General features: G+C 46.1%; 3 protein-coding genes across 3 annotated transcripts; 2 read left to right on the top strand and 1 right to left on the bottom strand.

Annotated features, from left to right (window-relative positions):
• Positions 1–9357: 9357 nt before the first annotated feature.
• Positions 9358–36442, bottom strand: LOC121838442. Its single transcript, XM_042294712.1, has 3 exons — positions 36435–36442; positions 32689–33436; positions 9358–9861 (listed from the first exon to the last, which is right to left on the bottom strand). Exons 1-3 carry the CDS (start codon positions 36440–36442, stop codon positions 9358–9360), a joined length of 1260 nt encoding a protein of 419 aa, XP_042150646.1.
• Positions 36443–38550: 2108 nt separating this feature from the next.
• On the top strand, positions 38551–76368 carry LOC120849075 (golgin subfamily A member 6-like protein 6). The gene is made up of 5 exons (XM_040221182.1): positions 38551–38565; positions 38720–38920; positions 39009–40136; positions 49069–49207; positions 76238–76368. Exons 1-5 carry the CDS (start codon positions 38551–38553, stop codon positions 76366–76368), a joined length of 1614 nt encoding a protein of 537 aa, XP_040077116.1.
• A 6987-nt stretch (positions 76369–83355) lies between these two features.
• On the top strand, positions 83356–84821 carry LOC120849076 (fatty acid synthase-like). Its single transcript, XM_040221183.3, has 2 exons — positions 83356–83564; positions 84612–84821. Exons 1-2 carry the CDS (start codon positions 83382–83384, stop codon positions 84819–84821), a joined length of 393 nt encoding a protein of 130 aa, XP_040077117.1. The 5' UTR covers positions 83356–83381.
• The last annotated feature ends 59358 nt before the right edge of the window (positions 84822–144179 follow it).

Consider the following 144179-nt stretch of genomic DNA (forward strand, 5'->3'; position numbering starts at 1 on the left):
ACGACTCTTCTCTTTCGTGGTCACTGTGCTCGCTCATTTAAAGCATGTTTGTTATACAGAATAACGTAGAAACTGAAGTCTTCCCACTCGTGGACGAAAATGGTGTGCCCGTAGTAGACGGAAGCGAGATGGTGTACGGAACCGAGGCTAGGAATTGGCTCGAACCAGATATGTTAAAAATTGTAAGTGGGCCGCGTAGGCTTGCTTACGCAGCCTTGCTTACGTGCGGTGAATGACTTGCTTAAGCAAGTCATTACCTCTCGATTATACATCGATGTTTACAATGTTTGCATTCTATTCTTTAAGAGGGGGAACGCGTTCCGCTCGTCAATGACTCCGAACCGGACGCAGACGCAGCTGTCCTGCAGCCTGCGTGTCCTCCCACAACGGACGTCGACGGGCCGCTGTGGGGTGCCGTGAAGACTAAGTTCTTTATCGTCTCCTATAGGGAACTGAAAGAGCATCTGAGAACAAAGGGCGGTTTCAGGTATGCCTTTGTCAGGATATTTTATAATACATGCTAATATGTAGTAAACACCATGTTTAGGACCAAACGAGCCCTGCGGCAGCAGCTGGCCGACACCGTCGTCGGAGAGTGCGACGGCGTTGTCACTGCTGACCAGGCCGAGAACAAATGTAAATCTTTAAAAAGAGCCTACAAGAACGCCAAATCAAAAACAACTAGTAAGGCCACTCTAGGGTTCATTTCGAATACGAGGAGTACGTGCGTTCACTAATTCTTAATATAGGTCATCACTCGTAAACGTGCTGTTTCTGTGGTTTAGTGACCTTCGAGACAACCTCGAGAAGGACCACCACATTGCACCAACCGTGTTGTTCGCGCCGGGAAGAGTCATTGAGAAGGAAGGAGAGACGAAGTAAGCACTTAAGGAAACGTATAATCAACGTAACATAAAGAAAAAATGTTTCATCACCCAGGTTGAAACTTCCCGAGAGACAGAGGCAGGACGCTCCTCCCTTGCTTCAGGGCTGGCTCCGCCCCCCCAACCAGCGTGCTCCGGCCGGCACACCGAGCAAGAGAAAGAGAGAAACCACCCTAAGCTCGCTGCTCAAGGCGTTCGCCGACATGGAGGCCAGTCGCAGGCAGCGACACAAGGACCGGATGGCTCTCTTTCAGCGCCTCGTGACCGCCATCGAAAAGAGCGCGCTAGCAGAGTAGACGTGCTTCATGCATTTCACTGAACTTGACTACTGTTTGACTGTTTCGCTGGCCGTTTTATTTTTAGTTTTATTATTTCGACTGGGGCACAATCGTGCCGTACGAATAAATTCTTTGAAATTGTCTGGCTGAATTTGTTTGCCTCTCCTCTGTAGTTCCCTGATTCATTCTTAACTTCTTATAATTATTTCCGAGTTTTGTAGCATGTATTTGTTTTACCGCCATATCTAGTTTGTTTTCTAAAGTTTTGTTGGTTGTTAGCCTGAAAATAGCTTGGGGAACAATGTTACGTTTTAGGAGTCAATGGCACTGACTACCAGTGCATGGCCCCATATATGTGTTCTGCGACACGCGTGTAGTAGGATATTGGATCAACATAATACTGTACGCAGAACTGAAGGAACGAAGTAGCCAGTTACTTTGTTTAATCGTGTTTTCATGAAGTCAGTACGTTTCATTTTCCAAAGCTCAAGTACCATCTTCGTATGTTCATACACACACACGCACACACGCGCGCGCACACACACGCACACACACACACACACACACACACACACAAAGACGAATACTATTTTTGGATGAGCAGGTGCAGATATCGCTTCCTAACATTCGGTGTTAGCAATGGCCTCTCGGATCCGCTAGGAGAGACTACTTGTGGCGTCGTCCGGTTGGATCGCGTGGTCGTCGTCGTTGCTGACTTGGTCAGGCGGGCGGCGTTGTTCAGGTCACCGAAAAAGTCTCTCTGCATTACAGAGGTTGTGGAGAACACAGGCGCTCATAACGACAAGGCAGCACTCTCTGATGCTGGCGCTGTCGACCAAGTTCATTCTCTGAAATCGCTGCTTGAGCTGCCCGAAAGTGTTTTCGATTCTCTGTTGACCGTGCTTCATGTTATACGTAGTCTTCCAGGTCGGCAGGGACGCTTTTGAAGACTTCAAGAGGTTCATGACGCATGGCAGGAGTGGATAAAGCGCAAGACACATGGACGGCAGAATCGTCCATCCGACGTCCGATCCGACGTCTGATCCGACGTCCAATCCGACAGTCCAAACGCCGCTCCGAATCGCCGCACGGGACAGTTCGAGACACACGCTTCCGACCTTGCATGCGAACACGACGATCCGTTCGGCTCCGCCCAGGAGATCCAAGCACTCCATCGGAGGTTCGCGTTCACAGATCTCTGGTCCCAGATTGACGGTTTAGCTCACACGAGTGAAGTTCGGAACTCGTTCTCGTTAGCCCGTGCATTCTTTGCCGGGGCCATCACTCTCGAATGGGTCATCGGGATCCACGCGTCCGGCTTCCCGTCGCCCGTCCCGTTTTCTTGTTCGTCCTGACAGACCCAGTACGTCATCATGACGTTCGTGCTAGCTGTGCTGTCATTGGCTGGACGCATCCGACAATCCGTCCGCCGTGCGAAACTATCTGGCGCGTGGGACGCATGCCGGATCGCCGATCCGACGTCTGAAGCGACCAAATTTTTCGGATCAGGCAGTCGTACTGCCGGATCGGACGTCGGATCGGATGGTTTTTTCGCGCATGTGTCTCGCGCTTAAGCCGAATCCCCCAGCAGGTACCCACCCGCACACTTGGCTTCCGCGTCCTCGAAGGCGGGGCTCTCCTTCAGGATGCGGGCGTCGTGCGCTGAAACGTGGAACCCGATGTAGACGTCGATGAATCGATTTTGATCATTGCAGATACCCTGCAGAACAATGGAATGAAACTTGCTCCGATTGTAGTAAAAGTTCGGAGACTCCGTTGGTCGCAGCATTTCTGCGTGGCATCCATCAATCGGTCGTTTTGTGGGGCCCTTTCCCCCTATTCTTCCCCAGTAAGCCGGCTTGGCTCCTCCGACGGCTTTCCTGGTCAGGCCAGGTGATTATATGTGCGCTGATACCGTTCAGAAAGTTCAGCACTCTTTCAATGCAGACGTGAACGGACGACTCCGTTATGTGAAAGCGATCCGCAATCTGGTACATTGTGGCTCTCCTGCCTAAGTAACTAAGCACAATCAGGAACGTCTTCTCCGCCGAAATCTGCGGTCGTCCACCAACGGAATCCGGGTAAAACGCAGAAGCTTCATGTCGACCAGCCAGCTGCGCGTGTGTCTCTCTCGAAAACCTGAACAAGCGCATAAATTCAAAATCCAAGTAGGTTTCGACCACCTTTTCGTAGTACAGGGGAACCCTGTCCCTGTCAGTCCGTGCCGAAACAATCGAGGCAAGGGCGATGATGTCGTCAAGCTCATCGTCGCTCTCCTCTTCGATGAGCGCTGCTGCAGTCGCCAGAAGGTTCTGACGGGACATCGTCATCTTGATCTCGCGAAGGTATCCAGGTGTACTTACGTGGTCGATGAAATGTCCATGAAAGCGATCGCAGCACGAAATGAGACGATACAAAATGCAGACATGTTTCATTGGATGCTGCACGCATTTTTTAATACAATGTAAAAAAACATACATGTAAAATATTTTTGTCAAAGAAAGTAATATAAACCTACCGCGAATAATCTTATCCAAGCGCTAGCAGACAAAATTCCATGGCGACACAGCCAGACGGCAAGTGCAGACGACGCCTTGCGCATCCGTTTTATCGGTACTCCAGAAGTCGGTCACAGCGCCAGTCCTAACGCGGTGGCTGCACTGGTTCTGCGGCGCCGGTGCACGACTCCTGCACTGCTCTGAACTCGGACAGAACTAGTTCAGAACTTTCTTGCCGAATGAAACCGACCTATCGTGAATTAGGAGAGAAACCGAAATTAACACCTGTAGGAACAAGTGAAGTCCAAAATATAAGTTACTTCCAGTTTCGTTCCTGAATTAAAACGTGCCTCGATCCTGGAAAAACTATGAGACCCTTTTTGCATGTTGTTTTCAGGATGAAAAGATGACCTGCTCGCACAGCACCCTAGCTTCCTTCTATAAGCGGGAATAATTTGTTTCGCCGAGAGAAGCCAGCAGACAAGAAAGGCTCCGCAACTGGAACACCCAGCACGCATATCCGTCCTCACTATAACTGCCACACTGTTGAACGAGCCGCGCCACTTATAGAGAGTTGGAGTCGCCAATACTTACGACCTCGTCACACTCGAGTACCACAGAGGCCGCTGACAAACGTAGTACTGGTTTGCATTTATTCTGAGAGGCTGCTGTAAAATAACTGGATGATATTACTGGTTACAGCATGGATAATGGGTTTAATGGGACGATGCCCGTTTCAAGCTCGCACCGTGGCGTATAAAAGTTGATGCTCCCCCAAAGCCCCCTCTGGTGATCGTCGTCGTCTTCTCTCTTTCCGATCGCTGTTTAAAATAATCAACAGGCTGACGTCTCAGGGGGACAACGAGGCACCTCGAGAGAATAAAGAAGTTGTACTGGCCGTCGTAGTATTTGTCCACTTGCCAACTTTAAGTCGCATGATCGAACGTGGGAATCCCGACCTGGATGCAATTCTGTTATCCGTCCTAGTTTCCACATCGTTTTAGGACGCATTGGCTGGTCTATAATTACGATGTCTCCGACCTTTAGATCATTATTTTCCTGTGGCTTCGCATGATCTGCCGAACGAAGCAGCAGAAGGTAGTCGGACATCCATCTTTTCCAAAACTGTGCAACTAGTAGTTGTCGGTAGTTCCAGCGTTTTGAGAGTTCATCTGCTCTTCGTTGCAGCGCCTCGGAGTCTTCAGATGACGGCAATGGTGATAGTCGCTTGCCGATCAGGAAATGAGCAGGAGTTAAGGCTCTTGGCTCGTCGTGCTCTTAATGCATAAACGCCAACGGTCGTGAGTTCACCGCAGCCTCGACTTCTTGTACCACAGTAGTGAGCTCTTCGAAGTTTAGTGAACTTCGTCCAGGAATCTTTCGAAGGCAGGACTTCAAGCTACGAACCATCCTCTCCCAAAATCCTCCCCACCAGGCTGCCCGTTCAGCGCTAAATCTCCAGGATATCTGGTTGTGGGCAACGTAGTTTTGAATGTCCTGGTGGCGTAACGCTGTCCATACTTCCTTGATGTCTTTAAACAACCTTTTGAAGGTGAGAGCGTGCTCCGAGTAGATGACCTTTGGCAGACCTCTTCGTACCACAAACCGACTTAGTGTTAATAAGAAGGTCTGAGAAGACATTCTCGATATGACTTCAAGGTGGACCGCTCTTGTCACTGCGCACGTAAAGAGAGCTATGAAAACTTTGTTTGGGGTCATGTTCTTGGCATAAAGGAGGCCTACAAAGTCGACTACCCCTATTTCGAAAGGGTTTGTTGGCTCGATGCGACCAGCAGGTAGAGGCGCTGTAGGTGCTGACAGTGGCTTGAGCCGATATCTAGAGCATGTAGGGCAGTTCTTTATGCATTTCTTTACCAATTGTCTGCCTCGAATAATCCAAAATTTTTCACGCAATTGCGTTAATGCCTCAGCGACTCCTCCGTGTAGAACTCGGATGAGTGCATTTGAAATTATCAACTCCGTTAGGCGATGGTTGGCTGGTAGATTGAGAGGATGTTTTACTTCTTCTGTGAAACGCAATTCTTGGAGCCTTCCGCCTACTTCCCACCCTCCTTTGTCATCAAGAAAGGGGTTCAGCTCGGCGATCTTTGAGCTTTTACTTACTTGCCGTTTGTCTGTCAGTGAGGCTATCTCTTCAGAAAATACCGAGTTTTGAACATGTGTGATCCAGTGCAGTTCTGCTCGGGTTACTTCCTCCGCTGAGAGGTAATTTTCCGACAGCTTTTCGCTCGAACAGTTGTTCATAAAACGCAGTATCCAGGCAGTAACTCGAATTACCTTCTGCAGTCTGCTGTAACGATGGAGATCGAAAAACGGCTCGAAAGAGCTAGTTCTCGCTGGTGGTACAGCGGAAGGTATGCAGTCTCTCTTCTGCACCAGAGCTTCTTCAGCGCAGTGGTCGGGCCATTCATAAATGGGTCTCTGGAGCCACACTGGACCCTCCCACCAAGTTTGGGCAGCCATCAGTCTTTCGGCTGAAATTCCCCTATTGAGAAAATCGGCCGGGTTATCCCTTCCTGGGCAATACCTGAAGTGGGAAGTTACTGTCAGCCGTTGAATCTTTTCAACTCGATTTGGGACAAACGTTTCCCAGCGTTGCGGTTACCCTTGAATCCACTTCAGAGTAATCATGGAATCTGTCCACATGTAGCAGGTAAAGTCCTCTGTGTCAAACGTCTTCTGGACGTACCTCAAAAGCCGAGCTCCAATGAGCGCTCCTATGAGCTCTAAGCGTGGGAGCGTTTGCCGTTTGAGTGGTGCAACCCGAGCCTTTGCTAGTAATAGACGAGTCTTGACGTTGGCATCATTGTCAGATGATCGAATGTAGGCTGCAGCGCCGTATGCTTGAGGACTGGCATCCGTGAACACATGCAGTTCGGTAGACCGCTCCAATCCTCGCAATTCGTGGAATAGGAATCGGCTTATGGCGAGTGTTTGAAGCTGATGAAGTTCGTTGCACCACGTCCTCCATTCATTGCTGATCTCTACAGGAACCTCAGCGTCCCATAAAATGTCTTGTTCCCACAGCTTATGAAAGATCTTTTTCGCCCGAATCGGGAAGGGTGCGATAAGACCCATTATATCGAATATTGGCGCCGATGCCTGGAGAATGAACCTCTTAGTGTTGACTCGTGACTCTAGTAAACTTAGGACGGTTTCCAATGACACCCTAAAGGTGTCTTCGGACGTGCTCCATACCACACCTAGGATCTTTGATTCTGGAGTTCTTTCTGCAGGTCCATTAGGAATTTCGTCGCCACCTTCAGTGAGACGCCTTTGTAAATCCTTGTAGTTTGATGTCCACCTCTTCATTGTCATTCCTGCCGCTTGCATAATTTCTTGAGTTTCCGCGTATATTTTAAAGGCGTCATTCTCATTTGCGGCCCCAATGAGAAGGTCATCCACATAGAATGACTTTGCCAGCATGTCGGCAGTCTCTTTGTGCCTGTCAATATTCTGAAAGTGGTGCTGCAGCGTAGCTGTGAGTAAAAAGGGGCTAGAAGTAGTTCCAAAAGGCACGCGCGTCATTCTCCATCCTTGTAATGCCGGTAGAGTCCCAACCGTCTCGGGTGCGCTCGCGAACCAAAGAAAACGAAGAGCATCCCGATCCTCCGTCCTGATTGAAACCTGTAGAAACACTTTTTGAATGTCTGCTGTCATTGCAACCTTCCTAGCTCTGAATCGCAGTAGGATCTGCAGCAGGTCGTCTGACAAGTTAGGGCGTGTTTCCAAATGAGAGTTGAGCCTGCCTTGTCCCTGTTTGTGCGAGGACGCATCGAAAACTATTCTCACTTTTGTTGTGACAAAATGTTCTCTCAGTACTGCATGATGAGGCATATAGTAGAGATGTTCGGGCTCATTCATGACGTTATTTGCTTCTGCGTGAGGAACAACTTCTGCGTGACCGTCTTGCAGGCACTGACGAATAGCGCTGTCGTAGTTCTCTAGAAGGACCTTGTCCCTCTGCAGCTTGCGGACCAGTCCACGCAGCCTAGCTTCTGCCAGGTCTCTTTTGTTGTCAAGCTGCTTCGTCAAGTCTGTTTTCGACGGAAGGGATACTTCATACCGCCCTTCGCTGACGCGAACTGATTCCTGAAATCGTTCGAGTACCTGGTCTTCGTACGCTGACTTGACCATAGTGCCTGAAATCTCAATGTGCTCCAGGTCCCAAAATGCTTGTAAGCTTCTCTCTTTTTTTTTTTTTTTTTTTTTGAAGTGCGTTGATACGAAGGGCGCACGCAACCACGTTTGAATGATTAGTCAAGGAACACGATGCTTCCGTCGGTCCTTTCACAGTCCATCCAAGGCGCGTATTGACAGCCGTTATTGATTGGTCTGTATTTCGGGTGACTTCTCCCTTGACAATTTTCCAAGGCTGGTCTGCCCCAATCAACAAGCTGATACCTTCAGCCGAGTTGGTTCCTGCAAATAGGCACGAATCTGCGAGGCTTTTGCCTTGTTTTTGCAGAGACTGTATAAATCCAAGGTCTACTGCGAGCTTCTCGATGTCGCTGCAAATATGTGGTACCTCCACCGCTTCTAGGACGTACTCTGTCTGATGGTACTGACTTTTCAATTTCACTTCAACGATCTTTCTTTGTTGCTTTCGCGGCTGGGTTGATCCAAAGATGTTAATGTTGAGGTTTGCTTCACCGAGCACCCGCATTTTGCATCGACGAGAAACGTCTTCGGACGAATGTCCGTTGACTCCCACCGTCTAGAATTCCCCTCGCATAAATGTAGATTCCGTTACCGGCGACCCATGACCTGAATGTCTGTACCAAGACTTGCGGCTTTTTTTTCCTCTGATGCTACCTTCCTCTTGGGCGTTGTTCCTCGCACTCCTTCCGCGGGATTCGCACATGGTTGTCGCGTGCCTCCCTTTGCACGTGCCACACGATATACGCCTTTTGCAGTTCCGTGCTTGATGAGCTCTCATTGTACACTTGTAACAGCGTCAGTCTTGTGCGAGTTTGTTTTTCTTTTCTTCTAAAGACCTTTCTGTGCCACACTCTTCCGTCTTGTGCGTCTGCGAGCCGCAGAAAAAGCATCTGTAGGCGACGGCTTCGTACGATTGCGAAGTACTGCTGCTGATGGCATCGAGTATTGTATTACAGTGGGTTCAGGAGACCGACCACTGTCTTTTGTAGCTCGGTCTGAACCATGCTTCCTCTTTCGAATCTCTACTTCGACCTTCAAATGTGCCAAAATTTCGTCTAAGTCGCCGCTTGCCGATGTTGTTGCCGATGTGCTTGGGTCACCGAAGCCTTGCCGCCGGTAATACTCTATAACGATGTCGCTTTGTAAAACCTTCAATAAAATCTCGTACAAAATAGCCGAGTACGAAATGGCGTCGACTCCTAAAGCTTTCAGTCCTCTGATGTGCATCTGAACCATGTCAAATAAATTGCGCAGGGCGAATATGTTGCTGGATGATTTGACATTTTGATGATTCCGAAGCTTAGCTAGGTGATCTTGTATTATAAGTTTGGTGTCGCCAAATCGTCCCTTTAGTATTTCCACTGCGTCGGAGTAACAGGAGTTCGATACTTGAATGCCAGCGATAGCCTTGGCAGCTGTTCCGGTGGGAAGTGATCTCAGGTATTGAAACTTGTCGATGTTCCGCAGTTGCGCATTTTTGTGGACGGTGTTGACAAACATACCCCAGAAGGACTGTCACTCTCCGATACGTCCGTCGAATTTCAGCATCTCCAGCTTCGGTAGCTTTGCCACCAACGTTGGAGTTTCTTTGCGGTGTCGTTCTGTCGCTTCAGACGTCGCCGGAGGTGCCGCAACTGCCTGACTGCACTTCAGCCGGTCAGTGTGGTATATCAGTGTAACTAGAGCGCTGGCCACTTGGTCCTCGTAATTCATTACGCTCTCGTGTTCTTGCTCTAAATCTCCATCTGCCACAAATTGTTCCAGCTCCCGATTCAGGGTCTTGAGCTCCTCGCTGCTGCGGCTCAATCGTTCGTGCAACAATATAAGGTCTTTCAGGTCGTAGGCTTCGTTTGAAAATACTGTACTGACCTCCTTGATTAGCCGGGTTGTTTGACCGCGACGAGCCGTCCGTTTTGTTCTGACCCGTTTCATGTCGTCAGATCGTCCTCCGGTTCTGGTAAGGGCCGCTGATGAGGCGACGAGTTCCCGAGTTTCGGCACCAAATCTTTTGTAAAATAACTGGACGATATTACTGGTTACAGCATGGATAATGGGTTTAATGGGACGATGCCCGTTTCAAGCTCGCACCGTGGCGTATAAAAGTTGATGCTTCCCCTAAGCCCCCTCTCGTGATCGCCGTCGTCTTCTCTCTTTTCGATCGCTGTTGAAAATACTGAACAGTTGCGTTTGCTTCTGAACTCTTCCGTTAGAGAGGCTGTATTAGAGAGTTTATAACTGGTCGATCGGGATAACGTTGTTTATAGGCCGCCTTTGCAGTAGGAGTTGCAAGGAGGTGACAAAGCCTTGATGATCTGCAAACATCTCCGCCTTTCCTCCTGCTTTCCTCCTCGCCGCGCTAAGACGCAGTGCATGGTGCATTGGCGACAGATCGCCGCCAGTAGGTGCCCGCCTTCAAATTGCAAAAGCTCCCCACCACTTGAGATGAACCTTCTGTAGAAACTAAGCTCTCCATGTTCTGCTCATGCTTGAGGCCGAGCTGCGTTTCCGTGGAAGACAAAGTGAAAGTGAGAGGAGGACAAACCCGTACGAAAATGTCAGATATGGGCCTGATATATTTTATATACGGCCAGATATGATAATATAAGCAGTCAAGGAGGGCTGTATTTTGCCAGATAATGGAGCTAATATGGCCGTTTTTCGCTAAATAGGTGGGCAAATACTGCCAGATCTGTCCGTATAAGTGCGTAAATACGTTTATATATCGCCATATACGCATGCAAATATAGCACCTGATAATGATATATGGGCCCGTTTCAGTCGTGCAAGCAACAAGTTACATGTACTCGCTAAGACACTAGTTGATTGATCTATATAGCACGAGTCTCATGTAATTGGTTCACTATAGTCAACATCCTTAAAGTAAAGTAATTCAAGGAATTTGGACCAATTAATCAATTGCGCAATTTGAAGATTGAAAAACAAATGAAATTTGGTTGTATGTCTGATGTGTGACAATATGACGAAGTGCGATCGGAACGCGAGTTAATTAAATAATGGATTTTAGTCGCAGCTCTTAGGCACCCGTTTCCAAATTAAGCGGTGTTGGCGTCGCCATCGGTGTAACCGCCCGCTAAATTTAGCGACAAATTGAATTGGTACGTATGTCACGTGACGTCAATTTTGCAGCGAAATCTGGCAGTGAAACTAATTTATTTCATGTTTCGCCGCTAAATTGAGCGGGTAAACACGAACCGTTAGCTTACTCAAGATGCAAGACGCTACTTCGCCGTCCCCAATCCTTTTCCCTTCGAACGGAAGCCGTTGCGCCCGGTGTACAATACGCAGCTCTTTCAAAACCGTTCGCGCAGCATCGCATCCGTTCGTTCGCGAGCGTCGGCGATTTATCGTGTGTTGGAAGTCGGAAGATGTGCTGTCCGTGGTGTCTTTTATGTGTAACTCGTTCGTAAAAAAATTTGAAACAATGTACACATGATTTGAATTTATTGGTAAAAATATATATATACATATTTATTTATCTATTTATTTGTCAACATTATGCACAAAAAATAGTCGGGTCTATTTTTTCATTTAAAATTATAATGTCGGTTATACAGCGTAAAACATAGTCTCTTGAAACTCGCATCGTTTTGAGTTCAAAAGCTAGACTTCATAGAGCTGTATGTTCACTCGGTATTGACAGCAGGGTAGACGCTACGCGTGTTTTAGGCCAGTCGTGTCTCCGGTTAGGGTGACGTGACTACAGTCTAGAATCTGGTGACAAATCAGGACATCGCACCTGCCTGGCACCCAAGGCCGCACATAGCATTCACAGCACTGTCAACCCTCGTTACAAGTGACACATCCCCTTGTTGTGGCCCCATAACATAAGCCTTTTGTTCGTGAAACCCCGCTTTGGCCTCTCCTTCCATCCTTTCCTCTCTCGCCCTAAGCTGAAAGCGTTGTAAAAGGTAAGTGGTCACGAGATTTGACGGATGACGCATTAGCCGTTGTCGATCTCGGAATGCGTTTAGCCGGACCTAGTTTGGCGTGTGGCCGCTGCGTATGCCCGCTTTTGCAAGCGATTTCTTCAAAGAAGCCCAAAAATTTTTTGTGATGCGTTTAGTATTCGGTTCTACAAACGACAGCTTGGGCTAAATCGTGTTGAATCTTCACGGGCACCTTCTCGTTTCTGTGTTCGAGTGGTGGTTTTGCCATGGCCGTGTCGACATCTCCCTCAAATACCACCTTTCAAGTCGCGTTTCGTCATCGTAAGTGCGCTGCAACCTATTTCGTGACAATTGATCGTTTTTCCTAAATGTATTCTTCCAGATTACCTCTAGACTTAGGCCGTGTCTATCTCCTGGCAGCCGGGAGAATCATTGTGCAGAATGTTTCGGCATTGGTGCGATTGCGCTACAAGCAGAAAGTTTCGATATGCCGCCGACAAAGTTTTGACGAGTCGCCGAAAAACAACAGCAATACAGACTCTTAATTACGCGTTCCAAAATTTGACGAGCGGCTTTACGGGTCGCTTGTAGAAAGATTGTTACGATTTTGCGAAATACTGGTAAACAATGCTAGGTTACCGTCATAATCTAAACCGTGAGATGTGGATAAATCACATAACGGAAAACTCTCATTGACTCAGGCTTAATATTATGATGTTTCCTAGCCGGCATGCCAACATACTTTCGCTCCTTGCAAGGGTTACCGCCTCGCGGACGGCACAAACCGAACCCCTGACGGCGGCGTCTCGGCGAGCTTGCACACGGAGCCGCCGCCAACCGATCGCCGTTATCGGCGTTATGTAACGATAGGCACAGGACATCTACTCCAAGAATGGACAAAAGCCGATGCAAAGGAGTGCACGAACGCAAACAACGGTAGAAAAGTGCCGTTGCTCGCCGCTATGAGATGCGTGCCGCAAACTCGGTCATCCGCGGGCGTACCCCTCTCCTCCCGCTCGTACTTTCTCTAACTTGACGGACACTCTGTCTCGCGGTTCATGCCGACGAAACGATCGTCGGGATACCGGGTATTCGCTACAGCCGAGCGCGGCACAGTTTACCATTGCTCCCGCTGTGGAGGGTCGAAGAGTCAGCTACCAGCATGGTAAATACCGTTTTCTTTTTATCTTGCAGATTTGTTTTAAAAGAAGCCGTGACCGCTACACTTATGCCGTTTGTACGAGAGTGATGTAGTTTGCTAATCTTTGCGATAAGTCGGAAAATTAATTAAAATTCATTAATTAACTTTAAATTAGTGAAAATAGACATATGGCTTCCGTTAGAAACTTGCTGAGCGTCGTCCAAAACCAGTAAACCAGTAATTTTTAGGAAGACTGAGCGCGTGTGAAGCGCAGTAGTGCACTGAAGTTACCACTCGTGGACCAGGTACAAGGCTGGGGCTAGATAACAGACAGAAAAATTGCGCGGGCGCCTTACCGAAACCGCTAGCCTTGTACCTGTTCCACGATTGGTAACTTTAGTGCGCTTCTCACGCGCTGAAAGACTCTGAAAATGACTGATTTAGGGATTTTGAACGACGCCCCGCTAGCTGCTTATTGGAACCGTATGTCTATTTTCACTAATTGAAAGGTTCATCAGTGAATTTTAATTAATTAGCCGAGTAATCGCAAAGCTTAGCGCCCACGTAATGTCCCCCTGGGCGTATAACTCACTCGTAGAAACCGCATAAGTGTAGCTTTAATGACTTTTTTTTTTTAAACAAATCTGCAAGAATAAAAAAAAAAAAAAAAAAAAAAAACCTGATATGGGAGGCAGATATACGCCTATTTGGCAGACCCAGATATGGATATATAAAAAATTGGGCAGATCTGGCTATATAATGCTTATATAAACTGATGTGCTTGATATGGCCAGATCTGCCCAATTTTTTATATATCCATATTTATGTTTTTTTATATAAGTCCACATCTGCCATTTCTGTAAGGGAAGTCTCATACTTAGCTAAATATGTTGAACAATGCGGTAAAGGTCAACCATTCATAATCAATTTCCGACCGGGCCGGGCGTGTACATGCGCATAAAGCAAGGCATTTCTAGCACGTCTTGAACACCTGCGTAATGGCGCCATTTATTGGGAAGGCGGGAAACTATTTGAGCCGTATTGAGGAGAAGCGCTCCCCGTACGCGCGCTCCGGGTGACTTGGTCGCAAATATAGGCGGGGTTGCGGTATTGAGACCCCACCGCTTTGACCAAAATTTTACGGGCTTCTTCAATGCCTACGTCGGAAGTCCTCCTTTTTTGCTTTTTTTTCTAACAAAGCGTCCTTCTTTACTTTCCCGGTTACAGCATGAAAGGAATGCAGAATATGGAGCAACATACAAGACCTTATAGCACTAAGCGTGTATGTAAAAAGGGAACTCAATGAATTCCTAATTTGTTTATTAGAATTCGAACAAAAAACAACATAACAATCCGTATGTCGAAGCGTGCTTCACACGGCCACTTGAGGCCCCATACTTGCGGCTAAATCACAAACTATGCAAGAAACACAATTTCTTGCAACGATGAAGTGAATCAATCGATTCCCAGTATTGAGTGCCTTTATATTATATAGCGATCTGTATGTGGACTTTCAATGCACCACGCATCTGTGCTGTCCTTAACAAATTACACATTTTGCATAAGTGTTCAAGAGCACAAAACATTGAGACGCGGTTGAGCTTCCGCTGAGCGAATACTCTTTATCAGCAATAACTGAAAGGTCTTAGACAAAAAAAAAAAAACGCACAGCTGTAATGCAATTGCAAAAACGAATCAAAGAGTCGGTTCTCGCATTTTTTTACATAATGCTTACATTGCCCGTATTCTTGTCGATCTCGCAGCACGCAGAACAAAATAGCGCCCAAGGAGCATTTCCAAAAATAACACAAAAACTGACACACCAAAACACGGCAATACAAACTGTGCCACACCAACAAAATTCAGCGACTCCGTTGACGACTGTATTTTTTCTTTGGGTTGAGATGCCCTGCAGCTTATGATGGCCATGTGATACCAATCTGTCTCGTCGACTCTTTGAACGAGAGATCGAAAGGCCATCGACAGACGGTAGTGCTTCCGCACAGGTACGCCCACGTAGAATAGTGCCAGCGGATCCTTTGACTCAGTCAATCTGGGGTAGAAAGAGCGCATTATGCATGGATTCTGTCTAACCGCGATGCACAGCCGGCCTTTCTTTGAAGCGCATGTGAAGCAGTCATGAAACGTGCCCTCGTCCGCCTGCGGGTCAAGAGATCTCTCCAATTTTTTCAGGACTACACTTCGGTGTGAATTAAGGACGTCTGATTTCCATAATGTATCTCGGGTAACGCACGGTCGAATTGCGCGGGCATCCAAAGCCGTTTCTAGTTTATTAATATCGTCCACGATCGGTTCTGGAATGCGAGCGACCAGCCACGAAGTCAATTGGCCTTTGAAGTACACCGAAAGGGAGAAACTGCCCAGGACCCATGCTAGGACGACAAAGCGGCGACTTGTACAGAAGCGGCCAGAGGCTTGCAAAGCACAAGACGTCGAATAGAACGTCGCAACAAGGAAAAGCATGGTGTCGTTGGCCAGAGTTATGCCAGATGTAGTAGCATCTAATAAATCTGAAAGACCGAGTGTGATGAAGCAGAATGCGAGACATAGCGCCAAAAAAATCAGCGACAGCTTCGACCCTACGAGGACATACTCTGGTGTGATTGGAATTGTGCTTGATTCCTTAACGTAGAACGTGAATGTTAAGATATTGTTGACTATTGGTAGATCAAAATCTCTAACAAGTTCCCTAGAGACTTTCAGAGAGAGCATAAGAATATCAATTTTCTTGGCCCGGTAATATAGCTCACTATCCCCTACTGCGAATTCTGTCTTTACTAGTGTTGCATTGAGGAGGCTCAGTGCCTCTAGTATTATTTTTCTGCTGTAGGTATCGCAAGTGGTGAAGCCTTTTGATATGCTGGGCGACGCTCTGCAGGCTATGCTTACCGGCTTCCCGGAAAACGAGCGGAGACTACGCGGGACACTTTTCCCTAAGTAATTTCTTAAAGAGTGATCGGTTTCTTGCAGTTTATAGTCGCGGGACCGATTGGAACCCATATCAATGGTTACCATTCCAGATTTCTGGAATTGCGCCGAAGCAACGCAACAACAAAGCCTCATCTGGTGACTACTAAACGCGTAATGAGAACGTCGGCATGTCTCGAAATGTCCGATCACCAGCCATATTGATGCATACCAAAATCTGTAGTCTTTGGGAACTGGTTCGATGCAGTCTTCTGGGGTTCCTCGATGACGGTACGTCATAAGAAGGGTCCGAAATCCGTACAGAGCGTTCTCTGCAATCAGGGACCTTAGTTTGTCCCAATGCCCGCACCACCGTGTCCCTTTCACATCGAGGCTCTTCTGCCATTGAATATCTTGAGCGTCCCAAGATCCGCCGCAGCAGACGAAAGAGGCATCCTGGTCCGAGCGAGTCCAGTTGTGAAGGACGGAATTAAATTCTTGAGTTGACTCACTGGAGCAGATTGCCCCTGACATATAGATGGCGTTAGACACGGCAAGCAGACAGAGCATACTTCTCAAAGATTGGAGCACCATACCGGCACTGGCGTCATCTACTCCTTACTGAGCTCGATGCTAAATAACGACGAACTAATTTTTATATGCTGAGAATGTCAGCCAGCGCGCGGCTTTTATACTGGGGTGTGCTTGCCTTCGACGCGGACCTTATTGATTCAACTCCTTGTTTTTGAGCACACAGAAAATAAAATGCAGTTCCCTACGGAAAATAGAGCTCGCACGTTGTGCGTGCTGAGTACCTTCTGATGTGGCTCGTTGATATGGAAATTAGAAGAACCCGGAATCGGTTTATTGACGCCAGATGATGTTATAGCGTGATATATTTCAGTGTTGATGTTGTTGCTGTCTGAAGTAATTTGTCCAAGAATGTTGAGACGCAATCATTGAGCGTACCCCAATATTTTGGTAAAAATATTTTTATGCTCATTTCTAAGGAAAGATTACAGTGTATAATGTGGCTCTTCTTTAATGATATTTTCTGCTGCTTTTTGAAGAAGGCTTTAGTAGATATGAGATCTCAGCACGCAGGTGCTGGAAGGTGCCAAATATACACTAAAAAGGGCTGGGTTGCAATATATATTATATAAATGTATAAGGCGTTATATTGAAATGTTCCCAATTAAGTATTGCTATATTTAATGCATCACAGTCGAAATCTACGCTCCTCATCGACTGGAGAAATGCGCGTGTCAATAAAATATTGCGGTCAGATAATTTTTCCAGCGTGTCTATCCACCGACCGATGTCCAGTCCATTGACAAGTTGCAAATGTTTAAAACACGTGGAGCGCAAAAATGTCACACAGTTTTCAGAGAAAAAAAAAAGATTATCGGACCTACAGCACAGCTTTCTGCACGGTGTGTCAACGCTTCCGCTTCCGACGTGTCAGGACTTTGCAATTTTCAGTAAGTAACAAGAAACAGATCGATGCAGTATTCTTGGGCTTCACCAAAACGTTTCGCAAAGTTTGCACGACACAATTCAACCGAAACTTTAAGCAATTATAATTTTCGAACACTTGACTGACTGCATTATATTTTATTAGGGAACCGAGTTTCTTTTTTCTCAAGTAACATTCATTCCTCGTCAATCTTCCAGCCTCGTTGTGGGTGCATCTAGAGTAGGTTTTCTATATATAGAAAACCTACCATTTGGCGCACCACGTGTTCTAAACATTTGCAACTTGTCAATGGACGGGATATCGGTTGGTGGATAGACACGCTGGAAAAATTATCTGACCACAATATTTTATTGACACGCGCATTTCTCCAGTCGATGAATAGCGTACATTTCGACAATAAATGCATTAAATATAGCTTATACCTCATGGGGAACATTTCAATGTAACGGCGCATTACACGTATTTAATGTAAAATGCAACATGGTCGTCTTTACTGTATTTTTGACATTTTCCCGCACCTGCGTGCTGAGGTCTGATATCTACTAAAGCCTTCTTCATAAAGCAGCGGAAAAAATCATGAAAGAAGGGCCACATTATACATTCTCATCTTGCCTCAGAAATGAGCATAAAATATTAATTACCAGAAGACTGGGTACACTGAATGATTGTGTCTCAATATTCTTGGACAAATTACTTCGGACTGCCGCAGCATAAACATTGAAGCATGTCATGCTATAACATCATCTGGCATCAATAAATCGATTCCGGGTTCTTCTAATTTCCATATCAACGAGCCACATCAGAAGGTACTCAGTACACACTACGTGCGTGAGCCATTTTCTGTCGGGAAGAGCCTTTGTTTTTTGTGTGTTCAAAAACAAGGAGTTGAATCAATAAGGTCCGCGTTGAAGGCAAGTACACCCCAGTATAAAATCCGCGCGCTGGCTGGTATTCTCAACATATTAAAACCGATTCATGGTTATTGAGTATCAAGCTCAGTAACAAGTAGCTGACGCTAGTGCCGATATGGTGCTCCAATCTTATGCTCTGTCTGCTTGCCGTGGATAACACCATCTAAATGTCAGGGGCAATCTGCTCCAGTGAATCAACTCAATAATTTAATTTATTCCTTAACAAATGGACTCGCTCGGACCAGGATGCCACTTCCGTGTGCTGCGGCGGATCTTGGGACGCTCAAGATATTCAATGGCAGAAGAGCCTCGATGTGAAAGGGACACGGTGGTGCGGGCCTTGGGGCAAACTAAGGTCCCTGATTGCAGAGAACGCTCTGTACGGATTTCGGACCCTTCTTATGATGTCCCGTCATCGAGGAACGCCAGAAGCCTGCATCGATCCGGTGCCCAAACACTACAGGTTTTGGTATGCATCAATATGGCTGGTGATCGGACATTTCGAGACATGCCCACGCTCTCCTTACGTGTTTCGTAGTCACCAGATGAGGCTTTGTTGTTGCGTTGCTTCGGCGCAATTCCAGAAATCTGGAATGGTAACCATTGATATGGGTTCCAATCGGTCCCGCGACTATAAACTGCACGAAACCGATTACTCTTTAAAAAATCACCTGGGGAAAAGTGTCCCGCGCAGTCTCCATTCGTTTTCCGTGAAGCCGGTAAGCATAGCCTGCAGGGCGTCGCCCAGCATATCTAAACGCTTCACCACTTGCGATGCGTACAGCAGTAAAATAATACTATAGGGTAGGCACGTAGCCAGGATTTTGTTGGGGGGCCATGATAAAATGCTGTATTAGGGCGAGGGGGGAGAAGAGGTCCCAGCAATAATGGAAGATAGCCAGGGGGCCCATGGGGCACGTAGCCAGGGGGGGGGGGGGGGGTCTCATGGGGGCGGGCCCCATGGGCCCCCCCCCCCTGGCTACGTGCCTGCTACAGGCACTGAATCTCCTCAATGCAAAACTAGTAAAGACAGTATTCTCAGCAGGGAATAGTGAGCGCAAATAACGAGCAAAGAAAATTATATTTTTATGCTCTCTGAGAAGTTCTTTAGGGGCCTTGTTAGAGATTTTAATCTACCAATAGTCAACAATATCGGAACATTCACGTTCTATGTGAAGGAATCAGGCACAATTCCAGTCACTCCAGAGTATGACCTCGTAAAGTCGAAGATGTCGCTGATTATTTTGCTGCTATGTCTCGCATTTTGCTTCATCACACTCCCTGTTACAAATTTATTAGATGCTATTACATCTGTAATAATCGTGGCCAACGATGTCATGCTTGCGACGTCCTTGGCATCGACAAAGGCGGGCACCTACTGGCGGCGATCTGTCGCCAGTGGACCACGCGCTGCGTTTTAGCGTGGGGAGGAGGAAAGCAGGAGGAAAGGCGGAGAAGTTTCCAGATCATCAAGGCTCTCGTCACCTCCTCACAGCTCCTACTGCAAAGGCGGCCCATAAACAACGTTACCCCGATCGACCAGTTATAAGCTCTCCACTACAGCCTCTCTAACGGAAGAGTTCAGAAACAAACGCAACCTCTCAGAATAAATGCAAACCAGTACTACTTTTTTCAGCGGTCACTGTGGTACTCGAGCGTGACCAGGTCGTAAGTATTGGCGACTCCAACTCTCTATAAGTGGCGCGGCTCGTTTAACAATATGGCAGTTATAGTGAGGACGGATATGCGTGCTGGGTGTTCCAGTTGCGGAGCCTGTCTTGTCTGCTGGCTTCGCTCGGCGATACAAATTATTCCCGCTTATAGAAGGAAGCTAGTGTTCTGCGCGCGCACGTCATTTCTTTATCCTGAAAACAACACACAAAAAGGAGGCACTAGTTTCGCCAGCAGGCACGTTTTGAATCAGGAACGAAACTGGAACCAACTTATATTTTGGACTTCACTTGTTACTACAGGTGTTAATTTCGGCTTCTCTCCTAATTCACGATAGGTCTGTTTCATTCGGCTAGAAAGTTCTGAACTAGTTTTGTGCGACTTCAGAGAAGTGCAGGAGTCGTGCAGCGGCAGCGCAGAACCAGTGCAGGCGCCGCGTTAGGACTGGCGCTGTGATCGACATCCGGAGTACCGATAAAACGGATGCGCAAGGCGTCGTCTGCTTTTGCCGTCTGGCTGTGTCGCCATGAAATTTTGTCTGCTAGCGCATGATAAGATCGTTCGCGGTATTTTTATATTGCTTTCTTTGACAAAAATATTTTACATGTATGTTTCTTTACATTCTATTACAAAGTGCGTGCAGCATCCAATGAAACATGTCTGCATTTTATATCGTCTGATTTCGTGCTGCGATCGCTTTCATGGGCATTTCATCGACCACGTACACCTGGGTACCTTCGCGAGATCAGGATGACGAAGTCCCGTCAAAACCTACCGGCGGCAGCAGTAGCGCTCATCGAAGGCGAAAGCGATGATGAGCTTGACGACATCATCGTCCTTGCCTCGATTGTTTCGGCACGGACTGACAGGGGCAGGGTTCCCTGTACTACGAAAAGGTGGTCGACACCTACTTCGATTTCGAATTTAGGCGCTTATTCAGGCTTTCGAGAGAGACACACGCGGCTTTGGCTGGTCGACATGAAGCTTCGGCGCTTTACCCGGATTCCGTTGGGGGACGACCGCACATTTTGGCGGAGAAGACGTTGCTGATTGTGCTTAGTTACTTAGGCACGAGAGCCACAATGTACCAGATTGCGGATCGCTTTGACATAACGGAGTCCTCCGTTCACCTCTGTATTGAAAGAGTGCTGAACTTTCTGAACAATATCAGCGCACAAATAATCACCTGGCCTGACCAGGAAACACGTCGGAGGAGCCAAGCCGGCTTCCTGAGGAAGACTAAGGGGAAAGGGCCCCACAAAACGATCGATTGATGAATTCCAAGTAGAAATCCTGCGACCAACGGAGTCTCCGAACTCTTACTACAATCGGAGCAAGTTTCATTCCATTGTTCTGCTGGGTATCTGCGATGATCAAAATCGATTCATTGACGTCTGCATCGGGTTCCACCGTTCAGCGCACGACGCCCGCATCCTGAAGGAGAGCCCCGTCTTCGAGGACTCGGAAGCCAAGTGTGCGGGTCGGTACTGCTGGGGGACTCGGCCTATCCCCTGCTGCCATACGTCACGATTCCCTTCAAGTCTTCAAAAGCGGCCCTGCCGACTTGGAAGACTACGTATAAAATGAAGCACGGTCAACAAGGAGTGATAATTGAAAATATTTTCGGGCAGCTCGGGCAGCGATTTCAGAGAATGTATTTAGTCGACAGCGTCAGCATCAGACAGTGCTGCCTTGTCGTTATGGGCGCCTGCGTTCTCCACAACTTCTGTAATGCAGAGAGAGACTTTTTCGATGACCTGAACAACGCCCGCCCGCCTGACCAAGTCACCAACGGCGACGACCACGCGATATAACCGGACGACGCCACAAGGAGTCTCTCCGAACGGATCTGAGAGGCCATTGCTAAGGCCGAATGTTAGGAAGCGATATCTACACCTGCTCTTGCAAAAATAGTATTCGCCTTTTTTTTTTAGTGTGTGTGTGTGTGTGTCTATGAACATACGAAGATGGTACTTGAGCTTTGAAAAATGAAAGGTACTGACTTCATGAAAACCCGATTAAACAAAGTAACGGGTTATTTCTTTCCTTCATTTCGGCGTACTGTAATATTTAGATCCAATATCCTACTACATTCGTATCGCTGAACACATATATGGGGGCACGCACAGGTAGTCAGTGCCATTGACTCCTAAAACGAAACATTGTTCCTTATGCTATTTTCAGGCTAACAATCAACAAAACTTTAGAAAACAAACTAGATATGGCGGTAAAAAAATACATGCTACAAAACTCGGAAATAATTTAAAAAAATTAAGAACGAATCAGGGAACTACAGAGGAGAGGCAAACAAAACCAGCAAGACAATTTCAACAAATTTACTGTACGGCGCAATTGTGCACCAGTCGAAATAGTAAAAGTTAAAACTAAAACGGCCTGCGAAACAGTCAAACTGTAGTGAAGTGCAGTGAAGTGCATGAAGCACGTCTCTTTTCGATGGCAGTCACGAGGCGTCCGAGAAGAGCCATCCGGTCCTTGTGTCGCTGCTTGCGACTGGCCTCCATGTCGGCGAAAACCTTGAGCAGCGAGTCCAGGGCGGTTTCTCTCTTTCTCTTGCTCGGTGTGCCAGCCGGAGCACGCTGGTTTGAGGGCGGAGCCAGCCCTGAGGCAAGGGAGGAGGGTCCTGCCTCTGTCCCTCGGGAGGTTTCAACCTCGGTGCTGAAATAATTTTGTTTAATGTTACGTTTATTATACGTTTCTTTAGGTACTGACTTGGTCTCTCCTTCCTTCTCAAGCACACTTCCAGGCGCCAACAACACGGTTGGTGCATTGTGGTGCTTCTTCTCGAGGTTGTCTCGAAGCTCACTAAGCCACAGAAACAGCACGTTTACGAGTGATGACCGATATTAAGAATTAGTGAACGTATGAACTCCTCGTATTCGAAATGCAACGTAGAAAGGCCTGACAAGTTGTTCTTGATTTGGCGTTGTTGTAGGCTCTTTTTAAAGACTTCCACTTGCTCTCGGCCTGGTCAGCAGTGACAACGCTGTCGCACTCTCCGACAATGGTGTCGGCCAGCTGCTGCCACAGGGCTCGTTTATTCCTAAACATTATGGTTACTACATATTAGCATTTATTATAAGATATCCTGACAAAGACATACCTGAAACCCCCCTTTGTTCTCAGACACTCTTTTAGTTCCATATAGAAGCCGATAAAGGACTTAGTCTTCACGGCACTCTACAGCGGCTTGTCGACGTCCGTTGTGGGAGGACACGCAGGCTGCAGGACAGCTGCGTCTGCGTCCGGCTCGGAGTCATTGACGAGCGTAACTCGTTCCCCGTCTTAAAGAATAGAATACGAACATTGTAAACATCGATGTATAATCGAGAGGTAATGACTGGCTTAAGCAAGTCATTCACCACACGTAAGCAAGGCTGCGTAAGCAAGCCTATGCAGCCTTCTTACGATTTTTAATGCATCTAATTCGAGATAATTCCTACCCTTGGTTCCGTACACCATCCCGTTTCCGTCCACTACGGGTATACCATTTTCGTCCTCGAGTGGGAAGACTTCAGTTTCTACGTTATTGTGTATAACAAACATGCTTTACATGAGCGAGCACAGCGAGAAAGAAAGAGAAGAGTCGTCTGCTTTCGTTGTCTGCTTTCGTCGTCTCTAGAGCACGAACGCTGAACTGGCTTCGGAGCCGGTGCAAGCATTTGCTGAACTGGGACTGAACTCATTCAGAACTAGGATGAATCAAACGCGCCAGTGCAGCGGTCGTGCAATTTCCGGTTGAATCGAATGCGCCAGTTCTTGCACTGCGGAACTAGCTCAGCCAGTTCAGGCGAATCGAACTGACCTGATGTGTCTCACAGCGTAATTATTGAACTGTATATATACGTATATATTTGGTGCTTTTTATTTTTTAAAGATTTTTTTTAAAAGAAACCATGATTATGTTTTTTTATGCGACTTGTGCGGTTTGTGCCAGTGAGCTCTGCGGTCAGAGGGACATTATGTGGGTGGCTACTTTTTCCAGTAAGTGGGATAATTGATTAAACCTCGATAATTATATTTTAAAGTAATAAAAATGGTGTTACAGTTCCAATTAGGAAATGTCTCAGCGTTATCAAAATCCAGTTAATAAGTAATTTTATGAAAGACTTTCTGCTCGTGACAAGCGTAGCAGTGTACGAATGTTGCCACTCGTGGAACAGGTAGAAGGCTGGGACTAGAAAAGAGGCGTAAAAATCTAGCTTGCTCCTTACCGCAACCGCTAGCCTTGTACGTGCTCCACGAATGGCAACTTTATGCATTACCACCCCTCTGTATAAAAGAGAACTGATAACTGTATAAAAGGAAACTGATAGCGTCGCTGAAATAATGAGATTATTAGGTCTTGAAATGCTTCAAGCTAACCGCTTTGAAAAGAGGCAAGATTTGTCGTGCCCAATACGAGGGTAGATTGAAAACTTTGCGGAAAAAAGGAAAACAACACATATTTTGATTTAAGTTATGCTCCGAGTTTATCCGACATAATCCCCGCGAAGCTCGACTCACTTGGTCAGGCGTTTCTTTAGCGTTGCTATCCCCTCCGGGAAGTAATGTTCTTCGAGATCCCCTAAATAACTGTTCACAGCTTTCTTCCCTTCTTCATCCGACAGATATTTTTTTCCAGCCAGGAAGGTCCTGAGTATTGTGGATATGTGGCAGTCAGAGGGAGGCAGATTAGGTGAATATAGTGTATCCGGAAGGGGTTTGAACTTTAATCCTGTCAGTGTTTTTCTGTGCGACTGCACTTGAATGGGCAGGCGCTTTTCGTGGTGAAACAACACCTGTTTCTTCAGCATTCCCGGGAGTTTTTCTTGAATTCCTTGTTTCAGCTTGTCCAGAAGTGTTATGCAGTATTGGCCAGTCACATTTTTTTTTAAACAATCAATACGCAAAATTTATTTGGCGTCCCAAAAAACTGATGCCATTACCTTCCCAGGTGACTGAATGGTCTTTGCCTTCTTCGGAGCCGATTCAAAGAGCCCAGTCTAATGTTTCCATTTAGTATTTGTTTCTTCTTTATAATGGTGGACCAAGGTCTCGTCCACAGGTACAAATGCTCGCTTTGTATTTGTTCAATATGCTTAAAACACTTGCAAACTGTCGGCTCATGTTCGGATTCGAACGAGTTTTTACTCCGGATTGAGCAAGTGAGGCATCCCTCTTGGAAAAAAGTTACTTTAATCCTAATTTATTGCGTAGAATAAGGGAATCTCGTCCAGAAGAGATACCCACCTCTTCCTTAAATCTACGTACTTCTATGCGGCGGTCTTCTAAAAAAGTCATCGATTGTTTTCAGAATTTTTGGTGTGGCAGCTGTTTTTCGACGTCCTTTTATATGGTTCATCTTCTGTGTCCGTACGACCACGGTTGAATTCGGAAACCCAAAATCCCATGGTGGAAAAACGAAGGGGTTGAGTCACCAAGAACTGCATTCAACCTTGATTTGATTCCCGTCACAGTTATTCCCTCCAAATAAAAGCATCTGGTGACCACTCGATTTTCATTTTTATTTATCATTGAAAATGCTCATGGTTGTTCGACTATAGTGCTTCTCAAAGCCAGATTTTTTTACATATAAATCTGACTTACGTTGTCATTTTATACATAAGAGTGGCCAACCTAGCGATATAATACTATTTTGGAAAATAGGGCCCTACCGGTGATTTCGGGAGCCTTTCACTCTAACCTCCTCTATCGGGGTTTAACTCAACTAAATCTCTCGTTTTGCATAACTTAATTGTCGCGAGAAAGCAATCGTTCAAAGAGCACAATAATGGTCAAAGAGTTTCGCGCATATAAGGATACATTTAAAAGTTTTATTATTTCAGGTCAATTACTGTATGCAACAAGTTTCCAAAATTACTGTTGATAGTACAAAAGTGTAAATATTCATTGTGAGTTTAGGATTCGCGTCAGTTTGAAAACATTTTGTAAATAATGACCTTGATTTCTTCTATGCTACATTTTGTTTTCGTGCTTTGTTAAATTGCTGTTTCTAATAGTTTTCATTTGGGCCTTTTGCACTGTACAGTCTTTCTCAGGCTCGGAAGCGTCTGCAGTACTCTACAGGAAATGATTAGTTAGACAAAAATATAATGAAATATTGTTAAATTGGAAATCTACGAATGGCTCCAAGGAATTTTGAAAAATTGCTTAAGGAGTTACAACTCGGTGTCACTAAGCTAAATGTTTATGCTCAGAAGCAGAAAAATATTTGACTTCCATCTCGAGTTTTATAATATCGTACGAAAAATTCGACGACACGAGAAAAAGAAAGTCCAACAAAGCGAAGTCGGAAGACAGAGCTGAAGTTTTGTTTCACAAATGAAGATAGCGTAAAATATAATCTCAAGTAAAGGAACAGACACACGGGCAAGCGCTGATTTGCGACTGATGTTTACTGAAAAAAGAGAAAGATAAAGCAGAAGTGCAAGTAAGTATATAAAATTAAAAAAACGACGAAAAAAGACGAAAACTGGTTTTGATATAAAATTAGGAAACAAGAAAATCAGTATGAAAATCAAGTTACACTTACATATGCATTTTCTACTTGCCCTCGTATATGCGTTACCTTTATTTGCGTAATGCATAACCAACAAGCCCGTCAAATGATCCTGGTGAAATGTTATTGCCACTGAGCCATTTTTATATAAAACGGAATAAGCTCCCTCGCCCTCCCCGTCACCAGAGCATACGCCCGTCAATCACAACATCTTCAAAGTGGAACAAATTTACCAGCTCTGCTAATAGTAAGGCCGGTAGGCGAAGCATCTGATTATGAGGGAGGGGAAGGGGCGGTTAAAGTGAAGCGTGTTCTTCGGCATCGAAGGAAGCTGAAGCTTTTTGAAGGTGTTACGCTGGAGTCCGGGGTAAAGTAGGAAAGTTAACGAACAGGATGTTTGCTGAAATAAAATAAAACAAAAAACAGTCCAAATTTATCTACGAGTCCACGACTGCCAAAGCCAGATTTCGTCAGAACGACACCTGACGTTGTGAACGCACGTAGAATTTATATAAGTGAATAACATACTGCAGCTAGAAAGAAAATAGGGATTTCCTTTCTGGCTGCGAAATTTTCGACTGAAATGAATCCTGAAGCTGCCCGCAATACACCTTATTTTTAGAGAATATTAGGCTTAGTTTGATGTTGGGTCCTACAGAAATTTGATGTTTCTCTTCTATGTGTTGATATGAAAGACAAATCGTTGCACTTCCTACACTCTACTCCAAGAGCCGGTGGATGAGCACGCAGAGGAAGATGGCCATCACGTTGTGCCTTCGGGGTTGCTTAAAGGGCCGCTCGGCTGGTAACATCGGTCGCACTGGGGCTTACGATGGAAGGAATCATGGCAGCCACAGAGTAAACTGGAGAAAAATGAGCAGCGCTCAACCACTCAGTTTGCAGACAGCACAATCGGGCAGTCGATCAAATGCCAATTATTTGCCTTAGTAATTTGCCTCCATCTGGCGTCCCTACGCAGTGCACACCTGGTCTTCAACAAACATTCCTAAATGTGTAATGTAATAATGTTTGTACTTTTAGCAGTACCCTTTAGAATTATTTCGCGACATTATTAACACATGAGACACAAGTTAGATTTTTTTCTGGTAACATGCAATACAAACGAAAACCAGAATTTTTGACAGAATGGATTACCCATATAAAAAAAAGCACGTTGTAGGCCAGAGAAAATAAGTTTTACAGCTGCTTTTACGGCTGCGTTTAGTTATTGAGGGCGAAGCTCCTTAGGGTGTAGCCTTGTCCGTCCATCTGTTGGTCTGCCCGTCCGGCCGGCGTCCGAGCTCACATAAAAAGAAAAAAAAATGTTTGCGCAGTCGCCAGGATTCGAACCTGTGCGGGGAGACCCGAATGGATTTCTAGTCCATCGCCTTAACCACTCGGCCACGACTACGGGACGAGTAGGGGGCTCTGAGACGTGGTAGTAACACAAGAGCTGGGATTCCTGTCATGGATGAAACGTTGAGTGGCGTTGCAGCCGCTCAACGTCTATACAGGAGAGGGCGCTGCGGTCAAATGCGTATATAATCGCGTTAAACTTTGCATACATTAGCTCAACGTTTATAGACGAGAGGACGCTGCGGTCAAATGCTCAAATGCGTATATAACCACGTTCCATACCACACATTCTTTTTCTGACATGGACCGTTGACTTAAGCAGTGGAGATCCGTTCCAAAGGCTTCTAGCGGATTCAAGCTGATCCGGTAGAAAAACCACTGGCTCTGAATTTAAACGACCATAAAACAGTAATAAAAGTCGAAACGCAACCCGGAACTCAGCGCTACGTACGAGTAATAAAAAAAATCAGCACCATCTGCACTACCTCTCAACAATAAAATCAGTATCATCAGCACCACCAGAACATCACCCCAATCAACATTATTCAGCACGTGGAGTTGTTTTGTGTAGTTTTTTTTTATTATGGTGTCTCCTATGCGTGCGTTTAAATTTTTTGTTGCTTATCGCTGGTTAGATACAGCAATCTATAAATTGTTCAATAATAAGCTAAATAATTTTGTATTCCTTTATGTCTGGGTCTCTTTAGCCAGCGTATTAGAGCTGCCTATTTACTTAGTTGCTTTAGCCGTACACAGCGCCTTATTTGGTCTTTTCTATGGAATTTTTATGGCCTACCGTATGGGTGTCTTTAGATGGCGTGCTATAGCGGCTATGCGCTATTCTACAGTTTATATAGCCATCTATGGCTCCTTGTTGGGATATCCTTCCGCAGACTGAGCCTTGGTCAGCGCACCCAGCTGAAAAACGCCCCTGCGTTTCTGAGCTGAGAGGGTGGTAGGCGCACGAAATTTTTATCACTCGACTCCTTTATATGCGCCCAGGCAAGAGCAGGAGTGTGATCACTTGGGGGAAGATTTCCGTATAAAATTACTAGCGGTTCCCCGGGTACCTGCTAGATATAGTTTCCCATGTTGCCGTGGCTTTCAGTGCTACATGAAATTTCGCTCGCTACAGCGTATTCGAAGCATACCGAAGCCATCAGTGTGCGGAATGTCCTACCCATATATCAGCAGCAAGCAAATTCTTCAACGAAGCTCTAGAAACACTTGCTATGCGTTTAGTGTTTGATTTGGTAAATGACAGATTGTGCCACAGCGTGTTGAATCCTCATGGACACCGGTGGTCCCACGTACGTTTAAGAACACTACTCGCTATAAAATTTGTCGAATCTATGCTTATTGTGGAGAAAGCCATAGGTCCCTTTATGTGCCAAAGATTTTTAATCGGGTACCAGACAACATATTTTAACTAATTCTAACCATAGGCTCAAAAATAATCTCAAAAAGTTATTTCATGATACTTCCGTGTGATAGATATACAGTTGACATTTAGTGAATGTTTTTGCGTACTTCGTTTTTTCCTGTTTTGACCTGCTGTTTCTATTAGGATCGTGTTGTACTGCAAGGTCATGCCTCACAAGACTCCCTCGGCTTAGGCAGACCTGCACAAGTATTTGCTCATTCTTATAATAATTTTTTTTCATTTCATTTATTTAGATACCTTCATAACACTATAAGGTGACGGGTCGGTCGAAGCCAGTAGAGGCTTGAAGGACAGAACCCAGCAAATGGAATGTCACAGATAGCATAAAAGAAGTCCGTAGAGCACACATTTAAAACATCTATCGCACTATGTGAGAAACAGAAAATAATTACTCACAATATCCCAGCAAACATATTAGATACAACATATAACACAACAGTACATTATTGAAATTGTACAATGAATTAAAGCGTAAAACTGTTCAATAGATTTTTCAATTTTCTCCTATTTGTAGCTTCAAAGAAGTGGTCGGGGAGTCGGTTAAAAATGTATGGCACATAATAAGAGCGCTCTCGCTTACCATATCTTGTGAAACACCGGGGGATTATGAAGCGATCCCAGGTACGCAAATCTCTGCGGGGCACAAAGGGATGTTTAAATTTGCTACACCAGAAATGAGAAAGAACAACACATTGCAAAAAAAGTTAATGGAAGTTAGGTAGTTGTAGAGCCTCAAAAATGTCAGCTTCTGGTGCAAGATCATAATGATAACCAACACTTCTTAACAAATTCCTAAGGATGCGGTCAATTTTAGTTTGCCATATTTCTGTACAGTTACCAAATAATGTGATGCCATACCTTAGTATACTATAAGCAAGAGCAGTAGCAATTGATTTTCTAACGGCAAATGGCATAAACACCCTATTATTGTAAAGTAAGCAGCACACACTGCGAAGCTTGCCAGAAACATGGGTTAAATGCGTTGACCACGACAAATCTGAATCAAAGAAAATGCCTAAGTACTTAACAGTGTCAACATATTTCAGGGAGCTACATGTACAATCAAGGCAGCTGGATCTGTGTAACATAAATGATGAGTCCAATTCTTCACTCTTCAGCGGATTCCTGAAGCAAACAAGTCTGGTTTTGGATGTGTTAATAGTAATATAATTGTCATAAAACCGGTCCATTAGACGTGCAGAATCATGTTGCAATAACTGCACAGCATTGCGGTAATTAATGTGACTAGAGACAAGTAAAGTATCATCCGCATACTGAAAAATTTTGCAACTAGTGAGCCTTGTTGAGATATCATTAACAAAAAGATTAAATAACAATGGAGACAAAACCGATCCCTGGGGCACACCGGCTTTTAGCATCAGCCGAGCTCTTTTGAAATTTCCTATAGATACGATTTGGCAGCGGTCAAGAAAGAAATTTTTAAGCAATGCAATAAATGGTCCACGGAAACCGAAATTCTGCAGTTTAAAAAGAAGCATCTTATGACTGACCGTGTCAAAGGCCTTGGTCGACATCAAGAAAAATTGCACATGAACATAAGTTTCGATCAAAAGCACTGTGTAGTAGGTCAGAAAAATCTTCCAGCAGTGGTTGAGTGCCCTTTCCAGCAACAAAACCATACTGGTGAGGCGACAGGATGTTGTGAGTTTCAATGAAGCTGGACATTACAAGATACAAATGCTTTTCCAAAATTTCTCCAATGCAAGGTAATACAGAAATAGGGCGATAGCACTCAGGCTTGTTAGGCGATCCTCCCTTGAGAACAGGCTTCACAAGTGCTGTTTTGAGTTCAATTGGAATGACGCCAGAGACCAAGAACTGATTTATCATGGTGAGAAGTACGTGCTGAACATGTCCAAAGTTTCGGCAGCGATCATTAATACGAATTGTATCAACACCAGGAGATTTATTGCGTTTTAAAGAAAACAAAATGGAGTGTAATTCTTCTATTATGAGAAGAGGAAGAAACGCCGAGTTTGATAGACTAATACTTGCGCTCGAGGCAAGCGGTTTAAAATCACTGTCTCGCGCAAAGCCCGATGACGATACAAAAAGTTTGTTAAAGTCGTTTACTACTGATTGCAGATCTGTGCCGAAGTGTTTTTGAAGGGAGTCAAGAAGCGAAGCCTTTTCTCCGCGCCCTGTAAAATAATTAATCAACTTCCATGTTTCACGTGGATTCGATCTTGCCTCAAAGAATCTTCGCTGAAAGGAGCATCGTTGGGCAGACCGTATAATTGCATTAGCTTTGTTCCGAGCGCTTCGATACTCTGCTTTTAACTGCAAATTGTTTGGTGAACGACGGGAACGTGACCACAACGTATCTTTTTCTTTGATTGCAGTCATAATATCAGAATTAAACCATGGCTTATACGACCGTCGTTTGAAATTAACCTTTTTTTTGGCGGCACAATAAAAGGATTGAAATAACTCGACGAAAGCTTTATAAACATTGGAAGGTTCTATGGACACCAGGAGTTCGTTTCAGTCAAAGGCAGCGACCAAAGCATCGAATTGTACCGTATCCGTTATTGAAATCCACGAACAATCGCGCCTGGTTCCTTGCTCTTCGGGTACCTGAGCGTCTAAACGACATCCAACGAAGTAATGATCGGATAGTTTCTGAGTAATTACGGCGGATTTTACAGACATATCCGGAGCACGAATATTGATATGGTCAATACAGGAAACTACTAATTTTTGAACCACAAGTGCTTCTCTTGTGGGTAAGGTGATAATATTTTCAATGCCATATTTTGAGAGCAGAGTCAGATAATCAAAAACTATTGATTTATTAGGTTTTGAGAGTATCGATATTTAAATCGCCAATGACGCAAAATTGTCCTTCCGTAAGAAACTGGTTAAGCACAGCATCTAGTTCAGCAAGAAAGAGCGAAACATTTTCTGAGGGAGGCCTGTAAACCGCGAACAAAAATAAAGAAAAATCTGCCAAAGAAATTTCAACAGCCAGTGTTTCTGCATGGACAAGAGATATGCTCAGAGGCGATAGTAACCATTTATCTTTAACGTATATAGCAATCCCACCACCTCTACCATGATCACGGGTGTAAAATGACTCCTTATATCCATCGAGAATAAATTGATTGCATTGCAAAGATGACAAACCAATTTCAGTTAGAACGAAAACATCTATCGACGCGGTAAAGGTATTAATTACTGCACGAAACTCATCCCAGTGTTTACGAAAACTTCGAATATTTACATGAATAAGTGTTAAAGAGTTATTAGAAAGAGGGCCCAAAAGCTGAATAAATGAACTAATGTCTGGAACAGAAAAACAAGTTGTCATGTTTTACACCAGTAGCAGAAGGTCGTTTTTTGTGTTGATTCGAATGGCTGGTGCGCCTTCGGCTTTCCTAGCAAAAATTTTAGAGTTCTTGGTCCACACAAAACGGTATCCTTTTCCTTTAGCCCCCGTCCTCGTCAGCCAAAAAAGCTCCTTATTCGCAGATGTAAGGTTGTCGTTGAAGAATAGCTTTGGTTGGTTTTCTGATTGGCACAGCCTGTGAAGTCTACCACGTGCCGCCATCCAAGCGTCTTTTAGGGTGACAGAGGCGAAGCGAATCAAAATAACCGGAACTGAGTCCGGCTTTTTGGTCAGACGGTGAATTGCCAGGATATCTGACGACTGAGGTGTTGGAAGGTTAAGGGGCCTAGCGAGATCACTTATGACCTTCATTAGATCCTCACCATGAGAGAGCGGAAAACCATGCAGTTCCATGTTGGAACGACGGCTGTATTGTTGCATGTCATTAAGCTCGTCTTTCAGTCTCTCAATGGTCTCCGACTGCTTTCTCATTGTTGCCTTAACCGTGTTAACCTCCTTTTGAAGTTCTTTAACTGCCTCTTCATTTGTCATAGCCAGAGCGAGCACGGAATCGTACTTCAAGCTAAAAGAGTCAACGGTCGTTTGTAATCCTTGGACCGTGTTGCGAAGCTCTTCGACAGCTGGTTTTAAGGCCAACAACTGATCAACCTTAGATGGAACAGGCAACAGCGTCTCCACACTTGTCCTCAATGAAAGGAGCTGGTTAAGAGTGGCATTGATTGATGCCAGCTGACTGGTGAAGGGTGCGAAATCTACAATCTCCTCCCTGCTGCCGTCGGTACGGGAGGATTCATCGACTGAAATGTCACCGCTAAGATCGGATGGTCTGAGGGTGGCGCCGCCGAATAAAAGTTTATTATTATCATTACTATTATTATTATTAGTTAGCTATTTGTCCTCTCCTGTATTTTCTTTCTTCGTGTTCAAGTATAATTCTAAAGTTAAAGCTGATATTTTTACACGTGTGTACCAACAAACTCAACTCTTAACCGTTATTTAGTGGAGTACGCGGCTTCGATTTGACGTAATTTTTCGGCTTTGATCATCTTTCGTGCCACTAAAGCGATTCCAGTCATTTAGTTTGATGGCGTTTTCGATCGCAGTTACCCTTTAACAGATATCAATCTGATATTCATTAAAAAACAAATAAATATACCCCTTCTGAATAGAATAGATTGGAGGGTTTTGATATCTAGAAATAAACACTTTGTTTTCACCTTGGATACGACAGAAGCGCTTGAAGCCATTCCTAGCCAGCCAAGTCGGCACGCAAGAATGTTTCCCCCATTATCAGAAGTCGCGACATCCACGCGCTGCAGCATGTGCACACTGCCCAGTGGAAAGCTGCTACAAAACGGATGACCGCAGAGAAATCGTTTCTTCTTGTCAATACGCGCCGTGAATTGCGCCCACGTGAACAGAAGACGATGCTAAACAACACCTCTAATTCGCTTAAACAAACGAACAAAAACTATGTAAAAGCACGACAGCCAAGTGGGGTGGTCGTGCGAAAAGTAGTAGGAAAATAAGTCTCAGAAATTCACCGTTAGGAGCATTGTCTGACCATTCTAAGGTTTTTTTTCGTATCGTACCAAAAGCAAAAACAATGATTTTGTTTTTTGTTGCCGCCGCAAGTTGGTTTTATAAGAATAGAAGTTGTCGACGTCGACGAAAACCCGCGACCGGACTCTTAAGGCCTCACCGCACTAGCGTGAACGGCGCCGCCGGGCGGCACCGCCGTCCGGCGTCCCAACACGAGAAGTCCACATTGGCCTCCGTTTTGCAGGCGTCACGTGACAGCACTGGATCCCGCGATCTGCCCTCCTGTCGGATTTCCCTCTTTTTCGTCGTCTGCTCTTCGTTACATTCTTTCGTTCCGCACTCGCTGCCTACATGGTAGGAAACCATAATGACCTGGTGATCAGCGTGAATGTGATTATCCTAGTCTGCTCGTTGATCTTGGGACGTCGCCGCGCTCTGAAGGGAAGAAGGCGCAGGTTTTGGGTCCGGCCGAGTTGGTTCTACCGAAACACCGAAGGACAGGACAGGTCTGGCGCGCCGCCGGTGCTTTGCTGATCCGGCGGCGCGCCAGAGATGACGGCTACTTTCGAAAGTGTCACAAAATCAACACGACATCCGTCACAACACAGACGACATGCAACAAGTGCCACGGAGAAACTCACTCGTAATTCCGAATTCCTCACCTAAAATTTCCCAGCGGTTGTTATTAGCGTCCTTATCTAGGTAGTCTGTCTGCGCCTTGTCATATAAAAAGGAAAGCAGTCGCACAGTTTCAAGGAACCGCTCCGTTGAAAAAGGCATCGGGGGGAAATAGGGAGAGAAGACGACACGAAACACGTCCTTCGGAACGTGAAAGACGCGCCGAGGACCGGCTTGAGCGTTGCCATGGCATCGCGACGTCATTATCTACGCCTCCTCCCAATTGCTCCTCTCTTCTGCGGCGAGCGGCGCCCAGTTCTGAACCGCGCACGGAGCGGTTGACTCTGCGGCGCCGTAAGTCGCGCCGTTGAAGCCGAAAACAGGTTTGGGTCGGCAAACGGCAGCGCCGACCGGCGCGCCGCAGGCCTCCGCGACGCCAATGTGATCGTGCCTTTAGGGCGCTTATCATAAAGTCAGTCGAAAGTAGGAAATCAGGGTTATGCGTAAGGGCGGAAATCTATTAACTGAGTAACATGAAATATCTCCGAGCGCGGACATATTTAAAAACAAAAACCGGTGCAAAAAAAAACAAAAAACTTCACGTAAAGTTTGTATCCGAGCGAGCAAAAAAGAAAAAAAAAACGCGTTGAGTAAGTTGCTTCAAGGCGTAAAATCGCGCGTTACCTCGTCGAGGGGAACACGCAAGCGAATCGCGCGATTGGCGATCGTGAAACGGGAAAGAATCAGAGACTCAAACCGAAAAATAAAACGTTTCGGTTACAGTTACGTTTAACGTTTCGTGTTGATATGGCTTTCGTTTCGGTTATTTACGGTTTTAATTTTTAACGTTTCAACCACCGTTCCTAAAAACAATCCTTTTTTTGTTATAGCGGAGCTGTTCAGGGCTAGCTTCTCCAGGATCGTGTCCACCAGCAAACAAAGGATGGGACAAAACTCTGGACAACTACCGCCATCTATGACCGACGGCGGCAACCTTTCCAGCCTTTCCATTTTGGCTTGTAGACTTGCGGCCGGCCAACGTGAATCAACTGGCTATATGTCCTCGCCAATTGACATAGCTAATCGTTTTTCTGATTACTTTAGTCACTGCTATTCTAGTTTTAGAACTGCCAGTGCTTCAGACAACATTAACAACACAGACTTTTTATTTGCTTTTACTGTCGATGTCTCAGTAGTTCTTGAGGCGATAAAAAAATTAAAACCTAAGTTCTCAACGGGAATAGACGGTATAGCCAATTATATTAATAAAGCTTGTTCCGATATATTTGCTCCATTTTAGAACATGTATTTAACCTATCTCTCATGAAGGGTACTTTCCCTAGTTTGTGGAAGTCTTCTATACACTCCGTGCGGGAACTATAGGGGGCGCTTTGAAAAACGCGCGCAGCGCCGCTAGCGGAGGAGCTGGCGTTCGACCGTGAGGCGCGTTCAGCAGCCTGCGGCGCCTTTTCGTATGCCAAGTTGTGGCGGCGGAAGCGCGCGAGGACGAAACTTTTGCTTCTTGAGCCGATACGTTGAGGGTGACATTGCATGAGTGCTGGGGCGAACCTAAGAAAGGCATTTAGCTGTTCTCCACTTCTTATATATTGAGTTTGAGTCGTTATTAGGGGTAAATTCTCTAGTTGCAGCCAAAAAAGGAGTTGGAGCGATTTTCCGAAAAATCGCTCCAACTCTTGTATACCCACCCTATCATAGTCTCAATAGAGACTGATAGTATTTTGAAATAAATAAATAATAAATAAAGACGGCCGCCACCATAATTGCTCTGAGTGGGAAATTTACTTTGCTCGTCGCTGTAAACGTAGGACTGCTGGAACGATGATATTGGAGGCGAGTGAGATGTTCACTAAGTTTGTGCACGAACTGTGCCAAGTTTGATTAAGACAGCAGGTGTGAAAGTTAGGTTTCTAACGAATAAAAAAATAAAGCTGTACGGTATATCCAATATTGAACCCAAAATGTTGTGTTATAGCGGGCTGTGCAAAGTGCAGATTTGGGCACACAGGTGCTTGGACTTGACAGTAACATGACACCGCACTTATTATACAAAAAAAGGTGTTATAGGCAAACCAGATGAAAATTTGGTTTGGGCGGCGTAACTCAATGGGAACCGGTTTTGACCATGAAAAGGCTGTCAAAAGAATACCACTGGTCGGGGGGGGGGGGGGTGGAAACTTTAGAGGTAGGAAGGGACTAGTGGACTCTACTTCCAATTGAAACAACTTTACGAAAGGTGGTTCCAAAGCCGAGAAAACAAAGTTGTCGGCCAACACACGGTTTGGCCGCCAAGGGCTTTTGCGGTCAGCTGTTGTGTAATAACCTGTTGTGCGAGGTGCTGATTTTCGGCGCACAGGTACTTTGACATGACCGTCACTTGGCACAACAGTTATTATAACAAAAATGCTTGGCATAGCGAAACCAGGTGGAAATTTAGTTTGGGCGGCGTAACCAAATGGGAACTGGCTTTTACCATCAAAGGCTGTCAGATATTACCACTCATCGTGGGAGGTGCACACTTTATTGGTAGGAAGGGACCAGTGGACGGTACTTCCAGTTCGAACCACTTTGCGATGGGTGGCTCTAAAGCCGAGAAAGAAACAAAAATGTCTACAGAACTCGGGGTGTCAGCGTTTCCACATCTAGAAGGAGGCTGATCAAGAAAGAAAGCATACCACATAAACTTCCACACTCAAACGCCGATTCTCCAGTGATTCCGAGTTTCATTATTGTTTTCTTTAGATTTATATTTGTCACTTTTTTTTACTCTTCGAATCTTTCTTCATGAAGTACAGATTGCGTGCCATACTTGTCCGGAAATATCATCGACACGTACGATGGGGACGAAACTTGTTTGGAGGGCATTCCTCCAACGAGATTGGCACAGCATACCCGCGAGTGTGGGATGGCATTTCAGTTCGTCCCATCGGCGCTGACACATGTAGGCGTTACTGGTACGAAAACAAACGCAGAGCGCAAAGCGGCAGTGTAGAATATGTCAGCCGTGCCGACACAGTGGCAGACATGATCGGGACACCAAATTTCTCGCGTCGTACGGCACGGCTTTATCGTTGTCGCTGCCCCACAAAACATCGGCGAGGTGAAAAACTGTGAAACTTTGTCTCCACGAGATACGACGTATAACTATTGAAGAACTTAATGACGCAGCACAGGCAGCACTTCATGCTGTGAACCCAGCGCAATCGCACCACTCCGACTTTAATGCGTACCAACGTACGCGGCGTGGTTTCGGTTTCGTTTTCTCTGGAGTTCTCACTGCCCACCTTCGGTACCGGCCGCGCGGCGGCGCGCCAGTCGCGTCGCACGGAGTGTATAGTTGTGCCCATATTCAAAGCTGGTGATCCGTCATTAGTTAGTAACTATCGTCCCCTTTCGTTATTGTGTGGTTTTGCGAAGGTTTTCGAAATGGTTATGCATAACCGGATCTCAAATTACCTACGTCAAAAAATTAGTCCTTTTCAGCATGGATTTTTAAAGGGAAAGTCCGTTGAAACAAATTTGTGCTCTTTTCTAGATTCCTCTGTGCCGATAGTCACAAACAGAGGCCAAATTGATGCGGTATATTTTGACATGTCGAAGGCTTTTGATCGTGTATGTTATGATGTCATGAGGCTTTCTGATCTTAGAAGAAGAGGACATTCAGTGAGCACGCTCGCAGGAGGTGGCACGCGCTGTTGCGTTTGGAACTGACGAGCAATCGCCATAGCTGCTGCCATGATTCCGTGTGTTACATATTAAACAGTTTTCTTAAACCATCCTCCTGAGCTTAACTAGCAACATAACATGGTGTCAGAAGTGGTGAGCAGCTCAACGTCCATATTTTTCATTTAACAAGCAACAGCAGCAACAATATGGCATCTGCTTTCCTACAACCGCCGGCTCCGTTCCAGCCTGGTGACGACCCAGCAAGAGCATGGGAGGAGCGGAAATCACCGAGTACTGCATCTTGCAGGATGTCCTTCTTCAAGACTGTGGCGAGGACTTGCCGCTAGTTCAGAATGATTCCGAACAACGAGAGTTCAGTGCCTTTCAGTACCTCAAGAAGCTGCTGGACATCGCAAAACGCAAAAGAGAGGCCCTGGAAAACCAGCTTGCTAAGAAAGAGGAGCAGTTCAATCTACTTCAGCAAAAACTATCAGTACTTAAAGGACCGGTACCAGTGTCCGTTACAAGATCTCGGGGCATTTATCCGGAGCATCATCGAAGCATTTGTCCGGAGCATCATCGAGCACACCAACCAGCCGTCAGAAGCTGCAGTGTCTCTTGAAGCAAGTCAGCTGGAAAACTTGAACCGTATGCTGGCAGTGCTTCAGGGACGGGTCACATCCTTGACAGTTAGGAACAAGCTCCTCGCTCAAGAAAGTCAGCAGTGGAAATCATTTTGTGAAGATGCGAGTGAAAAAATTAGATGCGTGTCAAATGAAAGTCGCCTCTGGCAGCAGAGACACGAAAAGGTGGCGGAGACTTTGCGAGAGAGAGAGAATGCTGTTAAGTGTAACAATTCGTCGCAAACGGAAGCAGACGGAAGCTCCTTTACCGAGAAGGCAGAAACAGAGTGCGAGGGGTTAGACCAGAAAGTCAGCAGCCTCCTAAAACGCAACGGAAAGCTAGAAAGCGAAGCCGACGTTTTGTGGTCAGAACTTTCCTACCTGGAGGAGCAAGCTGAGATGCTCGTCAGCGACAACAAACATTTTCAACAGCTAGCTGAGAACTTAAAACAGGCACGAGATTGCCTCGAGGAGGAGTTGAAGACTCTGCGCGAGCAACACGTCAAGGTCAACAAGGAGATGGAGAACGAGCACTGTACTGCGCTGGAAAAAGCGGCCAAGTGTGAGGCAGCACTATCAGCGCTGAAGACAGACCACTCCCAGCTGTTGGACAAGTATAACCACATTGTATACGGACACAGGAACCTGCAGGAAGAGTTTCACGCGGCAGCCCAAGAGAAACGCAGTTTGGAGGGCAGGTGCGCTCAGCTCACAGAAGAGTGGGCAACAGCCAGACGAGCTCTCGCAGTCTTCGAGGAGCAGCAGGGCGCGGTGGGACAAAAGACCATGCAGGAGCTGCAAGAGCTCTGGCAAGCAAACCAGCAGTTGCAAAAGCGCTTTCGCCTCTTCAAGGACAAGCATCTCAAGGCTGAAGAACGGTTGGTACAGGCGCCAAACCAAAAAGTGGAATCCTCGATGGAACATGTCACCGAGGGCACTGGGGGTACAGCGAGAACTTCGGAGGCACCAGCAAGCCGAGTCGAGATAGAGGAACTCTCCCGGCGGTACGAGTCCCTTTTGGAGCAGTCTCGTGCCGAGGAGAACAAGTGGAACCAGGACAAGCAGCAGCAGAAACACATCGAGGACTTACAGGCGCAACCGGTACCACACCAAAGAAGCACATGGAACAGCAGAAACGAATACAGCTGCTGAAGACTATTTCCCTACAGTCTCAAACGAAGCTGCTGAAGACTATGTCCATACAGCTTCAAATGACGAATCACTTGAACACATCTCCACGTCTACGAGGTCAACAGGATAACCAAAAAACAACAAGAAGTCGACGCGTCGTGGTGAAGCCGCTACAATACAGAGACTGACAACTGCCGCTATCGCATTGCGTTATTTTCAAAAAAAAAGAAAAAAGAAGGGGGGCATGTTATGATGTCATGAGGCTTTCTGATCTTAGAAGAAGAGGACATCCAGTGAGCACGCTCGCAGGAGGTGGCACGCGCTGTTGCGTTTGGAACTGACGAGCAATCGCCATAGCTGCTGCCATGATCCCGTGTGTTACATATTAAACAGTTTTCTTAAACCATCCTCCTGAGCTTAACTAGCAACGTAACAGTGTAGATCATGCTTTACTCCTCAGCAAACTTTCTTTTTATGGCATGTGCCCAAAGCTTTGTGAATGGTTCAGGAGCTTCTTGAGTTCACGCAGTAATACTGTTCGTGTTGGGAACTCTTTTTCGAAGACTTTCGCATACAGTTCTGGTGTACCCCAAGGCTCGAACCTGGGACCACTGTTGTTTATTTTGTTTGTAAACGATATAGTATTATGCTGCAATCACTCAAACGTCCTTCTTTTTGCTGACGGCATAAAACTCTTTTTAAATATTAAAGACCATACTGATTGTACTCTATTGCAAACTGATATTAGTGCAATTTCAGAGTGGTGTGGAAAAAATGCTTTGTCGCTAAATCCTGAAAAAAACTGAAGTGATTTCTTTATAGAGAAAGCGGGACGTTTTTTTTGTTTTTTTTTTTGCCCTTATTTTGCTCGAGGGCAATGTGATTGATCGTGTATCTATGGTAAGAGACATTGGTGTCTATATCGATAGTACTCTATCATTCACTGTGCACGTTTCTAAGATCATTGGATCAGCGATAAAAAAGTTGGGAATGATCACACGTTTATCGAGTTCTTTCACTTCACCATTATCTGTGCGTTTATTTTGTAGCCTTGTACGCTCAGGACTTGAATTTGGTTCGATTAGTTGGAATTCACTATCTTTAACACAACTTGAAATCATTGAGCGTGTGCATAAGAGGTTTATGCGAATTAGTTATGACCGATACATTGGTTGGAAACTGTTTTTTAGTTGCGATTTGTTGCTGTCTTTATCTAGCCTTGAGAAGCTATCAACGAGGAGGGCTGTTAGAGACATTCATTTTCTTCGTAAGGATGTGCATGGTATTGTTAATACTGAAAATTTACTTATGAATTTAGACTTTCATGTGCCATTCAGAGCTAGTCATTTTTTAACATTTTATCCTACTAGAATTTGTGAATCATCGCCCTTGTGTCGTGTGCAGTCTGCCTATAATGTTATATGCGATTGAGATGTTGATATTTTTCTTGATTTTGTTAGCTTCAAGTCGGCCTTGAAAAAGTATATTTTATCCAACCAAAAATTAATGTCAGCTTGTAAACTTGTATTTGTGTCCTTACAAATGTCTGTATAATTTTGTGCATGTTTGTATTTTTAATAGCGTTGCTGTGAACACGAAATGACAGTTCACCACACAAAACGCGTTACAGCTGTTTGTGGGCAGTAAAGAAAAATAAAACATTACCATTATCATTACTTTCTTCTTCGTCCTCGTCTCTTTTTCGCGCCGTTTCCTACGTTCTTATCAGTTGCCGTTTGGACTCCCGATGGGTCGGCCGCGTGCCCTTTCTTCGGAGGAAGAAGAGCGGGACCGGAAGGAGCGGCGACGTGGCGCAGCAGCACGAATGCCTCTGCAACCACCGCAAAGACGCCACCGCCTCAATTTCACTGCGTCGAGCGCTTCAGATTCCCTTCCGAAAGAAGGGCAGATCGCTCGCCTGAAAAGCCACCACAGAGAACAGAAGCTACAGATCCGCTATTCTCCCTTCTTCACCAGTGTGGAATGATTTGTTTTATATAAATGCTAGGCAGCCGTTTTATAATAAATGGTTCAAAGTGGTCCCACATATTCAACAACGAGACATTCACAGTAACAAGGCACTCAAAATCATCTTAGTTTTTTTCTAATTGGTCAAAAGTTACACACGTTTCTATGTACAATGCTTGGTCCCCCTTACATCTATTTTCATTATATAGTTTGATACACGAGGATACATGTCACCCCCGCTACTCGACAATCATCGCATCCTATATAATGAAAATAAACATCGGTACTTTGTTGTTCAGCAGCGTTTGTAAACAACCCTCAAAAAGTTGCCACTGCGTGCTCGAAGAACTACTATTCGCACTCACCTCCTCGTCGCTATAGTTCGTTGCAACCGAACATATGCAGAAGAGGTTTTGTTCACACTGAAGGAAGAAGCAGAACTATAGTCGTCCTCTAGTAAAGTACTTCCAAGTTGAATAAAGGAATAAAATTAAGAGCTGAGCTAGTTGGCGAAAATTCAAACATAATGTAAATGCAATATCGCAAAACAAGAAAGAAAATTGAGAGAAACAAAAATATGTAAAAATATGTCCTGTCTTAATTCGACACGAGTGCATTGGTGAAGTTAAACAAAAACAGAAAAAATAAAAATAGGGACGGACAAAGCAGCACCCTATGTTTATTCTTTCTTTTTTTTTGTATATGTCCTGTGTTGTTCATTCAATTTTCTAGTCTTCGTTGTTGTGCGCTGTTACACATACCTCATGTTTTCTATTTCTCAGCAAATGCATGTGGTTGTGGAAGCGCACGTTTCCCGCTGTTAGATTCTGTGACGCTAGAATTTTTAATTTAAAGTCACGTCGACTTTTGAATTTTGATTAAAAAAATGCATGTCTTGGCCGCATTCCGGAAATTACAAAGAGTGCAAACGGCAAGCTTGGTGAATGTTTTTGTTTTCAGGTTATTGGCCATTGAAGAAGCCGAGGCGAAAACTGGCGCTTCTTCAACTTGTCGGAATAGCATGTTTGACCACTCGTTATTTTGTTACTTATCAAACTCTTTCACAAGGACTCTTTGATGACACTTTCTAAGCAGTTTTCATTGCGCTCATGAAGTAGGATTTTTTTATACTTTAGAAATTCAAAACAAAAATGCTGAACAGTTTGCCTTTGATCATTTCTGGCAAAGTTTAACAATATTTTACGTATTACCTGTCCGCGATATATTAAGGAAGTTGATATGATCAAAAAGCTCAAATTTATTTATTTCGATTAAATATAACTTCGATATTATGTGTGAAAAAACAATGTTCGACATATGTTAGAAAACATGATTGCGCTTTGAAGACGGGGACATAGGAAGGACAGACACCACAGCGCTCTGTGGTGTCTGTCCTTCCTATGTCCCTGTCTTCAAAGCGCAATCATGTTTTCTAACGTACCATGCCAACTTGCCCAACAATCAGCACTTGTTCGACATATGTTTGAATTAACCAATGTTTCAAAATTCTTGCGAATTCGACATCGGTTTTATTCAAAATACCAATTTTTAATTCCTTTCATATTTAGCGGCAGTAAGTTATGACAGCGGTTCATTATTAATTATAAATAGAAAGTGTAGTATATGGCTTCTGTGTCCTCAATGAAAGTGTGGCGGTGCGTCCCTCTACGATCACCAGAGCCTACCAAGACACCATTCTCTGAAGTGGCTGCATGCTTCAAAAGGAAGAGAAGGACGATCACGGACCCCAGCTCGAGGCGTCGCTGTGCGAGGATATAGAAGACGACCGGCCTGACGGAGAAGAGACCGCACTGCAAGTTCCGGCTGACTGGCCCATGCCCGAGCTCCGGTTCCTTTCAAACTAAAATATTTTACCCTGAAAGTAAAAACCGAAAATACAACACCCCGGCTGACGGCATCTTCCGCGGAGGCATTGCGAAGCTGCCCGAGTGTTTGTCGTAAAAGCACATTTTGGACTTAAAACAAACGAAACATAACTTATTTCGTCGGTACTGCTCTTAAAGATCAATAAGCTATTATTTGTGCGCAATACTTCGTGAAAATCTAGACGTAAAACTACAAGGTCGCGTGTCTTGTGGTCAAAAATGTGCCACACGGCGGCGACCAAATGGGCTTCTCTTTTCCGCTGCCAGTTTATCGCTCTGAGGCCCTCTGCGTCGCTGGGTTTTATGGACACAAATCGCGCTACACTGTCCGCGTTCAAGTTCTTAGGTGTCTATCTAAGTTCGTGTTCAAGGGCGTTCTTGAGAGACCACAAATGGGGCAGAACGCAAGCGGTACAGTGCACGGGACTGGAGCTCCTCTCTAACACGAAAAGATGTGTAAAGAAACAGCCAGAAACAGCAAAAATATTAATAGCAGAATATTATAAGAAAGCATGTATTTAGATAGTAGTTCACTGCGATACTGAATTCACGTTCGCACAAGTCCAAATTCAGGCCAATCACTGTTCAAGACTTGAACGCAGCCGTCTCACTGCCGAGAGCCTAGTCCCAGAAGGGTAAAATGAATTCATTGTTCAAGCAAGCTTCCCTGTCCACTTTATCGACCCAGCATGAGTCCTACTATTCTGGAGTTCTACAAACTTTTTCTAATATGACGGCATTGTCCCCTCAGTCTTTTGCTTTTCCCCACACGTGACAGGACTGATTGTGCTTTGACGCCTTAAAGGGACCATGAAATGACCTTTTTACTTTTTCCAGATAACTTTTACATTAAACCGTCAATGTTCACTGAATGCCGAACACGCATCCGTTTTCGTCTCGATTTATTAAGTTCTGCACAAAAAAATAATGAAATATCGACTTTTTCTTTCTCCAACTGACGGCAAAACAAGCCGTGACGTACGCTGTTTCCGGAACCGGAAGTTCTCTCTGCAGTAGGAGAATGGGAGCGTTAGCGGCGGCGAGTTGGGGTGCGCCGGTAGGTTTTACTGCGTTGATGTCACCGACGTATTTTCTGAATTGGCGCCTCTCATCGCCGCATCGCAGCTGAGCGAAATTCAACGAGATATATTGCGCTACAGCGACACCATGGGACTAGTCCCATACGCCGGTGTGCCTGTTGGGAAGTGCAGCGAGTCTTCCGGTGAATAATGCGGATTCTTGGGCGAGTTGGTACTGAAACTTGGAGAACATACTAGCGCTTCCCGACAGGGACAGGGACAATCTCAAAAGGATAGCAAACCGCCTAAACGCTCGGGTGGTTTTTTCTGCACCCGAAAAACTTGCCAAGTTGTGCAAAATGACGGACCCTTCCCGCAAACCACCGGTTGGCTGCGTGAAGAAGCATCGCAGCCCATTTGTAGATTGCGCAGAAGGCGTCGTTTATGAGATCCCGCTGACGTGCGGTAAAAAGTACGTTGGACAGACGGGAAGATGTCTAAATGACAGATTGCGCGAGCACAACCTAAAAGTGAGCGGACAGCGTGACGGTCATTTGTCGATGCACTGCCATGACTGTGGGTGCAAACCTGAATTTAATTTGTGCACTGTCATTAGAAAACATAGAGATAAGACGGTAAGGGAAATTATAGAGGCGGACCTGATAAGAAACTACGGGGATCGATGTGTCAGCGTGGCGTCGATCGATTTGGCAGACAAAGAGATACAGTTCTTGCGATCAGTGGCGTGGCTTGGGATTGGTTGAATGGCGCGATGATGCAGAGTATTTATACCTTTGATTTTCTGACGATTAAACCAGTTGAAGTTAGCGCATTGTGTTGTCTCGTTCCTACCCTTCGTCCCTGTCGTGAAGCGCTAGTATGTTCTCCAAACTTCCGATGAAGACTCCAGAAGTCAACCCAACTGTCATTGTTGGTAAAAGGCGGCCCGTGTCAGTCGTTTGCAAAGCGACGTATATGGAAACAAATTTCCGCGGCGTTTTTCGAGGCCTCGGAGATGCAGGAGCGAGCCGACGTTAAAAAAGATACGTTTGAACTACGAGTGTCAGCAAGAGCCACGTGAATACCTGTTCACACTCGGAGCGGACGCGCGCGTTTGATGGAAGTGCTGTATTCGCGTTGTTGGTAAGCGCTTCGGGACCGATCTTTTACGATTGCAACTCGATACTGACGCGACACTCGGCAAAGAAATGTTGGACCGGCATTGCACGTATACCTCCCACGAACTGTTATAGCTCGACAGTGACGTGCAGTCTGTCAGAATAAAAATGGCGTACCAATAACAAAGTGTACAGTCTCCGGCGATATGAAAGACCCACTGGGAGCGCGTGGCCGAGGCAGTGGCTGGCGGGAGCGCTACGAGCGCTCCGGGCAATTCCATTCTACTTCAAGGGGAGGACGCTCACTCGGGGCTCAGCACAAACTGATAAGCGCGCGCTTTAGCTGAGCCCCGAGTGAGCGTCCTCCCCTCGAAGCAGAACGGAACTGCCCGGAGCGCTCGCAGCGCCCCCGTCAGCCACCGCCTCGGCCACGCGCTCCCAGTCGGTCTTTCATATCGCCGGAGACTGTACATACCGTGTTACGAAAGTAATCCATACGGCGTTTATTTCAGCTCTATATCACACAAAACAAGAAGATAGAATCGACGAGAGTCCCTTTTCGACGAGTGTTCGTCAACACTGCCTCGGAAAACAAGGGGAAGAGATTGACTTCACATCTTAATCTAAAGTTGAGGTCAGCGATCAAACTATAATACGGGAAGGGTCCACAAGGGTAGCGCGGGCATATTCCATTCAGCACGCCAGCCGGTTGTAGGCAGACGGTCTTGCGACAAAGCAACGCTGCGCCGAGTCGGAGTGCCTGCTAGGCCTATATTCTGAGGAGCTCGCTTCGTCGGAGTCGTTCGATTCGTGGCCATTGTCGCTGTTCTCGGGTGTTTGTGGATCCAGCGTTCTTGTTCGTCGTGGTCTGTTTTAAGTACTTTTTTTTTTGCTGCTTGAAGTCGGCACGCGCGAGAAGAACACGTAGAAAGATAAACGTTCAGTCAGTCAGAGTTTTGAGAGGAAGGAAATCAAAGGAAATAAACGTTCGTCGCGACCCAAGTAACTGAAGTCGGCCCTGCCCTACTGCGCACGCGCAGTAGTTACTTCGTTTACCACACGATAGATGGCGCTTGGCTCTCAGCATTATCAAATTTGGCAATTTTCGCCACGCATCTCTAATTATGCTACAAAGTGCGGATCTGAATATTATTTAACAAAACTTTTAGGAAACATTCGCCGGCTATTTATTGTTTACGATCGCGGTGCTGGTGAGGTAGGCTCTTACCCAATAGGCGACGTGGATTCGGCTGACGTGCTCCGTTTCCGCGGATGCATCGTAGTGAAAAGGCGAAGGAAAGAAGGCGCAAAAGAGTCCAGTTTTCTTTTAAAAGTTGTATAGCAAATCATTTTTTTTTTTGGCTCCCTATTTTTGGGTTTTGGGGTTTCTTTTCACACCTTTTACGACGTGCGGTGGATGAAATTCGATTTTAAAATCATTTCATGGTCCCTTTAACTACATGAGCCGGTATAGTACACTCCTACCGGTGTGTGAGTATGATGGCTGATGGTGTTGTGCGCACGGGAAAAGACGTTGTGCACACATACGTGCGCACAACGTCTTTTCCCGTGCATGTGGGGTCGCTATGCAGCCCGGCGATTCGGTCGGTGGAGCGAACAACCGAATAAGCATTGGCGAGCATTCTGACGTGTCGCATGGAGCAACGTGTCCGCAGCTGACAGCTCGCAGAAACAATGGCCTACTTTTGCTGTTCTATACACGTTTGCAAGTGCAGACTCAGGGCGCCGCCATCTTGCCCAGTGGGGTGCGCTTGGGCACGGCCGTAATGCGATTATGACGCCGTAGGAAGGCTTCGTAATCGGATTAGGACGCGTCCAAGCGCACCCCAGCGAGCAAGATGGCAGCGCCCTGAAGCCAGACTTGCAAAAGTGTATAGGGTGGCTCAAGTCACCAGGCTCGATCTAAAATGGACCGTAAAAATCGACGCCTGCACGTAGCAATCTAAACTTTTCGTCAAAGGTGTATTTCACAGGTCGGTTTTTTCTTGTAAAATTACAAAGCGTAGTTCTCTTTCTGTAAAAAAATGAGGCCAAGAAACTTGCCTGGGTCAACGGCGGGCGGCGACGCAGACGACCAAGTCGAGGGGCGGGGTGTGTTTGACGCTCTTATTGATAGATGGCGCAACCTCCTTGTTTCAGTCAGAGCTCTGGTTTCGGTTTGCTTTTAAAGAAATATCGAAAGTGCCCGCGTCGGCCTTGGTTTATTGACACGAACATAATCTTTTTTGTAATCTACCTTTGGCTTCAAAATAAATGCAGACAGAGATAGCAATACTTCAAGTAACAAAAATAAAAGAAAACGCGGTTGCATGACGACAACGCCCGACCCCTCTTCAGCGTTTGCTCTGCCAAAGAGGAAAGGGGTAGGAGAGTTTACCTCCCGAATTGTGCATATGTCCCGAACTATAACATATAACCAAACTCAAGGGTTTCTCGTTGTTTTCGAGATGATATCTTCGCACTATCTATGAGAATTAGTCGCTCGCTATGTAATTATTTCGAGCCCACGGCAAACGAATGATACGTAGAAAACCATATCTACGCAGGCTGAAATTGTTCCGAGGATGCCCGATAGATGGCGCCAGCGTATTAAGCAGTTACGCTAGTGTGTGAAGCGGCCTGCGTCCCTCATGCTGGGAACGATGCTCGAGTTCGTCTGCCCTTCGCGCACCTCTTCCGTTTGTTTACCATCCAGATGCGCCCACGTGCTTTTCTTTTCCCCGATCTCGAGTAATGAAAGCGAACACTGGGCTGCTTCGTCATCGTGCGTCGCGCTCTCCGTGTCGGTTGGCGTGTCCCTTCTTGCCTTCTGACGCGCCAAGGACGCGAGGTTTTGGGCCACTTGGCTCTCCGTATGGTCTGCTCACCGGCGGGTCTTTCCTCTTTGCAGAACATGATGGCGGACGAAGACGTGGTGATCACGGGCTTCTCGGCCTACTTTCCCCAGGCCAACCACCTGGCCGAGTTTCGGAAGAAGCTCTACGATGGCGTCGACATGGTCACCGACGACGAGGCACGCTGGCCCAGAGGTACGTCGCGACGAACTATCCGCCCGTTCCCCGTGCCCATCTCCCCAACAGTGTTTCCCTGGCAAAACTGCTTGACGGGCCACGGAGCCACTGCCAGGCGTACACGGCAGGATAGCGCCAATGCATAAATAGGTGAAAACTAATAAGTAGTTATTGCGAGAAGAAAAAAAAATTGCTACACAATATACGAGTGCGATTGAAAAATTATTCGAGTTCTGCCTGTATGATTTATTTTGATCAAAATCTTTACAAACTCAAACATCTCGCGAATTATTGACACCTCGGCCAATTTTGAAACCTAAAATCCACTGCCACTCGTCTATCCGACAGAATCATGCACGATCAACGTCGGCATTATTCGTGAACGCGAACCGCGTCCTTCATTGTGACTGATATTGCGCGTCCTTCCTTCCGTAATCATTTATTTGCGACAAAACATTTTTTTTTGTGCTGTGCGCAACCTCTTCGATAAATATTGGCACCAAAGACACCCTCAGACCAGAAGAAACAGTGGCTTGCGCAGGTCTTGTGCTCTTTTGCCAATCGCAAGTGGGCAGCTATTCGCAATCTTCAGCGCGACTCAGAATCGCGCTTCCTAGCTCCTGGATGATCGGCTTCAGCATAAAACTGCTTGCCTATGCCTTCCCAACGTGAAAAACTAAAGGCTTTAATTCTGCTCTTATACAGCAAAACTAGATTTGCTTACGGTCTCGCAGTGCTGTTCTGCGGCGATCATCCAGATCTGGCCCCCACGCTCAAATGAGTCTGAGACCGCTGGTTTCGAGGCTGGTTCACGCATTCGGGTTCTGTCGTGACTGCACACAAGCACACAGACGCCATCTCTCGGGAAGGAATCTCCGAACTTTTTGTCTTTGAGGGCTAAATGGGGGATCTTTCCCAGTCTCGAGGGCAAAACAATTATTGAGGAAATACTAAATAACTAATCTTAAATAATCATTTAAGTAAGAAGTTAGAAGTTGGAATAAAATTTTAGATATATCTTAGGTGGATATACTTTGTTTTAAAATTTATTATTTAGCTAAATATGACATTGCACAAAAATTAGAACCCAGAAACCTCACTGAGCATTAAACAAAGCGCAATAAGTCATAGGGCAATAGGGCAATAGACTAATAAGGGTCGAACTGATTCGAACAATATTCTATAGTTACCACGACACAGGACGCCATAATTAACTATAATGAGAACTCGAAGGAATGTACACATCCGTAGTTAGACATAACACGGGGTCTAAGAATGAGGCTGCTGGTGATGACAATGCCCACTTCTTAACACGACGAAAGAGCCAGCGTAACGATAGGCAGTTTTCTTTCGTTCTTTTTTGTATCTTAGTGAGCGCGCTTGGTGTGCGTCGCGGCGCCGTTTCCTTTAGCGCGCGTATTTCTGCCCCCGAAGCAGCGGGTCTGTATAGAAGCGGGCCGCGGGCTGGGCTACATTGAAATGCCCACGGCAAGCCACGGGCCGGTCAGAAGACGTCCGCGGGCCGGGGTTTGGAGAGCCCTGATCGTATGACAGCCATTTTGATAGGCACCAGTGCAGACGTAACACGTTCAAACATGCTGCAGACTGGAGAGAGAGCGACCTCCTACGAAAAGACAGTGCGGCCAACGAACGTTTCAACCGTCGTGCGGATAATTTTTCAATCACCCTCGTACATTTTGTAGTTGTTCCTAGATGAACAAGATCTTACTTCTAAAAAAAAAATATTCTATAAATTTATTTTTGATATGTTTATTAGACACATTCATATCCGAAGTTATTCGGTATTTTATATCTTTCATATGTCGCACATAAGTTTCAGCTAGGCTAGGTCGCGCTAGGTACCGCCCAATTCCATGTCCTACAAAAACATTTCTATTTGCTTACGCCACCATTACATTTCGGGCACCATTATTATACACACATGTAGATACATTACGAATACCACTACCATCAGCTGAACAAATACATTGAGCGCATACACATAGAGAGAAAGAAAACAGGTTTATTGGAAAGATGAAGAGGTTATCCCGCGGGAATTCGCAGGATTGCTATTTCATACATTGGAAAGGAAGAAAGAGGAAAAAAAGGCAAAGAAAGAAAAGGAAAGAAAGAAAACTTTGAGGATGACTGTCAGATACTTTTGGAGCGTGTCCTACAGTGTTTTATCAAGTTTGGTCGTTTGGAGAAAACGAATCAATGACCTCGTCGGCTTGAGTTCTTACGATGCTGATGGCCATGGGCCCAGGAGATGATTGAGCGTGAGCGGTTCTTTGTTGTGAAGAGCCAGTTAGTTTATCATTTCCTTTCTTTGGTCAGCGTAGAGGGCGCAGTGACAAAGAACATGTTCCAGCGTTTCTACGATGTCACAGCTCTCGCAGATAGAGGAGTCCAGCTGACCGGTGAGATTTAGATAATATTTCGTTGAGGCCACGTTCAGTTGTATTCGGTGAAGAGCGGTTTCTGTCCGACGTTTGAGCCCCGTGGAAGGCGAAAGGTGAGAAAGGGGTCAATCATGGGAAGGTATCTGTAGTGATATAATAGATTCGCCCAGAGGGTGTTTACTAGAGCCGCAGTAATACGGTTGGTTGTAGCTCTGGCGTCTGAACGTGAGAAAGGAATTACCCGTCTGGGTGTAAGATGACGAGAATTCTTGACTGCAAAGTCTGAACTTTGGTTGCCTGTGATACCACAATGACTCGGGATTCACTGTAAAATTAGTGTGTGACCGTTATTTATTGCCCCTTCGTGAATTTTTAGGATCTGATGTACCAGCTGAGCATTAATATTCTTGCTCCTGGTAGATTTACGGCTCTGAAGAGCTGCCCTTGAATCAGTAAAGAGTGGCATTGTTTGGGGCACACGTAGAAATAAAGCGAATTGCTTCTCTAATCGCTACTAGTTCTGCTGACGTCGATGATGTTACATGGCCTAGCTTTCCGTGTAGTATTTTATTTATTGATAGTATAACAAAGCAGTAGCTAGAAGTTTCGTGAGTAGAAGACTCATCAGTGTACACATGAATTCGGGAACGGTGATGCATATTAATTGTTTCTAGAAAATGTTGCTTCAATACCTCCGACGGAGTACGTTTTCTTGAATGTATCTCTGAAACGTCTAGTTTTATAGAAATTATTGGATATATCTAAGGCGGAAATACGGAGAACTCTGCTGGTTCAAAATCTCGTGGAAGATTCGCGTTTTCAACATTCACGATTTGGGAAAAACCAGACGCGCTTCTGCTGTTTGCGATATCTGCTGGGTCGTGGTCTCTGTGCCTTGTCAGGTGGCGGAGGTGCGCTCGAAAGGTTTCTTGAAGTCTCAGCACGCCAATTGGAACAGCCCCTGCCTCAGCTGCAGTTTCAACATTTGAGGTACAACTCGGGAGCCCTAAACAGGCTCGCAGAGCCTGAGCCTGCATAACTTTCAATGTTCTTATGTTTGTACGGCACATCCCATCAAGTGCCGGTAGGCTGTATCGAAGAAAGCCGAGAAAAAGGGGCTTTATACAGTTGAAGAAGGGCAGCTACAGAGTTGCCCCACCTAGTACCACTAATGAATCGGATGAGCTGACAGTGCCGAGAAGCTTTTTTTATTTGCTTTATGTGCGGTATTCATGTCAAAGACTTGTCTAGAACTATTCCGAGAAATCTGTGCGTTTTCACACATGATATGGGATGACCCTCAACTGTCAGACAGTACCTATGAGTACTCTCTCTGGTAAATGCCATAGCGGCTGACTCTGATGGGGATAGAGATAGTCCACGCTGTTGTAAGTAGCCGGAGATGACCTCAAGTGATTTTTGTAAGCGGATCCGATTAAATTGCTGCAAAATTGATGACGTCCATATTCAGATGTCGTCCGTGTAAAGTGTAGTGCTGACGTCTCGGGGAAGTTTGTTTACGAGTGCCAGGAGGGTAATATTGAAAAGCGTAGGACTAAGAACTCCGCCTCGAGATACTGAATGCTCAGTAGTTTTCCCTTCTGCTGTCAGCATGTGAACTGTTCGCCTATCTAAGTAGCTTAATATCCACGCGTAGAGACGTCCTTCTATTCCGACATAGCTTAGGGCGTCACGGATAGCCCTGTGACTTACAGAGTCGAACGCGCCTTTTATATCTAGAAATACAGCGGTAGTGATCCGTCGACATTTCCTTCGTTCTTAAATGCTAGTTGTGAGATCAATGACGTTGTCAAGGAAATTCATCCCTCGTCTGAAGCCTGCCATACATTCAGGATATATCTCAGATTGTTCAAGGTACCACTCTAGTCCTGTGTGAATCATCTTTTCCATCATTCTGCCAACACAAGAAAGCAACGCGATTGGACGGAAATATAAGAAGTACAGAGGCGACTTACCTTGCTTAAAGAGCAACTCCGCTCAAAAAAACGACCCTATCGAAATGACTCATATCGTTTTAGAAGGTCAAAATACGGTCATACCCAAAATATCACGTCAAACCTACGCCGGATTACCGATTAAAACCAATATTAAAAATGTTCTCCCGGCTCGGTTAGTTGCCCGAAAGCGGGTGAGCAACCCTGGCACCGGGTGAGCTAGTGAAGCAACACTGGGCAATGACGTAGGTTTGGTCCTACGCTTTCGTACGGACGCCGCGGACGCTTCGTTTCCCGTGGCATTCTGCTATTCTGCTGATGGCAAGAGGTGCTTACCACGTTATTCTGTGTTCTCCTATTTTTATTAGCGTCCAGGCAGTTCATCTAACTCCAGCATTGCTTCCGTGACAGCGCGGAAGAGAGCGCAGCGGTACTGCTCGCTCACGCGCGTGTCGTGGAGCCGGAGAGACTAGCCAGACTCGTATTGGGCAATGCCGAGCACAACTTGTAGCGCTTTGGGTGGCGCCAACAGTCCGGTGCGCAACCGGAGCTGCGGTTCCAGAAGTTACCAAGGGTTCGGAAGGGGCACAAGATGTGGGTCAGTGCCGCTCGCCGGACAGACTTCGGAAGACCGTCGACTCCGAGCTCTGCTCCCAGCACTTTAAGTCAGACACCTGCACACGGGATCTGCGGCTGCTGACTGTTGCGCATTTCTCTACGAAACATGCGTCTTTGAAGAACGATGCGGTGCCGTCGCTTTTCGCGTACCGTCCGCCGGTTGCTCCAACACGATCGGCCGGACGGAGCAGGTCGCGGCTTATCTAACTTGCGCGCACATAAAGGCACATTAGCTTTTAGCAACTTAGACCGCTTGTGGATACCATCTGTATATCTATCTCCCATTATTTTTCTTTCTCTTGGTCCGCGAGCGAGAAACAAATGCAGTCACGCTGCGCCGGCACTGACCGCGTCGTATTTATAGCAGTCGGATTCGCTTTTTGGCCCCGGCACATTTATAAAAACACACAAAAACTTACTACATTTGGTGTATTAACAAAGTGAAGCGGTAAAAAAGAAAATGTGCAACTTACCTTCTGTTTTGAAACTGCACGTGCGACTGAGCCGCCATTGTCCGTGCGTCGGCTCAGGAGCGCGGGACGAGAACTAGGTCATGCCGACGACGCGCCACTAATATCAGCGTTGCCAAGCTGCTTCAGCCGGTAGTTTCGGTTTCGCCGTGCCGCCGAAACGATACTTGGATTCGCGATATCTACGTCACTATACACACTACCGAAAAACAAATTATATCTCGTGATTCAGGGTCGCCGACTTCGACTAAGCGGATTGTAACCCAAAAATTGTAAAAATTGAATGGAGTTGCCCTTTAAGGATAGGTATGATGCGCGAAGTTTTCAACTCCCGGGGTACCTGGCCAGTTGCCCATGACATGTTGTAAAGTTTCAAGAGCCTCTCTCTACCCTTGTTACCAAGATGAGCTCATGCTAAGTAAGTTATACCGTCCGGTTCGGGAGAAGACGGCCAGTTCAATCCGGAAAGTGCATCTTCCAGTTCACGTTCATCAAATAATACGTCCATCTGGTTACACGCTCGGATCTGACTATGAGGTTTAACAAGTGTTGCCACCGGATTCGCGACATTTTCTCTAAGTTTTTTTGCAGTAAAGTTCAGCCAAAACTAGTTCTGAAACATCTTGTTTGAGTGCTAGTGTTCGGAAAGGATGACGCTGTTGTGATGGTGTGCGCGAGCTCCGTGCTAGGTTGTATATCTGAGAGAGAGGCCTGCGTGGATCTAAAGTTACGCAGTGGGCCCTCCAACGCCGCCTAGCCTGTTTGTCTAGGTAACATTTTATATGTTTGTGTTGGCGTCTCGTTTTGCACATATCTTCAGGGTCGTGCGTTTTTCTGGCCTTTCGCTTGTATCTTTTTCGAAGCGCGCGAAGTCGTTCATAATCAGCATTGATGACAGGGTAGGTTCGAGGCAAGTTATAGGTTTTCGTGGATTGCTTCACAACTTCGTCAATACCATGAAAGAATTCTTCGTTGCTGTCAAACGAATCACACGCGTTTTCAAAGTTAATTTTAAAGAGAGACCAATCGGTGAGTCTAATTAGGGAGGATTTATTATTTGACCCCAATCCCTTGAGGAAAGTGTAAGTTGGAATATGATCACTGCCACTGCATTCGATGTCCGTGAACCACGTAAAAAGATTCGAAAGACCTGCGCTAGCAAATGTCGGATCCAAGCAACTACTCACCGTAGAACCACGGAAACAAGTAGGACTTCCATCGTTCAGCGAAAAGAGGCCATGCTGATTGGTAAGTGTCGCAAGTGAGGTGCCTTGGATAGTTGTCTTCACACTTCCTCATAAGGGGTAATAGGCGTTAAAGTCCCCCGTTAGGATGTGCGGAGGAAAAGTGCTTTCAAAATTAGAGTTAATACGTTGGGTGTTAAACTGAGTATTTGGCGGATTATAAACCGCGATTATAGTGAATATGCAGCGATTCTTTTTGACAGTCAACGCTACGTACTCGTTGTTGTCGTCAGGTGGAAATGCGTGAGAAATATAGGTACGGTCTGTCCGAACCGCGACTAGTACTCGGCTTGGAGCTGTACTTTGCGTCGAGTGAAAAACCTCGTAATCCGATAGACGAAAATCACTAGCAATGTTTGATTCCGACAAGGCTATGACAGGAAATCGGTACTTACGGCAAAATTGACGAAAGTCAGATAGTCGACTGCGGAGACCCCTTGCATTCGATTGGAAAATGGTTGCTTGGGACCGAATTTGCTCTACTGATAACATATATAGGCTAAGAGGGAGGGCTTTGAGAGAGCATAAGGTCAACCAAAACTGTAAGTTTGATGCTCTGAGACGCAGTGGCTTCCATACCTAGTAAAATATCTTTGCGGCATAAAAAAAAGAGGGTGCGGTTGTACATATATGGTGAGAATCGGTAGTTGCCTTGGAGCAATAATGTCTCCTGGAAAGCCACAGTGTTAGCTTGTGAATCAAAAATACGATGACAAAAATCAGGAATAAAAAAAACAACTGCATCTCCACGTGGTGAATGATGTTGATTGGGGCGAAGCTCTGGTGGTGCTTGTCTGCCTAGAGGATGAGCCGCAGCATGCCGAGCCTAGGAGGCCTTCATGTGCGCTTTGCTTAGGGTGGAGAAATCTGGTTATTTTTGACTCACACGTTTATTTTTATTGTAGCAGTCTCCCGACTGGACGAAAAGCCGTCCCTGGAACGCGTCGGGACGACAAATCATGGGAGGGCGCCGTCACCTCGCGGCTACAGGGAAGAATGTCTCTGTACAGATCCCGGGCCACAGATTAAAGGGGCTCAAGCTGCTCATCCCCCTATCATAAGGGCGAGCGGTCGGGGCGCCTCCATCCAGACGGTTGAAGGTCGACCACCCCACTTACCAGAAAACGATAAAATCCCCAGGCAAACCCCACAGTAGCCATCAAGGTGTGTTGTGGTTCAAGATCAAGGTAGCTAAGAATGACCAGTTAACGGCTTTCATTTCATCCAAAACGCACAAAGAGGGAAATCCGTTTCGGGCAGTTATTTCAGAGAAAAACACTTGGCAAGCTTGCGTGCCTAAACTTCTTTCCGAGAAGATTAACCTTGTGTCGATGCGAAACCCCTTCCAAATGCCCGATTCTGAAAATGTAATATTTGTTCCATAAAGGAAAAGGGAACCTTATTGTGAATGGGTTTTTCATAGACGTCCAAGACGTGTTCTACTCAATCCCGCATGCGCGTTTCCTACAAGTTCTCCGGTCGAACATTGAAGACCAAGGCCTCACATAATTCCGGAGTGCGGCAGGAATGCAAGTGCATACCTTTTCAGAACTTTTGCGCTATTACGTATCAGCCACGGTAGGTGGCTCACCAAGATCGCCACTACTTGCAGAGATGTGGCGCGTGCAAGTGGCCCCACACCTATGTGAAGTTTTCCTTGGAGCGTGCGGGCGTGCCATCAAAGAAAGTATTAAGGATTCGAGAATCGCGGCGCAATTTAGGCATGTAGACAATTTTCTTATTTTATGCACTACATAAGTTGATCATCAAATCCACGGGTGCCTCAACAACATCCTGAGGAGTTTTCAGCAGTCATGCATAGGGCTAGTTTTCGCAGATGAGCTTTCATTCAAGAAGCCTATAAAGTTTCATAATTTGGTTTAAGAATTGGGAGCAGGTCATGTTTGCTGGAGATGCCAAGCCCGTTAAGGCAAAAGGTTTCTCGCCTTCTCGTCGGAGCATTCAAAAATTGTAAAGCAGGCAGTAGCTGTGATGGAAATTCACCACGGGCACTCACTACTCATCTCCAACTCCTCAATGTACAAAACAACTGATCTTGGGGTACAGAACAACAAGCGGAACAAATATAGCTGCAAAATAATCGCACGGCGAACAGTTCCCGTACGCCGCATGTCGTTTCGTCTGCTACGAAGAGGTGAAAAAAAAAAAAAATGCACGGTCGGGTGTAGCCACGTGACTTCCGCCACTCACTCTCTTCTCTCCACTTCTCCGATCTCCGTCGGGTTTCGGTTTCGGTTTCGAGCAGTTGCGTCTTTTGGCTTTATTAAAAAAATACGCTACTCTGTTGCAAAATATTAATTGGGTAGTCCTCTGACACCCTAATGAAGCGCCTGGCAAAAAATGAAAAAATTTTATTGGGGTTGTCAGTGTCCCTTTAAAGATGAAGGGTACATATTAGAAGCGAATTCTTTTACCATGGCGTATGTCGGAGAGTTTTGTGACTGACGAAGAGCGCTTGAAATCATTGCTTCAAAAGTGACGAGTTACTATCAAAGCTCCGTTTTCTAGCCTGAACAAATAATGTTAGTATCAGACCTCCGGAAGCTTCGAGTTACAAATATCCAGGCTCGAAGATGCGGGCTACCCACGACACGTAGTTGCCTCCGCGTGTGAAAGAATTAGCCGCACCATCGAAACGACGTGTGAACAGAGCGACGCTTCCAGACAACAAAAGAAGACAAGGAGGCCTTTCCTTCTTGTCCCATACATTCATGGGATTACACATAGGTTAAAAAGATGGGAAATCGGCACGAGGTACAAGTGCTATGTTTGACGCGAAATGAGGCTTATTAAATGTACCGCAAGGTTAATCAGGGGAAAACCAGCAACAGCAAAGGGTGTAGGCACAATAACAGGACAGTTTACGCGTAGTGCAACACGACCACATTCCCCTGACATGCGGACTTTTGCATTGGAAAGACCAGGCGATATATCAATGACCGGGCTCGAGAACGTGCCAATAGTCTAAAGCACTTGACAGCAGCTGGTCACTTAGCCCTACATGGCCGCGACTGCAAGTGCAACCCAAACTTAGACAAAGTTGCTATCATAGGGCACCTTCGAAGCCGGTTTGCGCGGCGTATGGTTTCGGAAGGTTTAATCATAGAAGAGGAAGGCGAAATGTGTGTTAGTACACCATCTGTGACCTTAACCATAGGAGAGAGTATGTTCTTGTGAGGTGGAAGTAGAGCCCACACGTAGACAAACGAGTAGAATGCCCTAGTTTAAAAATAGGGGGGAAAAAGAAAAATGAAAGCCGCTTACAACTCCCTGTAACGCCGAATTAGAGCGCAGCTCTTGAGGAGGAGGAGGGAAGGGCACTGGGGGGGGTTAAACTAACCAGGGGGGGGTCACGTGACCCCCCCCTGGTTAGTTTAACCTCCCCCAGTGCCCTTCCCTCCTCCTCCTCAAGAGCTGCACTCTAATTCGGCGTTACAGGGAGTTGTAAGCGGCTTTCACTTTTTTCAGCTGGTCTCTCCTAAATATGTTTTACCAATCTGCTCAACTCTTTTTCGTGGAAGCGCTTGATCCTGGGGGAGATGCAGTTGTGGCTCTCGTTCCAGAGGATTTGAACATCGATTTTAACACCAAAGAAGAGGAGCCCTACAAGCGCACTAGGGTTGGATGACGAATCATTCTATCTTAGAGATTCAGGAACTAGTTCTACTTCCTCTTTTAGAGCAACCGGAATGTAATAATACTCACGTTGATGTGTTTCAATAAAACACGACAGGGGGCAGCCAGTTGGGCGCGCGTGCGTGACCGAACTCGCTGGTGTTTTTTGGTCTCTTCCGTCTCCTTTCTTGTGGTAAAAAGGAATTATTACGAAAATCACGACAGTTCTGAGCATGCGCTCTTAACATCGGCCTCAAATACGGCTTCCACTGACTGCACCCTTTTGTCACGTGCTTGAGCAGTCTGTTCTTAAAATGTCTCCCCGTCCAGGCGACGAAATTGAGGAGAATAGAAACAAACAAAAACAAAAGCACTTCGGTACCTCGGTCTTACGGCCCCCAAATGCATACGGTTTCTGGTCGGCGCATCTGCTCGGACCCCTGTGGACGCTGGCTCAAACACCCGTCCCAGAGGTCTCTCCGCTTCGACGCGCGCATAAGCTGAGCAAGAACATTCAGCTGCTCTGGCGGGTCTTGAGGCCCAAAACTAGTCTATTACGAAGCAGTTTCTAAGCAACACGTGGAGGGCAAGTGGCGAACTTTAAGTCTATCTGGCTACGGCACGGCAAATGTTCGCAAAACAAAGCCAGGAAGCCATAACAATTCACATCACCAATGCCGAAGCATTGGAGCTAATCACCTAAAACAAATGGCTAGCCTTTTTTTCGGCTTAACAACCTTCAATATTTCTTAGGAATCTTCACAACAAGCGCATGTTCCTTCACTTTATTTCATGTTAATATCTGTAGCCTCCGGAAGCACTGGGACAAATTCCAATTGGCTATTAACTCTGTCCTCCCAATAACTGACGCATTTGTTCTTACAGAAATCAATATTTCTAATGAAAGTACAGACCAATTTTTCTTTGCCGGATTCAAAATTATTTTTTTACAGTGGCGACAAGACACGCGGCGGTGGAATTGCACTTTTTTTTTTTTAAACAAGAGCTAATTTTTTTTCGTATATACAAGTAGCGTTTCGGTCATCTGAATCAATAGGACTGCGCATACTTATACCAGTTTCCGATCTATGCTTGCTGGCTTTTTATCAACCCCCTCTTAAAAAGTTTCCGAATTTTCAGCCGTGCTTCGAGACTGTCTGTCAGCTTTGCCGGATAAATCAACCCTTTGTCTAGTAGGAGATTTAAACGTCCATTTACTGAAGTTTTCGAAGCCTCTTGTGTGCGAATATCTTACTCTCTTGTCAGATCATGGCGACGAGCCGGCAATTTTTGGTCCTACAAGAGAGGAACTGTTCAGAGGCATTTTGGTTACCTCCTCGATAGATCACATTAATTTAAGGTCGCCATTATCAAACGCAAATGCTCTAGTAATACCTCAGAGACTATTGGACCATTACTTCATAGCGTGCCGCATAAAAGTTCCTGGCGTTACATAAAAAATAATTCAAAATAAAGTGCGTCAAGTTGAAATTACTGACCATCAAAAACTTGACAAATATATATTCACCCACGACTGGCAGGCTTTCACACAAACACACTTGGACATATATCCTTCGTTTATTCCGCTATCCAGGCAGTTCTATGAGAACTCAAACAAGGTTATCTTCATAAAACAAAGAAAAGCAAACCTATCATGATTAAATAACGATATACTATCTGCTATAAAGCTTACAGAAATTGCTTGAAAAAAATGCCTTCGATCACCACAGAGCTTGAACTTTCTATGTGAGTTCACAACTATTCGCAACAAAGTACGCGCACTAATTCGTTCATCAAAGCGTCTTTAATTTCATAAACAAACGCTAGTATCTCGAAATAATCCTTCGAAATTCTGGGCATTGATAAATGAATTACAGGGGAATCCTTCCAAATGACTACAAGGGAATGCATTGAACGCTTCTTTTGGGCCTGATCCACTGGCTACGGCTCATGCCTTCAACAATGTTTTCGCAACATTTTCAGACAAAATCTGAGAAAATGGCTCATCAGCTTCTCATCTCCCTAACTCAAATAGGGCATCGGCATTTCTTCCACAAATGACGCTTTCCGACCTTGAGACAATACCTTTTAGTCTAAAACCGAACAAGTTCCCGCGATACGATGGGACGCGCCTCAGCAATCATCGTAGAAATTTCAACTATATAAAATGCACGCTTCTCGCTCTTTTCAACAAAATAATTTTTACTGGTTTAATTCTTACCAAACTCAAAACCGCCATTGTAAAACCTCTTTTCAAAGGAAAACAGCGAGCCCGAATAGAAAACTATAGACTAATATCTATTCTGCCATGTTTGGTTAAAATATTAGAACAATTTATTTATATGACGATGGCTTCCTTTTTGAATAAATAAAACGTCATATCTCCCACCCAGTACGGATTTATTCAGGGGCGCGGTGCTCAACATTTTCTCGAAGCTTCCTCAGACAACATAAATTTAGGTTTCGAATCTAACCTGTTTACGTGGGCATGTTTTCTCGTCGTCTGCAAGGCGTTCGACACTGTAAACTATTCCATTTTAATACAAAAGCTCTGAGCTGTTGGTTTCCGAGGGCCTCTCTTGGCCCTGTTAAAACATTTTCCACAAGGTCCAACACAAATGGTTTCAATAGAAGAAATATATAGCAACGAAATTTCCCTAAAAGCAGGTGTGCCGCAGGGTTCGATTTTATCACCTTTGCTCTTTAATATATACATCAACGACATTTATACCTCCATCTCAAACTGTACCATCTATCAATATGCTGATGACACTCTTCTGCTACCAAGTCACCTTTCTTTTCCCATAGCGATGAAAATGCTACTGAAATGCTCCATCGAATTAATGAGCTGGTTTGGAAAAAATCTAATCGACATAAACGTCTCTAAAACAAAATTAGTTTGTTTTCGCAATCCACTTAAGACTATCGCTTTAGACATTCCTCCTCTGCTTCACACATCACAATTCGTCGCCTGCCGCTGTGCTGCCATAACTTATTCGAACAGCGTAAAATACTTAGGTATCATTTTTAAGTCGGACCTTTCATGGAACTCACATTTCATAAAACTATGCTCAAAATTAAAGAGTGTTTCCTGCTTATTATACAACATTAAGCCCTTCCTGCCATTTGGTATCCGAAAACATATAGCAAATTCGTTAGCATATAGCTAGGGCTCCGTGTTTTCGGACTTTATTTTTCGTCAAATTCGGAGGGTGTTTTTTGGAGGTTATTTTTTGCCGAAAATTCGGAGTTTATCGGAGTTTATATTTTTTATTCCCGATTCTCCGAAATTCGGAGTTTAATTTCGCTGTTTCCTATTAAAAATGAATAAATAAATAATAACCGAATGTAAACGTATGCCACATAAAAAAATAAGACGCGCTTTAATCAATTGAAATATTTTCAGTTAAATTTGGCGTTGGTGCCATTGCCATTGGCAATACTAATTTATCCATCGGATTTAAAAACAGCGCGAAAATACGAGGACCAGACAAAGAAGTCACACGGACGTAGCGCTGCTTATCCACGACAATAGTCACACACAAGCGACACTTCGATAAACGTCGATACCTCAAAATCAATAAACTCCCGGAGGTAGTCGCTAGGAAGCTTGTAGTCATCCCATCCTATTTCATGAATCTAGCCCGCGGCTGCGTGAGGTGGAGTGGTTAAGGAGGTAATAGAGAGTTTGAACTGCCCCTCTTCCCAGTTTCATACAATCCCTATGGTCCATAGCTTTCACTGTTACTAAAACATATTCTCTCCTTTCTCTAAATCACAAATCGCATGGCCCAAACTGGAAACCAAAAGAGTGGCTTTTGGCGTGACCCGAATGTACAACGAACGACCTGTTGCCCTGAATCAACCTTGAACCTTGAAGAGACAAGCGGCAAGACCTCTTTTGACAACGGTCCGAGGTTTGAAAGATAATTATGGTCGCATTTTCCCATGACCATTTGCTCTGTGCTGATGAAACTGTAAAAAAAAAAAAAAAAATTTTTCATTTTTTTTTTTGACCGGGGGGGGGGGGGGGGGGGGGGGGAAGGGGAAGGGGTCGGGGCGGGGAGCGTGGCATTGACACATAAATAGTCGGAGTTTATCGTACAAATCGGAATTGACCACAATTTTACCGGCGGGTGTTTTTAAGAGTTTAAGAGTTAAGAGAGAATTATCCGAAAACACGGAGCTCTAGATACAGCATACTCCGCTATGGCATAACAGTTTTTAGCAACTGCTCCGGGTTATGGCACAAAAAGGTCAACAATATCTTAAAACGAATCCTGCTTCATGCACTTTACAAACCCACAACATCTTGTCCCGATCCTTTTCAGGCCCTCCTCATGCCTAATTTCAAGTCTCTTTCGTTTGAAACGATCCTGCTCACCCCCTACTGGAATGACGAATTTAAAACACCCCGTCCAACATCCCGTCAACTACGACTAGATACTCGGTTTGTGTTCCCACGTGTTATACACGTTATGGCAAACACATGCGATGTCATGATGTTCCTCAAACTTTTATCTCGTTACCATCTGATTTTGAAGAACTGACCTCGAAAAAGAAACTAAGGAAATCTCTACATCATTATACTTCCTTAAACGAGACCCCTTAAAAGGCCTGTTTTTCTTTTCTTTGTTGTTTTTTTTTTGTCGGGGAAAGTTACAAAAAAGTAAAAACTAAACAAAAAACAAGGTGCACCATAAATAAAAATTTTAGAAAATCTTGCAAAAAAAAAAAGCAGTGAATTTTGGTCTTTAAAGACCAAAAATCACTGCTTTTTTTTTTGGCAAGATTTTCTAAAATTTTTATTTATGATGCACCTTGTTTTTTTTAGTTTTTACTTTTTTGTAACTTTGTGAAGTTATTGGGATTCGAAAAGACTGAAGACTGATGGATATTGTCACGGGTGGTGACCAATAAACAAGAAATTAACAGGAAGAAATAAACGTTTAATGTAGCGAAGTTGTGGCAAAGTAAAAGGGTAGAAAAGATAATAACAGAGCGTCGCGGGCGTTGAAGTCGGCGTAGCAGCACAGTCGAGCGCTGGAGCGAAACTGACTTGACAAGGTCGCGGGCGGCCTCCCATCTAGAGTGCGTCGCAATCTCGAAGATTCGGCGAAAGCGGCCCGAGCGTTGCGCGATCGGGCGAGAATGAACACGCACTTTCTAGAAAACAAAAGCAGGAATAAATGATAGAAGTTACGTGCGGTACATGAATAAACGAGAACTTTCTGGAGGTCCGCGACCGAGCGTTGCTTTCTCAGCCCTGGGCGCGGCATTATCCCCCCCTTTAAAAGTGCATCGTCCCGATGCAGCACAAAAACGGAAAACAAAAATCCAAAACAAAACGACAGCAGAATTGCGAGCCACAGTTCACAGTTCAGAGTTCACAGTTCACTCGTCGACAAGAGTAGAAAGTTCTATCGTTCGTAATACGGCTTCAGCCGGACGACGTGCACCACCTCGGGTCGCGGCTGACGTCTTGCAGATGGGCGCGTTCCGTCGGGAAGGACTTCGTAGTTCAGATCGCCGAGCCGTCGGATGATCTTGTAGGGTCCGAAATAGCGTTTTTCCTCCAACAAAATGTCACAAGAACAGTTGTACGTCCTTCTTGGAGATCCGTTACGCCTCGTGCGATGCCAATTCCTTTCTCAAGGAACAGTTGGACGCTGCCTTCAAGAAGAGCTTCACCGTGCATGGCTGCGTCGGTTATGACGGTGACGGAAACACTCGACCGCGGCGGTAAGTTCACATGATCGGCGATAACTCGGATCGCAGTTGACGTCGTGTTGGTCTCCACCGGCGGTAAAACAGGCTTTCGAAGCGTCAGCTGGTTTGCCCCGAGGTCGATGACGGCGCATACTCGCAGAGAAAGTCCATTCCGAGGATAACGTCCCTCGAACAGTCTTGCAGAACGACGAACTTCACAGGGCACGTCTCACCGTGGATCTCGACGCGAGCAGTGCATCTCCCGACTGGTGTGATCAGGTGCCCTACGGCGGTTCGTATTATGGTCCATCCCACGGCGTGGTGACTTTTCGAAGGCGGCGGGAGAGTCTCCCACTCAAGACCGAGTAGTCTGCTCCGGTGTCCACGAGTGCTGATGCGTCGTGGCCGTCAATGACGGGTTATTGGACACCGCTGCAGGGGCGTCGTTTCGGTCTCTGGTACCGTTCGAGTGGGGGCCCTCCGACGTTCGTGGAGGATCTTGGCGTCGGTCGTCTTCGGCAACTCCACCTCCAGGGGTTGCCGCGCCTAGTTTCCCCGGCGTGGAGCGAGGGGCGACAGGCTTTCACGTCGGGGTCGGTGCATCGGCGAAGCTGGACGTCGTGGCAAAGGCGACCGGAACTCTCGGCGGGACGCAGGCTCGGGGGACTGAGGTCGTCGCAGGTACTCGTCGATTTCCCGAGGCCGTTCACCATAACGGGGTCGCGGGTCGTTCGGGTGGAACCCGCGCAGCCCGAGTCGACGGTATGGGCATCGGCGGTAGGTGTGGTCTGCTTCCCCGCGGTGGAAGCACAGAGGGCGTCGGTCGGGCGTTCGCCACACATCGGTCTTCCGGGGTGCACGGGGCTCCTGACTGGCGTACTGGAGCTGGTCGTCACGGCGTCGGTCGTGCTGCGGCGCAGGAGAGTGACGTCGGGGCGGCGCAACATAGGCTCGAGGAGGAGGCGGTGGCCGTCGGGCCACTGCGGCGTAAGTCAGCGTGGGCTCCTCGGTGGCTGCCACGGCGACGGGAGCCTCTGGTTGGATGGCTCTCTGAACTTCTTCCCGCACAACCTCGGCGATGGAGAGCGTCGCTGGTCGGTTTGCAGCTGGCAGCAACCGGCGGATTTCCTCCCGGACGACCTCCCGGATGATTTCGCAGATGTCCGTACCACAACGAGGTAGAGGGGCTTAGAGTGATAAACCGGAAGTTCGGAAGTGGCACCCCCCCGGTTGCCGCCATATTTTACGCAAATGTGACCACTCGTCACGTGACCTCCCAAGAGCCGTGACGTCACAGGTAAGATGGCAGCGCCCAGAGCTGGCGGATGCGAGTTTGTTCGGTGCGCGGTAGCCGTGATGTGCAGCTGCTTTCCGACGACTTCGGGCTTCTTCGTGCTCGCTGACGCAGGTATAATGTGAAAATATGAAGGAATGAGACTTTATACCGTTTTTGCGCAAGATCGCTCTGGATCATCTGGATATTAACGCCTGTGAGACAGCATCAGCTCTGCATCGCCGTACCGGTGCTTGGATTCCGGGATGTGTCCGAGGATCGATAGAACTTTGAGTGCTTTTAACATGAAATTTTCGCATTCTCTTAGCTTTGTTTCAACGTTGAAATATCTGAGAATCTACGCGAAATGTATACGTCGCGTTAGGGCCTAAGGGAAGTTGTTTCAGCCCTCCGTCACCGAACAACCATAGCAACTTTTAGCGAGGAAGCTCCTGCGATTTTAACCTTTTGTGCTAATCCACGATTCTGCATTCGATCGCTTTTCTTCCTTTTTTTTTTGTGTGTGTGAGTGAGAAGTGCACCCTTATTTTTAGCTACGAGGTTGGCGTTTTATTGAGTACGGGGAAGAATAAATCGTTGCAGGCACCTGCTTCAAAGCTATTCGACTTGCTATAAGAACAACTGTTTTGGTGCATGCAGCGCATTTTTTCCGTTTTGTAGGATTTATTGCAGCTATACTCTTTTCCATCAAGAGTGCATTGTATTAGTCGGTCAAATATTTAATTGTTCTAATTACCTGGATAAGATGATTCATATTTGTGTTCATCCCTTGCCTGGAGAGCAGTCTTGTTGAAAAATGTTGACTACCATTCCTTTCGGTCTCTTCAATAGACTCTTTTTAAAAGTGTGGGCTGTCTATACTTCGCATCACCGTAACTTGGAAAAGGCCAACCGCCACAGCCCCCTCGAGCCAATCAGAGAGACGGAGCGAAGGTGTGTGACAAATCTGTGCAGACGAGCACTCTGGTGATATGCTGTCATGTGCCTCTCTCCAATGTGTGTATTGACTCACCGAGACCGTAGCCTTTGCTGTCTGCCAAATTCTGATAAAACAAATTACAGTAGCTACTACTGTAATTACCCCAGGCTTTCATACTTTGGGTATTTGCTCGACAAGAATGTTATGTCCGCCATCCCTGTGAATTCGGCTCAGCAACTATTGGACTCGAATGCTGCATTGGCGTTCGACATGAACTGGGGCCCATTCGTGTGCTTTGCGCCGAAAAAAATGGTGACGGTTGTGTTGCTTGAAAAGGTTCTGCAAAGGGTCTATTGTGTCATACATATAGGAAGTGTCATGCTATATAACAATGCATCAACACATACTATTAAACTATATGCTCAGAGGTGTGTTTGTTTTTCCAATTAACAAGTTACAGCAGTGTGCTTTAATGCTATTATCATGTGTGTAGTTTTAAGTATCCTCTCTGCAATGCCTACGAAGGCCCCTGGAAGGAATAAATTAATGAATAACATTTTCACATCACTGCAGTTGGTTTTCGGATGCACCACATGTTCAGGAAAGGTTGAACGAGTGCAGCCCCTTGCAAGAAGTCTGCCAGTCTGGTATGACCGCTTAATTAATACTGAAGAGTCAGAGAAGCGAGTGTCCTCGTAAGGTCCAGAGCGTGCAATGGACACAATTCTCGGTGTGTAGACTCTCAAGGCATGAAGGCAAGCGGAAATATGTTTATCTGGTTAGTGTATCAAATATGTTTATTTCCACTTGATTACATAATTATTGATTCTTAGTAAATGGTTCCATAACGAGTTCTTTCTGCGACAGTCTCGTGTCAGGCGTTCAGTCGTAGTACCTGTGGACCTTGTTGTCGGATGACGCTCCTGGCACGTCAGTGTTCAGTTTGGTCGAGTGGCAACTTTGACCGACTGATGCTGTCTTGTAATCATACGTCATGTGCACTGAAGCTGCAGGGCTGGCTTCTAATCCGAAAATTTTCCTGGTAGTTTTCGGCATCAATGTAGCAAGCTCGGGCATGTATTGCTTACGTGGCTGTGCCTTTCGCTGTACCGTTGACTTGAAAGCTGGCAACAATTTTTGTTTGCTATCCAAGTCTGGTGATGCTTGCAGTTCACTTTTGAGGGCAACCAACCATTCTATTCCTTCAAGTCACTCAGGGGCATTCTCCCTCAAAGTTGGAAATTGTGTGCTTCGTGGAGTGGACACAGAAAATTGGTGTCAGCAAATTTTTAGGTATTGTCCTTGGACGACAACCGACACCAAATCCACTGTCACTGCATCGCCACTCACCTGCTTTGTCGTGCTTACCTCTTGTTGAGGTGATGGACATGAGGAGCTTTGGGGTAATCAGGGATTCAGAATCTTCGATTCAGCACCTTCGGCACCAAAGACAAAGATCGCCGAAGGTAATCCTTAATCTCCCGTGGTCGCTCCTCGAGACGTAATCGAGGGTCGTTTGGCACGAACCCTCGCCGACCAATTCATTGGTACGGGCTGCATTGGTAGACATGGTCGGCTTCATGCAGTGGTAGCAAAGTGGTTTTCGGTCGCACATTCGCATCACCTACGTTTTCCTCGGTGTACTTTGTTGAGCACAGTCCTACACACGATGTCGGGAATGCTTCGGCGTTAGAGTGTCTCATTGAATTGGCATTGAATACTAAGGGGCAGCCGGTGGCGGTCGTCGTGCCATTGTGGCGTAAGTTGCCCTTGGTTTGTCAGATGCCGCTTCGCTCGCAGAAGTCTCGGTTGAAATACCTGTCAAACTTGTTCTGAAACAATCTCGGCAATCTAAATAAAAGCCGGGCAACTGATGGCAGGAAGTAGCGTCCTGATCTCCTCCCAGACAATGTCGTGGGTGATGTCGTGGATGCCTGGGAGGCTGGCGTCGAAGTAGTAGCTGGACAACTCGAGTGTCGAGACGCCGGGAAGTTGTTCATAGTGGCAGGCTCGGGCATGCAGTGCACATTCCATGTTGGAAGCCTCAGTGATATGAACACTTCGACTGTTGTTGGGGGGTTGCGGACAAGGCTGCCGAAGGTGTCGTCCCTCACGTGAGGCGCATGGGATTCTTAGGTTCTTGGCTTCTGTAGCATCAAGGCCGGCGTGGGCGTGGGCGCTCGATCAAGCGCAGAACATCCTCCACGAGTGCGGTGGCGCTCTCATTGGGGCAGTGTCTTGGACAGAATCAAGAATGCGGCTCTCTTTCGTTGATGTTGGCTGACGGATGCGCGCTTCAGCTTGATCTTGCAAACTTCCCATGACGTTAAGGAGGATCCATGGTTCTCAGACCAGCGCCGGCAGTTGCTTCCACGAGAAGTATAGGTTCTGCAGGAGCTGGTTGTCTGTCCACCCAATGTGGCGGGCGACACTGTCATATTGTTCAATCCAGTCCTTGACGTCTTCATACAGCTTGCGTGAAAAAGCGTCGGAGTGTGATTTGCGACGGGCATGCAAACAATGGTGGGAGGGGACACGGTTTGCTGCTACAAGTTTGTCATTGTTGGCTTAGTCAGCTTCGGATTTTCTGACAGGAGACCGAATTCCGGTGGTTTTTCCTGGTAGCAGCAACTGGCTCGGATTTCAGGTGCTTCGTGGTGTATTTCCGAGGTTACTCCTTGTGGTACTCGGTCGTCTTGCGGTTGTTCTGCCAGGCTCGGGTCAGGACTTTGCCTACGGCTCGACAGGGGTATAAGACGCAGAATAGTCCGCCAGCCGTGTCCCATTATCGGGTAACTCGGCTGAAGAGCCGCCGGGTTCACACAGAGTGAAGGGCTACGGGTAAAGTGCCCAGCACCTCCACCTGAACATATGATTACAGCTGAGCATGACCTGCAGTGTCCCAGAATAGTGAATACTGATAGAAGATAGGACTGGAACAAGGATCCGTGACAGTATAACAAAACTAGCAGAAGAGAATCTATCCTGACCACTGAAGAAGCTGCATTGCTTTAGTGGCATTCTGTCCGAATAAATCCTCTCCTTCGGGGTTTGGCGACTGCCGTGGACGAACTGAGCTGAAATGGATGTGGGACCACTTTTCTGGTAATGAGCCACTGCAGACTGTTGCCACAAAGCGGCGTGAGCTGGGTACGTAACACGCTCGGTGAAATGTCCGGACAGCTTGCAATTCGCGTAACGAGTGTGGATGAAAAGTTTGTGTTGACGAAACGTGCGGCAGACCAGCGGGATCAATACCAACTGCAACACCTGTGCTCCGTGAAAGTGCACGTCTACGCCGGAACAATTTCGGAAGCAGCACAGCATCACCTAAAGCATGGCACAGGAACTACCAGCTTGAAGGCAGCTCTTCGGTGCGCCGCACACCTGTGCTCCGTGAAAGTGCACTTCTACGCCGGAACAATATGTAAGCAGCACACCATCATTCAGCACGGCACGGGAACTACCAGCTTCAAGGCAGTCTTCCGGTGCGCCGCACAGCCGAAGTGAGCCCTCGGTCATTTGATCGAAGCTGCACCGCGATTACACACCGCCAAGCACTACTCACGCAATTTCCGTCGCTAAACTGTGTATCCAAATATATTGCACACGCTTCACTGCAAACCTCGAAGATTCCGATGGTCAACGAGAGCACAGAAACGTCGCCTTAAATTATATCCTAGTGGTATCCGAATCAATCCGAGGTCCGAGCAACGTAGGTCAGATTGTCTCTTCCGTGGCAATATCCCGGTCGGTCACCAGCGAAATGCACACCGTTTCTCCGTATTTTCACGTTATACCTACGTCAAACACCACGCTGAACTCTGAACGCGCTTTCGACCGGCCTCATATGACGGCTTCCGCGTCTGAAATCAACTCGCCGAGACGAACGACAACCAACAAAGCATCCGACAAGCTCCGGCCCAGCTGAGGCCAGCCGCTGCATGGGCGCTGCCATCTTTTCTGTGACGTCACGTATTTGGTTTGGTCATGTGACGTGTGGTCAAATTTGCGTACAATGGCAGCCTCCTTATGGGGGTCACTTTCGAGTGCAGACCGGAACCCCGGTTTATCGCTCTAAGCCCCTCTACCTCGTTGCCGTACCAGGAGCGTTTTCGCCGCTAAGCAGAGCGGTTGCAGTGACGCTTGAATGCCGCTGGTGGTGGGAAGCGCGCGCTTGGAGGGCGCGCTCGATGTTTGTTGCCTCGGCGACGAAGGCGTCGACGGTTGCCGGCGGATTGCGGACGAGGCCTCCGAAAATGTCGTCTCTCACCCCGCGCATGAGAACTCGTAGTTTCTTCTCTTCGGTAGCCCGAGGGTCGGCGCGGACACTCAGGCGCAGAACGTCCTCTACGAAGCCGGTGACGCTCTCGTTGGGGCCCTGGGTTCTGGTTCGTAGTAGGTCCTCGGCTCTCTCTCGGCGGTGGTGGTTGCTGAACGTAGCCTTGAGATCGGTCTTGAAAATGTCCCACGACGTCAAAGAGGACTCATGATTCTCGTACCAGTTCTTGGCGGTACCCTCAAGCGAAAAATAGACGTTGTGCAGGCGCTGCTCGTCGGTCCAGCAATTGTGGCAGGCAACGCGTTCATACTGGTCAATCCAGTCTTCGACGTCTTCGTATTGCTCGCCGTGGAATGGAGCAGCCGTCCGTGATGCGACGGGCAGATAATCGACGGCTGGAGCGGCCGGGGTCTCCGACTGGTTGGCCATCGTCGTCTTCCTGGTTTGCCTGGTCCTGGGTGGCAAGGGTCCTGACTCCGGGGGTAGGCCAAGGTTCCGGCGACTTAATCGGATCTCGGTCTGGTCTTCGTTGGGTTCTTGGGGGCTTGTGTTCGGACTTGTACTGCGGGAACTCTGAGGGGAGCGCTGCACGGGCATGCGGTTACCCCGCACCTCCACCAAAATGTCACGGGTGGTGACCAATAAACAAGAAATGAACAGGAAGAAATAAACATTTAATGTGGCGAACTTGTGGCAAAATAAAAGGGTAGAAAAGATAATAACAGAGCGTCGCGGGCGTCGAAGTCGGCGTAGCAGCAGAGTCGAGCGCTGGGGCGAAACTGACTCGACAAGGTCGCGGGCGGCCTCCCATCTAGAGTGCGTCGCAATCTCGAAGATTCGGCGAAAGCGGCCCGAGCGTCGCGCGATCGGGCGAGAATGAAGACGCACTTTCTAGAAAACAAAAGCAGGAATAAATGATAGAAGTTACGTGCGGTACATGAATAAACGAGAACTTTCTGGAGGTCCGCGACCGAGCGTTGCTTTCTCAGCCCTGGGCGCGGCAATATGTACGTACATACTAGAGCAAATTGATCATACTGATTGGTGCTCCAGAGTACACATCACGAAACTGCTAGCGCGAAGACGACATCGGCGCATTTTCGCATTTTATTGCATAAATAGTATTAGCGAGCATGAAATTGCATCGCTCAGATAGAACTAAATGAGCTCTCTCCGTCGCAATACGTACTTGGATGACATCCCTTGGTTTCAAAAAGAAAGCTGGAGAAACCGGCGATCGCTTGTACGCGCTAACAGTGTCGCGCTCTGTACATACTCTTCGTATGAAAAACATAGGACATTCTGGTGTCGCATGACCAACCTCTGAAACTTCACGAACGTTTCTCAAGACTGTGACAAAGCTGAATATTTCGTTCATTTCTACACTTACTGTTACAGCGACGCTAAAGCTTTTCTTCTTTTTTTCTTCACTTAATACCGATGCGATGCTCCGGCGTTTTTTTCTAATACGTTTCTTGATGCTACTGCGATGCTTAACTTTTATTTTTTTAATACTTCACTCGATGTCACTTCAACTTAGGTTCTGTCCCGGAAGCCCTCCATGGCTTTGACAAACCTGCATTAATTTCGACTACTCTCAAAGAGCAACAATAAAGTTATCAATATCGTTATTATTATTATCATTATTATTATTATTAGTATTAATATTATTTCTATTGTTATTTCGTCATAATTGGTGTTGCTTCCTCATAAATCTTTTTTTGAGTCAACATTTTTTTTTTGTGTAGTGTAATGCACTAATGTCTGTGTATTTGTGTGTGCGCGTATCTGCGTCTGTGTGCATGTGTATGACTCCTTCTATCATCAAGTCCTTATACGATACGACTGGAACTTAGCCATACCTCTTTTTTTTTCCTTCTACTAGAAGAATAGCTTATATTTGTATTGTATATTTTTTTCCTTGACTCTGACACTAACTTTCTGACTGACATTTTTGTGTAGTTTTCACAACTGAAGAAACCATGTGGTGTTTTTCTGCTTTATTTTATTATTTACCAAAACTCTCTTATTTACCACTGCTACTTAGGTTCAGTCCTACAAGCCCCTGCTGGCTTCGACGAACCTGCCTAGTGCCGTCCTGAATACATCCTGCGTAAATAAATTTATTATTATTATTATTATTATTATTAAAGATTACTATTACTATTACTACTACTACTACTACTACTATTATTATTATTATTATTATTATTATATTTTAATAATAATATTTCCATGGGTTCTCGAAGAATTTAAAAGCTTTGGAGGAATGATTCGAGGTACGGGTTGTTTTCAAGGCAGATTTTCGGCCTGGCAAACTCACACCGTTTATCCAGGATAGGGAACAGGAGGGTACAAAGAGGCATATAGATCCGTCGACTGGTTTTAAATAGGAGGCTTTGTACGAAATTCCATTTGATTGTGATTTATGCTATGTGGGCCAGACATTCCACTGCATAAACGACGGCCTGCCTGAACATAAGAGATATGTGAGAAATAAGTGCCCAAATTCAGAACTGGCCAAACACATTGGTGAATGCAGTTCGTGTTCCCATTTTTGAAAGAGACCTTAATTTTGTTTAAAGAAAGAGACACGGATAAAAAATTATAAAAGAAATCTTGAGTATAGACGACCACGGTAGTTGGCTGAGTCAACCGTCTTTGTTGCTGCGGGAACGCGCCAGAGGCCTGTTCTTGCTTTGACTGCTTGCTGTTGCCTTGCTGTTGTTGCTTCGGTACCTTGGGGGTTTCCGGCGAGTGAGGGAAGGGTGGGGGGCTTATTTCATCTGTGGGCTGGCTCGCGCAGCCTAGAGGAAGCTTATCGTTCAAATCCTGAAGAACCGGTGGTGTTTCCGGGCGACGGTTCTAACTGTGGGAGGATGGTGTCTATCTGTTGTGCTCCGTCAGAGGGGCCATGAAGCGATATTTCAACTTATTCCTTCTTAGCTTTCCTCCTCAACTGACAAATCGCGCCATGTACCAAACAGTCCAAGAAGACGGAACGGAACGACTCCCCTCATGCTCGGACCCTCGTTCGTGTACACGGACACGGCCATGCTTTTCCTAAATTATCCCGTCACTCAAAACTCGAACAAAAGTTGCTTTCCCTCCTCCATCACCCCGAAGCTGACAGTGCTGTGGAAGCTACGTGCTCGTTGGGCCAGCGACACCTTTAACACGTGGTCACGCTCCCTCGCGTATACCCTCGCGCAGAGAATGGCGTAAGGGTATGAAAGGGAGACGGCTGATTGGTCCGGCAAGTCCATAGCGTCCACCGCACTGTCAGCTTAGGAGTGAAGGAAATAAGTTGGGTGCGGTGTCTTGTGACGTGCGTTTGGGCCCGGTGACGCGCTTTGCGTACCGCGGATTTATCACAATGAAAAAGCAGAGAGCTTACGAAGGGAACGATGTACGAAATACTCCGCTGTGTTTTCAAATTTTGGTACTGAAAATCAGGCTTTTGACATTCTATCCACTAAACAATATGCTAATGTAAAATGCCAATCTAAATTCAATTATTCCAGACAAAATTCGTTTCATTGGCGTTAAAGCGTTTCATGTGACCAATAGTTTAATAAACATTTACCCGACGTTCCGACAACAGTCCGATCTCTTTTTCGCGAATGAGTAACGGAAAGAACAGGCGTGGCTTAAAACGAGTGAAATGGGGGAACACGGCGCCCTACGTTTAGATGCCATGAACTTTCGAGTATCCGAAGAATGAACCGTCGAGGGTATATGTTCTTACGAAATTCGATGTTATGACCTTGATTTCCTTCTTGAGACTCTTCTTTGAACAGCAGGTGACGAAGGCGCGCCTGAAGAGCTCAGAGGCCACCGACGCTTTATGAAACCGGGGATGGTGGGAATGAAAACCAAAATATCTGCCAGGGTAGGTTGGCTTCATGGAAACAAAGAAGGTTAGCTGACTGCGAATCCTGGTTACCAGTACAACCAGAAAGGGAAGCGAACCTTTGTAATCGCGGGGGGGGGGGGGGGGTGTTTCTTTCCTTCTTCCTTTATTTCTGCTTTCGTGTGAACTTGTATTTATTGACGTCCTCCTGTGAATAATCCTAGCTGCGTTTGAAATTTTGTGTTGTTCTCTCCGTTTTTTATTTGTCCCAGTCTCACATTTTCATTTAATAATGTTTCCTAACCGGCTCGCCTGTGTATTGTATGTGTAAAGGGTACGATAGCTGAGGGGCATTCGTTTTGCCACGATGGATTGAAGCTATTCGAGCGCTCGTCAGCTTCATTTATTTTGACACAATGCACAATGTTTTTATGCAAAATAAAGCTAGAAAACAGCTAGGTGCAGGCCATGGAAGAGAGGTTGTGCTGCTTCCTTGTGTATTTAAAAGTGTTGTCAGTGACATGGTCCTATAGGAACCGCCGATGTCCACGTCGGTCATTCTGATGGACGAAATGCCTGGGGCCTTTTTCTCCTATTGTTGTGAACTCTGGTGCCGGAGGTTTGCATAGATGAAAATGCTCACGGCAGACCCGTGTCCCCTCACAGGCCACCCTGGACCGGCTGGAGACGGACGGACCCCTGCCGGACCCTGCCTACACTTTGTTGAACCGGGTCGGGCAGCCCAGCGTCAACCAGTTCCCGTTCGTTGCGTCGGGAACTGGTTGACGCTGGGTTAAAGAACACCTCCCCCGACGCTTGTTGCGTCGGGGGAGGTGTTCTTTAACGGACGTGTCTCTCGCACTTTCCTCGAGATCGGGGCTAGCCCCGAATGTGCTGTCCAGTACCAGTGGATTTTGTGCGAATAGAGCCAAACATTGAGCTGCCATTCTTTCACCCAGGAATTGGGTCATCGTAGCTAGCGTTTTTGTAAAAATAGAGGCACGCATAAGTCCTGTGCACAAGGCGTGTTCTGCAGGGCATGTGCAAGCCACGTGAAGGACTTGTATAATACTTGTCCAAGGCATGTGCATCGAATGCACAAGGCATATGCCAGGAATGCCACAAGACATGTACCAAGAATGACACAAGGCATGTGAAAGGCATATGCAAGAGCCTCGTCAGAGGCTTCCGTTTTACAGTGGGGAAGACGACGAAGTTTCTTAAGGTAGGAGCACTTAATCTTTGAACTCCAGAGTTTTTGCCCAATTTTGCCTGTTTCGGGGGCTTATGGCCCCCCAAAGGACGACGACGGAGCATGGGAACCCTCCCGGCACCGGAGCCAAGCATCTTCTGGTGGTTGGGACCAGAGCAGCAAGGCAGAGAACCGGAAAGAAGGCCTTGCCAAACGCAACCGCACCGACAGCCAAGCTAACCCTAATGGCAGCAGCTGACGCGACCAATGCAGCGACAGGGGTGAATCCACTCTACACGTTGAGAAAAGGCCTTTCGCTGACGAAGACTGCACTCACCCTGGACCAGAAATCCAGGGAAGACGATCATAACACCACAAGGGCTCCAAGCGACCCGACAACCAATGACGCCGAGCAACATCAGTTATGCCTGGTGAAGGCGATGCCGACGCTCGGTGAGGCGGCGAAAGCCGACGATCACCACATTCAACTTGATGCGTCGGGACACCCGGCACTCCAAAATTCGGAGCCTCCGAGCGCTGCCGATATGAATTGTCACCAAGCTTCGTGGAGCTCACGTGACCCATCAGGTGATGACGAGATGGACCAAGCTGCATGGTCAACCGTCGTCTCTAGAGGCGCCCGGAAGAAAGCGATAGCGCCGACACCCATGAAGAAACAACCGGGAGGTGATGGTGACAAACACGACACAGTCATTTTACGACCGCGTGAGCGAGTGCGTGTGACAGAGTTGTCGCCAAAAGATCTGAAGACTGCCCTAGCAAAATCTATTGACAACCATTCCAAGTACGAAAGGTGCTATCGAATTAGGATCCAAGAGGTCACTAATACCATTGCGGTGGACACCTGGTTGCCACACCTTGCGGAACACTTCTTAAAGCTGAAGACGATACGAACACCAGACAAGGAAATTTCAGTTTCCACATACCTCGCCCTGAATGGAAACCAGGTCAGAGGGGTAATTTACGGAATCGACCCAACCGACGACCCAGAAAACCTGCTACCGAACCTGGTCAGCACTACACACTGGATCCTGGAAGCAAGACCGATGGGCAAGAACAGTAAGACAGCCCTAATCACATTTGAGGGTAGGAGAACCCCAAGATATGTCACATACTACGATTGCATGAGGCAAGTATGTGCATACAGACCCCGCGCGGTTGTGTGCACGCATTGTCATGCTATCGGACACAAAGCGGACATCTGCCCTAACGAAGAAGAGCAGAGATGCCCGGACTGCGGAAGGGAACACATGCACGGAGAAGATGGGTGCATGGACACCTCCCCGCAGTGTAAGAACTGCAAGGGGGCCCACCTGGCCACGGATTCTTCCTGCCCCAAATGGAGGGAGGCCAACGAACAGCTTCGACAGAAGGGAAAAACGGGGGCGAAACCCAGACGCGACAGACGTCAGGCACCTCGATCAAGACGGTCTTCGGACACTGGGCCGAGGGATGAAAGCACGCCACGGGACCGTGCTGCGCAACTACCCAAGGGAGAAGAGATTCCCACGCCAACCCCGCCGCCAAAGACGGAGGGACACTTCCCAGCGCTTCCAAAGACGGCGATAGCGCCCGCAACAAGTACAATAGAAGAGAGAGAGGACGAAGATATTCCACGCATGGTTCAAGCCATGAAAGCAGCTCTCAAGGGGTCCAGGTCACGAGTACCGACTCGAGGGCAGATGGAAACAACAACCCAATGGCATTCCGAGCCGCTACAACACCAAGCCACATACACGGCGACAAACATATCCCAGGCAAGCTCAGAGAGAGACCAAGCATTGGTAACACGGGCGGAATTCAAGACCTCTATGGAGGGAATGATCGCCAGCATCAAGGCAGATCTCCAGAACACCATCATGAGCGTGGTCAGAGAGATCGTGCAAAATGAGCTTAAAGCCATGATAACACCAGTTCTGCATGAGGCTGTCCGCTCATTGTTCCAAGGACAAGAAAATAGTAGCAAACTAAACTCGTCAAGCACCAACACGATGAGCCACGACAGTCAAGATGGCTTCAACTAATAACAGGGCTTCAAATCGGGGCCAAGCCCCGAGGCCGCCATGTGTTGTTCAATGGAACTGTCATGGACTTGCGGGAAAAGTGAGTGAACTGAACAAACGTGTCTTAACTATAGAGAAACCAGTAGCCTTCCTGCTGCAGGAGGTAGGGGGTGTAGAAAAAACAATAGCGGGGTATAACGTATATATGACTCCGACCATACGGTACAAGAAACGGGGAAGACCGCGCAGGGGGTCTGATACGCCGAACGTGCCGGTAGCTAAAGGACAAGCAGCAGTGTTCGTAGATGATAAACTACCACAAGACCAGATCGATATGTCGCAATGGTGCAACGAATATCACGAAATTGTGGCAGTGCTGGTGAAAATCGGTGCTCGTTGGTTGGTGGTGGTGTCGGTTTATGAGCGCCCGGGATATAACGTACGCAGTAACGCGACCGCTTGGATCCCCCACCTGAAACTTGCAGCAGGGAAGGTACCAATCATCGTGGGTGGGGACTTCAATGCGACGCACACCATGTGGGGCTACTCCCGTGACTCACCCAAAGGCGTGGAAATAGCTGAAGCAATGACACTGAACTGTTTTAGACTCGCGAACGACGTAGATATGCCTACGCGAATAGGTATGCACGCAAAGCAGAAGGACACCACACCCGACCTCACCTGGGCAACTCGGAACATCGAACTCGAGTGGCAACTTTCAAAAGACTGTATGGGCAGTGACCATCTACCAATCACCGTAAGACTGACCCATTTCTCAACCGGCGTAAAAAAGCGGGTACACAAACGAGTGAAATGGGACAAATTCAGGGAAGCTTTAACTCAAGGGCTGACCGAGAGCGGGTTCACAGAAAGATTACAGGCAGCACTCAAGGAAGCCACACAAGACATAAAGGTCAAGGAAGGCGACCCGACACCGGATTCGCACCTTCTCAACCTATGGGCCTCCCGAATTGAAGCCCTGGAAAGATATAAAAATGAGGGCAAACCACCAGCATTGAGGGCAAAGCTCAATCTGGCGACGGCGACAGCGAAGAGGTACGCCAACCAACTTGCTAGGCAGCAATGGCAAGACCACTGTGACTCCTTCAACAGTAGAACGGGCCTTGACAAGACGTGGAGGACGTTCCAAGCTATGCAAGGCAGAAAAAAAAGCAGGACTGCAGCACAAAACATAGCGCTGGCACTGCGAGTTTCAGAAGAGCAAGTGGCAGCAGAAGCCGGACAACTCTTCTTCCCACAACCCGCAACACCCGCCCCACAAGAGACTTACAAGTGTCAATACTATGCTCCAGGGGATCCTGCCAGCGCCCCCTTTACTATGGGGGAGCTGATCTCGGCCCTAAGGCAATGCAAAACCAAGAGCACACCAGGCCCAGACGGCATTACCTATGCTCTCCTTAGGAACCTGCCAGACGAACATTCAGAGGAGCTCTTAATATGGATCAACCAAATCTGGACCACAGATCAAGTTCCAGAAGAGTGGAAGACGTCCTGGGTCATCCCGATTCCTAAACCAGGCAAGCCCACAACGTCGCTTGCTAACATGAGGCCCATTTCACTCACCTCGAATTTATGCAAGCTCGCAGAAAGAATGGCATTATACAGGATTCAGCACATTCTAGAGAACAATGGCACATTTCACTACACGCAAACAGGCTTCCGAAGACACCTCGGAACTCAAGATAGTCTTTTGATGATTTACACGGATGTGCTGGAAACACCTTCCAAAGTTGATCCACGCATCGTTGTAGCAATAGACGTCAAAAAAGCGTTTGACTCCGTACCACACAAGTCAATAATCGACAGCGCAGTGGCCCGTGGTATCCAAGGAGCACCACTCAACTTCATAAAATCCTTCTTGGAGGGACGGAAATTTACAGTCAAAGTGGGAAACACCGCAGGTCCAGAAACATCGAATGGGGTCGGAGTCCCTCAAGGCGCAGTCCTTTCACCTACGCTGTTCAACCTAGTCATGGCCGATCTCCCGCCTCGCCTGGCCCGGATCGAAGACCTCTGCTTCACTATCTATGCAGATGATATCACAATCTGGACCAAAGTCGGAGCGGTTGGAAGACAAGAAGAGGTACTACAGGAGGCACTGGACACCATCGTAGAGTTTCTGGATTCCGTAGGCCTGTCTGCAGCACCCAATAAGACCTCATACATAGTGGTGGGCAACCGACACATTCAATCCCAGACAGAAACACAGAACATACGCCTTACCATGAAGGGAGATGAAATAGAGAGAGTTGAAAGTTTGAGGATTCTCGGACTATTCCTCGATCAAGACGGAAGGCCCCATACCTGGATGAAGGGGGTAACGAAAACCTGGAAGAGCACGCTGCACTTAATCAGAAGAGTGGCCACGAAGAAATGGGGAGCCACAGAAAGGGTAACACGTACCCTAGCTCTGGCGCTTCTGACTTCGAAAGCGCTCTATGCATATAATTACAATAGACTTACGCAAACACAAGTCCTAAAACTTGAAAGGCTCAACAGGGAAGCTATGAGAACAATTAGCGGACTTCCAAAATTCGCAAAAATCGAAGACCTGCACGTTCACTCTAAGCTCAATACTCTCAAGGAGCGGGCAGACGCACTCAAGGACGCGCAACTGGACCGACTCAAGACCACAGAAGCGGGAAGAGCCATATTGCGACATATTGGTTACGCAACGGATCACCTTCCGACGCTCCCAAACCGAAGCCTCGAAGATACAACCATGCAGCTTACTACATTTGCCCCACTGGCTCGCAACATGGGGAAGGACCACGAAAAGCGGCGGTTCCAAAGAGTCATGGATCACATCGACTTTGTTCGAGAGTACAGCAGAGATTTTACCAACCTGTACGTATACACAGATGCTGCACTACGAGGAGACGGACAAGGAGCCATTGGATGGTTCATGTTAAACTCCCAGATGACATGCAGCCAAGTACTTAAAAGTGAATGTAGCCTCAAGGAAGCCGAGCTACAAGCTATACTGGCAGGAGCCAAACAAGCGGCCACACACTGCAACAAGACAGAAGCCCTTTATAAACACGTATGGGTATTCACTGATAGTAGGGAGGCACACGCAGAATGCGACAAAATTGACACCTATAGCAACACCGTCCAACAGCTGCGAGAATTAGGCCAGCAATTTGCAGATGAAGGACGCGTCCTTCGAATTGGATGGGTACCGGGACACTCCGGCATATATGGTAACGAAGAGGCCGACAATGCTGCCAGAACGGCGCTTGAGGCTGCGCCTGCGAGACCAGACCAGGAGCAACAGGAACAATGTCAAGAAGGTGAAATTAATGTCCTCCCCTTCGACCCCGACGAGTTTCTGTCCCTGGGAAGGACGAAGAGGCGCAAGACACTGAAAGATCTGGTCCCTCAAGATCCGGACGGCGAATTACCTGCCGAATTCAGCCGGAGCGACCGCGTTATTCTGCGCCGGATCCGCGCCAACACGGCAATAACGCCTGCCCTGCAGGCTAAGCTGGACAGAGCCAGACGAGCCCGACATCCCGATGACCCCGGGCCGGTTATCGACGGTGACTGCACTCGATGCGGGAGCAAGAGTCCAGCAACTATAATACATCTTCTCTGGGAATGCAGAGCGACTGTACGCTCAAGGCGGGCCACCATATACAACCTCCCCGCTTGTCATCGACCCAAAACTTTCGTAGAGTGGACGCGACCAGGGGGCGACATACAGCACAGAAAGATTGTGCTGGACTCTCTGCTTAAGTTCATTCGAGAAGCCGGTATCCGGCACTATTTTTAAACATTTCATCCTCATCGTATTCCCCATCTCTCACCCCTCATCTTCCCCACAAATGACGTAAGGTCAAGGTGGTGAAAAAATCATTAAAATACGTCTTAAACAAAACAAACCGTTTTACAGTGGTAGCTGTTAGTGCTCCTTTCCGGCAAAGAGTGGTTATATATGAACGCAAAAAGCCACTCTACAGCAGAGTCACTGCTCTTCATCTCCTCGTCATTCCTCACAAAAGGCAAGGCTCTCTCTCTCGCCCCCCTTTCCCTCCCACCTCCCTTCCCCTTGTGAACCTTGCTGTTTCAAAAAACCCACGTCACCACGGGGAGACCGCTCTTCACCACCCCATAATTCTGCTACATCCACATACCTTCCCGCAACGCCCTCTCTTCCTCCCCCCCCCCCCCCCCTCCGGCAGGCAGCTCCTATTGCATAAAGGCCCACAAGGTCCCGCTGCCCGGACACGTTTCCTCGTCACCACCGGCATCCGCATCGTCATCATCACTGATGACGTCCTCGGTATTTGCATCGTCATTGTCACTGATGACGTCATCAGTGACGTCACTGATGCCGTCATCGGCATCGTCACGTGACCCCCCAAGGTCACGTGACCCACCCCCCCCCCAGTACCCTTCCCTCCTCCTCCTCAAGAGCTGCGCTCAAATTCGGCGTTACAGGGAGTTGTAAACGGCTTTCACTTTTTTTTTGCCTCCTACCGCACCCGAGCTGCGTGTTTGTCCTGACCGTTGCCCCTTTTCCCCACTCTACAGCACTCAGAAGCGGCCGCTGTGGTTCGTCTTCACGGGGATGGGCTGCCAATGGAACGGCATGGCCCGCCAGATGATGCAGTTCGACGTGTTTGCCGACTCCATCCGGCGCTCCCACGAGCTCCTGGTGCCCTTCGGCATCGACCTCATAGACCTGATCACCAGCGATAACGCCAGCAACCAGACAATGATGTCTCCCTTTGTCTCCATCGCCGCCGATCAGGTAAGCAGAACCCAAGCTCCCTTTCTAAATTGGGGCTCTGTATAGAGAGCCCCAATTTAGAAAGAAAGCTTGAGCGGTTTTTTTATAGCGAAGAAAGAAGAAAAAACATTTTCGGAGAATTCGGGTTTTACTCTTTCCGGCGTGTTATTTAATATCTCTTAATTCGGAACAGCTAATCAGAAAACGGCAAATGAAGCTGATGTTAAATCCATAATTCTACATTTTCCCATCTCCAGTGGGGCGACGTCGTTTTCGTTCGATTTTCAATTTACAATTTTCTACACCGATGCAGGCTGGCGCAGACAAATCGAACGAGCCCATCACATATTCTAGTGCTTTACGCATGTTTTTCCGTCTTGATGGCATGAGCTTATAAACAGCATTCGCTTCACATCACCAAACTTCTTGTAACATGTAAGGAACAATTACTCTGCTGCACTCATACTGTCCCGTTTCATAACATCTAACATTTTTTGAGCTATGCGTTTTGTAGCAAAAACAACAAACACCAACTTTTTAGAGAAGAAATATCTTGTTTTGCTTAAAATGGAGAATATTAGGTGAACCAAATAGACCCGGGCAACGGCTTGTCCGTAACGTCACATCCGCCCGCGATGTCAAAATGCCCTCCGAGCCCGACCGTAAATTCACCCCTGGCCGGAGTGCAACTGCACCGGGGAGGTAAAGACGGGAGCAGAACATGACTAAGCGCCGACATCTGTGGTCCCGAGAGGAAGAGAGAGAAAGAAGGATGGTTGAAATTTAAAGAAAGGAAGGAGACAATAGGTAAAGGCGTGTTCGTTTCGCCATGACGAGTTGTTAGAGTGCTTGTCATCTCTGTTTAATTTTGTACAATACACGATGCCAGCAATATGGGCCCACTGCGACCACCGATGTCTGTCTGTGCCCCTCCGTTCCGAAGCGGCAGAAATACCTGGGACTTTGCCCTTCTACATAATTATACATTACCTCTATAAGCCACGCGCGTCTGTTTTCCGTCTTCTTGGGCGTAATTAGCAGGACGGGACACGTTGCGCTTCCCCGCAGGTGGCGCTGGTATCCATGCTGAAGGCGGCGGGGGTGGAACCGGACGGCATTGTGGGTCACTCGTTGGGCGAGATCGGCTGCGGCTTTGCCGACGGTGGCTTCACGGCCGAGCAGACGGTCCTGTGCGCCTACTGGACCGGGCGCTGCGCCGAGCTGGGCGACCTGCCCAAGGGAGCCATGGCTGCCGTCGGTCAGTCTTTTCTTCTCTGAACGGGTCGTTGTCTTCAGGTTGTCAGGTCTGGACATGAGGTTTATGTGTGCTGTCGAGGCTGTTGGCAACTCCCTTAAGTACAAATACACCGATGTCTCGTTAGCATTGTGCAAAAAGTGGATTTTGAGTTCGAAGCAAATTCGAAACAAAAAGTGGCTTTGGCCTATTATTTTCGAGTGGAATGTCGTCGAAGAGTTTCTCCGAGGCATTCACTACCGTGCACCGTGCCTAAACAAAAATGCAGGTTTAATGGGACTCACAGAAATCTCTCAAACAAAAATAAAAAACTGCTCCGGGCCGCAAAACTTTCTGTGCATTCCATTGCTGAACATCGCTGGGCAGCGTATCTTTCAGCCGCTGCTGAATGCAAGGCAGGTTTTAAAGAGGCTAAACTTTGTTTCTTCAACAGTACCTTGCCCTCCATGTTAATAATAATAATAATAATAGGCTTATTTTCTAACAAAAGGTACAGTGTTGGTGGGGGCTTTGGGAAAAAGCTGTTTGTACAGCTGAACTAGTCCTAAGCCCCCATAACTTCAGCAGCTACAAGCAGCGTGCAAGGAAAGAAGGAAATACACTGAGAACACTAAACAAAAAAGAGATTGAACAGTTGGGAATGAGATATATTAAGCTAAAGAAGATAAGCAGACACTATTCGCGTCTCCAGCTCGACGCTCGCCCTCCCGCGGCGGAAACGGGAAGCGCTCTAGTGAGGGTCCCCCGATTCTCCTGCTCAGCGGGCGTGGCGGAACTGCTCGCAATCATGGCTCGCGAAATGTCGTTTCCGAATGCAAACAACACTCTTCACTGTCCCAACGTAGTGCTGCAGCCGGTATGTGATTGTACCTTACTGGAGAGTTTTAGTATTGCGCATAGAAGCAAACGCAAGCGGTGTGCGTTTGCGTTAGAGTTGCGTGCCCCACGTTGTGCGTGCGCCTCATCGCCACGCGCCATCCAAGACCGCGATTTCGGGCTCCGCGCACGCGCAGTGTGGAACGCGCAAAGCTAACGCAAACACACAGGGCTTGAGTTCGCTCGTATACGCAATATTAAAACTCACTACTGTTTTACCGGCTTCCAACGCCAACGAAACGTGCTGCAGTGCGCAGACGTGCAAGCAGGTAGGCGTTCCTTCGAACTGGAAAGGCTGAGATTGGCAAAACTACGGCGAGTAAATACAAAAGTAAATAAATGTTATGAAAAAACTAGTAATCAAAAAAAGGTTTTTTTTTAACTTTTGGGTATTTGGTCTGGAAGTATATTGGCGGCGACTTTGAACGTTTCGCCGATTGTCAAAAGTCGCGACTTTGATAGCACAATATACTTTACGCACAATTGAAGTAATTTTACATGGATTTAATTAGCTAGAATGTTTTCATTGATTTTAGTCTTTTTTATTTTATTTGTAATTAAAATGAAGCAATTGGAACCAGTGATGATAATTAGCACAGTTTTCATTATCATATTTCTTCGCGCGTTTAAAATTAGATCATAAGCAACAAATTATATTAGAGCTTGAAGAATTACTTATTCAAATATGTGAATTTTAATATTATTATCATTAATACAAATCGCGGCAATGTATTCCTCTAATTAACGCCAAGATCACGAGAATGCTCTTTTTAACCATAATAGTCTTTCCAGAAAGGTATAATTTTGTTTTCTTTTTAGCATATGAAAAACTCTGACATAGTTATCAAGATAGATAACAGTCAAACGCTGGATGTAATATGAAGTTCAACGCGTCACGCGGTGCTATAAAAACACACACACACACACACACTTCAGCTGTCTGACTCGGATTCCGTCTTGGGTTGTTGCAGTGAGAGCAGCGTTTATTAGTTTATGCGTTTCGTGGACATATCGTAAAAATCGGAATTATTCACTTAGTCTTGTGCTGATATAATTGTCATTATTTCCCATGACAATTATCTGAGCGAGAAAAAGACAGCGAGAACGCACAGATATCAGCACTGATTTTTACAACAACTACGAATATCAGCCTGGATCGAACAGTATGTCACAAAATAAAGTTTCCGCGAACAACTTTTTTAAGTAAATAATTACGATGTGAGACACATCTTGAGTCATGAAAGAATTCGAAATTAAAACCTCTGTCGAGAAATTAAATCCAAAATAGAGGTAAGTTTCTGTTTCGCTCCAGAATTAAAACGCGCATCCTTCTGTAATTAATACGCTAAACACCGTTCTTGTTTTCAGGTTAAAGAGGTGACCTGCGCTCATAAAACATTAGCTTCCTCGTATTGCCAGAAATAATTTATGTCGCTCAGTGAAGCCAGCACACTAGACAGGCTCAACAGCGGCACGCATCTCTGACCCTCACTAAACCCGCCATCTTGAAAAATGAGTGGCGCCACCTATAGTTAGTTGGAGTCGCGAATAGCAAAACGCCACTTGCATGCATCGTTCAAGGCACTGTAACAAAATATTCTGGCATACAATATTTAAGAGTAGACAAAACGAGCACCGCCCCACATCATTGAAGGAAAAACCAGAAAAAATGGTCTACGTTAATTAATTGTACATTATACAAAACACAAGCATATTCCCCTTTACAAAATATACTAGAAAAAATACACACAAAGGCGCCGTTTAATCGTGGCCGATTTGCCCAGAGAGTATCACGTCCCGCAAGGTACGTACCGATAGCTTGTCAAGTTCTATGTTGTGCATATGAACGTGGTTAAGGATGGTCGGTAGTGTGTATGCTATATATAATGGCCGTAATTTGTTCTAAAAAGAGGCACTTGCCATCGTGGCAGAATGCGCGTTTGGTGCGAGTGTACTCTTTGTGTTAGATTCGTTAAATATTCAAGATGATGTACATGCATGTTTTTTTTTTTCAACCATATATTTTGCGCAAATGCGATATCTATGCAAATCAAAAATTTTCATTACACCCAGTGAAGTGAAAAGTGAATGCATTGTATATTCGAGTACAAATTTGCAAATACTTCTTAATATCTTTTTTTTGCAAAATGAAATTTTTTTTGTAGCTTGTAAAGGTAGATGTGCCCCACACTAGGTGACCATAGTTTAAATGGGAATAAAATAATGAATTATATATTACCAACTTTACCTTAAGTGAAAATATGTGTTTATTACGATATATCAAGCCAACAATGCTAGACAATTTGGATATACTGTAATTAACGAGATCATCTCATGACATTGTCTCTAAGAAAAAATAACCAATGTTTTAAAAGACGCGACAAACTGAATTCTAGAAGAGCTTAAACTTATGGCCTTGTTTATGTCAACTTAATTGTTTATTCTTTGGGCGAAATATCACTGCCTTAGTCTTATTTATGTTTATTTTTAAAGCGTTAGATTTGCTCCAATTCGCTAGTGTTTCTAGCGTATCATTCACGGTATCTATGAGATCTGATGTGGTATCACCTGTAAAAAATAAACTGGGGTCGTCAGCATAAATAATTAACTTCGTTGATCGGCGATATTTACAATGTCATTTACGTAAAGGTTGGATAAAAAAGGGCCAAAGATGCTTTCCTAGTGAACGCCTGACCGTATAGATTTTATTGCTGACGAATGACCATTAATATGTACGTATTGCTGACGGAAAGACAAATAGGAATTTATAACTAGTAACAATTGACCACGGAAGCCATGCATTTCTAATTTTTAAATAGCAAATCATGATCAAGATAGTCAAAGGCTTTCATAAAGTCAATGATTACATCGAGAGTTTGCTCTTTATTTTCAAAGTTCTTGAGAATATATTCTTTCTGTGCAAGAAAAGCAAATTTAGTGGACCGCTGTCTGCGGTAGCCAAGTTGAGGTGGACTTACTAGATTATGATTATCTGCAAATTAAGTCATTTGTAGTAGTAAAATTAGTTCAAAGCCCTTCGAAAACACTGGCAAAATTGAAACCGGTCTATAGTTACCTAGTTCATCTTTATTGCCTCTTTTATTTAAAAGCTTTACTTTTGCCAGTTGCATTTACTTGGGGAACACGCCAGTTTGCAAGGAGAGGTTGATTATATGAGTCAAAGAAGGGGAAATAATATCTATTACATACTTTAGAGGCTTATCTGAAAGCCGTCGGCGTCACAACTTGTACTAGTGAAAAATACGACATGACAACTTGTACTGTTTTTAAGTGCACTGAAGACAGATATTACCTTTTAATCAGTAACGGGACTAAGGAAAATGAATGCACAATATCGACAATCTATAAACTTGCAAGAATCTGGGTCTGGGGTGTCTTTAACTAAATTCACGAAATAATCATTGAATACATTTTCTAATGTTTTTGCTGTTACTCATCACATTTTATCGTTTCTACTTGTTTCGGGGTACATGTACGATTTAGGACAGAGTTTAGTTTTTTTTATACAATATCAATTCTATTATCACACGTCAAAACCAAATGAGCAGAATATGGTTCTCAAACGTTTCCAAGTTCTCTGTTTAACTGGGTGCGCAGCAATCTTCAGCAATTTTAGAATACTGTAAACCCCTCGAAGGAAATCTTCCTACAGCTAAGAAACATTGACGGTGAAATGATAGAAACAAGCGACTGTGCAGCTTTATTAAGAAAAAAATTCACTGAGTCCTTCTCTAGTGTAGATGACTTTGACTATCCTGATTTAAGCCGGCCGAGTATTGGTATCATGGACCCCATTGAAGTTGAATGTATCGGAGTTCTGAGAATTATTGATGATTTAAAAATGTCGTCATCAAGTGGTCTGGATAATATTCATTCAAGTTTCTAAAAAATACTTCAATGTACTCCTCTATTGTTTTGACTAAACTTTTTCGTCAATCACTTGAACTCGGCACCATCCCGGAAGACTAGAAAACGGGGAAAGTGATCCCTATCCATAAAAGGGGCGATAAATCCTGCTCTAATAGTTACCGTCCAATCTCGTTAACAAGCATTCCTTGCAAAATTTTAGAACACATAATATATTCCCACCTCGTCAAATTTCTTAACGCGCATAGATTTTTCACCCCTGCTCAACACGGCTTCAGGAAACAGTTTTCACGTGAATCTCAACTTTTAACTTATTCACAATAGCCATACCTCACTGGATTGTCCATCTCAGGTTGATTGCATATTTTCGGACTTCGCTAAAGCATTCGACAGCGTTTCCCTTAAGCTCCTTTTGTATACACTAAGTGCAATCAACATTGATAGTCAATTATTGGCTTGGATTAAATCCTTTCTATCTAATCGCTTCCAATTTGTTTATGTCAACGACAATAACTTGCACTCCTGCCCCGTAACTTCTGGTGTCCCACAAGGCTCTGTTTTAGGTTCTCTTTTGTTCCTAATCTTCATTATTGACCTCCCAGCACATGTCTCATGAACCATTGGTCTTTTAGCCAACGATTGCGTCATTTACTCTAAAATAACTAATTATTCTGATGTTCAATCATTACAGACGGACCTTAACAGTATTTCGCGCTGGTGTGCTGAATGGAAAATGAAACTCAATATCAATAAGTACAAATCCATGAGAGTCTCACGTCAAAATAACACCTGTCTGTCTTACCACATTCACAATGTTTTACTGGAACCCGTAACATCATATAAATATCTTGGCGTATACATAAATAGCAAACTTTCTTATAACACTCCCATTGAATATGTAACTAAAGACAGCTAACCGCGTGCTAGGCTTTCTTAAAAGAAATTTCTCTTTGGCTCCCCTGTCCTTAAAACTGACTTTCTATAAATCGCTGCTCTCCAGTAACATAGAGTACGCTGCTGCCATTCGGGATCCGCCCAAATCACTAACGTTAACGCTTGAAGCCGTTCAAAACCACGTCCGATTCATTTTACATAACTATCATCGCACATTCTGCGTGGCTGAAATGAAAAACACTTTGGGCCTGCCGATCCTCTCTCTCCGCAGAAAAGTATCCAGACTATGCTTGTTTCATAAAGTTTATCATTATAACCCGGAATTACGAAAACGTTTGATAACTGAAGCCCTCTTATGTTTCTTCGCGTATCGATCATCAAAATAAACTAGCTATACTTCCCTGTCGCACATCAAGTTTTTACCATTCTTTCATACCAATAACATCTTTGAATCGGAATCGCCTTCCCGCTCACATCGTCGACATAGTTGAAGGTGTCGAGTTTAAAGATGCCGTTTGTAACTACACAGTTAGCAAGTACCGTGTATTCAGCGAATATTTGGGGTGAAAATCACGCTATTTAAGCAAATTACCAAAAATTTATACCTTAAGTAATGTATAATTCATTCAAAAATCATGCGAGGTTGTAAAAATCGTGTTTTGGTTCGGTCATACACGCAACGCCGTGTAGCCGACCTCGAAAACACGCATCACCCCCGACGACGACCGCAGCACTGCCGGCTATCGAAGCACCGGAATGCTTGGGGACACACTTAAAAAGCACCGTTGAGACAAATGCCGCGGAAAGAAACATATCTCGGAGACAGATATGCACCAAACGTAGTTACGCCATGTCGCGGGACGTGGCGAACCCCGCGCTTACCGCGCTCGCTGCCATTCCTGCCATTGAGTCTGGTCGATGGCAATGCGGCTTCTCTCATGTCGCCCATTTTTGTATTTATTTTAGGGGTCTTGATAATAGTTGCATACATACCACAAATAAAATTATGGGCCTAACTACTCGTTCTAAACAGTTAAAATGAATCTAAAAAGCGTGCCCTCGATCTGAACACGTGATATTGCAGTCGGTTTCGTTTTGGCTTCAACCCTTCAACTGCAAGCGAAGGCGCCGCCGCTTCTTATGCACCCTCCTCAGAATTTACGACGTTCCGTGGTGGCCGCCGTAATAAAAATGTATACCAGTTGCTGCATCTGTAGGTCATCTTTAAGTTAGAGCTGACAGAGAAAACCTGACCACGGTGCAACGCCGATGTACGCTGGAAGCTAGAGCCGGTGTAGGACGCCGATCTCACTACCCCTCCGCTTCGACTACGGTAGTGGTTATGGCGTACGCCAAAATCAATACCGTAGTCGTTTCGGCGTACGCCATAGCCAATACCGTAGTCTTTTTCGCATACCCCAAACACACTATCCTTACGCCAAATTCAATACCTTGAATAACGTCGGTTGAGCAGGGATTGAGCTCCGCATTTCGCTAAAACTGGCGGAAGCAACTTTCTGCAGCAAAATACCCTGATTGTTTGTTGTTGTTTGTATGAGCAGCGGAGCGCGCGCGGCCGGCGTTGTTCATTTAAAAAAAAATCGGGTTGTGTGTGTGTTTATACAGCCTAGAACTTGGTCTGCCTCACAGGGGCGACGAGTCTCCCAGCTGTAGATGAGAAATTTAGCCAGTGCGGTACAAACCGCTAGCCTAGGGTCTTTAACGTGCACCACGCAGTAGTAATTGAGGAGTTTCAGCGACGGTGTCACCGCCCTGGCGGCCGGTCGCCGAAAGATAACGAGGGGGATAGGTTCGCTGGGCGCCGCGAACGTAGGCTTATAAACTTCGGCAGCAGGAATATTACGCGGCTCTAGTGTTTCGGTACGAGCAACAGAGGTGACACGATCTGCTATGACTAGCCGCCGCAACGATGCAGGCGTCGAAGGAGCGCAACCTGTGTAATACGCAGTCAGTCGCCGTCGCCCGACGCAGGTCGTTTGGCATTCAGGGCTTTCCGCCCCGGGTTCTTCGCTTGTACTTGGAACCGAGTATTATTTCCTGTGCTTGTGTATGTGCTCAGTGGCTGGATATGGATCTCATAGAGCAGTTCTTCAGACTCAACAGCGACTCAGAGTTGACGGCGGAGGACGGCGGAAGGGCTTGCAGCAACGCTTTCGGTTGGTGCACGGGTGCGATGACTACACGGATAAATTTTAAGATTGCTGCTAGCAAGGTGGGCCGTAGTCGCTTTATGTTGACACGATTTTGAGTGTAAGTACTCCGTGCAAAGGCGAATCTATCGCGTTTCTAATCCACCTTTGTTTTTGTTGTTTTTGCGCTCGCACAAGGAAATGCTTCTGTACCGATCACGGAGTGAATGTCTTCGGCCTTACATTGCGGAACGCCCAATAAAAAGTCATATTCGTTCAGCGAGAAAACTTCCCTTTCGAGTGACCTTCTGATTGATAATTTCTCCCGTACTTAAATGCTTTAATCAACACGATCGATTAAGTTTGTTTCCCTAGTTAGGACATTTTTGTGCCACATGCGACACTAATGCTTGGCACGATGTATGCCACTGGTGGTATTGTGAATTGGGTTACTTCCAAAGCTAACAGTGTGACAGGTGGGACCATTCAATTTGCTAAAAATGTGGTGATATGGGAATTTCGTTGCATAACTAGCGTTTTACGTTTAATATTGATAAGAAACATGCTCATGTGATGATGCATGTCTACAGCATAAGCTTTGCAGATCTAGAATGGATGTGCTATAGGCTACAGCCTCAAGATTTTTAATGGACCGAATTGGTGATTACACGGCAATAAATATTGTGGTGAAAAACTGCCCATTGACTCGGTGAGTGTTGATTGTGACCATTGGTGTGCTGTTGGCAAATTAGGTAATGACACACCTTTTCCCTGACCATCTGGCTTCAAGGGACATTGCATCTAGATATGCTTAAATATCTTTATTTCAAGGTTCAGTGGACCCCTCTGCATCATTACAGGAAGCCAGTCTCAAGTTACAACAAACAGCAGTGAATATATACAATGCATAATAACAGGCACCAGTGTCCAGGCGTATAGTACGCAGAAGCCAATTTGAGCCTAAAAATGTTTTTATTTTGTTTAGATAGTTTGCATTTGGTGTATTATCCGCAGGGCCCGATTTCCGCGCCCAGTGCATAGTCCGCCAAGCTGGTGCGTTGCATCTTCATGCTTTTTTTTCCTGGGTGGCATTTTCTTCAGAAGTTCTTCGGCGAACGCTATTGAGCCTGAAGAACTGCTCTTGAGGCCCATGTCCAGCCACTGAGCACACACAAGCACAGAAAATAACACTTGGTGCCAACTACAAACGAAGCTCCTGGGCGGAAAGCCGTGAATGCCAAACGAAAAACGTCGGGTGACGGCGGCTGACTGCGTTGAGCGCCTTCGACGCCTGCATCGCTGCGGTGGGTGGTCGTAGCTAGTCGTAGCAATGCTAGCAAGATGATCTTCACTTCAAGCAAGAAATTTTGCCATACCATAGACAAGATATGTGTGCAAGTGTTCGACGACGTGGGCTTTCTCACATTGGTGCAGTTATCAAGAAAGCTACATATCAACAATGTTGTGTGTTTGAGGCTGAAACTATGACGCATATTTATCTAAACCTAAATTTATCGGTCTGCGGCTACAAACATTTTCGTTGATGTTGCTTAGATGATGTAACCGTTCAGGCCCTGCATTAAATGGTGTTGCAAACTTTTAGGTTGTGTATGAAAACCTATTTTTGCCCTAATAAGACATTTTCAAAAGAACATGTGTCTTTTCTGCTGATACATATCTTCCAATTTACAATGCAGAGGCAAACAGAAAATCAACTGCGTACATCTACCACTTAGCATAAGCACCTTTGGCATTCATTCTTGAGCACACTGAAATATAAGCTTAGTTTGCTCTTGTTTTAGAAGCTTAGCCTGTTTTGTAAAAAGAAAAGTTAAAAAAAGCTTTACCTTCGTTTTCCTTCTCGCATTTAATACAGACTTGTTTGTCAGCAGATATCACCGTGGCACATACAACTCGAATGACCGATGAGACTATTGCTATTACAATAAGGCTTTCCACAAGAGCCAAAACGAGGCTTGTAGGGGTGCACAAGCACATCGAAATGAGATTGGCGCTTCCGGGGCTTGTTTACATTCTGCGTAAAAACAGGACGATCGGCGACCAGCTGATCGCAATATAACACCAAGGATACCGATGTTTCGATACATAGAACGCAGGATAAAGACCTCAATCGTCCCTTGTATGCTGTAGCTGTCATACTTTCCATCTAACCGCTTTTTAGCACAATTAACTAGAACAACCGAAGAGTTCGCAACACCCTTTAATGCGAGGCCTGAATGGTTACATCGTCTAAGCAACGTCAACGAAAATGTTTGTAGCCGCAGACCGATAAGTTTAGTCTTAGATAAAGTACGCGTCATAGTTTCAACGCGTGAACATTGTTGATATGTACCTTACTTTGGACCCGCGTACATTCGGTTCAACTTGATGACAGCTGCACCAGCGTGAGAGCTCACGTCGAACACTTCCACACGTATCTTGACTATGGCAAGATTTCTTGCCTTCGATTGGCTTGAACACTTCATCTGTAGTATCACGGTAGGTCTTGGTTGAAACGATGATCGCCTCGCACACGGCAACAAACAGAGAACGACACGCTTTGTTATATTTATACGCTACCGGTCTACGGGCGTCGCAAATCTATCCCCCTCTTGTCCGCCATGTTGGATCGATCGGAGCGCCCCCTATATTCGCTGAAACTCCTCAATACACGACCGCACGCCGGTACGATGCTCATCCATAATCAAAATTGTTAATTTTGATTAGCGTTGATACGGCTGACGGCGCACAAAGCTGAAGGGCACAAGCAAGGAAGCTTGGAGTGATTCTGTGTCGATGTGATTTGACATCGCTTCTTTCTGGTTCTTCGATCATGGTGCAAATGCAGGTGGCCGACTCCCGAGCGATTCGAAGGCAAGAGTGGTAGCCTGTCCGCTGGTCTTTCAATCGCATCCACTGTCGTCATTTTGGGCACAGCGGAAGAAAATAAGACGCTCACTATTTTAAATAGCGTGCGATCGGCCTGTCTAGGTTCTGGCGACACCGTTTCAGGCTGTAGGTGAGAAAATTTAGCTACTACAGTACGACTGCTAGCCTGGGGTCTCTGCCTCACAACAGATCGAAACGGGTAGGGGTGGGGATCCCTGGCAGCGGGACCTTTCGCCGTACGAGCTGCGGTGCGCTAACACACTCGACCTCCGATACCCCCTTGGGTCACAGCGCTTGCTGAAAGAAGTTTGGATCGTTTTACGCAGATTTTGCAGTGCGTACGAGACGCACAACAGCTACGTACTACGTCCTAGGTGCCCAAACTGAGGCTCGCTACTTGTGTGCGGCTGTCGTGATCTGCAGCTGGGAACAGTATGCTCGCCATGAAAGCGTTGCAGTGAGAAGTACGGAAAAGTAATACTATAAAAGTAGAGTATCTAAAACTGTCTTGCATTGTCACTGAACATATCGAAATAAAACTGATTAGGAATGCCGATCAGATGCGTGGGAACGTTATATAATGTGCTCAAGTTATGGGTGGCGTCACGTCGGCACAGGAATTCAAACTGGTTGCCCCCCCCCCCCCCCGCTCCTAAATTCTTCCAATTCTTTATATATATATATATATATTGTAACTTTAAAGGCCCCAACAGGAGCATTACATAAGGAGTGTGTGTGTGTGGGGGGGGGGAGTACATGAAAATACGAAAAATCAACTCATGAACAGACAGGTGGCTGACACCTGCAGTGCTGGTAAGTAATATAAACAGTGAGAACAATTGTGTGTGAAATAAAACTGGTACATAAATACACTAGCAAAAAGAGTAATCAAAGCATTGCGGAACAAGACGGGGTCACCTATGGCCAGGCACAACCAGGGTAATCACCGATTCACACTAAGCATACCGGAGCTTCCAGTCGAGCTTGGTGTCCTGAAAAGCGCTGCAGGTGCTCAAAAACAAAAGACCCCCAAAGGAGCCCATAGAATTTAAATGGGTACCTGCCCCCTCCGTGGTAGAGGGCAACAAACTTCCTCACCAGCAGGCCCGTGCACTGGCTTACTGGGCCACAGCCGTGGAAGAGGTGCAGGTCCAACCCGTGGTCACCTAATAGGAAATACTAGTCGCATTCTACTGCAAAGAAAGGCGAAGACTGCCAGCACCGCATCCTAAGTTAACACTGGAGGAACAGGTAGCGTATAGGAAAATTCAGTCGGGGTCCTTCCCCCACCCCCTTTTACTCAGTCGCATATGTTCCCCACTCAATACAGTGGGAACTGTTCAGTGTGCCAAGAGATAGGAGCCCTCCGCCACAACATACGTGAGTAAATTCAATCAAGACCACCCACCACCCACACCCTTTCCCCTGTAGAGCGATGGGAGAACTTGCTGTCCAGCCCCGCCCTGGAGGATCAGCTTCAATTGGTCAACAGGGGCCAAGCAGATAAGGCAGCATATAGGGTCTCGTGAAAAGGGAAGCCCTTCCTTCCGGCACAGACCAACGTGCTGAAATGGTCAGAATAAAAGTTTATTCTCTCTCTCTCTCTCTCTGATTGGTTGAAGTAGTTTGTGATCCGAGATACGTGACATGGGTGATTTAGTCGAGACGATGCTCTTCAAGGAGGAAGTACGAGTGAGTTATGAAGCATTGGATTATAATAGAAAATTTTATGAAATGGGGTTAAGCATGAAATATCTTGTGGCGCGACTTATACAGCGGGCATTTCAGTGCAGAGACACTAGTTCTTCGGTAATGGTCATTAAGAATCGACCTGGCCGTGCGATTTTGAAATGACTCAAGATGGTTAATGGGATAAATTTGATGAGCATTCCGAATTTCTGCTGCATACTCCAACTTTGGTCCAACATAAGTCTCGTATGCCATTTTCCGGAGATGAGATGGTGGCGCCTTCAGATTTCTTTTGATGTACCCGAGAGTGCGCAAAGCCTCTGCTGAGTCTGTTTCAATGTGGTTATTCCAGGTTAAGTCATTAGGTAGTGTTGCACCAAAATATTTATAGATGGAGGCAGGCAGAGATGATTAGTCCAGAGCCAATGGAATACGAAAAATATGATGTTACATGTTTCCAAGTAAAGCGAAGTAATTTACATGTTTAATGACATTAGCCATTTGGAGCACCAGGCATGAATCCGATCAAGGTCACTCGGAAGATTCAAATGGTCATCAGACAAAGTAATTTTGCAATATAGGACACAATCGTAAGCAAAGAGACAGATTACAATTGATAAGTCGTTAATAAAAATAAGAAACAGTAGTGGACCTAGTAATGCCCCCTGTGGAACCCCAGATATAACGTTAGTAATATCTGACATATGGTTGTTAGCCACAGTGAACTGAGTGCAAGAAAAGAGAAAGTCACGAATCCAAGAAAGGACCAAAGGGTCGATACCCAGGATAGAAAGTTTTGAAATTGGATGACGATGGGGAACTCTGTCGAATGCCTTCGAGAAGTCAAGGAATACAGCATCGGTTTGGCCCTGCGAGTCAAAGTTAGTGATTAACTTGTGTTTGAGTTCAAAGAGTTGCGTCTCGCATGAAAAACCTCTACGAAATCCATGTTGATGATTGTAAAAAATATGATTGGCTTTTAAATATGATACGAGATGGTAGTTTGAGTCCAGCACACGATCACCGCTTTTAAAGACCGGAATGACCTTCCCCAGCTTCCAGTCCAATGGTATACTCCATTCCACCTTCAGTCCGACTGGACGTCGGGAAAAAATCGCGTGACCTTTCGGTTGGCCAGAGCGATGCAGGGAGCTCAAGGTCACATGACACTCTCTCAACGCTGAATTGGCTGGGATAGCTCCTAGCGTTTGCTGTGCTCAGACTGAAGATGAAACGGAGTATAGGCGATCCTGCTGTGATGACTAAGAAAATATGCATCTGAGGAATTCACAGATATTACTTTGGTGTTGCTAAGAACTTTGGGCCTAATATTGTCTGGACCAGAAGATGATGAGAGTTTTAACCCTTCTATAAGTCAAAGCATTCTGGAAGCAGAAATGTTAGTGTCAATGGGGGCCATGGGCTCAAAACCAGAGCAAGGCAAACTTGGTATATGATTAATGCTTTTGTTTGATAGTATGGAAGAGAAATACTTATTTAAAGCGGTAGTGCAATGTGGCTCACACGGCGTTTACATTTTCATTCTTTAGTCAGATCTCTGGGTGAAAATACCTTCCAGAACTTCTGGGGGTTACTTAGCAGAATTCTTGCAGGTCCAAAGAAAATAACTTTTTTTTCCTCAACTTTACGCTCTGTACAAGATTTGAGACATGAAAAATAATCGTCCCAGACTTTGTTATTATTTACTCTTTTAGCTCTTTTATACATGCGCTTCTTTTTGTTATTTATAATGATCGTAAAGTTTTATTGTACCAGGGGTTATGCCCGTCGCTGTTTACAATAACATTCGGAACAAACTGCTGAGTTAGATTATTAAGTTTGTTTTTAAACAGTAACCAGTTTTCTTCCACCGATCTTGAACAAAGGTTTTCGACATACGACTGATAGAACGATGACACGTTCCGATTTATGGTGACGTAGTAATCACCTTTGTTATAGCTCACAAATTGTTTGAACAGTTGGGCTCAGCGTCGGCACAGGGATAGATAACTCGATGATCAAGATGCCGTGGTCACTTAAGCCAGCAACACAGTTGACAGTTTTTATTATTTCTGGTGTGCTTGTAAGGGTACGGTCAAGAGTATTTTCGCCACAGGTGGGTTGTTCAACAACTGGGGTGAGGTTAAAATTCAATCATGAAAAACTCTCGCGCAGCATTCGAGCTGCTCGTGGTAAGATGAACCCAGTCAATGTTTGGAAAATTTAAGTCGTCAAAGATAGCAAAGTCTCCTTTTGGGTAAAGACTCTAAATGTCGAGCAGTATGGTGCGCAAAGTGTCGCAGTGCTCAGAACCATTGTTCAATGCCCGATAATACGATCGGCAGGAGATCAAACTATAAGGGGTACTTTATTTGAACTTGTCCCCACAGCCTGGTGTTTACTACCACAGCATAACAAAGAAATTGAACCTAGTCATCAGTCGTGGGCACGTTAACAGCAAAAAGTAACAGTGTTACAGTTACAGTTACCTAGGGGGAAAAAGTAACACTGTTACAGTGACAGTCACCGGCTTCAAAAAGTAAAATGTTACAGTTACTGCAAAAAGAGTAACGCCGTTACTTTCTCGTCACAGTACAAAAATTGGACTTAAGAAATCACAAACCAAAACAATATTATTTTCTTTGTTACACTGTACAGTAAGAAGAAAGGTAAACTGAGAAATTAGAAAAATTTAAACCCAAAGGGTGTTTCTTTTTTTGTGTGTGATTCGCCGTTTCAGCATTTTGATATGCATAAGTTATTTGCAATAAATGATAAGCCAATGCTTTTGATGACGCTCCAAAGGCCGCTTTTTATACGACCAAAGCGCTGGTAAGAGCGAAGCGAAGCACTCGTATCCAGACCGTGCATGACAAGCAGTCTTGGGCAGTACCTAGCTACTAGTAATGCGTTACTGGTAACTAGAGTTACTTTGTGGTAACGAGTTATTCTTTACTGCTGGTAACTTGTAACTGTAAGACTGTTTCTTTTGTATTGGGTAACTGTAACTGTAACTCCACGCATTAAACAAACAAAAAATTGTCTGGTTTAGCACACGACTGAGAATCGAGTCAGCACGAAACCGGGAGATAAAGGAAGCAGCACCCACAGTGGTATAGGGGCGGCGAACAATGTCCGTTTCACCAACTTTGTCTCACTCTTCTCATGTGGGGACCATCTGCAGGTGTCGGTGCTCGTGCAATATGTCTCCGAGTGTTCCGTCTGGGCTGTGTCTGCACCCCCCTCTCTCTTCGCCTTTGTAGGATGTGAGCTGTCATTTTTACACCCAGCGGGTCACCGTCTCCTCTTCCCTATTAGTTTTCAAGGAAGCCGTCCCCACATTGTGCAGAAAGCCGGCGCTTGTTTCACTTATTTGTTCTCTTCAGAGCCGCTCGAGTAAACACGAAGGCAGGTTCAAATGAAATTGCCTTTTTCGTTGATAACCTCAAGAAACACCTCAATGGTTGGACACTTTGTTGTGAAACCACAGATGGCTTTTTGGGCAGAGACCCCGCAGTGGTCGTCGTACATTCTCGTTGAGCACCAGAAGGCCTCACTTTTTCTTGTTTCCTGTATATTCTTTCGAAACTGTTTGACCCGCTACGTTCAGGCCTGCTTCCGAGTATATCCCCTGAGGTAATTATGCGATCATCCGTGTCCTCAGTCGTTTCAAGGTCAAAAATAAACAAAAACATTAACTGATGTGGGCCGATGACAATTTTGAAAAACAGTTTATTCTAAGTTATAGTCATATGCAAATAGTAGATTTTAAGTTTGAAGCGAAAAATTTTGGCCAAATATTTGCAATTTGACTTTTGAAAAGTTTTCCCATGCCTTTCACTGCATTATATGCTTAGACGAAAACCCAGCTAAAATCGTGAAGGTTGTTCTACTTGTTCATTTATAAGGTAAGTTTAACTATCAAATATTTATGAACTGTGACCTCAGAAGGTCTGATGTCATGGGATGGCAGGTAAACGACGGATCTGATATAAAATGAATCCTATAGAGACAGCCAATCATACCTAATTGAGTGAATTTACAAATCTTGCCATATAAAATATTCTTTCTTTAATCTCGAGTTAAAAAGTGAAAGACGTTTACAACTCCCTGTAATGCCGAATTAGAGCGCAGCTCTTGTGGAGGAGGAGGGAAGTAGTGATGGAAAGGTATACCCCTCCTTCCCCCTCACCTCCTTATCCTCCTCCTCCCCTTATTCTTGAATCTCCTCCGCGGGGGGGGGGGGGGGGTATGTGACCTGGGGGGGGGGGGTCATGTGACCTCAGGGGGGGTCTCGGAGGAAGTCACGTGACCTCGGGGAGGTGGGGGGTCACGTGACCTCGGGGGGGGGGGGGGGGGGTCACATGCAGCCCTAGTGGTTAGTTCATGCTAAGGTGTGAGGAAATCTAACATGCTGAGCTTGTATCCATTTAGCCAAAAAACCAATTACTTTTATCTAATTGGAGACGTTTGGCTAACAGCTAGGAGGGAGAGAGAGACAAATTTTATTTACAATGATGCTTTGTCCGCATTATCTGCATCTCATTAGCGGTCAAAAAGATGCTGGTAGTGAGGGCGGCAGCATCGTCTCTGCGACGTTGAGAATGTGTGACACTAATTGGGGCCATAGTGTCAGTTGTGCTTCCCGGGGTGGGGTGGTCCAGCTCTTCCAACTGACAGATGTGGAAGGCATGAGGAGGAAGGGGGTGAGGTATTATGGAGATGATTGTGCACGGGTACAAATCGGTTAGGGTAGGCATGCACTAGTTATTAGGCACATATTCCAAAAGCGCCGCAAAGCAATATTTAGCCGACATTTAAGCGTTTGCACGGTGCAGCTAGGCACATAGCCAGGATTTTGTTTCGGGTGGCGCCCGCCCATGACTAAATTCTGTATGAGGGGGAGGGGTGAGAGGTGGTCCCAGCAAAATGGAAGATTTCGGGGGGAGCCTGGGCACCATGGGTCTCTCTCCTGGCTACGTGCCACGGTGTATACATGAGTAAATCATAGTGCTGCAGGGGGGAGGGGGTATTATTGTGTTGCGAGACTTGAAAAGTTTAAATTTGGTATACAAATCACTCCTTTTTATTATTCCGTATACACCCTGAAAACATTTCCTTGCCATTTGCATACTGTTTGGTATACACACCTAACACATTTGATTAGAATATTTCTTAGTATAGTAGATCCCCAGCTAAAATTCCCATTAGATCCAATTGGAATTTTAACTGGTTTTAACCGGAATCGATTGGTTTTAGTGGGTTCCAATCAGCACATTGGCCAATGGGTCTCATCAATTGGAATTTAATAATTCGGAGGCATCCGGTTTAGAGAAGCTCGTTTTAGCGAACGCCGTTTTACCGACCCCGGTTTATCGAATCCCTTGAGAACCCAGTTTAGAGAAGATGGCGATGAGCTTCCCCTTAGCGAATTCGGCTGCCATTTGGCACGGATAAATTGTTTGCCTGAAAACCCAACTGGTACCAATTTTAAATTCCAATTGGAATCTAATGGGGATTGGGATGTCATATGCAAATTAACCTTCAGCACCAGCATCTTCTTTGCCAAGCATATTTTGTCCCTTCATCAGGGAAAGCAACCTACTGGTACGTGTCTTTCATCTATTCTGGGTTCGGGGCAGCCGAAGTGAAAACAATCTGGGTCCGGACATTTCGTCGAACGCCGTTTCATCGAACGCCGTTTCATCGAAGCCGTTTCATCGAACACCGTTTCATCGAACGCCGTTTCATCGAACACCGTTTCATCGAAGCCGTTTCATCGAACGCCCTTTCATCGAGCGCCGTTACAGCCTGTAATATTTTTGTAATTTATTTTAATTTTTATACACAACGTCATCTAATTCTCCCTTTTTTAAATCACAGGGTGCAGTAACGAGATAAGTTCCATCGTGAACATATCCTGCTTCGAGGAGAAAGCCTCCATAAAAATGACCCCACTCCATGTCACATAAAACAAGTAAAAATGAGACAAAAAAAAAACAGAAAGCACGATGTGCTTTCTGGGAAGCGGGTAGTGTTTTATTGTCTGACAGCGTGTATGTGTAACCTTAGGTTATGTGATCAGGATCCGAAAGGGTTCTTGTCTTCTTCGGTGACAGAGTACAGCCAGGGCTTTACTATTGTCTGGTGCGGTTTGGCCTTCCTAAGAAAGCGCCCTGAATATCATTCATAGGCAAAAGGGCCGGTGATAAAGTTAACAGTGAAGGGGAGGTGATTCCAGTCCAGGTGTCGCCCGGAACAATGTTGGCTGAAACTTTGTGCAGCTTTTGTCTCTAAATAGTTTGAAAACTAAAAAAAAAAAAAGCAGAAACGTTCAATTTGAGCATAAAGCTGATAATCAGAGTATCGTTATGTTTTATTTTGTGTGCTCTCCTGGCAGAGTATCGTTATGTTATAAGCGTGCTGCCCTGGCAGTTAAATGCTTTCCGTGAATAAACCTTCAACTAAACGTAAATGTGCAAACGAGCTGGTGTGAATTGCACAATACTGAAACCCCCAGACTGCCGGTAAAAAATGACACAAAAACCTAAAAGTGTTATAAGTGTCGGTCCTTTACCTCCAGTGCCATGTTTCCTGTCGTCTACACGAGTAAAACTTTTCAGTAAGTCGCATACCCATTTGTTTCTATTTCTTTTTACACCAATGGTTTTTATTTCTAGTAGTTTGACTCCACCTTAAACACAGTTTCACAAGTGACTACTTTAGTCTTAACAAATGTAAAATAAAACATCTATAAAGCACTGTTATGCCCCAAAACTCGATACAGTGAAATTCGATGAAACGGCCCTTCGATTCGATGAAACGGCGTTCGATGAAATGGCGTTTAATGAAATGTCCATTCATTCGATGAAACGGCGTTCGATGAAACGGCGTTCGATGAAATGTCCGCTACCCAAAACAACCGCATCTCCACGTGGTGAATGATGTTGATTGGGGCGAAACTCTGGTGGTGCTTGTCTGCGTAGACGCTGAGCCGCAGCATGCCGAGCCTTTCGTTAGTTTTCATCCATGTCACGCTGCGGTCAAATGCTCAAATGCGTGTAACCACGTTCCATACCACACATTCGCTTTCTGACATGGATGAAAACGAACGAAAGGCTCGGCATGCTGCGGCTCAGCGTCTACGCAGACAAGCACCACCAGAGCTTCGCCCCATCAACATCATTCACCACGTGGAGATGCGGTTGTTTTTTGCCCTACACAAGCACCCGACGCCGGACATCGGATGGACATACGGACATGGCTAGCCCCTAGGAGCTTTGCCCCTAAAAAAAAGAAAAAGCGCGCTGTCCCACAAGCCCGCTGGCGGGACAGCGACCTTGGTCGGAAAAGCGTTATCTGTCCCCGCCTAAATGGAGACATCTGGTCACTTTATTGAAGGCTAAACATAAAACAGCGCAAAACAACGAGGACTAGCTCCACAGGACTAGTGCAGCGTTCGTCCTGTGGTGTTTGTTCCTTTCCTTAGTCCTCTTTGTTTTGCGCTGTTGTACCTACATGACGTTTAACCAATCATACACCTGAAATTTTTTGATCTACTGTAGTTGCCCTTGCAATTGCTTGAGCTCCTGTACCATCTGCTCAGCCTGTGAGTTGCCGGTGATGAGGTGCGCTGGCGACTCAGGTGATATTCACGCAATAAATCATGGTAACTTAAAGCAGCTCCGTTGCCCAAACAAACCTTTATTAACACTTCAATTGTGTCTAACAAAGACCATAAATCCTTGATTACTACGCTCGACGACATGCTGCTATCCCAGCCATTAGGTGTATAACAACCTGAAATGCTTTTCATCACTGAACCAGTAAAGCCTATGTGAATTTCATTCCAGGATTATGGCCATTCTCACTGTCAGTGTTTTTAGCTTGGCTTTCTGGTTGTTTGGCATTGAGTATGGGATCCAGACATAATGGTCTCGGACCTTATGATCCCAGACAATATGGTCCCGGACAAAATGGTTCCCAAGTGCCAGGCCCCACAAAATGGTCCCATGTTGTTTTCACTGAATTTTTCTTTTTTTTTTCTTGCTTTTCACAGGTTTGTAGATTGCATGTATTTATTTTTTGTAAACATTTGTGACAAGAGCCATTGGTTATTTTAAAGTTACTTTTTAATTGCTTGGTCTTCACAGGTTTATGTTATTAAATGTATTCGCAAAATACTTATATTGCGAGCCGTTTGTCAATCTAGAGTTTATATTTTTCACGCATAATTTTCGTCATTTGTTCTACTTTTCGTGTGTTCAACTTGAGTTTCAACCAGTCTACCGAGAAATGCAACAGCAACTTCAAACAATCTGCATTCAGTACAAACAATTGAGCCGCATCATGAATGACCCTCTGAAAGGCGTGGGCCAAGTGCCGTTTCAAGATCGTAGACCTTTTGGACTGGATTGGGTTTTTATGGCGCAAGGGCTGCTGAGGCCAAACAGCATCAAAGGAGGGTAGACCTTTTGTGGGAACGTAATAAAACATGTCATGTGTTCAAAAGCATGTTTATTATTTTCCATTCATATTTTCTAACATTGCATCAAAACATGCGGTATCTGCACGGTAGATTGCCTTCATTCCCCCTATGACGAATAGACCGTTAAAAGTAATCACTGCAGATATCAGTGACATTTTAGACAGTGCGTCAAATGTGTCGGAAATTTTACACGGGACCATTTTTTCCAGGTTTGCGCTTGGGACCATATTGTTTGGGATCATATGTCCGAAATGATATTGTCCGGGACCATTTTGTCTGGGACCATATTGTCCGGGACCATTTTGCCCGGGACCATTTTGTCTGGGACCATATTGTCCTACACGCATATATGCTATTTTCCCCAATTCCTGGCCATTAGATATATAGCTTCTGGCACAGGCTTTCATGGCAATGATTCTGAGGTATACGGTGTGCACCAGAGTCAGCGACCCAGACCGTGGATCCATTGGTATCACAACACATGATCCCTGCATTAAACAACATCATGTCACCAACACACTGATCTCACCAGCTATTGTGCACATGCTTGGTGACGCCATAACTGCTCACAGGGGACAGACGGCCGTGCCAAAGACAGGTGGTGTCGTTTCGTGTACTGCACGCACAGGCCCACGGCGGGGTTATCGCGCTTGCAGGGGACTGCAGTTCTCAGAATGAATAGCGGCAGCAGCAGCGTAACAAACTCTTGAATAGGTCAAAAATATCCTCTCTGGGGCCTCCGACATTTCTACTCTGAACTGCTTCAGACACGTCCGAAAGGGTGAAATTCTATCTGGTCTTTTCTGCCAGCTTCTGGAACATAATTAGAGTCTTCTGCAGGTCAAGAATAGCAGGAGAAGTCTCTGTCCCTCTCTCTCGACGTTGGCGGAGCGAACACTGGAGAGAAGCAAACCACCTATCATGACAAGTAGAGGTGGTTTCCTCTTCTCCACTCTCATGCTATTCTTGACCTGCAACAGACTATAGCGCCCTTGTCAACGCTTGCAACATGAGCAGAACTGTGGGAGGGTTGGGCTCATCCTTGCCCGCAGGAAAGGCAGTCTGCTCAAAATGTCTGCGTTCAGATTCTTCAACGCACAGCTACAGGCAACACTGAATTTGCCTGCTGGCACCTGTCAGCATCATGGATCATCTTGATCAGCTCGAGGCAAGGATGCCGAAAACCTTGTCCTCGGAGTTTTCGTGCAGCATGGACTCTGACAAACACTGTTCCAAGAGTCCGCAAAGAAAAAAAGGTCCAAAGCACCTAGGAAGAGGGTTCTTGTTCAAGCTGAGTCAGCCGCAGACACTGCAGTCGCTGACCAACGTGACTGTCAGCTCGGTTTCTCGGCTGCGCACGGACATCATCGCCTGGTTTCACCAGATAGATTTCAGGTTCCAGACGTTTAAAGTTGCACCAGGTGAGGCCATTCCATTGATTGTATCCAAGCTACCATCTAAGGACTCCATGTAGATTATGTACCACCTCAAGACGGCCAAGCTAACAATGTAGGAGCAAATGAAGAAAGCTTTCCGTCGTCGTTACAACCTGGACAACGAAGCTGAGGCAAAACAAAAGATGTTCAGCACAAGTCAGCACTCGGGAGAGTCCTGCACCTATTCCGCCTTCCATTTACTGGAGCTCATCCACGAGTGCAGCTACCCAGAGACGAAGGCGGAGAAATGCAAGGTTATCCTGGCCACTCTTCCACAAAGCACGAAAGCATGCTTCGACAGGCGCTTCGCTTCGTTGAATGAGTTGCTGGACCCTTTCCTTTGCTTTGACCAGGTTGTCTTCAGCCAACCAAAGACACCGGTTTTGGCTCTCGCTGCAGAGCGAGTGCAAGCTGCGCAGGGACAAAGAAAGCGCACTCCTTCCTGCTCTTGAAGCAGGGCCGGCCACCGCCTCATCGGAACGCTGACGACAGCAATCGTCACCAGCACCCTTCTGCAACAGAGAAGCAAAAGAAGCAGCATGCGTCGCTTCAGCATGTGTCAAAAACTTTGCGGGACTTTCAATGTTCTTCGTCCCAATACCCTGAAGTTTGTCCGCTCCGTCTCATTTGTAAGAGACGCGGCCACTTTGTCACGTGATGCCGGCAAGAGCTGACCCCAGAATTTCTGGAATGGCAACGGCACTTTGAGTCTGTCGCATTGTTGACGGAGAAAAGTGAAAACCTGGTGCCCCTACCGCCTGGAAGGTGTCATTAGTAGTTTGTTACATCACCTCTGGTGCTGCAGTGGGCATCAAGACAATTAAGCTCAGCAATGCGGACACTGACCCCATTTTCCGTTGATCAAGCCTTTTTTTGCCAGGGGACTTCTGTTTCAGAACCTTGGAAAGTTGTCAACCCTCAGCACCAACGTCGGTGTCACATTTGACAGCGGTACGCAGCTCGGAAGTTGACCTCCAGACAAATCAAGCTTGCTCAAGAAAAGCAAGAAAGCGACTTTGACAGTGGCACATGTATGTTCTTTTTAAGGACTACCTCGTGTTGTAGGAGAACCCACTCATCAGAGTCAAGGCAACACTACGATATACTGGCCCTCGCCAAATCGTGAGCCGGCTCTCTCCCGTGAACTACGAGCTTGAACTCGTGGACAGTACTGGCCGCAATGTGGTGCATGTGGAGAAACTGAAGCCGGTCGTCAAATTTGTGCAGCCTCTACCTGGGGACTGAACTTCGTAAACTTTACAAGTTTTTTTTCTCATTTATCACGTCGTATGTATATCATTATTTAATCATGTGCATATTGCTCAACGCAGTATTTGTTTAATGTTTGTTGCATGGCAGCGTGATATCAGGTCGACACTTAAACTTAAAACCCTTGGCACGTGACGAGCTGCAAGAGACATCGCTCTGAAGCGGCTCGTGCGAGCGCTCATGATCGAAATAAAAGAAGTAGTTTTGGCATGGTAGTTGATGACGTTGACGTGTCTTTCCTGAGCACGCAGGGCTAGCCTTCAAAAAATGCAGTGCTGCATCTTGTTTCAGATCCAGGTTCACCGAGGGTTCTTTGTGCCTGCTCATCCCTGGGTCAAGAACTTCCTCATGTGTCAGCAACGCATCATCCAGGGTCTTGCAGTAGAGTGTGACTAGTATTTCCTTTTAGGTCACCATGGGTTGGTCCTGCACCTCTTCCATGGCTGTGGCCCGGTAAGTCAGCGCACAGGCCTGCTGGTGAGCAAGTTTGTTGCCGTCTACCATGGAGGGGGCAGGTACCCATTCAAATTCTATGGGCTCCTTTGGGGGTCTTTTGTTTTTGAGCACCTGCAGCGCTTTTCAGGGCACCGAGCCCGACTGGAAGCTCCGGTATGCTTGGTGTGAGTCGGTGATTACCCTGGTTCTGCCCGGCAATAGGTAACCCCGTCTTGTTCCGCAATGCTTCGATTACTCTTTTAGCAAGTGTATTTATGTACCAGTTTTATTTCACACACACTTGTTCTCACTGTTTATATTACTCACCAGCCCTGTAGGTATCAGCCACCTGTCTGTTCAATGTTGATCTTTTGTATTTTTCATGTACTGCTGCTCCCCCCCCCGTTTCGACAATAATAATATTAATAATAATAATAATAAAAAAAACTGCCAGTAACATTGGAAGAATTTAGGAGCGGGGGTGGGGCCAACAAGTTTGAATTCCTGTGTCGAAACTTCACACATAACTTGAGCACATTATATCACATTCCCACTCGATCTGATCGGCATTCCTAATCAGTTTTATTTTCATATGTTCAGTGACAATGCAAGCCAGTTTTAAATACTCTACTTTTATAGTATTACTTTTCCGTACTTCTCACTGCAACGTTTTCATGGCGAGCATACTGTTCCCAGCTGCAGATCACGACAGCCGCACACAAGTAGCGAGCCTCAGTTTGGGCATCTAGGACGTAGTACGTAGCTGTTGTGCGTCTCGTACGCACTGCAAAATCTGCGTAAAACGATCCAAACTACTTTCAGGAAGCGCTGTGACCCAAGGGGGTATCGGAGGTCGAGTGTGTTAGCGCACCGCAGCTCGTACGGCGAAAGGTCCCGCTGCCAGGGATCCCCACCCCTACCCATTTCGATCTGTTGTGAGGCACAGACCCCAGGCTAGCAGTCGTACTGTAGTGGCTAAATTTTCTCATCTACAGCCTGAAACGGTGTCGCCAGAACCTAGACAGGCCGATCGCACGCTATTTAAAATAGTGAGCGTCTTATTTTCTTCCGCTGTGCCCAAAATGACGACAGTGGATGCGATTAAAAGACCAGCGGATAGGCGGACTAGCACTCTTGCCTTCGAATCGTTCGGGAGTCGGGCACCTGCATTTGCACGATGACTGAAGAAACAGAAAGAAGCGACGTCAAATCACATCGACACAGAATCACTCCAAGCTTCCTTGCTTGTGCCCTTCAGCTTTGTGCGCCGTCAGCCGTATCAACGCTAATCAAAATTAACAACGCCTGCCGCGCGCGCTCCGCTGCTCATACAAACAACAACAAACAATCAGGGTATTTTGCTGCAGAAAGTTGCTTCCGCCAGTTTTAGCGAAATGCGGAGCTCAATCCCTGCTCAACTGACGTTATTCGAAGTATTGAATTTGGCGTAAGGATAGTGTGTTTGGGGTATGCGAAAAAGACTACGGTATTGGCTATGGCGTACGCCGAAATGACTACGGTATTGATTTTGGCGTACGCCATAACCACTACCGTAGTCGAAGCGGAGGGGTAGTGAGATCGGCGTCCTACACCGGTTTGCTTTCGTTACTTTTGTTTGGTCGGTAAAAATCTGGCAACAACGCACGTTTAGCATGGCTCCGGTATTGTTTTGGTTTGTCGGGACGCTAGAAGCTCGTAGGTCTGCAAGCACATTTTGCGAAGACGTGACCGGTGAAGTGCCCCTGTGATGTTTCCCGAAGACGGAAAGTATCAATCGTAATCGTTGTGTGTGCTTTGAAAGCGAAATGAGCCACAGGGTCCACGAGTGCGCAACTACAAGCCAAGGTTCGCGACAGTGCGGCGTTGACTTCGGTTCTGTTTGGTGCAACACCGCGATGCGAAAAAGAGCTGAAACGTTCATCGTGTGTGGTGCGGCGTTTTGTATTCCGGGTCTGTTTGAACCGCGCTTTCAACACGGAGCGCAAATTGTTTGTTGCGGGGTGGAGGTTCAACGGGTTCAGTCCCGTCGCCGTCAGCTCATCCGGTCCAGCTGGTCCGTGAAAACTCAGCGAGCGTTTTTAAAAGTAAATCTTCCTTCGTTTCGTTTCAAACTGTAGAAGTATCCCGACACATACCGTGAGTAAGAAGCAGCGGGCGTTTTCAACAAAATTCCATCGTCAGGGGTGGAAGCGGGCTCGAGCCTTTTGTATCAGGACTGGGAGCAGCAAAAGTCCCAATTTGGAGCAGTTTTGGAGCGGTAAAAGGCTCGCTTTAGAGCAGCTCGGGAGCAGCAAAAGTAAGTTTTGTAGCCGTAGAAGTAGGTTTTGGAGCAGGTCACGGAGGTCAAACAAATGTCTAAAAGTGATTTGTTGTTTCTAAATGTGAAAATGTAGCAAAAATATATGCATGCACATCCCAGAATAATTTTCAAGCAACATACATACACATTTTTCTATTTCTATTGCATTGAAATATGGAATATTGGCAATTTATGCAAAGGAAAGGCTTTGAGAATTATTCCGGCAGCAGGCAGAGTCATGATAGACTTTATATGGGAGGCCCCGACAATAAAAGCACAACTTGAGCCACGCCAGTACAAAACGTCTACTTAATAGACCAATTGTAAACATGTATCCAGAAAACTAAACCACTGCAAGGTGTCAGATAAACTACCTTCGCTGACTACAGCTTTTGTTTAATAAAGAATACACATGTTCAATCACTACTTAAAAAGCCCTATATCAAGTTAGTAACAAAATACAAGGCTACTGACATTTGACAAAAATTCAGATGCAAAATAAAATGTGTATTTTATATCTTTAGACTACCACGGTCACTCGTACATATGCAGCTTTAAGCATCGACTAGAAGAGCAACGCAACCTTATGTACTCCATAAAATGCTGTGCATTGCGTGTCTCCATAAAAAAAAAAATTAAGGTACCACAACATGTTTCAGAATAAAGCAGTCCTTGCTGACCTGTTTTCATGAAATACAAATGTTCTTAATCCCTGTTCATAAAATACAGTAATCCCTACACCCAAGTTAACATACTAAGCTATATCTAATTACTTTGGATGGAAAAATATATTGTCTTAAAAATATCACAGCCACTAATACATATACAGCATAAACACTGACTAGAAGAGCCCACAGGCTCCATGTTAAAAAAAAAGGTTTGTGACTAAGCTGAATCTGTGTAATTTAGAAACAACTGAAGTTCACTTTTTTTTTTTTCACAGTTTGAAGAGCAGAGTCACTTTCTTTTATGCGCTCGAGTACTTTGGGCAGTTGTTCACATCTCTCAGCAGGAGGTGTCCACTCCCCACCTTGTCCATTTCCTTAACTGCCTCACCCTTGCTTATGCGTTCTTGTGCACTCAGTAGAAATGCTTTAAGAGAAGACAGTTTGAACGAGACTGAAAATGAGATGTAGCTGATCAGGCGCTGATCCCTGCGGGGCAGGCTGCCTTCTTACGTGACAAGAAGCCCACCAACTTCTCTCTACCCTACCCTACCCCCCCCCCCCCCCCCCCCAAACCAGAAACTTATACGAGTAGAGTGGCTATAGCAAGTTAAGGTGCGTTCTTGACAGGAATCGGCAGCGCGGGAGTGTTGTACGGCATTTCTGATGTAACCCCCACTCCTCCACGCCAAAGGAAAGAAGCAAAAAAGTGTGTAGCACTGCCAATTAACCAACTCGCTTAAGATCGCGGGTATTGTTTTCGCCAGTGGTTTGACGGCGGGAGACAACACACGACAGCGTGCACATTCGCGCACACAATGATGGTTTTGGTTTCGTTTTGACAAGACAAATTGAGCTCGAGAACGTATGTGCCTGTGCTCGCGATTCTTCACGGCTAAGCGTCCAAATATGGTACGCTACCAAATGACAGGTAAAGCTAGTAAAGACCACTTACTTCTGCTCATGTTAATGGCCAAGGTAGCCCACCGGTGCCGAGGCACCAACTCCCACGATCACGGCAAATCGGGACCACGGGCAACTGCATGCGCGTTCCAACCGCGCCAACCAACCATGCCCGAAACCAAACCGATGTGTTCGTATATAAACTCTTTGTAGTAAAAAACGACATCGCACTCTCGATGAACTAAAATCGACGAATCGCCATGAGGTTAGACATGGTTCGGAGCCCCAGTCGAGTTGGTACGAGTCACCCGCAGTGACACCTAAGCAAAAGTACCCACCTCATGGTGGCCCGTGGCCAACCGTTTTCCACTAAATTTAGAGAAAACAATAAAAAAAAAAAAGTTGAAATTGGCGTTTTGGAGCAGGCTGGCGCAGGGAAGTGAATTGGCGCAGGGTGGCGCAATTGGCGCAGCGCTTCCACCCCTGCATCGTTTTAATTGAATAATGGACTCCAGATTGTAGTCCTAAATCTGCCGTTTTTATGCTTCGTGTTGGACTGCGTTTGCACAGCGACGCACACCGCTCGAGTAGATGAATCGGTCCTGCAACGTGTTTGTTGCTCCCATCATGCGGCGTGAATAAATTAGGGCAAGGTTTCCTACGGGAGGCACTCACTTGATCGAATGACGTTTTAGCGAACGCCCACGTTTCATCGAATGACACTTTAGCGAATAGTCGGAAGCCGCGAAGCGGCGTTTTCGGGTGGGCCAGGTGAGTTCATATTTTTGTAATGAGTTGCCGCAGACTGTCGCCGGGAAGCGGCGTAAAGCGCAGCGCGACGTATGGGTTAACGCGCGCCCCCGTTATTCGCTAAAACGACCATTCGCTCAAATGTCGCCGTTCGCTAAAATGTCATTCGCTCTTGTGATTTCCTACCTGCCCACAGATGCATGTACAGAGACCATTTTTTACGTAGTGAACGTAGTGCTTTTTCCTTATTTTGGAAAGAGGCGTTGACGCATTTATTATGGTACAATCACTTGAGGGTTGAGAAATTGAAGAGCGAGCAAGCTTTCCCAACTTTGTCTCTTTCTCTCTGGCACTGCCCTGTTTCAGTTTCAGTAGGCATATCTACTAGCAGGTACAAACTGCTCTAAAGCAGGTAAAAAACGGGAAGCTTAGGACGTTGAGGACTCCATGCTTCGCGTTTTTCGCAAGGTGACAGGGTAAATGCTTTTGTGAGGTATGCGGAATATGCAAGCGATTTTGTTATGCCCGTCGTTCGCGTCTCTCCTGCAAAACGAATGAGATGATCTACTACAAAGGCGCAATCACAAGCCAAGATTTAAGATAGCAGTCGTTTGCTTCGGTGATCCGTGTAGCTGTATTTTACCCTGCTCTCTGCAACACCGTGTCATGAAGAGCTGGAACGGTCACGGTTTGTGCTGGCCTCCCGGTTGACAGAAACCCGCGTCGCCCGCATCGGCACCGAGTGCGCTTGGGCTGTTGATGCTCAAGCCTTTCATCCGCGGCTTGTCGCCAGCTCCTCCTGCTGCTCAACGGTGAGGAAGCGGCGAGAGTAACCTCGGAAGTGAATGTAAATCCTCGTTCATTCAGTGATCCGGTGTCAAAGTGTGGAAGATGTCCAACGTGTACTGAGGGCGGGAACTGCGAGCGTTTTGCCTTGCTTTTATAACCGAAACCAGACCAACGAAATAACTGCCTTGCGTACTCTAAAATGACGGAAGCAATAAGTTTCAACAGGTCGAGTACGTCACCGGGGATGTAGGCGAGACGGTGCACACTGTTTAAACGCTTGCAGTATCCACGAGTGGTACCAGGAAAGCGACGTCAACAGAGAAGGAGCTCGCGATTCAGCATAATGCGCTGCTACGGGCCCGTGTATCTTCAAAGTTCGGGGTGGTGGCAGTATAAAAAAAAGACGCATCAGCGCCCCACACCAGTGTTCACGAATAACACCGGTCACAAACTCCCAAGCCCCACCGGTCTTCTCGACACCGACACGACATACGACAACAAACTGCATCAAAACGCCCCAAAAGCGAAGGCGTCTGCTCCCGTACTGCAACTGTTGAACTAGCGGAAGTGAAGTGTTAGGCGGATGTCCGGATGTCCTTTACAAAAATATATAAAAAATGCTTTGCGCAAGGATCATTTTCATTTATTATTGTATACGTAATGACAAAATCCCAATAATTTGTTTTCCTATCTGATTCAAGCTAGTCGGACTGCTCATAACACTGGTCAAGCAAGAAAATAACAAACATTTGAACTTTTTCATGACCGGTTTAACATTTATTGTTAACATATCGTTATTTATTGCAACGGACTAACATTATAGATTTTGCCTCCATACTTTTTAAATGCAAACAGTTCTAACATACGGCTGTCCATTGCGCCGTGTTTTGTGTATTCTTCTATAAATCTGTAATGGTCGGCGACCAAAAAGCTCACCCGCACATGTCAAGCTTATAGCGAGTTCGTTTCACGGCACTCGTGCCCACGCGTGCCCACTCGCAGTGTGGAACGGGTTCGTTTCGGCCGGCACTCCACGGGTGGTTGCACTCTCCGAGTTCGTTTCAGCGCTGACACTCCACCCGTGCATGCACTCGCTGCACCGAGAAAATCGGGAGTGCGCCAAAATGCAATCCCGTCATGCCTCGCTCCGGCAGGGCCGGCGAGGAGCGGGAGCAGACGACGAGGGTTCGTCTGCTACGATGTGTCGCGGAACCGAACGGAAAAAGTAGATTTTCTGATAGAAATCGCGTCCGGCGGGCAACGAAATCAAACGCGAGCTTCAGTTGTGAGCGTCTGCTATTTCACGAAGGAAGCAATTGACAACCCGTGATTTATTTGCAGGTTTTAAATTGCTCTGTTGCCGTACAAACGCTGAAATATACCAGTGTGTAAAGAAATGCTCAGAACAAACGCAACAGCGGCCCCCGAGATGTCCATCACCATCCGTGTGCGGGTGAACAATTTAACATTTGTCGACAAAACTCCCCTTGCAGAAACCTCTGTCTGCCCAATAAGGATCAGAGAAAGCTAAAGGTGGTGACTTTACCCGAGGATTGGGCAACATCATCATGTTTAACATTTACCTACGTCAGCTAACTTGCCCCGTCCTATTTTGTTCGAGAAAGCTCTCGTTCTCGATGCCCTCACCAAGGCTAATATCTAATCCACCTATAATGACGATCCAAATCGAAAGTCCCAGTTTTGCTGGATATTCCAACAGGCTAGTTTAAAGCCGTACCCTTTCAGTGGTTCACGCATAATACTAAGCTCAAACGGATCAAGCTTCTGCTCGGACAGCATCATCAGTTTTCTTCAGTGTAAACGGTGTAAACGGTTTCCGCAACCAGCTGCTTTGTAGACAGCTGGTTGCGGAAATTTACGCCGTCTGTAACTATCTCTACGGCAGCCGAGCTGCTTGAAGTCATCGCAAATATAAACTACAGGTTGCAGCGACCAATGCTTGTAGATAAACGTTGGTAGCGACTGCATTCTCGCATTCCCACGTATAACTCCGAACAGAAAGGCGCTAGTTTTGGTTTGAAGTCGGTACCTTTTCTACAACATAGATGGCGGCAGCATCAGTCTTCTGCACTCGGTGCATTTGGCGAGTTCGTTTGAGTCCAGTTTTCCGTGCAACACTCTGTGAGTGCGATGCATTCTGGGAGAGAACTCGAACGGTGCCAGTGCGTGTGAAACGAACTCGCTATTATATGCGCCGCGGGGAAAAACGGATATCGGGTAGGAAGTGTTGGGCGTAGTGTCGGTTGTTGTGTTTATGTACATGTCGGTGGTGGTGGGTTGTTGTGTGCTGTGTTTCCTGCGTTGTATGTAGGGTTGCTGTGTAGTCGTGATCGTTCGCAGTGTTAACGGACTCGTCTTTTTTTAAAAAACAGGCTGCTAGAAATCTCGATAGGTGGCGCAAGTTACCGCCCGATTCTAAATAGTTTGCTCAAGTTATTTATCCATGCAAGTTCGGCATTCGATTTTTTTTTTTTTTTTTTTTTTTTTGTCTAGCGGTTTGTTGAAGCTACCGACGCCGCCGACCGCCGACAACGCACGTAGTACCTTTGCAAGTGGCTACGTCCGCCGCTTGGAGACTTTACTGTGTATAAAAAAACATCGAACGAGAACTAACACGCCCTGTGTGCTTTCAATTCTGCTGAAAGGCGCGCGGCTCGCTGGGCTCGTCTCTCGCCTGTTCTCGGCCGCTGGCCGCCATGTTTCATAAGGAACACGCTCGAAACGGTTTTGCGGAAGGCAGACACGGTGTAGCGTGTTAAGTTTACACAGCACCTCATGTGTAGACGAAAAACACAGGTGGCCTCGTGTAAAACGAACACGTTTCGACGTGTCCGCTATGGGACAACGGTTTACACGTCTGGGCGAGTTATATATGCTAACAGTGTACGAAACTCTTATTTATACGCAGGGAGAACCGCATTCTATCGTGTGCCTTCTCTCAGCTCTTCCTGCAATAAACGGGTAAACGCAATATATTTTTGGCAGTGCATGCCGATGTCCCGAGATACTCAAAACTACATTGCCATTTTTTTTTTTTTTTTTTTTTATATCGTCAGCGCTCGGAGGTATTAAGTCCCGTTCGCACATGCAGCGGAGCGCTACATTCATAGCGCTAACCTCGCGCTAAGCGCGTGCTGGCGGCAGCGTTCACCAGCTTTGTACCACACCGTCAAAACTGTCGCTCATGGCATACGATAAGTAGCTGATGGCACGTGAGGAACGCTACATCAGCGCTTCGCTGCATGTGAGAACCGGCCTTTACAGAAAGTTTTGTCTGCATCCGAGCGTTTCACACTCCGCTCGCATTATTTCATTAGCTGATCGCGACGTCTTCCCATGCTTAGCAACTCCAATAAAGGGGCACAGGGGCTAGTTTTTTCACATTAAAAAACAAAACTGTCTTCATATTTGAAAAAAAAAAAAAATTCTCTAGTCCGCCGTATGCAAAAACAAACAAGTACTGCCTGCGTACTGCCTGGCACGCAGGCGCGCGCCTTGTGGGCCTCGCAAAAACAGGGCAGCGGGGGTCATGGCGCAGGAGGAGGCCAAAGAGGATTGCCCTCGATAGAAAGGAGAAAAACGTGGGGAGAGGAGAAATTGCGCTACCTTTCAGTATAGAGAGATAAAGCCGTGCGGTGCGTCTGTGGCGCGCCCAGCGGCGAGGGGCGAACGGCGCGGAAAGTCCAGTTTTAACGCTTACGTGTTTCATGCTTTAGCCTTATCAACAATTTTCATTACTTTAAAAAAATGTGAGAATGTTAGCCATCAAAGCAGCAGAAAAACAAACTATCCTGCGTTACACACAAAAAAAAGAAGAAGGAACTTTCTAGCAAACAATGACACCTACGGTTCGAAAATTCTGATGCAGACAGCCAGGCAACACGGAAACAACTGCCAGGAAAATGGACACGGAGCGAGAAAATATTGGGAAAACCTAAAATAAAGGAAAGCGATATCTGAAAGCAGGTATAATAAAATACATGTCTGTGAAGATGCCAGTGCAAAGAGGGAAGGCAAAAACAGTTTCAATATGAGCATGTTAGTTACGAATTTTCAACAAGTTTCGTCAATGCAGTCCAGAAGGGGCATGCAAAATGGATACAGTGCCAATTTATAGCAAAACCTGCTGGGCAGAGCGAGGGATTCAACTAGCGACGTTCCAACCGGTAGCAGCAAGTTTTGCGGTGTGCACACAGACACGGCAATTAGTTCCCCACCGAGGTAACTGCTAAAATGAGGTCTTAGCACTGTAAAGGATGTCAAAACAAAAATCTTGGAAAAGTTACTCCACACTACTTAATTCACACACTTGCGTTTGACTACAACCGACTGAGACAAGACCGCTTTTCAAGCCTCTTGTGACTGCTTACGACCCGCTGCACAGCAGTGCAGAAAGTTGTAACCCTCACAAAAGGCTCAAAAACGAGTTTCTTTGGTCAAAAGCAGTCACAAGCATGCAGACCAGCCGTCACTTTAGTACCATAAACCGCAGCAGCTGAAAGGAACAATGTAAAAGTTGAAACTCCACACTTTTTTTTAATAATCAAGAATGAGTATTGGTCACAGATCAACTTTGGGCACGATTATATCTTCCAGTTAGATAAGAGTAGTGTCAAAAGAAAACAATGAAGACATTTTTACAAACATGTTAGACCTCGCCTCAATAAGAATACATCGAGCAAGTTCAAGGGAGTTTAGAACAAGAGGTAGAGCATCACCCAATGTACATTCAGGTGCAGAACACAGAGTAGCTGCTTTGAAATTCATTAAGCAATGTCTGCTATTCATTGACCCAGCTTCTAGATCACAGCTGGAGAACAATCATTTCCTACGCACCAATATAATTGTGTGATGACAAATGATGGCATTCGGACGAAATGCTGCAAAGTAATGCCAAAGAGTCTGACTGTGTAGCCAACCAAGCTGGAATAATGATAGAAACTTCTTGAATATTGCTGGCATTTGAAAGGCCTACCTGCTGCAGGCTTTGCGCAAATGCCCTTAGGGTTTGTTAACCTAATGCGTTAGCATGTGCAACATGAGGCAAAGCTGTTTAGAAAACGGCCTGGAACGCTGCTGGGATTTGTGAGGCTTCTTATGTATAAGCGCTTCATTGTGGTGAGCTTCACTATTAAGCTGAGCAAAGGCCTTGGGACCTATTTCGCACTCAGTTATATGCATACTTTGAAAAGGCATTGTTTTGCACGAGCTAAATGATTACACATGGGGCAGGCTCAACTTACGGGTCAACCGCAAGGCATTCCGCACGTGCGCATTTGGTTCTGGCGGATAAACAACTAAACTGAGCAAAGCTTGTGGGGCATTATTTGCACTTGTAAGGTTTTTAAGGTGATACGAGTCGTAACTTTTTTTATTTTTAATTATCTCACTGAAATTTAGTATACTGATGTATTTCTCAGTGGTGATTTTAAACATGCAATTAGTTTTCAGATAGCTTTACTAGATCCCGAGTTATCAATAAATATGAAATTTTAATTAGGTCCTTCTTACAGGTCGTTAGCATCTAATTAAAGCTTTAGAACTAATTAATTAAAATTATTGTATGACATAAAGCAACAGAAATAGCGTCGCTGCACAAAGCATGTCTTGGTGGATACAATTCTATAAGCAGTTGATAAATTCTAAAGAATTGTATGCTAACGACCCATAATGAGGGCCCAATTAAAATTACAAATTTATTGATAGCTCAGGATCTAAGGCTATCTGAAAACTAATTGCATATTTGAAATCACCATTGAGAAATACATCAGTATACTAAATTTCAGCACGATAAATGAAAAATTAAAAAATGTTAAACACCCTTGTTTCCCCTTAAACACTGTTTTCGATAGTGGTGGATCAGACTGGTATTGAGAAAAGGCTTTGGGGGAACTGCTTGCACTTAAATGACTTTTCACCTGTATGCGATTGATTATGGCTTCGCAGAGAAGAATCGTGAGAAAAGGCTTGGGGGCACTCCTTGCACTTAAATGGCTTTTCACCTGTGTGTGTTCGATTATGATTTCTCAGAGAGGAACTTTGAGCAAAGGCTTTGGGGCACTGCTTGCACTTAAATGGCTTTTCACCAGTGTGTGTTCGATTATGATTTCTCAGAGAGGAACTTTGAGCAAAGGCTTTGGGGCACTGCTTGCACTTGAATGGCTTTTCACCAGTGTGTGTTCGCTTATGATTTATCAGAGAGGAATTTCGAGCAAAGCCTTTGGGACACTGCTTGCACTTATATGGCTTTTCACCTGTGTGCACACGATTGTGGTGGGTCAGGCTGCTACTCTCAGCAAAGGCTTTAGAGCACCACTTGCACTTGAATGGCTTTTCACCAGTGTGTGCTCGATTGTGATTTCTCAGAGAGGAACTTTGAGTAAAGGATTGGGGGCACTGCTTGCACTTAAATGGCTTTTCACCTGTGTGTGTTCTGTTGTGGTAAGTCAGATGGCTACTCCAAGCAAAGGCTAGGGGGCATTGCTTGCACTTAAATGGCTTTTCACCAGTGTGTATACGATTATGACGACGCAGGTGGGAATTTTGAGCAAAGGCTTTGAGGCATTTCAAGCACTTAAATGGCTTTTCACCAGTGTGCAAAAAATTGTGGTAGGTCAGAAGGGAATTACAAGCAAACTCTTCGGGGCAAAGCTTGCATTTAAATGGCTTTTCGCCTGTGTGTGTTCGATTGTGGTACATCAGACTTTTCTTCCAAGTGAAGGCTTTGGGACATTGCTTGCACTTAAATTGTTTTTCACCAGCATGTGTTCGATTATGACAGGTCAAAAGGGAATTATAAGCAAATTCTTGGGAGCAAAGCTTGCACTTAAATGGCTTTTCACTCTTGTGGTTCTGAGCGTTGCCGAGCACTTGGAATGAGCCAGACATGGGAGGATGCTGGCACTTGGATTGTTCATCACCATGGGCAGCCAGATGGCTCAAAATTACACGCTGATCTCTGGTGACATAGGTGCAGGAACCGCATCTGAACAAGATGTCCTCCATGACCTTCAGTGGGCAGCTGGTTTCCCCTAACAATCTGGCTCCATCACCTACAAGAAAATACCATATGTATTGACACACAACCAAGATCCAGGTGCAGCTGTCCTGTTTAATTTGCTGCAATTTGGAATTTGATTCACAGCACTCAATTGCAACGGGCACCATTAAGGGGAGTCTCCAGTCTTAAAAATTAAAATCATAAGAAGAATTTGCACATTTTTATTGTTATTTTTAAATCACACTTTACATATCTTCTTGCTTTCAGACTTTTTTTAGCAAGTTCATAATTTTTATTTTATTTTTGCCAGAAGTCCTAATCTTGAAAAGTGAAATCTGGATCTGAATACTTCTTGGGGGCTGAATACCTCATTACTCTGAGAGCACAAAAAAAGAATATTTCAGGAAACTGTTAGGTATGATTTTTTCTAATTGGCCAATTGCTTCGATTATGGCAGGTCAGATCGAAAGTCTTCAAAAGTCAAAGTCAAATTGAACATTTTATTGATTTATACAGCATAAGGTCGATCTGCCAGGATCGAAAGTCTTCCTTGAAATTATCACGATTAGAATTTCTACATGTGATGCAGTCATACTTCGCTGATATGAATGCTCCACAATATAGATAAATTTTGGGGGACTAATCCCTCCTCACACAACCCTGCCTTGTGAATATTAAAACCTGCAGTCCAGACTAAGGACAGCTAGTTTTGGGAACAAGCTGCATAAATACAGGCAGGTTTGTCTCATTATAACGGACACAAGGTTCAATAATAAAAAAAGAAAAGAGCTTAGTAAGAGATTGGGTTACTGAGTTCACAGAGTTTCACTACTTTTGGCTGTCAATTGCACTTCCTTCGAACTGAACAATGGCTCAATTTATTGGGGCTTTCCAGTCAAACGCCTAAACTGTACTTCTCTCCTTATGTTAAGGTGTTCCTCAAGTTTGTGATATGTGGCCTCTTTTCTAGATTGTCTTGCCTCTTTCGTCTATGCACATTTACGGGCAGCCACGTTTTGGTTGAAAATCAGTCCGGTAACCATGGGCACACCTTGGCAAGGCAATAATTCCAGAGAGAGCACTTTGCTGGCTCAGGCCAGGACAGGAAACTTAAAAAACACATGCAAAGAAAAAAATATTTTTAAGCAGCCTGGAGAGGAAAAGGACGTCCTAAAACGGATTTATAACAGGAAAAATATTTGTAGAGCTGCATTTACGGCGGGAAACAAATTTGTAGTTGGCACCCGCAGGAGCCCGCGGAAGAGTGGCCGCTAAGGTAACGTGGTGCTTGCGCTTTTTCGGGAGCTTCCTATGGTCTGTAAAATTGACTTATTAACCTTTGTTTGAAGTGCAACAAAAAAATGAAGATTAATAGATAGCGTCCAGAACCCAAAGGAAACTCTCAAAAGCGCAACCACCACGTGATAGACCTGTGCACCGCTCAGAAAGTAACGGCAGTGGCACACCGAAGTGTTCTCCTATGGCGGCGGTGGCGTGGAGAAACACATTCAATCAGTTCAACCGGCAGCATGCCACGCTAAGCGTGCGGCGGCGGCATAGAAATTCAGGAGACTTCAGCGGCGGCACTGAACGCCTCTGGCACCGGCACACAGGTCTACCACGTGACCGGTGGCAGCTCTCGCATTTGCAGACTACAAATTTGTTTCGTGCCGTAAATATAGCTCAAATATTCTTTTTATTATTACTCAATTACGGCACACAATTATTAATCTGGCAAATTCCTAACTTCCTGAACCTTTACCCTGCCTTAGTTGAAATGATTGACAATAGCTCCTCACGGTTGTCATTCAGAAAACAAGCAAAAATGTATTTTCTTCATCCATAGTAGTTTGCTGTTCTCATCATACATATCGATGTACGTATATTGCCGCATATAAGTCGACCTTTTTTTCAGAAAATGGGTATTTCAAATTAGGGGGGTCGACTTATACCCGGAGTCGACCTATACACGGGGCCTAAAAACGCGTCTAGACGAACGACAGATCCTAGGGACTTTTTTCCTCACAAGGGACTAGTTTCGTGGTGCTCGAGAGCCAGCTAAGCGATTACCTGCATAAACTTGTTCTAAAAACAAAAATATAATATTTTTAAATCTTAATTTTACTTTATAACACCTTTAGTCGCATGAAACTATTAAAGTTGTATCAGGAAAGCGTTTGCGGTTGAATCATAAACTTATCTAGGGACTCCGTGGAGGAAACGTAGGGACTTGTACCTAGGTACACAAGCAAAAGCACGCGACCGCGGCCATGTCAGACCCTTGTTTGTCACATGTCTGTTCAGTAGCCTTCACGAAGTGGAAGAAAATGCCGCCTCAAGCTAGGCGTCAGTACAGCGCGGCGTTCAAGAGGAAGGTTATTTTGTTCGCTGAGGCGGCGAACAACGTCGCGGCGGAGCGTCACTTCGGTGTCTCAGAGAAGTGCGTGCGGGGATGGAGACAACAAAGGCAGAAACTTTTTGCTTGCGCGGGTGCGCGTCGGTCCTTTCGGGGCCCCAAACAAGGCCAGTACCCTGCGGTCGAGGAGGTTGTTCTGCGATGGGTCACGGAGCAGCGGAGCAGAAGCCTCAGCGTCTCGTACGACGACATAGAAAGCAAGGCGCGCGCTGTTGCCAACGAAATGAAAATTGGACGGAGCGAGTTCAAGATTTCAAAAAAATGGATCACGAACTTCATGAGGCGATGTGGCCTGAGTTTAAGAAGAAAAACAACAGTTTGCCAGCGGCTGCCCGACGCCTACGAAGAGAAATCGCGGGCATTTCATCGATACGTAACAGAAGTAAGAACGAAGCACTCCCTCATGCTCGGCCAGATCGGCAACGCTGACCAGACGCCGGTCTGGTTCGACATGCCGAGTAGGACGACTGTCACCGGCAAGGGAGAGCGCCAAGTTCCCCTCCTGACGACTGGGAACGAGCACAATCGTTTCACGGTCATGTTGTGCTGCACAGCAGACGGCCACAAGCTGCCTCCCTTCGTCTTCAAGCGGAAGACATTGCCAACTAAAGAAGTGTTTCCGCCGAAAGTTATTGTTCGAGTGAATAAGAAGGGCTTTTTTAATGAAGAGACCGTACTCGAGTGGTTTCGCCTCGTTTGGTGCAGGCGCCCGGGTGCGCTCCTGAAACCCCGGAGCATGCTCGTGTTAGACTCGTTCCGCGCCCACATTACGGATCGCGTGAAGAAGGCGGTGGCGAATGCGGGTTGCGACCTGGCAATCATTCCAGGCGGGATGACGTCGGCTCTCCAGCCCCTCGACGTGGTTTTAAACAAACCATTTAAAGATCGTGTTGGAGCATTTTACAACGAGTGGCTGAGCCGGGAGGACAACCCGACGACTCCGACAGGCCGAGTGAAGCGCGCGTCTTTAAGCACCGTGGCGACCTGGGTCAACGATGCCTGGTACGGATTACCGGATGACATGGTATGCGAGGCCTTTTCGAAATGCTCAATATCGACGCCGCTTCAGCCGACCGAGCGCGCTGACCCGGACTCTAGCGACAGTGACTGCGTCGTAGTGTCGAGCGATGATGAGTAAACCACCGTTTACTTCTGCGTGTAAATATGTTTCCATGCCAATAAACAAATTTTTCTAATTTCCCTAACTCGTATGAGAAAATTTTTTTTTCGTATCGTAGTCTGAAGAAATCCGACTTATATTCGGGAGTCGACTTATATTCGGATACGGTATTTGTAATTATGTTGCTGTCATATTTCTCTAGATAATTCTATGACCTCATAGGTAGTATATGTTGGTTGCTGCCTGTGATGTGAGTAAATAAAACAAGCAAAAATGTATTTATTTCATCTATTGTAGTTTTTGTTTTGTTTTGATATGTATTGATGCATTTGCAATTATGTTGCTGTTATATAATTTTCTTTTGGTAATTCTGTCTCCATAGGTAGTATATGTATCTTTTTTCACTTTTTTTTCTCTTTTTGTTGTTTTGCTGTCTGTTTGCCTACTGCCTGTGTTGTGAGTGTAGCCTGGTACTAGGGGCCTAGTCAGGCAACTTTATTGTCACCTTTTTCCCCAACTCCATGGCAATCTCTGTATTGTCAGAAACTCCAAATGAACAATTAGCAAATTCATTTTATATCGTCCTTTTCCCATCCAGGCTGTTTTCAAAAATGTTTTTGTTTGTATGTGTTTTTTAAAGGGGCACTGACACCCCAAAGGTTGTATGTTTTGTTGTCTAAAACAATGCAAGTTGTAGTCATAGACAAAAAATACAATGCAAAAATTTTTTTTATATGTGCACACCTCTATTTTTGGTGTCAGTTCCCTCTTCTCACCTCCTCGCTTTTCTTTATTTGCGACATCATAAATTATGAAATTCAGAAGCTTTGTAAGTGGCATTTCTATAATATTTAATAACAGCATTCGTAAAACATGTTTATTTAACGCAATTACATGTGAATGCACTACGGCCCCTCTTTTTGAAATAGCGAAAGTCGAAGTCCGGAGTGATGTCGCCTCCTGGTTTTTTATCAGCGCCTCCTCTAGGGTAATTCCCATCAGATCCCGCTCTTGCCCAGCAGGGCCGGGCTGTCCGGCTCTTTGCCTGACACCAGGCGGGGTGCACGCGTCCCATCCCAGCGATCCAAGTCAGTGGAGCACGCAAAGCTGCTCACACAGCTTTTCACGCTCTTCCGTGGGGCGTATTCAAAATAAAACACCAGATGCAGGGAGTGAATCTGGAATTAAATTTACACTGACGCGAGGGAAGTAAAGATGCTAAGTTGGAAAGCAATTTAAAGAAACTATGATAAAAGTTTTGTTTCTAATACCATAAAAAAACACTTGTGCAGTGGTTCTATTTTATTGCTGCAGCTACTTAAATGAAATTTAATAGCACAAACGTTTCTGTGCAAAAATGAAGATGGTATCTTTAGTTGATGCGAACTAATTTATTTACAGCTATTTACAAGAAATGTATAAGCTTGCCAGTTTCGGTTGTCCGCTGGGCATGTTTCATCCTCATTCTCTTTCTCGCCTTTCTTTTTCAATAAATTCCCTCCAAAATAATGACGTAATTTTTTTGTGAGATCTCTGGAAAGTACGAAACCTGTATAGGTCTTTTCAGCGTGAAGCGTCCGGGCATTTTGAGCAGATATGATGGTACCTTCCCGTCTCTTTCCGGAAACACCTTCTGTATCCTAGCGATGCTCCATTGTTGTCGAGGGCAGAGGCTATCGCAAAAAGGAACCAATCTTCAAGGGTTTTTCCCTGGCGCTCCTTTTGGCCTTGCACGTTCCTCAGCTCCGCCAGGTTTTCAAACTCCATCGACAACAAAAGTTTTGTTGTCCGTTGCCGGTGAGTCCAGATCTTGCCGAGTTTGGTGTGAACACCGTCAACTTGTTTCTTCCCCATGCTTGGCAGCGTGGTCAGTCGTCTGCCCGTCAAAAAGGAGGGACAAAGTGGTTCTGGTTCTTCGGGATGATCGTAAACGTGTTTCAGCGGTATCGAGTTCAACACCGCCTCAATTTTGGTCAGTGTTGTTTGCAATTTGTCGAAATTCAAACATCTGGTATTAATTGCTTTCTTCAATAAGAGTTTCATTGATCTGAGGTGCTCGTAAGATCCAATCCACCATGTAGGGCTCGCTCAACAATGAGCTTCCAGACAATGCATACATTGGAAAAGTTATCAGGAACCTCAGGATCACGAATAGCGCTCCAAAGTTGTTGAAGATTGCTGTTAGCTTCCTTAAACAATAAGGAGTGATCGCTGTAAGTGGCACTAGGAATTCCTTTGTAAGATGAAGCGCCCGAGTGCCAACAAAAATAAGTCAGTTGTCATGTCTCGGATGAGCACTGAGTGGATCGCCCTGGTGACGGTGCATGTGAACGAAGTGAAATACCGTATTTGCACGAATATAACGAGACCACGAATATAACGCGAGGGCAGATTTTGATGCCCTAAAAAAAAATAATAATATTACTATTATAACGCGAGTCGAGGCTGCATACATTTCCCGCACTCGGGGGATAGCAGAAGTGAAAAGGCGATGATGATGATTGGGGTTTAATGGCGCAAGAGCGACTTTGGCTATATTGCGCCAGACAAAAAGAAGTGGCAATGGAATTCGAAGAAATATCAGTTTATGTTTTGACTGCACTCATCCTCACTGCTCAGGTCCTTCCGTTTACAATCCACTTGGTGACTATGCACATACGCAGCAGCACGGCGCCGCTTGTCTGGTAGTTCCGTTTTCTTCGGCGAGAGCTCCTCGGCAGCCCACAAGCAAACCAAGGCATGAAGCAGAAGCACCAATGCACAAACACCAGACTATTCTGGAACAGAAACTAAAAAATACGCAGACAGAAAAAAAGACTGCGGAACCCGATACACGATTGCGAAAACACGGTCGGTGGTCTTGGCTTGGCTTGACTTGACTTAGCCTGGCTTGGCTCAAATTGGCCAGTGCCCGCATTCCCGCATGGTGCGCTGCGTTTCTACAGCGTGTGGGCGTTGTATAAACACAAAAGCCATAAAAATGCTTTTTTGTTTTCTATTCGCCCCTTCACATGGCCCAATAGCTAATAAATTCCCTCCCACACACCCACTTCTTTTCCCACCCGATCTCCTCCATTGAGCCGGAAGGATGGCTTTCTCCAGACTCACCACCTCGTGGCTGAGCTCGATCCCGAATATAACGCGAAATGCGTTTTGGAGGACGTAATTCAGAAAAAAAAAAAAACTCGCGTTATATTTGTGCGAATACGGTAGGTCTAGTGAAGTCTGTGTTCCCCTTTACCAGCAGCGGTACTGCGAAATCAACCCCAGTGACCTCGAACGGTAGAGCTTGTGTCAACTCGGTCTCCATTGGAAGAGGAGCTGTCACTTTTGTCGACGGGCAGGCATTGCAGCATTGGCATGTTATGCATTCCTTTATTTTCCTTTTTAGCAGTTGTACCAAGGTGTCTTGCACTCCTCTGTGTATTACTTGGCGGTGAGATTCAGACAAGCAGTTCTCGCAAACACGTCTACTGGTCAGTAAGCTCGGGTGTCGTTCAGTATACGGCCTGTCACTGCGTTGAAGCTTCCGGTGACACGGAAAAGGCTACCGTCGTCGACATGCACAGAAATGTTTTGCAGAGGCGAGTCCAAAGGGATGCGTTCACCTTTTTTAGTACACTCCATTTGACAGTGAAGGTCCTCTTGCTGTGCGTGTTATAACCAGTTCTTTTCGGCCTAATCAAGCTCAGTGGCAGTTAGTTAACGGTGTTACTGCACAGATGCCTTAGCTAGTTGACATAGCGTAGAATCCATGCTGTCACCCGAAAGAGATGTGTTCCATCGCTGTAGTGTTCAATCTTCAACACTGCAGGAATAGCAGTGTTGCTCGCTGCTTGAAAGACTTATAGTTCTTTCCTCCAACGCCCTTGGTGGAGAGTCACCTATAAGTGGGGTGTGTGGCCAGAAGTTCTCGTGCATTTTGATCCAGAATTCCTTCCCACCAGAGAGAACTGTCAACCAGTTGATTAGCACTGATCCCTATTGTCATGAGATCTGCAGGATTTTCCACTCGGGGGACGTGTCCCCTTGAAGAAATGTCTGTGAGGCGTTAAATCTTGATAACGCGGTTCTGCACAAACGGCTTCCACTGATATGGTGCTCCTGTAATCCAATAAAGAGCGATAGCTCAGTCAGTCCAAAGATGTGAATTATCTGGTGTTTGTTTTAAGCTTCTCATGAAGCAGCTCTGCAACCTGGCTGTTAACAGTCATGCAATCAACTCTACCGCGGTAGTGTCAGTTGCTTGATTGGAGCAATTTGCGACTTCCTCATCAAGATGGTCCATGTAAGATACCCATTAGCAACTATGACACATACAGATTACTGCTCCGTATGTGCTCAGGCTGGCATAAGCAAATACGTGCAGGGTGGTTTTCTTTACAATCCCCATGACCCCGGCCCTGTAGCAACAATGCACTTGAATGTTTTGCAGCATGTTCAGCTCACTGCACCATTAAATCCAGTCAGCATCCAAGTCTTGTGGCAGCTTTTCATCAGACTCTATGTGTTGTTGCCAGAGTTTTTGGAATGGAGCCTTTGCTTTAACAGTGAATGGTGACAACCATACAAGGGGGTCGTACAGGTGTGCTATTGACTTAAGGCAAGACACTGGTTCTAAAATTGACTTTTTTGTTTATTAATGGATTATAATGAAAATCAGTGTGTATATATGCTTTGGCTTCCTCTTTTCAAATATTCAATTAGTTCTGCAATATCTCAATTACTTTTTGAGTTACAAAGAAAATAATGAAGTCTAATTAGGTCATTTCTTACGACTCATTAAGGAACTTTCTAATACAAATTTTTTTGCATAAGTGATATGGATTTGTAGCTGAAGACCTGCCATGCAAGATTATGCTATTTATATTTTTGTAAAGATAGATCATTGTATAAAACTAGTCTAATTAGGTCAAGTACACTATTTACAAAGCCTAACGAGGTCACATTATCGCTAATAATAAAATTTCGGGCCCATACTGTCATACAAAAATAGCATCACCCTGCAGTTCACTTCTTTCTGAATCCAACGGTATAAAGTTTATAGAAATCCTTGAAGAATAATCTCATGAAAACAACCGTAAGGCTAGGCATGTAGACGAAAAATGCGAAGCTGAGAAAATTGCAGTTGAAGTTTTGACACTCATTGCATAAAATTGAGTAAGGGATCCCATGCAATAATGTTCAGCTATATGAAGCATAGTTCTATCTGAACAAATTGAGATGAAAAATTCTGCGATCCGTTCACAAGAACCTTTAAAAAATAATATAAAACTGAGAAATAATGTCTGCAATGTAAAATAAAGTTATAAAAGAATGAGTAGACTCTATAAGGGACAACGGGAGGAGGCACTAAGGGTTGCACGTTCCAAAAGCAGATTTTGTTTGGCCCTGAAAAGGGCCTTTGTTCATGTAGCACTCGAAAGGGGAGCCCCCTCACAGCTGTCCAGGACTGTAGTCCCCAGCTGTTCCAGTCCGGTGTTGCCTGGAGAACCTCTGTTTTGCATCGCTGCTGCTCTGGTGGGCAGCGTTGGCCTTACGCAAACGCAGATTGTCCTTCTCCATGCTGCGGCGTACGAGGCAGTCACCGGCAGCATAGCCCAGGCTCGCAGCAACGGACTCGCTCATTGCCCGCCTGCCCTGATAGTAGACGGCAACAGCTTCGGCAGCAGCCCTCTTGACGCTGTCCAGGGAGGCATTGGCGTTCTTCGAGGTTTGCGTCCAGATGACCGAATGCAGGCTCTCGCTGGCATTTTGCGTCTTGCCTTCGCTGCACCGTGCCAGCAGGTTTTCATCACTGAGCCTTGCAAACACTGGCTCGAGGGCGGACCGCACACAATCTGGAAGAGGGTTCTTGTGCGCAGGTGGACACTCGCCATTTGCCAGGGCTCTGTTGAATTTGCACCACGACTCAGCTCCGTCGGGGCACTTGCTGTGGTCTGGGGCACTGTCCGTAGACGTCATGTGCAAGAGGGTGGCTTCCACTGCCCTCTTCATCCCTGGCACATCGTTACTGTTGCTCCTAAGGGCATAGCTGTAGTAGTTTTGAGTCTTCTTGATTCGGTCCTGCGTCAGTCTGCCCTTTCCGCCGAGTGCTTCACCCTGGGCCTTCTTTTTCTCAAGGAGGTTACGCAACGCAGCCCCCATCCGCTTGTGCACATGATTGATGCAGTCCTTTTTCTCGACCTTGATGAAGCCGTAGACTTTTGCCTCGGTCAACGCATGAAAAGTTTGGCTATCTCCATCCGAGAGAACTGTGGTGTACCTCAGTCCGTGCTTGGCCAGGGATCTTTGAAACATGGTCAATGCAGCCTCCACTTCCATCCGACCTGAATTGCAATCTATGTTCCTCTGGCACTCGTGGGCTGCATACCAGTCGCCGTACCCCTCTTCCTCCGGCTCCGGTCCCAGGGCACACCCAAGGCAAAAGTTGGAGTACACCACATGGTCAAGAACTAGGCCGGAATACAGCTCGACAATGCAGCCCACACCAATGTGGGAGCTGCGTCCTCTCGTCATCCAAGATCCGTCAAAGATCACGTCGATGTTGCCGACAGGGTTCAAGAAGTCTGCATACAGTCTCTTGACAACTTCTGAGCTGGCAGCTTCACTTGCGCTTGCTGACTTTTCGCAGGCTTGCACATGGGTCTTCAGGTGTCTCTGGAAGGTCTTGTGATGCAGGCCGCGGTGTGACAAGTTCATGGACGCACAGAAGTCTGTGAGGGCAGTGACTCCTTTCCCAATTGACTGAATTCCCTTCATTGCCCTCATGTTCACTTCGAAAGGAGTGATCTTCGCCGTTCCGGCAACTCTTGGTGAAGAAAACTGCTTCTTCTCGAACTCGCATGTGGCACAGACGAGCAGAAGCTTGACTGCCAAGCCATACTCTTTGTCCGTGGCCTTGCTAAGTGTCAAGGTTCCCGCACCGCAGCTTCCGCACTTCGCCTGCGCGAAGAGGTCGTTGAGAGCTTTCATGTCCACTATACAATGAACTGTGTCCCAGCGTCGCGCGTCTGACCTCCTGTGGTGACGCCGAGAAGGTCGAATTTGCGCTGGGTCGCCGACTTTTCCGATAGCGCACGCTTGCATTCGTCCGATCGTGCGACTCGTTGCGCCTGCTCGGCCGTGGAGTAGTATGCGGTGTCGACACGAACCGCGCTCGCAAAGCTCGACAAACTGCCGCTGCTGCATGGAGTCGCGATGTCTCCGGCTGATGTTTCCGGAGGATCCAAGGCATCCGGCGGTGCCGATCGCGGTGGCGCACTTGCAGCAGACAGCTTCGGCTTCTTGTTCCACGGTCGCTTCCTCTTCCTTCCGAACGCTTGCCGCGTGCTCGATTTCAACCGAGCATCGTCCGGCATCTCGAGAACTCGAAGCGAAACAAAACAAAACACGCGCGACTTCGTAGGAAAGCGAACCAACAATGTTCAACGCAAGCGCGCAAACGGGAACTAAAACGTGCTCTCGATAACGGAAGAAACAAAGCAGACAGGCCTAGGCGGGCGGAGACAGGCCCAGGAGCAGACGACGCACCTCTCGCCAGCGCGGGAACGGAAAGGAGGAAAGGAGAAAAAGAGCGGAGGGGCGCGTTTAGGCCAATAGCAGGGGCGCTAAGCGCCGCGCGTGCTCTGACGTACGGGCACCTTGCTAGCCAGCAAATGAGCGATCGCAATTGGGGCCTTCGAAACCCGCGGAATGCGGACGTTTCCCGATGTTGTCGCGATAACGAATGGCATGGGGACGTGGGGAAAATAAGCGGCTTTCCAACAAGACCAAGATGGCCGCGATCCGACGAGCGATCGCGAAACGCGCGGGGCGCGAAGTTCCACTTGTTTTCATTGAACTCGCTGTGTTAGGGCTCTGCGGGGACATCGTAAATATCATTTTTTTCATGCTTAGACATTGAATTCGACATTGAAACTTTGCAGGCAGGTACCTTAGACTACAATTAATCCAAATATGTGAATTTTGAAAAACGTGAAATTTCGCGTTTTTTTACCATTTTAAGACCCGCGTCTCCCCTTAAGTACAAACCTCTTCGTACTCATCCCAAGATCTGGTTCTGTAGTCGTAGAAGTGGTGAAAGTCAGGTGATCCGTGTTTAAGTTCCATGTCAATCCTAACACCTTCGGACACCTGTAAGATACCCCAGGCGCATGGCTTCGCAACAGTCACTCACGAAGCAGTCATTCATAATCTGATTATTTGAGGCTCGCTTGTGGAGTGTCATAGAAGCAGCTCGAAGATGGATTTCGCGTCGAGGTAAAGCCTTAGTTCCTCTTCGGTTTCTGCTCCCATCAGAAGGTCATAGACAAACCGCATTTACTCGCAGAATGAACACACTTTTTTTTTCCGAAAAATCAATGCAAAGTTGGGGGGGGCGTTCATTACGCGAAGTAAAATTTTTGCGTCCGTATTTACTCGCATAATGAACGGACCTTTCATCCTGAAAAATCGAAGTAACTTCTTATCTCTTTGGGCGTGGCGCCCGACCCCGTAACCAAACTAAGCTGTACAAAAAAAAATGCTCTTCGTTTTTTTTTTCTTAGTTCCTTTGGGATTTTTTCCACCTTTCGCAAGCTGTTTTGTATGCTTAGGCGTTGCATAGGCGAGGGCTCTCCGGTTATCTTATCTCCTTGCGCGATGCATGACCCCCATAACCAAACTGCGCTGTGCAAAAAAAAAAAAAAGAGTTCATCTTTTTCTTTTGTTTGTTTCTCAGTTCCATGGGTCGTTTTTTTTTTTACGCCTTTTGCAAGCTGTTTTGCTTGCTTAGAGGGCTTCTCTGCTCCTCTTTCTTACCTCATTGCGCACAGCGCGCGATGCCCCGGGAAGCAAACTGCGCTGTGCAAAAAAAGAAAAAAAAAGCTCCTCTTTTTTTTCGTTTTCTCTTAGTTCCGTGGTTTTTTTTTTTTCCTTTTTGCCGCCTTTCGCAAGCTGTTTCGTTTGCTTAGAGCGCTTCTCTCTTACCTCCTTGCGCGCGGCGGCGCGCAAACCCAAAGTCCAGACTGCGCTGTGCAAAAAAAAAAAGCTACTCTCCACGTTTTTTTTTTCTTACTTCCGTTGGATCTTTGCGGATTTTTTTAACGCCTTTTGCAAGGCGTTTTTTAACCCCCGTGCTGCCCATGCATTCGTGACCTTGCTGCACCAGGATAAAAAAGTGTGTTCATTTCGCACGCGTGGGAGGAAGCGGTCAAAATTTTGACGTGCGAGTTGGGGGTGCGTTTATTACGCAAGTGAAAAAAAAGTTGAAATTTTGAGAGCCGACTTGGAGGGTGCGTTCATTACGCGAGTGCGTTCATTCTGCGAGTAAATACGGTACAACCAATCCGCCAGCCGCGTCGCAGTATTTGGGTATTCTTCCATGCTCTTCAGATTATGCTTGAGTGCAGCCACGAGCAGGAAGGGGCTGGCTGTTGTTCCAAATGGAACTCGGTTTCAGTTCATTGGCTTCCGGCGTCGTCTGGTACCACAGGAGTTGCAACGCGTCCTGTCATCTTCGTGTATCGCAATCACCAGGAATGCTTTTTCTATATATGCCACCAAGGCTATCCTGCGAGTTCTGAAGTTGAGCAACAACGGAACGAGGTCAGCAACCAAGTTAGGTCAGCCTTCAATGTTTTAAGAGTCTTTGACTTGTGTCCGAGCGAAGAATCGTCAAATACAATGCCCAGCCTAGTTGCACTGGTTGACTCTCGGATCCCAGCCTGATGTCGCATGTAGTAGATTGGATTCTAATCGAGAACGTTATTCTTCGTTACCGGTTCTGCCTCCCCTTCTGAGCACTACTGTCTCATGACATTGTCGTACGCGTAAAGCAGGTCCTGTGTTCTTTAAAGACGACTGGCCAGCTGTACTAGACATTTTAGAGCGCAGCTCTTAGGCGCCCGTTTCCGGCTTGAGTGGCGTAGGCGTAACAGCATGTTACATTATGGGAAACGCTGGTGCCCACGCTGGTGCCTGGGCGTATCCGCTGCCAAGTCCAATGCTGGTAGATAAGAGGTGATAGACGAGCTGGAAGCAGCTGACTCGGCTCCAGATCGATGCTCTGCAAATGACTCTTCAAAGCGCTTTGACCCATTGTGGCAAAAACAATTGACTTTCAACAGATCACACACTTCGCTCAGATGGGTCATTCGTATCTGGTCTCACCCAATGGCAATAGTTTGTGTTCCAGCCAAGAAGGCTGGAACTTACACTTTCCGGCTTTCAATCTCGATTGAAAGTGTCTCACGCCCACCAACACGATCCTCAACACAAAGCTAAAATGGCGATGGAATGGGACGCCTTGGATTGAATTTATCCTTTAGAACAAACGACATGCCATGTTGCCAGACGACACAGCCACATTTTTTGCATTTGTAGGAGGAATTTCAAGGAATACAAGAATCGTTTCAACTTTCAAAGATATCATATTTTCTCGCATATTATCCACATCAAAGCTTCAATAAAATCCAAGCCAAAATAAGGGTGTGGGTAATACGCAAATTTGCATATTACCCACACCCACACGGCGGTACGCACCGAGCAGCAGGGTTGGTTGGGACGTATAATCCCCAAAATCCCTCTTAGCCGCTGCTTCCTAGGTACTTCCTCCCGTCTCTACTTAGTTTATTTTTTTTTTCGAGTTGCCATCTTTGCATTGTCTGCGGGCCAAAACGCTGCACTGGCCGCACACCCAGCAAAGTGCGAATGAAGCTATATGTCAGACAATCACGTCAAAGGTCAATCTTGCCATATTGGTCCTCCCGTTCTGTTCGACATGAGCTGTGCTCGGCGGCAGTCCTTTACGGCAGAGCAGAAACTCAAAATAATCAGCGTTGCCGAGGAGATCGGAAACCGTGCGGCAGGCCGAAAGTATAATGCCGGCAAATCCTGTATACGTGAGTGGAGAGCAGAGAAGCAGAATCATCAAAGTGCAACCCGCGACCGCAGGTCCTCCTGCGGTTGCGGGTTGCCTACCCCCAAATCGAAGCCAAGCTGCCGGAGTCAAGTCAAGACACTAAACGTCGACACGGAAGACGAGGTCGAGATGTTTGAGCTTCGGGGGACACGTCCGAGGCCGCTGGAAGTAACAGTGAAAGTGAACACGATTCTCCTGATGATGGAAATAGACACCGGGGGGCGGTGTCTTTACTCCCGCTAAACCTGTACAAGAAAAGGCTCCCAAACCTGGTCAAGAGAAGAAGCGGAGTTATTCTTTGAGCATTTCTGGGCAACAAGGTAAAGCCGGTAACTGAGTCACAGGTAGAAGTGGAGAACCAAGACCAAGTTCACAAGTTGCCGCTGCAGACTGTGGACTTCAAGGGTCCCCCGCTTTTGGGACGTGACTGGCTGGAAGTGCTGAGGCTTGACTGGGCTAGCATCAAGGCTGTCCAGTGCTTGGAGAAGGGAAACAAGGAACAAGTCATCAAGCTTTTAAAGGACTTTGCTCAAGTGTTCTAAGATAATCTAGGCCATCTCCAGAGGCTTGAAGCTCACCTCAAGCTAAAGAGTGGGTACACTACAGAGTTCCTCAAGCCAGGACCAGTGCCCCACGCCCTGAAGGCAGCTGTCTCTAAAGAACTGATGGCTTTGAAAGGCAGGGATCCTAACCCTGGTGGATAGCAGCGAGTTTGCGTCGTTTATCGTGCCGGTTGTCAAAACGAATGGAGACATAAGAATCCACAGCAACTACAAGCTGACAATGAGCCCGTGCTTGGAGGTCAACAACTATCCAGTCCCCAGGATGGAAGAGATATTTGCAACACTGGCAGGAGGGAAGTTTTTCTCAATGCTGGACCTCTTAAAAGCCTACCTAGAGATGGAAATGCATCCTGCAGCATGGATCGAAGTACCTCACCATCAACACCCAGTTAGGGCTGTTCCAAGTGAACTGTTTTCCCTTCGGCATAATGTCTGCACCCTCCATCTTTCAAAGAACCATGGATCAAGTGCTCCAAGGGTTACCGCAGACCACCTGCTACCTGGATGACATCCTGGTGACGGGCAGAATGAAGGGTGAGCATCTTGAAAACTTAAAAGCGGTCTTAACATGGTTACAACAAAAAGGAATGAGTCTTCAGAAGGAAAAGTGTAAATTCTTGCAAAAGGAAGATACATACCTCGGTCATGTGATCAGTCAGAATAGTCTACAAACCATGGACGATAAAGTAACAGCACTTAGAGATGCACCCATTCCAAAGAACAAGGCAGAGTTGCGTTCATTCCTTGGGCTTGCTAACTACTATGGCAAATTTCTACCAAACTTGGCAACTACCCTGCATTCTCTGAATTGTCTACTGCAGAAAGATGCAGCATAGGAATGGAGCAGACTGTCAGAACTCCTTTGACTCTCTGAAGAAACTTGTGACGTCAGTACTTGTCCTATTTTGACGCACAACAACCCATTATATTTGCATGCGATGCATCGGCATATATGGAGCAAGTGCATGTATGGAGTAAGTGCAGTCCTGTTCCATGTGTTTGAAGATGGAACAGAGCAGCCAGTACCTTTTGCTTCCAGGACCCTGACTGAGCATGAGAATTATTCTCATTTAGAAAAAGAAGGCCTAGCTATTATATATGGAATAAGGAGATTAGACAACTATTTGTACGGCTATCACTTCAGGCTGATCACAGACCATGCTCCCTTCAGAGATAGGCCTGTCAGTTAGCCGCACACTGCTACACAATAGTCCACCTGTCTTTCGAGGAAAGTGCTAATGCACATTGCTGTCAAGACTGCCAAAAGCAACGGACGACACCAACACTGACGCTGTCGACGAAACGTATGCAATCTACTGCGAGTATTTCAACAATGTCCCTCTTAAAGGGACACTGACAGGGTATTTATGCTCGCCGAGGTTTTTAGTTGTACGTGACATATGAGAGCTCAACTACCCAGAACAGAATTTGCGGCTCGAAATTCGGTTTCTTTCCGCCCGAAAACCGCCGATCAAGAACTGGCCGGTTCGAGTCTCGCTCACTCTCTTTTCCGCGGTCACGGGCCGTTTTCTAAGGTATCGATGCGACCACCAAATTTAATCAAAGTCGTGGGTTACTGAAAGCACACACTCAATATTAAAAATAGAAAAAAATATGAAACCCATTTTTTGTGGCTTCTAAAAAGCTGCAAATACGCTGATTGAAAAAAAAGTTTCACAGACAACCGGAAGCATTCTGTGCGTGCGTCGTTTCGCGTATCGTGGGACTCGCAGGGACGGCGATGGCAGCGGACGACGGGCGTGGGACCTCTATTTCAGAACTGTCGTTCGCGGTACCGGCGAATTTTGTCTGCCTTTAAAAGAGAAATTTGGGACTGGTCAAAAGAATTAGTATTCATCCCGTACGACACGCCCGACCACCAAGCCGATTTGCACGAAGACGTCGCCGAGCCGTCGCTCCCTTCTTGTGGCTGAAGACATCGCTCGCGCAAACGTCAAGCGCGACGTGTCTACTTCGACTTGAATATGCACGCGTACGATTTCTTTACTAGGTGAGAATGTCGCCAATGCGTGGTGCATCCCGACTTCGACCCGGGAGTGCTTTTGCTAGAGGAAACTCGGCAGCAAACTTTCCCACTTACAGTTTATCGGTTGAATTATTACTAAGGAAAGAGATACCCCAGTTTCGATGTGCCCCAGTAGCGCAATGGGGAAGACGTCCCCATCACACGCAGTAGGACCAGGCTCGATCCCCCGTCAAACTTTTTTTTTTTTTTTCAAATATTCTTTGATGTTTACATTTCTTTTTTTTTTTTTACAATTATCACCGAAGAAACAAAAAAAACAATATAAGAAACAAATGTTGTGGACGACACGTCGCTGAATTAAATGGTATGAGATCTCCTTTTTGACACCTGCGAACTCAATGTAATCACTTTCCACAAAATGCAAGGAGCATATAAATCAGGTAGCGTCCGCTTTCCGAGGTGCCCGTAAATGGTCTACAGGAATTGCAGCCAGCCATTGGTCCCGATCCCGTTGATCTTTCGGAAACTCTGTCGCACAATGCCACTTCTGTTTCGGGCGCGGGACATGTGAGCCAGCTCTTCACGCAACATCTTGGGTGTATTCTTTTCGGAGCCGATCATGGAAATTCACCACGGGCACTCACTACTCATCTCCAACTTCTCAATGTACAAAACAACTCATCTTGGAGTACAGAACAACGAGCGGAACATACATAACTGCAAAAGAATCCCACGGCGACCAGTTCCCATACGCCGCATGTCGTCTGCTACCGGGAAGGAGAAAAAAAAAAAAAAAAAACACACGGTCGGGTGTAGCCACGTGACTTCCGCCACACACTCTCTTCTCTCCACTTCTCCGACCTCCGTCGGGTTTCGGTTTCGATTTCGAGCAGTTGCGTCTTTTGGTTTTATTAAAAAAATACGCTACTCTGTTGCAAAATATTGATTGGGTAGTCTTCCGACACCATAATGAAGCGCCTGGCAAAAAATTAAAAAAAAATTTTGGGGGGTGTCAGTGTCCCTTTAAGAGGGCGCGACCTCTATTTATTTGTCCATTTCAGCCACCAGATGGCGCACGGCTCGTGACGTGGTTGAACGCGCAATTTCTAGATGGCGCCAGTATCGAAGTGTGAAAAGGCCCGCGTTATCTGCTGCGTGAAATAGATCCCCGAAATGTGTCGTGTTCTCCCGGCGGAGGAAGCTTCTCCCTCCCTCGCGTGAGCTTGGTATGTCTCTGGTCAGTCAGCTCAGTGTGCATTGCATCGGACTTCAGTGATAATACGCGCGGTGGCAGAGTCCGGCCTCTGTGCTGGGTGATGCAGTAGGTGGCGCTCGTTTCTGTTCGGAGGTAGGAATAAAAATGTCGGTCCCTTTTTTTACGACGCTTGTTTCTATAGCTTGGGTGTTCTATCTCAAGTGATGTACAGTACCGCCTTTTCAAAATAGTCCTTTGCGGCGAGCGACTGAGAGTCAGGCTAGCATTCTATTTTGGTCAGCACTACACGTTCAATGAAGACCTCGGGCGGCGATGTAAATATGTTTTGCTCCCCAAAGTGTGTCCAAGGTGCGCAGTGACAATTGGAAATAATATTGAAGGCGCGCGACCGTCGGTTGGTAAAATACGTGCGTTAGATTCACTTATTGAGTCTAACCATTTTTGCCAACGCCTTTTATCTGTTTCGACAAATGACATGGTTGAGTCTATTCATAACCTTAGCTAGACTGAACGTACGGAGCATCCAGGCTTCATGAATGAATGAGTAACTGTTTTCGGTGCTCGGTGCTATGCAAAAATCGCTTAGATGTTATGGTAGCGTAGTGTGGCAGCGTTTTGCATGCGGACTCGGTATTGCATTCGCTGTGCACACATGGTATGTGTTCAGATGGAATGTGTCAAATCATATTTCCAATCGATATGATGGATTTACTTTGCTACAATGTTAATTATATTTTCCTGATTTAAACTGGTTCGTCTCTGATCTGAGCCTAAGTTCAAATTCAAGGGTGCAGACAGACTTAGCGCCGGAACATCCGTAATGCACAGAAAGAAATTAGTACTTTGAAAGAAAGACAAAAGGATACGAGGCGGCTCGGTGTTATAGAAGTAATGAGTGTACGAAGGATGCCATCGTACGTTTTTGTTTCATGTTGAACGCTCCGCATCGCTGGGAAACGCTCAAGGTACCAGCGAAGACAACGAGCTGGCGTGAAATTTCCATCGAGCGGAAAACGAGCGTCACTTTCGTCATGCGCTTTCATTATGATATGGCGCAAAATGTGCGCGAAATAGTAACAAGTAAGGCAACAAAACTTAGATGTTGGGTCTGGAACACCGCCAGACTCAGAAGTGTTGGGGAAATGTCTCGCGAGTCAATACGTCAAAGGTATTGCTCGTCGAACTGTAGGTGTGAGTTATCTATTTGAGCGAAACCTTGATTTCGCAAAACTATTGTGGGTTAGAAATATGCATCGTATTAATCAGCTATTACTATACCCTATCTCAATAGTTGCGCACAGTACTTGGAAGCCACGAGCGAGAAATAAATGAAAGTTGATTTTGTAGGACAATCGCGACGTGGAGACCCATAAAAGAGAGTCCCGATGAGAAGAGCTCCGCCTTCCCCTTCTCTTCAAGTGCTTGGGTTACGCTCTCAATCCTGCACCTTTGGTAACACAGCACGCACCTAAAATCGCCTTCTTCCCTGAAAAACACGGTGGCCGTCAGAATTGAAGGGTGCTACGCGAAAGTGAGAGACATTACGGGAACGAAGGCGAGGTGCTCCGGGCTTTGAAAACGCTCCTGATCAAAAATATAACAAAGTTATTTTTTCGTGTTTTTTTTTGTCGAGGCACAATTTCTTTCTTTTTTTTTTCGTCCCCATTAGCGCAAAAACTACCATAAACTAAAAAAAAAAAAGATAGTGGGCATACAACAGCAACGCACCCACTGGGACCCGAGTCAAGGCAAGGACAACTAACTAGTAAAAGGAAAAACAAATCATGTTTGCATACATAGATAGAACGCATCCATCGAAAAAAATGAATCCCCTGCTTGTTCTGCCAATCTCGTTGTGCGTCTATCAAAAGCCACAAAGGAGAAAGACAATCAGTCCCCCCCTAAAAAAAAAAGAAGGGAAAAACAAAGGTTTTTGACGCCCGCAGTGGCCCAAGCGATGACCTTGGAAGGGTATGCGATCGTAGCACGTTTGTCCCGCGGCAGTTCTCCCTTTCTCAAATGCCCACGGTCTGTTTCCCCCAAGTACCAAAGTCCCCGTCTTATCTTCCCCGAGTATCAACTCCGCAGTTATTCTGAGTCATTCCAATGCTTTTCAACGTTGCAGAACTGTTAGAGGGATATTTGCACACAAGTATACTAACACTGTTCGCAGAACTGTTTACAGTGCTAAAATTCAAAAGCGCTGTGTTCGATTCGGGAACTTGTGTAGGTCTAGCTCATTGTTGGAACATTTTTATTTGCTCGGTGAACTACACAAAACTTGTAAATATTAGAATGGAGTTTCCAGAGAACGATATTAGTGGTCCGGGTCCCAGGCGACCGGACAAGTCGCAATTATAGGTTGATTGAACATTTTATTTCATAATCACAGTCGTATCATCAAGGGCACGCCATTTTCTCATCACTTGTTCTACGAGCGGACTTGCTGTATTCGTAGCACACGTAGACGGAAACGGTTGAGACAGCTCAAATAATGCCTTCTTTTGGCAAGTACAGCGCAGCAATTAAACACAATGCCTCTAACATAAACATGCTGCTCCACGTGTGTACTCACAAGACGCAATACATCGTTCTCCCAACTTCGTTGAAATGGGCATGAAAGCGTGTAACCGTATTACTTGGTTGAAGTTCTACTTAGAGGTAAAGTGTTTACCGTAAGAAATCATTAATTATTTATTTTTTCCCGTTCCACTACAAAACTCGGTTCCCTTCAAAATTATTTTTTTTTTTCATGTCGTCTTCACAGCGCTTTTACGTTGGTTATTCCGTGTTAGAAAACATCACATAATGTGTGAAAAAAAAAACGGTACGATCGATGCTGCATAGCCTCTTTTTCGTGGACATTAAAAAAAAGTTGTTGTCTTCACTTCGCACTGCATGTTTTATCATGGAAGTTCCTATTAAATTATGGTGCCTTCACTTTCTTAAAAATATACAGTTATTTAAGGTACCAAATTACAAAAACGTCCAAATTGCATAATTGCTTTTCGTTGGGACGCCATGAAGACAGTGACACTTACGTTCGCTCGTGCTTTTCGCCAGCATTTCTACGATGAATCACCAGGATCGCGACATGCAACAGCATGAGACTCCGGCATCTGCAACATCATTTGGTGCCACTGCGGGTCCACTTTTGATGTATTGATGTATGGTCAGCATAGGACGCTAGACACACCAGTCGGATACGCGCTCCAGGCGCCATAGAACTGCTCCTAAAAGTAGCTGTGACGTGCTTTGCTCCGCGACTGTGATTCCCTCACAGCAGCTCTTACGGTGAAATGGAGTATAGACAAAACAGACAGGAAACGAGCTGCCAGCAGACGCTAGTCAAACTTCCAGCAAAAAGAATTAGCTTCTCCCCAAGCTGGACGACATTTACCGGCCATCTTTAGAGCTGCGAAGCTCAAAATCACGCGTACTCATAAGATTTTTTTCTCTCGCATGTTTTTGATTTTTACAAATCAAACAAACATGTTGCGTTAACAAAAAATATATATATTATTGTATTATTAAATGTTTAAAAATAGTCAGCAACTTTTAATGTATGGCACCTAAGGCAGCATATGCCTCAAATTAAAATGTAAATGTATTTATATTTTTCATTGTCTGAATGTTTGGAAGTGGCACACACAGATTATTCTTTCAATCAATCTTTATATGCGAGTGGCTTCACTCACTGCAAAAGTCAGGCTTGTGCAACATTGATATAAAAATAAAGTGTGGATTCCAAGTGCTTTCGTGAAATCGAGGCATATTCGAAGCGACTGGCCACAATTCAGCCCCAAGCTATGCTCGGCGTCCATGGCCTGCAGAATCTTTTATTTCGTGGAGATCCTTCGAATCAAAGCCATGCAGTCAACCACTATGGCATCTTGGTAACCACCATCACGCAGAACACCACAAAACACCCATTGAATTGCAAAACACAAAACTTTGCCAAGATGTTGCCTCTTCAAAGCATGCAACGAATGCCCGAATGGGAAAGGATTTTCGAACCCTGTCAAGGTGGCCAGAAGTGCCCGGAATACAAAGTATAGAAACTTAACACTCAACTTGCCCAACATTCACTCACCGCTGCCATGAACCTTCTGTAAAATTCATAGTTTGCTGCTTTCGTCTTCTGCAAGCCCAACCGTTTTCACCATGCACTCCTTTTTTTTGGAGATTCAAAGTTTCTGTATAGGCTCCCTACAGGAGCCAGAGTTGCATGTTCAGCCATCTTGAAATCCTAAGTGATGCGGTAGAGCCACTTCTCGCACGCGTAGGAGCCGTGCTCCGTCGATTGCAGCCGGTCACATGACTGAATTCGGCGAATAGAGGCACCGCACACGTCGTGCTTGGAAAACAGGGAAGGAGGAGGAGGAGGCAAAAGCAGGGTAACATACGCCGGCGCCTGTGCGTGAAACGTTGGCGAACCGACTTTCCTGCATGGCGCAGGATTCTTTGCTCCTCACATGATCGATATCGGCAAATAGCGGCGCAGAGGCACATGGAAAACAGACGAACAACAATGGCTACCTATAAAGGAACTCTATTTGTACCCTACTGAGGACACCTCTCTGGCAGAGGATCTCAGAATTAGCACAACCCCAGCAGTTTGGGATCAGCTGTACAGGAGCTGCTCTAGACTTCGACCGGCCGTAGCAAAGCCACAGAAAACATTTATTAAAAAGGTGGAAACGATAAACTTGCCGTGACTTGATGACTGATTCAG

The sequence above is a fragment of the Ixodes scapularis genome, unplaced genomic scaffold (assembly GCF_016920785.2).
Source record: "Ixodes scapularis isolate PalLabHiFi unplaced genomic scaffold, ASM1692078v2 PGA_scaffold6__148_contigs__length_123643588, whole genome shotgun sequence".
Taxonomy (NCBI): domain Eukaryota; kingdom Metazoa; phylum Arthropoda; class Arachnida; order Ixodida; family Ixodidae; genus Ixodes; species Ixodes scapularis.

Coding starts and splice junctions, on each gene's coding strand:
- LOC120849076 (XM_040221183.3), top strand. CDS start 83,382: ATGGGCTGCCAATGGAACGGCATGGCCCGCCAGATGATGCAGTTCGAC. Junction 83,565..84,611: donor TCTCCATCGCCGCCGATCAG/GTAAGCAGAACC, acceptor GCTTCCCCGCAG/GTGGCGCTGGTATCCATGCT.
- LOC120849075 (XM_040221182.1), top strand. Junction 40,137..49,068: donor AGGACTTACAGGCGCAACCG/GTACCACACCAA, acceptor TCCTCTTTGCAG/AACATGATGGCGGACGAAGA. Junction 49,208..76,237: donor CGAGGCACGCTGGCCCAGAG/GTACGTCGCGAC, acceptor GTCCCCTCACAG/GCCACCCTGGACCGGCTGGA.
- LOC121838442 (XM_042294712.1), bottom strand. Junction 9,862..32,688: donor TCAACGACAACCTTACATCT/GCGAATAAGGAG, acceptor AATATCGTCCAG/TTATTTTACAAAAGATTTGG.